Genomic DNA, 108,872 nt, shown 5'->3' on the forward strand with positions numbered 1-108,872 from the left:
CGTTTGACTTAATAACACGTAGTTGAACGGTAATGTGACTGGTACTACAACATGCCGGCTATAATATTGCTATAATGTTATGTTTATGCCTGCTATTATATCTCCCAGCACTTGCAACCATGATGATATGCAATATACCTTGTACTGTGCCTCTAAGACGCCAGCAAGCGAATGGTAAATGTATGTGCTCTATTGTGTTTGAGACGTCCTGTAAGTATTGAGAGCATGGTGGGAATGTATAGTGATGATGTCATCAGCACACCATGACAGCGTACTGATATACTGGGAGAGTCAGATACCTCGGGTAGGATGTGATGGACATTGCAAAGCCTGCACTGTATAAGGCTACATTTACACGAACGTAGGAATGAGTCCGCATCTGTTCCGCAATTTTGCGGATCGGGTGCGGACCTATTAATTTCTATGGTGCTGTCCGCATCCGTTGCTCCATTCTGCGGCCCCGCAAAGAAATTAGAACATGTCCTATTCTTGTCCACAATTGCGGACAGGAATAGGCATTTTCTATGATAGCCGTGGCATGTGTGGTCCGCAAATTGCGGAACGCACATGGGCTGGTATCCGTGCTTTGCGGATCCGTAAAAACACAACACTTGTGTGAATGTAGCCCAGTGTGAATGAAAGTGATGAAAAAACATTGAGGTTATACTACCATCTAATGAGCAAACTGTATTATGGCAGTTTGCAATACTTTACCGATCAGCTGACCTAATTAACATCTACGTACACATATTTTTTTTTATGATTGCATTTTACTAATTTTGGGCTAAAAATCTTTTTTTCAATTGGTCTTAAAAATATTGAGCCGTTCTGTCACAAAGTTTGTTAACTGTTTTTCTAGCTGTGTGAATCATACTTTCACTTTAGTTTTGTGCCTGTCGTCTAATAAACATTTTCTATAAATTACTAAGAGGCCATAAACCCTTATTTAAGCCATATTTTCTTTAGTAAGATAAGGATTGAGCTATAATGAGTGTTTATAAGATCAGATATAAGGAGCCATCAGCTGAGCTGCCTGACGGAACAGTGGGAAAATTCAGCGCCTGCTACTAGAGAGACTCAAGGCTGCATAAAAACAGTGGTTCAAAATTTTAAATAAAGACCATTTGAAAAAATGATTTTTAGCACAAGCTTAGATTTTAAAAAGCTCTTGGAAAGAACTCCCCTAGGAACAGTATGTAATGAAAGTTCATATCATGAGATTATAGAGTAGCTATGCATGCCTCATGTTTAGCGTGAGACAGGAAAGGCAAGAGCGAGCTGGTGGCTGTAGCTGGGGACAGATCCAGGGTATATTCCTGACGGTGGTTGCTACTGGGAAAAAGGGTACAGCACCTCAGGAATTAGCTAGGGAAATAGAAGCCGAATACTGCAATACGTTTGGAGCCAGAGCAAGAGAGAAGAGCAGAGGAGCCGCCTAGTGCATGCATCCTGGAAGCAGACGGGACCTGTAAAAAGACAGGCTGGCCTGGAAGCGATATTGTGTGAGAGACTGTGTGTTGTGAGGCAGCGATACCGCAGTGCAGTGACTGTGTAGTCAGATGTCACAACCTGGGAGCGTCTGTTAGAGAGATTGTGCAGACTGTGCGATACTGCGCCAGATGGAGACGTATCCACCGTGCTCTTCTAGTTTGCTGCTACGCTGAGGAGACCAGAGTCAGAGAGTAGATGCCAAGTAATAGAGCGCAATGCAAGCAGGGAGAGTGAGTAGTTTTTTCTTAAAGGGACAGTGTCCACGGCCATCACAGCGCAGATGCCCGCATGCTACAGTGCGGTTACGATGTAGAAACCGATAGTAACTGTGCCACCTACTTGTTTCAATCGCTCCTGAGGAAGCGTGGTAGTGTATCTCCACGCAGAAATGCATTGAGCGAGTGTTAAACATTAAAGCTTTAGAGTAGGTTAGGCAGGGCAGGGGGCAGTTTTATGTATGAACTGCGGTACACTGATTGAATGCGCCAGGCTACGGCTCCCTCCCACCCAGGTGGACTGAATAGGAACACTGGGAGGTGAAAAATATTAGGGAGATGTCTGATGCTGATAGGACCTGGCTATTTCATTACGCCTGTGTGTGGCATGCATTCACTGGTATGATAGTACACCACGGGTTTCTAATCAGGCGACTAATAGATGGCGTTTATTTTAGTTCCTCTATACATACAGTACATAGTATCCTGTTCGCCTGTATAAGACTGAATAGGGTGTAACTGCCCCCTTTTTATACAATTGTTCATAATAAAGATTCATTATTTTGTTTCCTTTAGGCTGGGTTCACACGGGCGTCATGGATTTGGGCCGGATAAGATGCGGGTGCATCGCGGGAAAATGCGCAATTTATTTATATTTTTTCGCGCAAGTGCAAAACATTTTAATGTGTTTTGCACGCACGTGAGAAAAATCGGCACGTTAGGTACCCATACACAAACTTCTTCACAGAAGTTCAGGTTTGGGTTAGGTGTTGTGTAGATTGTATTATTTTCCCTTATAACATGGTTATAAGGGAAAATAAAAGCATTCTGAATACAGAATGCATAGTACAATAGGGCTGGAGGGGTTAATTTTTTTTTTTTAACTCACCTTAATCCACTTGTTTGCACAGCCCGGCTTCTCTTCTGTCTTCTTATTCTTTGCTGTGTAGGAGGAAAAGAACCTGTGGGGATATCACTGCGCTCATCACATGGTCCGTCACATGATCCATCACCGTGATGGACCATGTGATGAGCGCAGCGACGTCACCACAGGTCCTTTTCCTCCTGCACAGCAAAGAAGAAGAAAGAAGAGAAGCCGGGCTGCGCGAACAAGTAGATTAAGGTGAGTAAATTATTTTTATTTTTATTTTTTAACCCCTCCAGCCCTATTTTACTAAGCATTCTGTATTAAGAATGCTATTATTTTCCTTTTATAACCATGTTATAAGGGAAAATAAAGATCGGGTCCCCATCCCGATCATCTCCTAGCAACCATGCGTGAAAATCGCACCGCATCCGCACTTGCTTGCGATTTTCACGCAGCCCCATTCACTTCTATGGGGCCTGCGTTGCGTGGAAAATGCACAAAGAGGAGCATGCTGCGATTTTCACGCAACGCACAAGTGATGCGTGAAAATCACCGCTCATGTGCACAGCCCTATAGAAATGAATGGGTCCGGATTCAGTGCGGGTGCAATGCGTTCACCTCACGCATCGCATCCGCGCGGAAATCTCGCCCGTGTGAAAGGGGCCTAATTGTGTTCAGTTACGTTTTTTCCGCGTTTTGATGCGTTTTTCACGCGCGTGATAAAAAACTGAAGGTTTACAAACAACATCTCTTAGCAACCGTCAGTGAAAAACGCATTGCATCCGCACTTGCTTCCGGATGCAATACGTTTTTCACTGAAGCCCCATTCACTTCTATGGGGCCAGGGCTGCATGAAAATCACAGAATATAGAACATGCTGCGTTTTTCATGTAACGCAGAACTGATGCGTAAAAAGAAACGCTCATGTACACAGACCCATTGAAATAAATGGGTCAGGATTCAGTGTGGGTGCTATGTATTCATGTCACGCATTGCACCCGCGCGGAAAACTCGCTTGTGTGAAAGGGGCCTTCGAAGGACCCTTTTACCTACCCGGCCTCTGTGCAGCTGCATAGTTTACATCTATGACACCCTATGTCTCATCTCCCTGCACCTGTGTCTACAGACAATCACCCTGTTTGTGTGCGATATATGATGAATACCCAAACTCTGATCTTCGCACTGGGCGCAGCACTCTCTCTTCCCTGATATTAGAGGATTACACACTGCTCACACCAGACAGATCTATGCACAGTCCAGGCCTCACCTTCCTCTCCCCAGTTTTGTTTTGTTATTATTAGTAATACTGACCCCTAGTGGCCACGAGTGAAATAACGTTACTATTCTGTGATATAAACCGGGGGCGGGGCTGTGACAACCTCTCAGGTTGTCAGCATAGACATCTGACCGCAATGTATAACATGGATGACAGCTGGAATATAACACGTTTCCTTATGATTCATAACCATAACATATCTTGACTCCAGGGGGGGCATTTGTATTTTTACCCCAGGGAGTTTTTACTATTTCTTCCTCACAATTGACAATGAAGTTACTGACAAACCTCCCAAATATCTAGATCAGCAGCAATGTCAAGAAAAACCAGAACCTCTGCCCCGCGCCCGTCAGGTAGGTATTCTTACTCCGAGATGGGCCTCTTCCTGCCAAATACATTGTATTAATATGAATATTAATATTAATCTGTGACTCTGCCTGCAGACCTCTGCCCCCGCCCGTCAGGTAGGTATTCTTACTCCGAGATGGGCCTCTTCCTGCCAGATACATTGTATTAATATGAATATTAATATTAATCTGTGACTCTGCCTGCAGACCTCTGCCCCCGCCCGTCAGGTAGGTATTCTTATTCCGAGATGGGCCTCTTCCTGCCAGATACATTGTATTAATCTGAATATTAATCTGTGACTCTGCCTGCAGACCTCTGCCCCGCGCCCCCGTCAGGTAGGTATTCTTACTCCGAGATGGGCCTCTTCCTGCCAGATACATTGTATTAATCTGAATATTAATATTAATCTGTGACTCTGCCTGCAGACCTCTGCCCCCGCCCGTCAGGTAGGTATTCTTACTCCGAGATGGGCCTCTTCCTGCCAGATACATTGTATTAATCTGAATATTAATCTGTGACTCTGCCTGCAGGCTCGTCAGATCTAAGAATGGCGTTGATAATGTGACCTTACTGCATTCTGCTCATGGTTTCCAAGCGTTCAACCTCAAAGATAATGAATTGATTTAAAGGGATTCTGTCATCCGGATTTTAGCTACAGAGATTTTCACATCATCACATCAGTCTCCATGATTTAGTTTAAAACATACTAGTCTTACCCCCATCGGTCTTGTCATTTCGGCTAAAAATCGCTTTTATTAATATGCAAATTACCTCCATAAGGAGCCCAAGGGGCTGTCCCTCTGGCCGTCGGAGCCCAGCCGCGCCCATTATCTCAGAGCCCAGCACCGCCCCGCTGTAAATTATTCACCCCTCTCCTTGCCGTTTCTTTTTTTTCTACTGCGCCGTAATCTCGCGTGCCTCCGCTCCTGCGCCTCCGTCCTCCGCCTGTCAGGTAACTCGCGCCACTCTGCTCTTCCTTTCCAGGTCGAGCGAAGTGCGCAGACAGCTGGCGCATGCGCGCTTGCTTCGGGGAGGCTGCTGCCAGGACACCTCGCGGGCCCGGACCAGTGTGACCAGGGCGCATGCGTGAGATTATGGCGCACTAGAAAAAAAAAACTGTGAGGAGAGGAGTGAATACTTAACAGATTTTTTATGTGATTGCTTAATTCTGAACACAGCTACATCCCCAGTTATAAGAGGGTGTGCACACTTATGCAACCACATTATTAATATTATTTTTTTCTTCCCTCCACCTAAAAGATTTCAGTTTGTTTTTCAATTGAGTTGTACAGTTTATAGGTCACATTAAAGGTGGAAAAAGTTCTGAAATGATTTATCTTTGTCTCATTTTTTTACATCACAGAAACCTGACATTTTAACAGAGGTGTGTAGACTTTTTATATCCACTGTATATTCAGAATAAGAGCAGATACTGAGGATTACACCCAGTATACAGGACAGATCTCTGCAGATCACGTCTTGCTGTTCAGCAATGACAGGATGTGCATTTCAGTGATCAGATCTGGTTGATATTATACACTCACCTAAAGAATTACTAGGAACACCATACTAATACGGTGTTGGACCCCCTTTTGCCTTCAGAACTGCCTTAATTCTACATGGCATTGATTCCACAAGGTGCTGATAGCATTCTTTAGAAATGTTGGCCCATATAGATAGGATAGGATCTTGCAGTTGATGGAGATTTGAGGGATGCACATCCAGGGCACGAAGCTCCCGTTCCACCACATCCCAAAGATGCTCTATTGGGTTGAGATCTGGTGACTGTGGGGCCATTTTAGTACAGTGAACTCAGTGTCATGTTCAAGAAACCAATTTGAAATGATTGGACCTTTGTGACATGGTGCATTATCCTGCTGGAAGTAGCCATCAGAGGATGGATACATGTTCTCATTCTGTTTACGCCAAATTCGGACTCTACCATTTGAATGTCTCAACAGAAATCGAGACTCAGACCAGGCAACATTTTTCCAGTCTTCAACAGTCCAATTTTGGTGAGCTCGTGCAAATTGTAGCCTCTTTTTCCTATTTGTAGTGGAGATGAGTGGTACCCGGTGGGGTCTTCTGCTGTTGTAGCCCATCCGCCTCAAGGTTGTGCGTGTTGTGGCTTCACAAATGCTTTGCTGCATACCTCGGTTGTAACGAGTGGTTATTTCAGTCAACGTTGCTCTTCTATCAGCTTGAATCAGTCGGCCCATTCTCCTCTGACCTCTAGCATCCACAAGGCATTTTTGCCCACAGGACTGCCGCATACTGGATGTTTTTCCCTTTTCACACCATTCTTTGTAAACCCTAGAAATGGTTGCGCGTAAAAATCCCAGTAACTGAGCAGATTGTGAAATACTCAGACCGGCCCGTCTGGCACCAACAACCATGCCATGCTCAAAATGGCTTAAATCACCTTTCTTTCCCATTCTGACATTCAGTTTGGAGTTCAGGAGATTGTCTTGACCAGGACCACCCCCCTAAATGCATTGAAGCAACTGCCATGTGATTGGTTGACTAGATAATTGCATTAGTGAGAAATAGAACAGGTGTTCCTTATAACTCTTTAGGTGAGTGTATATGAGCAGCAATTAGGGATGAGCGAATCGACTTTGGATGAAACATGCAAAGTCCATTTGCATAAAACTTTGTTTCAATACTGTACGAAGCAGGAGCTTCGTACAGTATTAGAATGTATTGGCTCCGATGAGCTGAAGTTATTGCTTTGCGAAGTCTCATGAGACTTTGCGTAATAACTTCATAAATAAATTTGTACTGTAAGAAACCATTTCCCGAACTCGGGTTTGGTTCCAAGGTACCACTTGGATGTTTCATCCTAAGTCGATTCGCTTATCCCTAGTGCAATGACCAGGATACGGGTACTCTGACACCACTTTAAAGCAGTGGCAGGGTCAGGTGGATAACAGTCTGTATTTGTTCATGACGCCAAGTGCAGCGTGCGCAGGGTACTATCCCAGGGCCCTTCCAAGGTGTTATAACGCACGTCTCAGATTAGGAATGCCAGAGGGATGTAATGGCCTATAATGTCTCTATAGGGTGGTGATAATTGTGTCAACGGTGTCTCCTACCTGGGTACAGCTGGACTCCTGGCTCACTTACAATAAATTTGAGATAAGTTGTCTGCTTGGTAGCTCTGTAATTGTGACAGGAATGAATCTTCTTCACTTTTCTATAACTTCTGCTGTATGGGGACAGACTAGCTGAGGAGGATATGGCTTCTCCTAGGTCTCTGGACTTAACTTACAGATGATTTCCTAGAGGATGCTTTCTTCCTGGAACCCTGGAGGTTGTAGTTTCTGCTTCTTTTCATCCAGCTGAGGCTGAAGGTGCTCGGTCTGGGAATGTGGTCAGGTCTCAGCCGAGACAAGATCCTTGCTGTCTTCCCTTTGCAGGGGATCTCCTACACACACCCTACCCCTAGCAGGGGGTGGGCTACACTAACTCTAACCTCCTTCTCCACCCATTCTGCAGAATGTGGGAACAGTCCACACCTCCATAGAGGGGGAGCTAAGCCGGAACAGTCCATTCCAGCTTAGATATACTAAACTACGACTAGTACCTCGACAATCGAGTTGCTGCCACCTGCTGGTGAACCTGGAAAATTACAGGAACAATTGTATTTAACATGGTTTTACATGCACATTTGTGAAGGACATAATAGAAATTACATCAGATGACAATATACAGGCTCTTAACATATAGTGGCGGGGTAGAGGCGTGTAGTAACACAACTCAGGGGTGTTACACTAGCAGCAATGTTTGGCACCACTGCGAGCTTATGCAGACATTCATCTATTGCTAGGATACCTGGTGGAAACTAATATAAGAAAGAGAGAGAGAAAGTATGATGGTCAGACGGATCTTTTGGAATGGGTTTCCACTAGATCTGAAAGACTTGAGGCGCCGCGGGTGGATAGGAGTGGGGTGGAAAGAAAGTTGGGTACTAGGTGCTAGAGGCTGCTCCGGGTTTAGTCAGGTCGACAAGGATGTCTGCCTGTATAGGAGGAGGTAGTGAGCCAAAACAGGGGGACTGGTGGGTAGGGATGCCCTCCAAATCCCGCCTCTTTTTTAGTAAACCCTTTTGGGCGCCAGTAGTGGTGGATTTAAAAATGGTGGATTTATGTTGGGCTGCTCAAGTGTGTAATAGGTTCGCGTTATGTTTGTAGAAGTGGGGATGGTATAGTAATGTGTATAGGGATATCAAATGTATAAGAAAAAAATGTATATATATACATACATGTACCCAAAAAAATCTGCATTTTATGCACCTCTGCCTGGCGTGTAATGCGCATTCTTCATGTCATTTATCATACATGGAGCAGTAACCTCAGGACCAGGGTTATCCTGTTGCGTTACATTTTATCATCATGTATATAATATCCGGATGGACCGTCTCTGCATGAATGTGTAAATAATGTATAGATTATATGTAGTGCAGCATTCTCTGCATTGTGGGTAATCATGGGCCCATTATCAGTACGCGCAGTGAAGATCCATTGATGCTTCATGGGTGACTCATGTCCTTGACCAGCAGTGATGCACCAGAAACACAGGCTATAATAATCACCAGTTAGAATAATAGCTGATGTCCATGGTCACAGATTTTTCTGACGTCAGAGCATTCTCTGCTGCGGTGCATACCGGGAGATGTAGTGTGGTAGATGTGTACATCAGAAAAAAACTGTACATCCCACTGTGCCATGCAACCTGATTCAGTATATGAGATCGTAGCAAAGCTGTCAGGGTGTGTGCAAATAGCATCAACCAGAATTGTAAATGCAGCTCTGGGTGTGAGGGGAGGATAAGACTCAGGATCAGTATAAGTAATGCACCTATAAAGGTGTCCAGCCTATTACAGAGCTTTTACCAGTAAACTGCTGAGTAGGTGCAATACTGAGGAATCTGAGGTTCAGGCAGGTCATTCGTGCCATGACTTGTGGCCTCCTCTCAGAAGTTATGGGCGGGATTATACGGAGATTTATGTGGATGCTGCGGGGTGATGTGGAGGCTGAAGGTGATGTGTAGTTTGCAGGGTGATGTGTAGGCTATGGGGTGATGTAGAGACTGCAAACACCCAGCTCTAGACACAGGTCTTCTTTTGCCAAAAGCCACTCATTACTGATGAAATGGATTGTTGGAGCCACTGTGGGACCTGGTACTAGAGACAATACACAGAAAAAGCATATAAAATCCATTGTAATATCCACCCAGAATCGGGTTACTCATCCTGTATTTATGATACTTGGCCCCTTGATTCATGTACAGTATTCGCAGAGGTGATGATGGTTGAATGAAATATTTGCTGTTATTTTCCATCATCATCAACTCCATGATCCTGAAGTCATCTCTGTCAGCCCCATAGACCAGGAATGTAGCACCTCCTCACCACGGCTGTGCAAAGAGGAGGAATGGGTCTAGTGGACAGCGAGGGTTCCAGCAATCACACATTTCTCATCTTTCCTCAATCCGGATTCCAGCACATACAGTACAGACCAAAAGTTTGGACACACCTTCTCATTCAAAGAGTTTTCTTTATTTTCATGACTATGAAAATTGTAGATTCACACTGAAGGCATCAAAACTATGAATTAACACATGTGGAATTATATACAAACAAGTGTGAAACAACTGAAAATATGTCATATTCTAGGTTCTTCAAAGTAGCCACCTTTTGCTTTGATTACTGCTTTGCACACTCTTGGCATTCTCTTGATGAGCTTCAGGAGGTAGTCCCCTGAAATGGTTTTCACTTCACAGGTGTGCCCTGTCAGGTTTAATAAGTGGGATTTCTTGCCTTATAAATGAGGTTGGGACCATCAGTTGCATTGAGGAGAAGTCAGGTGGATACACAGCTGATAGTCCTACTGAATAGACTGTTAGAATTTGTATTATGGCAAGAAAAAAGCAGCTAAGTAAAAAAAAACGAGTGGCCATCATTACTTTAAGAAATGAAGGTCAGTCAGTCAGCCGAAAAATTGGGAAAACTTTGAAAGTAAGGGCTATTTGACCATGAAGGAGAGTGATGGGGTGCTGCGCCAGATAACCTGGCCTCCACAGTCACCGGACCTGAACCCAATCGAGATGGTTTGGGGTGAGCTGGACCGCAGAGTGAAGGCAAAAGGGCCAACAAGTGCTAAGCATCTCTGGGAACTCCTTCAAGACTGTTGGAAGACCATTTCAGGGGACTACCTCTTGAAGCTCATCAAGAGAATGCCAAGAGCGTGCAAAGCAGTAATCAAAGCAAAAGGTGGCTACTTTGAAGAACCTAGAATATGACATATTTTCAGTTGTTTCACACTTGTTTGTTATGTAAATAATTCAACATGTGTTAATTCATAGTTTTGATGCCTTCATAGTCATGAAAATAAAGAAAACTCTTTGAATGAGAAGGTGTGTCCAAACTTTTGGTCTGTACTGTACATCATCTGCCTTCTTGGCAGACAAGCATCCATGTCCAACAGAGCCATGCAGAGGGTAATGCCAGAAGAGGTGCAAAGCGGAGGCACTGTGGGCAGCACCAGGTCTTACACCGGTTGCAGGCTCCATGAATGAGCTCAGACGAAGAGCCCGAATATTATCCATGACAAATCATTGTGCCTCTAGTTAACCCTATCGCTGAGGAGCATGTGCATTGTCCTAGATCTCCCTCAGATGACTTTTTATGAAACACTTAACAGTTATGCTTCACACTTGCTGAACTATATTAAAGGCACAGCACTCTTGGTGGTTGCTGATAAAACTTGAAGGTTTAATGACCGAAATAATTTCAGCGGGCAGAAGATTGTAAGATACTCCTCAAGCCCACCACAGCTGGGTTGTGCCCAATGGGACTGCCCATTTTGCCTGTCCTTCTGTTTGGTAGGCTACTCCTTTCCTCAGCCTGCCCCGCCTAGGACTTACTTGCAGGTTACACCAGTTGACAACGCTCACTATAGGTGTAAGGTGTAAGCTGGAACAAGTTCCTAATGCCAAAGTGTACTAAAGCAGACCAGTTTCTAGTCCATGCTCTTATAAGGGGCACAATCTCTTTAAGGACTGCTCTTTAAGGAATCCTTCATAGAAACAACTCTGTACTAGAATATACATGATACAACGATGTAGAATACGAACTTGATTCAATAGAGTAGTCCGACTGTGTCGGTGTCGACTATGTGGGAGCCCATCCTTGATGGTTACCACCCAAATCACCACATCAGGCCAACTGCCCTCTGAAGGGCTCGGTCTCCTGCTCACACCATGGCAGTGTGTCTTATGAAGCAAAAACAAACAAAAAAATTCATACTTACCTCATCCATTTGCTCGTGACGGGCCAGCTGCCGCCATCATCACCACGCACTCGATTTCGTGCGAGATCTTCAAGCAAGTTAATGGCAGCCGGCCTGTCGCGAGCAAATGATTTCTTTCTTTTTACACTATTTCAGGTTAAATCGATTCACTACCACAAAGCACAAAGAAACTTGGCGAATCAAATTTATCCTGAAATTTGGATCGAAGTCCACGATTCACTCAACACTAGTTATAATAATACATGGATTATGCCAGGGCTGGCTTTGCAGTTTGATATTTTCTTTGTCCCATGTAGCCATCTACGTGTGTCACTGGAGTCAACCAGTCTGGCCTTCAAATGCATTTCCTTTACACCAGTGATGCCCAACCTACGGCCCACGGGCCACATCTTGCGCACAGTTGCAAAAGAGACGCGCCTGCGCCGCCGTTCCTAATTAGGCTCTATTCACACGTCCGTAATTTGGGTCCGCATCTGTTCCGCAATTTGCGGAACGGGTGCGGACCCATTTACTTTCAATGGGGCTGGAACGGATGCGAATCCGCAATTCTGGGATCCACATCCGCATTTCCGGGATCGGCAATTCCGTTCCCGAAAAAAATAGAACATGTCCTATTCTTGTCCGCAATTGTGGACTAGAAAAGGCATTTTCTATTATAGTGTCGGCGATGTGCAGTCCACAAATTGCGGATCGCACATTGCCAGTGTCCGCGTTTTGCTGATCCACAAATTGCGGATCCGCAAAACACTTACGGACGTGTGAATGGACCCTTATACTGTGGGGCAGTACTATTATTATTGCATACGGAGTACATTCCGTTTTTTTTTTTGTGGAACCATTACGGAACGCAAAAAACTGTCAGTAAGCGGGAAAAGAGAAACGGTCGTGTGCAGGAGGCCTTAATATGTGATTACTGTCTGGTGCCCGTGTGGGCCGCCTGGGGAGCACCTCAGGACACGCTTAGCAATATTAATGAGGGAGAGAGGACTCATAATATTGCACCACAATGTATTTCTAGAGAGAGTCTCCTGCATTCCACTCCTTAGTCTTTCTATGCCCAGAGATGCGTCACCTTCACAGTTATGCCCAGGGATGTGCTCCCTTCACAGTTATGCCCAGATGTGCCCCCTTCACAGGGGTAATGCTCAGATGTGCCCCCTTCACAGTAGTAATGTTCAGATGTGCCCCCTTCACAATAGTAATGCTCACATGTGCCCCCTTCACAGTAGTAATGCTCACATGTGCCCCCTTCACAGTAGTAATGCTCACATGTGCCCCCTTCACAGTAGTAATGCTCACATGTGCCCCCTTCACAGTAGTAATGCTCACATGTGCCCCCTTCACAGTAGTAATGCTCACATGTGCCCCCTTCACAGTAGTAATGCTCACATGTGCCCCCTTCACAGTAGTAATGCTCAGATGTGCCCCCTTCACAGTAGTAATGCTCACATGTGCCCCCTTCACAGTATAATGCTCACATGTGCCCCTTCACAGTAGTAATGTTCACACGTGCCCCCTTCACAGTAGTAATGCCCAGATGTGCCCCCTTCACAGTAGTAATGCTCACATGTGCCCCCTTCACAGTAGTAATGCTCACATGTGCCCCCTTCACAGTAGTAATGCTCACATGTGCCCCCTTCACAGTAGTAATGCTCACATGTGCCCCTTCACAGTAGTAATGCTCAGATGTGCCCCCTTCACAGTAGTAATGCTCAGATGTGCCCCCTTCACGGTAGTAATGCTCAGATGTGCCCCCTTCACAGTAGTAATGCTCAGATGTGCCCCCTTCACAGTATAATGCTCACATGTGCCTCCTTCACAGTAGTAATGTTCACACGTGCCCCCTTCACAGTAGTAATGCCCAGATGTGCCCCCTTCATAGTAGTAATGCTCATATGTGCCCCCTTCACAGTAGTAATGCTCAGATGTGCCCCCTTTACAGTATAATGCTCACATGTGCCCCCTTCACAGTAGTAATGTTCACACGTGCCCCCTTCACAGTAGTAATGCCCAGATGTGCCGCCTTCATAGTAGTAATGCTCAGATGTGCCGCCTTCATAGTAGTAATGCTCATATGTGCCCCTTCACAGTAGTAATGCTCAGATGTGCCCCCTTCACAGTAGTAATGCCCAGATGTGCCCCCTTCACAGTAGTAATGCTCACATGTGCCCCCTTCACAGTAGTACTGCTCACATGTGCCCCCTTCAGAGTAGTAATGCTCACATGTGCCCCCTTCAGAGTAGTAATGCTCACATGTGCCCCCTTCATAGTAGTATAATGCTCAGATGTGCCCCCTTCACAGTAGTAATGCTCAGATGTGCCCCCTTCACAGTAGTAATGCCCAGATGTGCCCCCTTCACAGTAGTAATGCTCACATGTGCCCCCTTCACAGTAGTACTGCTCACATGTGCCCCCTTCAGAGTAGTAATGCTCACATGTGCCCCCTTCAGAGTAGTAATGCTCACATGTGCCCCCTTCATAGTAGTATAATGCTCAGATGTGCCCCCTTCACAGTAGTAATGCTCACATGTGCCCCCTTCACACTAGTAATGCTCACATATGCTCCCTTCACAGTAGTAATGCTCACATGTGCCCCCTTCACAGTAGTAATACTCACATGTGCACCCTTCAGAGTAGTAATGCTCACATGTGCCCCCGCGAAATTTATACCATGTCTAGTGCGGCCCTCAGACGAAAAATGGTTGGGCACCACTGCTTTATAACATTTAACAATTAAAGGGTTTTCAGAAGTATAATATTGCAGACCTATCCTCAGGATAGGTCATCATCAATATCTGATTGGTGGGGGTTTGACTCCTGGCACCCCTGCAGATCAGCTGTTTGAATCACAGGTTTCCAGTGAATGCTGTGACCTCTTCCTAGGCCAGTGACATCACATAGCCATGGTGCATCTCAGTCCCATTCAAGTGAATGGGCCTGGGTTGCAATACCAAGCACAGCCACTATACAATAAATGGCGCAGTGCTTGGTAAGCTGCGAGAAGGCCACAGTGCTCACTGGAGCACTGCGATCTCTTTAAACAGTTGATTGTGGGGGTTCCGGTGTTGAACCCTACCAATCGGTTGTTGATGACCTATCCTGAATAGGATGTCCTGAGGACAACTTAGTACACATCTATCTAGGATGCACATGATTAAAAGTAACTCCTAATGGTGGCAGTTGTCCTTTTGGCACCAGGTAGACCGAGGCAGCAGGTTAGGGCATTGTCCTTCTGATTGTGTCCAAGGCAGTGATGGCGGGAACTGCAGTCCATTGCACATGGGGTTTGTTATGTGCATGGTCATCTTTGGTGGACAAGGACATTGTGGTGTGGTGTTCTGGGTAGGGAAAAAACCTAAAAGGATGCATTGGTGCCAGAACCTCGGTTGGCCGTACTCTTGTCTTCTATGTGCAGTCCCTAGTGTGTGATGCAGTAGTCAAGACACTAGTCCACTGAGTGTGAATTTCTACAAGCACCATTGAACTTTTACTAATTGTGGAGAAACTGCACCATTGTGTGACGGTGATTGTGCCTCAAATTGAATGGCAACCAGCAGGAGTTTGTGCCTCCCTATGAGAAACTGAAGATCTTTATTTGCAACAACTCTTGTGTCTGCGACATTTCTGTCAGGGTTCCAACATCCCGCATCACACCTCCGCGTACCACGGGCAGCCAGTACCCTAAATTTCAGACAAAAAGGTGCACAGGCAGCGTGGGGTGACACAACACAGTACAATACTGTGCTACATATTCTACATTTTACACGTACAGCATAAATACCCAAAACGACACGAAAATAACACAAAGCGCAGTGACATGCGCATAGCCCTTTCACGCATGTAAAGGAGGGGTTAATGTTTCTCCCTGCATCCCTACAAAGCCAAGGAGGGCACCGGCAGCCTTGATGGTAAGTGGTCCCCTGGGGTAACTGCAGTGCTAACGCTCACGTCTCTGGTCATCCATAGTATATAGCGACTCCTGTACACCCCATTTCCAGTTTGGGTCATATCCAGGGGCGTAACTAAAGGGGAAGCAGGGGAAGCGGCTGCTTTGGGGCCCTGACACAGAAGGGGGCCCATCCAGGAGGAGGAGGACTAAAAGATTTTGTCAGGGCCCCCTCAACAGTATTACACAATGAAATGATATACAGTTACAGTATAGACCGTGTAGAAAACGGCTGCCGGCCCTGGTCTGAGAGAGCGATCTTTACTAGCTACAGGAATGGGGGCGGCATGAAAGGAAGGGGTCGCTAAAAAATGACTAGGGGATGGGGGCCCCATTCAAAAAATTTCTGTGGGGCCCAGTCATTTCTAGCTACGCCACTGGTCATATCAGGTCATCTGTGGCCATTTGATGTCATATGATAATATGAAATATAACCAATAATTATTTTCTGAAATTAATCCTCACAGTAGCTGGTAATAGAGAATCACAGCTGACATCTTGTCATTAAGCCAGGGATTTGTTGACAGTGGAATGTCACTGAGTTATGACACGAGTCACTGACGTAATTACTACTGACATTCCTGCACCGTGCCGCTCCCCGTGACTGCAGGCTCCACAATGCAACCGTGACTGCAGGGACCAGAAGACAACATGGCTGCAGCCACAGAAGATAAGTGCTCCAACCCAACCTGAGATGGAGCAGCTCAACAGATTGTATCACACATGAGGCTCAGCAGACAGAATCACACATGATAGGCTTAGATACAACATCCAGTATTCTAGTGACAGAGTTTGGGGAGGCTCCAACGCTATGCTGGGGCCCCAGCTATAGTCAAGGTGTTACCACATGGAGGGGATGGTAAATACTGTTGCACCCCAATAGGAAATGAGTCCAGAGAGCCAGTGTCTGCAATAAAACAGTGTTATTCTTTATTGATGGAACTCAAGTGCAAAACAATACAGTCAGTGCACTAAGCTGTCTTCTCCAGTCTCCTCCCAGGCAGACGAAGGTTCCATGCCGTCCCTCTCTCAGAAGGCCGGTACTGTGGCCAAAGGGCTAGTTAGCCCGGGTATGTGGCTCAGTCGTCCGACTGGCCCTCTGGTCAAAGGGTTGGTTACCCAGGGTCAGTGGCAGAGTATGACTCCCTAAACGTCTTCTTCTGGTTAGGGCCCTTTCACACCTGCGTTGTTCTGTTCCGGCATAGAGTTCCGTCGTCGGGGCTCTATGCCGGAAGAATCCTGATCAGGATTATCCCCATGCATTCTGAATGAAGAGAAATCCGTTCAGGATGCATCAGGATGTCTTCAGTTCCGGACCGCAACATTTTTTGGCCGGAAAAAATACCGTAGCATGCTGTGCTTTTTGCTCCGGCCAAAAATCCTAAACACTTGCCGCAAGGCCGGACCCGGAATTAATGCCCATTGAAAGGTATTTATCCGGATCCGGCCTTAAGCTAAACGTCGTTTCGGCACATTACCGGATCCGACGTTTAGCTTTTTCTGAATGGTTACCATGGCTGCCAGGATGCTAAAGTCCTGTTTGCCATGGTAAAGTGTAGTGGGGAGCGGGGGAGCAGCATACTTACCGTCCGCGCGGCTCCCGGGGCGCTTCAGAGTGACGTCAGGGCGCCCCACGCGCATGGATGACGTGGTCCTGGCTGCCATAGTAACACTGAATGCATTTTGAAGATGGATCAAATGCTTTCAGTTCACTTGCGGTGTTACGGATCCGGCGGGCACCTCCGGCAAATAGAGTACACGACGGATCCGGACAACGCAAGTGTGAAAGAGGCCTTACTCGTGCAGTCTGGAGGAGTCTCTTCTATGAAACACAGATCCCTATCTGCAGACAACTAGGATCTCTGACCGCTCTCCTTATATACAGTTTCTAACTAAACTAGAACCTTCTAGAGGGAGAAGTGGAGTGGAGAAGCACAGCCTAAACAGAAACATTGTTGCAATTTCAGTCTGTCATAGACTTGTATATAGCTTCAGTACAAATCTATGGGAATGACTAAGCAGTTTTTCCAGACATAAACAAGTCTTCAGGTGTAAACAACAGAGCTAAACCAGACAGTCAGAAGGTGAGAGTGTCTGTTTTTTCCCCTCCAACAATCCGCATATTCCCATATGGTAACTGTGCTACATAGAAAATCCCAAAGTTTCTCAGGATATATTACAATAAAATATATAAAATGCAGTTCAACAATATAAAACAGTATAAATGTAAGCAACGGCTTAAATCACAGTGCAAGTTAACCCGTCAATGTGCAAAAAAGTAGGGAGTTTATGGCTTTGTGTAGTAGCAATCAGGGCAAATGTCCATAGTCCAAAGTAACCTTGCTCCAGGGCACTAAAGTATCACACAGGATAGAATTAGATACAGAAGTTCAGCAGACAGTATCACACATGATAGGCTTAGGTACAGTAGGTCAGCAGACAGTATCACACATGATAAACATAGACAGCAAAAACTAACACGCAAGATTCGATATGGTGGCTTGTATCATGCATTAAGCCTAATTCCAGTGGCGTACTAAGGGGTGGGGGGGTCCGCCCAGGATGCCAGCTCTCAGGAGGGTTCCAGAAGCAATGAGCGCTTCCATCACTACAGATGGAAGCGCCCATAGCTGGAGCGCTGGGAGGTGCGGTCCTGTCACTCACCGCTCAGATCCCTGCTCCACCATTCAGCCTGCAGACACAGATCGCTCTGCCGGCCTGTGTGGGTGGAGCCTTCAGCCTGGAAATCTGCATAAGCTCCGCCCACACAGTGCTGCAGAGCGATCTGTGCCTGCAGGGAAGAGAGGACTGTGAGCTTCAGGAACGGGACAAGGGGAGTAGTTACTGTGTTTTTTTGTTTGTTTTTTATTAATACAGAGGGGGCACAGATGACTTTATTGCTATGGAGGGGGCACAGAGGGCATTACTACTATGGAAGGGGCACAGAGCCAGAGGGCATTATTACAATGAAGGGGGCACTGAGGGCATTATTACTGTGAAGGGGGCACAGTGGGCATTATTACTGTGAAGGGGGCACAATGGGGATTTCTACTATGGAGGGGTCACAGAGGGCATTACTAGCACAATGGGCATTACTACTATTAAGGGGGCACAATGGGAATTATTACTATAAAGGGGGCACAGTGGAGATTATTACTATGAAGGGAACACAGTGGGGATTATTACTATGAAGGGGCACAGTGGGGATTATTATTATGAAGGGGGCACAATGGGGATTATTACTGTGAACGGGGCACAGAGAGGGCCTAACTACTGTGACGGGGCACACATCTGTACAAAACTACTGTGAAGGTTGTACAATGAGGGCAATACTACTGTGAGGGGGTACAAATTTTTTTTAAGTATTGGGGAAGTGGGGTGCCAGAGAAAGGACCCGCCCCGGGTGCCAAACACCCTAGGCACGTCACTGCCTCATTCACACGTCCATGTCCGTGCTCAAATCCATGAAGAAGTGGTCAGTGATGCCTCTGTGAAAATGTCCATGAAGGATCTGTGTGTGGCCCGTGTGGCCTATTTTGTTCATGTTCATGGACCCATCACTCCCATTATAGTTTATGGGTCAATGAAAACCACGGATGCAAACGGGTTTCATCCGTGTTTCACGGACACTGTGCAGCATCTCTTCCTAATGATCAGTGAAACACGGATGAAATCCGTTTGCATCCGTGGTTTTCATTGACCCATAGACTATAATGGGAGTGATGGGTCCATGAACATGAACAGTATAGAGCATGCTTCCGTGATAACGCCACGGACCCATGGACCGTGGTAAAACACTGATGTGTGAATACACACATTAAAAGGAATGGGTACGTGTGCTGTCCGTGGAGAACACGTACAGATCACATAGTTGGAATACTGATGTGTGAATTAGGCTTTAGAGACTTTGATACACCATCTCAAAAAACGGTATCACACATGATAGGCCTAGATACGGTGGGTCAGCAGAGTGGAAACTTTATATTGCACTATTTTTGTGAGTCTCAGTGGCGTGCTAAAGGGGGGGGGGGTGGATGGCGGTCCGCCCGCGTGCCCGCTCTCACTGACCGCTCAGAGGAGCCTGCAGCCAGGGAATCTGTAGGGGAGAGCTGGATGTGAGCTTCAGGAACGGGACAAGGTGAGAAGGTACTGTGTGTTTTTTTTGTTTTTTTTTAACACAGAGGTTGCACAGAGGGCTTTACTACTGTTGAGATGGCACAGAGGGCATTACTACTATAAAGGGGCACAGAGGGCGATACTACTACAAAGGGGCACAGAAGGCTTTACTACTGTGAAGGGGCAAGATAGGAATTTCTACTATGGAGGGGGGCACAGAGGGCATTATTACTACAAAGGGGCACAGAGGACATTACTATTATGAAGGGGCACAGACAGCATTACTACTATTAAGGGGGCACAGAGGGCATTACTGCTATGAAGGGGGAACGATAGGCATCACTACTATTAAGGGGACACAATGGGCGTTACTACTATTAAGGGGCACAGAGGGCATTACTACTATGAAGGGGGCACAATGGGCATTACTACATTACTACTATGAAGGGGCACAATGGGCATTATTACTGTGGGGGGGGTCACAATGGGCATTACTACTGTGGAAGGGGCACAATGGGCATTGCTACTATGTAGGGGGCACAATGTGCATTACTACTGTGAAGGGGCACAATGCACATTTCTACTGTGAAGGGGGCACAGAGGGAATTACTACTATGAAGGGGGCACGATGGGCATTACTACTATTAAGGGGGCACAATGGGCATTACTGCTATAAAGGGGGCACAATGGGCATTACTACTACAAAGGGGGCACAATGGGCATTACTACTGTGAAGGGGCACAATGCACATTTCTACTGTGAAGGGGGCACAGAGGGCATTACTGCTATGAAGGGGGCACGATGGGCATCACTACTATTAAGGGGACACAATGGGCATTACTACTATTAAGGGGCACAGAGGGCATTACTACTATGAAGGGGGCACAATGGGCATTACTACTATGAAGGGGCACAATGGGCATTATTACTGGGGGGGGTCACAATGGGCATTACTACTGTGGAAGGGGCACAATGGGCATTACTACTGTGAAGGGGCACAATGCAGATTTCTACTGTGAAGGGGGCACAGAGGGAATTACTACTATGAAGGGGGCACGATGGGCATTACTACTATTAAGGGGGCACAATGGGCATTACTGCTATAAAGGGGGCACAATGGGCATTACTACTACAAAGGGGGCACAATGGGCATTACTACTGTGAAGGGGCACAATGCACATTTCTACTGTGAAGGGGGCACAGAGGGAATTACTTCTATGAAGGGGGCACGATGGGCATTACTACTATGAATGGGGGCACAATGGGCATTACTGCTATGAAGGGGGCACAATGGGCATTACTACTATGAAGGGGCACAATTAACATTACTGCTATGAAGGTGGCACAGAGGGCATTACTACTCTGAAGGGGCACAGAGAGGGCATTATAACTGTGAAGGGGGCACAGCCAGGGCATTACTACTGTGAAGGGGGCACAGGGATGACATTAAAACTGTGAAAGGGGCACAGAGAGGGCATACCTACTATGAGGGGGGCACAATGTGGGCATAACTACTGTGAAAGTACGTGAGGGCATAAATACTGTGAGGGGCACAGTGAGGGCATAACTACCATGAGGGGGCACATATCTGGACAAAACTACTGTGAAGGTTGTACAATGAGGGCAGTGGAGTAAAAAATTGTTTTAAGTATTAGGGAGGGGTGCCAGAGAAAGGAGCCCCCCCCCCCGGGTGCCAAACAACCTAGACATGCCACTGGTGAGGCTGATTTTTAACTTCTTTGTTTCTTTCTTTCATGGTATGGTTTATTTATATTTGAAGCTTTTCTATTACAGGTCTGTATCTATATCACAGGGCATTTTAGCACACGTTGCACTTTATCCATCTGTTTGTGATTCGGCCTCACATGTTGATTTTGTCTCATCAGCGGCTTGTGCTGTGGTGTTTGGAGCTGTTGCTTATCAATTGACGGTCCTTTAGAATTTTGTGTATTTTAAGTATTTTCAATTTGTTGTTTTTTGTCTTTGACGGCATTAATAAAATTATTATACTTTTAATTCCTGTTTGCCTTTTGTGCTCTGTTTTTGCATGTGCGCTGTGGTTTGTTTGTACACATTGCTTTTTGCACATGGGAGACTTTCGATACACTTGTGGCGCCCGCTATCTATTGCAATACGGTCAGCAGAGAGTATCACGTGATAAGATTAGATATAGCTGTCCGCATACGCATTTCCGGATCCGCGATTCCGTTCCTGAAAAAAAATAGAACATGTCCTATTGTTGTCTGCAATTGCTGGCAAGAAAAGGCATTTTCTATGAGAGTGCTGGCGATGTGCGGTCTGCGAATTGCGGAACGCACATTGCCGGTGTCCATGTTTTGCGGATCCGCAATTTGCAGATCTGCAAAACAATTACGGACGTAATTCAGTTTTTTATTTCAGTAGTGTTTCTATTTCTGTTCCATTCCGTTTTGCCATTCCGTTTGGTTTCTGTTTTTTGCGGATCGCAAACGGGAACGGAAGCATGGCATATACAGTATACAGCAATTACATAAAAAAATTGGTCTGGGCATAACATTTTTTGTAGATGGATTGAATTCCGTATCCGTAATTCCGGATGCATTCTGTATCCATAATTCCGGATGCATTCTGTATCCGTTCCGGTTTTTTTACAGCCCCATTGACTTGAATGGAGCCACGGAACGCGATTTGCGGGCAAAAATAGGACATGTATCTTTGAACGGAACGGAAATACGGAAACGGAATACATACGGAGTACATTCCGGTTTTTTTGCGGACCCATTGAAATGAATGGTTCCGTATACGGACCGTATACTGAATGCAAAAAAACGAATGTAAACGAAAAAAAAAAAGCCTAACACATGATAGGATTAGTCTCCATTCACACGTCCGTAGTGTATTGCGTATATATAGTGTATATACGCAACACCCCCGGCCGGCACCCCTATAGGAATGCCTATTCTTGTCCGCTATTGCGGATAACAATAGGACATGTTTTATTTTTTTCAGGAGCCGCGGATCGGAAATGCAGATGCGGACAGCACAATGTGTGCTGTCCGCATCCTTTCCGTCCCTATTGAGAATGAATGGGTCCGCACGAATTGCAGAACGGATGCGGACCCATTCTACGGACGTGTGCATGGACCCTAAGGCCTCTTTCACACGGGCATCCCGGATTTGCTCTGGATGCGCCGCGTGTGCATTGCGGGAAAACCGCGCATGTAGGCACGCAATTGCAGTTTTGACTGCAATTGCGTTCCAATGTTCAGTTTTTTCAGCGCGAGTGCAATGCGATTTGCACGCGTGTGAGAAAAAACCGAGCCGAACCCGGACTTCTTCACTGATGTTCGGGTTTGGGTTAGGTGTTCTGTATATTTTATTATTTTCCCTTATAACATGGTTCTTCATACAGAATGCTAAGTATAATGTGGCTTGAGGGGTTAAAAAAATTATAATAATTAACTCACCTCATCCACTTGATCGCGCAGCCGGCATCGTCTTCTTTCTTCTTCTTTGAGGACCTGCAAAAGGACCTTTTATTTGTAGTGGGTTTCCGTTCCGTGCTTCCGTTCCACACCATTCCGCATCTCCGGATTTTCGGACCCATTGAAGTAAATGGGTCCGCATCCGTTATGCGGAATACCCACGGAATGGCGCCTGTGTATTGCGGATCCGCAAATGTGGTCCGCAATACGGCAACGGGCAGCACACGTTCGTGTGCAGGAGGCCTAAAACGGAATGCCTCTTAAAGCTTTCTGTCTTATGGATTACGTTATTTTCCATTATAACCATGTTAAAACGGAAAAACAAAAACGGAATGCATAACGGTGATGTGAACAAGCCCTAAGTCTTTAGATACACCAACTCAGAGGACAGATAACACATAACAGGATTGGATACAGCGGCTCTGAAGACAGCATTATCACACATGATAGGATTATAAGATTAGATACAGCAGCTCAGGAGACAGTATCACACACAACAGGCTTATATACGCAGCATAAAGCCTCATGCATACCGCAAAAAACGGATTCGCAAAAAATACGGATGAGGTCCGTGCGCATTCCGTATTTTGCGGAACGGAACCGCCGGCCCCTAATAGAACAGTCCTATCCTTCTCTGTAATGCGGACAATAATAGGACATGTTCTATTTTTTGGCGGAACTGAACTACGGACATAGGGAAACGGAATGCACACAGAGTACCTTCCGTTTTTTTTTATACAGTCCGCAAAAAAAACGGAACGGACACAGCAGGGAAATACGTTCGTGTGCATGAGCCCTAACAGACAGTATCACACATGATAGGATTAGATACAGCAGCTCAGCAGACAGTATCACACATGATAGGATTAGATACAGCAGCTCAGCAGACAGTATCACACATGATAGGTTTAGATACAGCAGCTCAGCAGAGAGTATCACACATGATAGGATTAGATACAGCATCTCAGCAGAGAGTATCACACATGAGAGGATTAGATACAGCAGCTCAGCAGACAGTATCACACATGATAGGATTAGATACAGCAGCTCAGCAGAGAGTATCACACATGATAAGATTAGATACACAGCTCAGCAGAGAGTATCACACATGATAGGATTAGATACAGCAGCTCAGCAGACAGTATCACACATGATAGGATTAGATACAGCAGCTCAGCATACAGTATCACACATTATAGGATTAGATACAGCAGCTCAGCAGAGAGTATCACACATACTAGGATTAGATACAGCAGCTCAGCAGACAGTATCAAACATGATAGGATTAGATACAGCAGCTCAGCAGACAGTATCAAACATGATAGGATTAGATACAGCAGCTCAGCATACAGTATCACACATGATAGGATTAGATACAGCAGCTCAGCAGACAGTATCACACATGATAGGATTAGATACAGCAGCTCAGCAGACAGTATCACACATGATAGGATTAGATACAGCAGCTCAGCAGACAGTATCACACATGATAGGATTAGATACAGCAGCTCAGCAGACAGTATCACACATGGTAGGGTTAGATACAGCAGCTCAGCAGACAGTATCACACATGATAGGATTAGATACAGTAGCTCAGCAGGCAGTATCACACATAAGAGGATTAGATACAGCAGCTCAGCAGACAGTGACAGGAGAGGATCAGAAATAGCCCAACAGACAGTATCACACATGATAGGATTAGATACAGCAGCTCAGCAGACAGTATCACACATGATAGGATTATTTACAAAATCTAAGCAGACAATATAAAACACAATAGGATTAGATACACAGGCTCAGCAGATAGTATTACAAATGATAGGCTTAGATACCCCATCACTTATATGTCATTAGTGATGATCTCTGGGTTAAGGATGCAGTGATTAGCATAGAATTAATTAAGACTGGTTGTAAGTATAATTTGCTGTTCTGATGAGGATAATCGTGGCGCTTACACAATGATGATCACTATGGCGGTCAGATCCAGTTTTTTCTTTGACCGCTGCTGAATCACCGAGGGTGGAGGAATTGTAAGTGAAAAAGAAAAATTCAAGGAATTTGCAGAAATAATGACGCCGCAGCTCTGGGGACTTTCAAGCACTAAATGACTGTCAATCTTGTGACTATGTCGCAGCACGATTTTCTACTATTGGCAGCATTACAATATCAATAAACATGTTACACAGCGCACCTCCACCATACTTTATAAGGGCTCGTTCACACGACCGTGTGAAGCCCGTGCCCGTGCTGTGGACCGCAAATTAGGGGGTGGAGCAGGCGCATGGGGATCGCAGACCTATTCACTTGAATGGGTCCGCGATCCGTCCATTCCGCAAAAAGATAGAGCATGTTCTATCTTTTTGCGGTGCAGAGGCACGGAACGGAACCCCGGAAGGCACTCCGTAGTGTTCCGTGCTTCCGTTCCGCATTGAAATGAATGGGTCCGCATCCGTGATGCGGAATGACAACAGTCCGCAATACGGGAACAGGACACCAACGGTCGTGTGAACGAGCCCTAACTAGGCCACAAGGTTCCCGCTGCTAGAGCTACTTTGTATTGACTGAGATTTTGTCTATAGGTGGCGCTGTTGATCTCGTCCTCATCATAGTATCATCATCTTCTCCCATAGGTCATATAATTCATGAGATCAAACTCCAGTCTGGTCCTTCCTTCATCCAAAACTACTCTTCAAAAGTTGTCAAAAGTTGTCAATACTTTACCTATCCAGATTTTTCCATTCTGCATCCAGAAGGATCCATTCTTACAGCATGTGTGTATATATATATATATATATATCGAAAACTATTTTTTATTGCCCCTGTGCATCAGAAATAGAAAATAATTATTGTGTCTTGTTTATAAATCTCCTCTTGTTTTGCGTTTGCAGCTTCTATGCAGAACAATATGTCTCCATGGCTACAGACTACAAACAAACCCTGTGTAGTCAGATCCAGCAGTCACGTGTTACTCTTCTGCCTGCTTACACTACAGATGAGTGAAGGATCAGCACATTTCTCATTCCAGCAGAAAATGGTGTCTTAGGCCTCATGCACACGACCGTTCAGTTTTTTGCAGTCCGCAAACCGCGGATCCGCAAAAAAACTGAATTTTGCGGAACGAAACGGGTGGCCAATTGTAGAAATGCCTATTCTTGTTCGCAAAACGGACAAGAATAGGACATGTTATATTTTTTTTGCGGGGCTATGGAACGGAGCAAAGGATGCGGACAGCATCTTTTGCGGCCCCATTGAAGTGAATGGGTCCGCATCCGAGCCGCAAAAACTGCGGCTCGGATGCGGACCAGAACTATGGTCGTGTGCATGAGTCCTTAGGTGGAAGTCCGAATTATTTTCACAAGTGTGTATGATGGCCATGTAGGGTTTGGTACTGATGATGGGGTAGTAGTCTTGATGGCAGGGCAAGGTGTCATCGGCTCCCATACACTGCCACAACTTTAACGCTGACCTGAGGAGCACAATACAACTGAATTCTGGAGGGCGGCCTATCGCTCATCTCCCAGACCTGGTACATAAGTACCTAATGCGGAGGGCGCTAGTGGCATGGGTGGCCCCCTGGAAATAGGCCCACCTGGGAGTTTCCCTGTACGGTCTATGGCCAACAGCAGTGAACAGCTAAGGTCTTGAGGTCAGTCGGGTGCACTATAAGCCAGCTGGTAGCTACTTTCACACTTTTCCGGTATTGAGATCCAGCAGAAAATCCCAATACCAGAGAAAAACGCTTCCGTTTTGTCCCTATTCATTGTCAATGGGGACAAAACTGAACTGATTAGAACGGAAAGCTCCAAAATGCATTCCGTTCCGTCTGGTTGCGTTTCCATACTGGACAGAAAACTGCAGCAAGCAGTGAATGTGGAGCAATAGAAAACGCATCCGTCCCCCATTGACTTACAATGGTTTTAATGCAGGATCCGTCTTGGCTATTTTAGAGATAATACAACCGGATCTGTTCATAACAGATGCAGGTGGTTGTAGTATTAAAAACGGAAGCGTTTTTTTGCTGATCTCTGCTGGATCAGGCAAAAACGCAAGTGTGAAAGTAGCCTTATTACTACTGAGGGTGCAGGCAGATGATGCAGATTTTTAAAAAAAAATTCTACACAGAATTTCATTCGGAAAAACCCCAGTACGGTATTTTCTTTCTGTGTTCGTTCAGTTTTTTTTGCGGACTATATGCGGAACCATTCATTTCAATGGGTCCGCAAAAAAAAAAAAAAAACGGAAGTTAATCCGTGGGCATTCCATTTCCGTATGCTCGTTCTGCCCAAAAAAATAGAACATGTCCTATTATCGTCCGCATTACGGACAAGGATAGGAATGTTCTATTAGGGGCCAGCTACTCCGTTCCGCAAAATAAGGAATGCACACAGATGTCATCCGTATTTTTTGCAGATCCGTTTTTGCGGACCGCAACATATATACGGTGGTGTGCATGAGCCCTAATACAGTACCAGCAAAGTGTATGACATTAGACAAACCTCATGTGCGCTTAGCTTTTTCCTTAGGTGTGGATTTTTAAATCTGTAGTATTTCATTTGTTGTTGTGTTTTTCCTGTGTAGATTTCACCCTTTCAGATCTGCGAAAAATATGCATAAAAAAAAAAACCGGAAAAAAAAAAAAACCACACCAAAACCGTGATAAATACAAGTCACAATGAACCTGATGGTTGTCGGATAGGTTGTATTTATGGATCAAAAGATTGTAATTGGTCGGATGTGATCGGTCGGCGCCATGATCCTTGTTAGAGCTTGTTCACACGACTGCGCCGTGTTTTGCGGTCCGTAAGTTGCAGATCCGCAAAACATGGATGCCGACCGTGTGCCTTCCGCAATTTGCAGAACGGAAGGGACAGCCCATTATAGAAACGCCTATACAAAATGGACAAGAATAGGACATGACTTATAATTTTTGCGGGGGGCCACGGAACGGAGCAACGGATGCGGACAGCACACGGAGCGCTGCCCGCATCTTTTGCCGCCCCATTGAAGTCCGCACCCCAGCCGCAAAAAACTGCACCTCAGGTGTGGAACCAAACCACGGTCGTGTGAATGAGCCCTTACGGATGGATCCTTGCTCACCTTTGACCGCCCTGACTTGACGCGAGGTGACGGTTTCCAGGTGATCTTCTCGTACACGCCCCAGTCATTTTATAACATATATATTAGCTTTGGATAGAAGCCACATAACTCGCCGCCTCCTGTCAGGAAGATGAGATGAGGAGAGTTATATCTGGAGGCGCTGCTGCAAAGTGTACATTATAAGCCGCCCGCCCCACTGCTGACTGACTCCTGAAGAAGGCTTCACTAATGACCCCTGACCTGCTGGCTTTGAAGCTGTCAGCATAGCCGAATCCAGCTCAGGAACACGAAGGAAACCATGTCTGCGGCCAGGTCCATTCCCGTTACCTACAAGAGCCCTACCTACGATGTGTGTGTGGTCGGGATAGAAACAGCCATCGATATTCACAGGTGAATTCATTTATTTATTTATTTTTATTATACTTTGGTATCATTTTTTTTATTTTTTTTATTTTTTTATTTCCCTTTTGTATTAGTGTCCTGGCATTTAGAGAGTTAACACCCTTGTTGGATAAATCCCTATATTTAGTCCCCTGTAGTACTGCTTCAGGGATGTGATGTTACGGTTCGGTCTTAAAGGGGAAGCCCTGTGTTTCTTCCTTGCAAGTTTGAGAATATAAAAAAGCTGCAAATTGTTTCAAGAGAATTGGATTCATGCTTTTATGCGAGCGACGTAATCAGCCATTGAGGATTTTATCGACTGGATACAATTGTATTAACTACAGGATACAGCGGAAACAAGTGGATATCAATTGTATAAACAAGTATGTTCATGTTCACTGACAGCAAGGAGAGATCTTGATAAGGCCTCATGCACACGACAGTATGTGCGGCTTGGGTGCGGACACATTCACTTCAATGGAGCCGCAAAAGATGTGCTGTCCTCATCCGTTGCTCCGTTCCGTGGTCCGCAAAAAAAATATAACCTGTTCCTATTCTTGTCCGTTTTGCGGACAAGAATAGGCAGTTACATCAATGGCTGTCCACGCCGTTACGCAAATTGCGGAACACACACGGACGCCATCCGTGTTTTGCGGATCCGCAATTTGCGGACCGCAAAACACACAACGGTCGTGTGCATGAGGTCTAAAGCTCTCTGCCCTTTGCGGTGGTGTATGATATATCCTGCGCTCTTGGAGGATGCGCCTGATTTACGACGACGCGCAGGCAGTCTGTGCGCCTGGAGCGAATTGCTGCTGTCACCGATTAGAGAAGATTTGTAGCATCATTTACTCCTGTTTATATATATATAAAATATATAAAACAGCCTTAGGTACGTTGCCTTTCTTTTGGTGCGTCGCGAGCTCCAATAGTAAAGTGGGCAATGCGTCTGTAGATGTTAGTGACATGAGGACGGCGTAACAATTTTGTCGCAGAGGCATTTGAAAAGTTGCAACTTTTTTTTGTTATGCCAAACTGGCTTTAGTAAATGACCCCCAAAGTGTATTAGAATGTTGTAGAACTTCTAATTGTTCAGAGAAGAAACTGGGAAGCCTTCTGCTTAAATACTCTGTGCTGAACGCAGTATATTTGGTTGATGCGGGTTAACTACTCCAGGTATCTCCTGGCAGACGCGCACCTTGGACTCCATGAACCGTGTTTGTGTGATTCAGACAAGTGATGGGGTAAGAGATTAGCCAGAAATCTCATCGGCATTGTGTAAGACAATGGATTGATACGGTAAAAATAACATCATTCCTGCTGACGGTATCACATTTGGGCAGACGACAGGATTTACACCTCGCCCCTGAGTACGTGCTCACTGGGGGTGAATCAAAGGCGCAATGACATGGCTTAATGGAGTTCTCCACTTTAAAGGGGTTCTCCGGGCTTCGGTGAAAATCCACCTGTGTACCGACCCGTGGAGGGAAGATAATTACTGCCGGGACGGGGACTGGAGTGGAAGAGCCCACATCCAGTCCTGGTGGTCACAACAGAGCAGGGACAGCAGAATCTGCATGATGGAGAACCTGTAGCTCCACAGGTGGGGTCCATCCCTGCACCCCACTATGTATGTGGTTCAGCAGAGAACCCTTTACACCAGTGATGATGCCCAACCTACGGCCCACGGGCCACATCTGCGGCCTGTGCAGTGGCCGAAGGCAGAGCTTGCGCACAGTTGCAAAAGAGACGCGCCTGCACCGCCGTTCCTAATTAGGCTCTATTCACACGTCCGTAATTTGGGTCCGCATCTGTTCCGCAATTTGCGGAACGGGTGCGGACCCATTTACTTTCAATGGAGCTGGAACGGATGCAAATCTGCAATTCTGGGATACGCATCCGCATTTCCGGGATCCACAATTCCGTTCCCGAAAAAAATAGAACATGTCCTATTCTTGTCCGCAATTGTGGACCAGAAAAGACATTTTCTATTATAGTGTCGGCGATGTGCGGTCCGCAAATTGCGGATCGCACATTGCCAGTGTCCGTGTTTTGCTGATCCGCAAATTGCAAAACACTTACGGACGTGTGAATGGAGCCTTATACTGTGGGGCAGTACTATTATTATTGCATACGGAGTATATTCCTTTTTTCAAATGAATGGTTCCGTATGTGGAACACATACGGAACGCAAAAAACGGTCAGTAAGCGGGGAAAAAAAACGGTCGTGTGCAGGAGGCCATAATATGTGATTACTATGTCTGGTGCCCGTGTGGGCCGCCTGGGGAGCACCTCAGGACACGCTTAGCAATATTAATGAGGGAGAGAGGACTCATAATATTGCACCACAATGTATTTCTAGAGAGAGTTTCCTGCATTCCACTCCTTAGTCTTTCTATGCCCAGAGATGTGTCACCTTCACAGGGGTAATACCCAGATGTGCCCCCTTCACAGGGTAATGCCCAGATGTGCCCCCTTCACAGGGGTAATGCCCAGATGTGCCCCCTTCACAGTAGTAATGCTCAGATGTGCCCCCTTCACAGTAGTAATGCTCAGATGTGCCCCCTTCACAGTAGTAATGCTCAGATGTGCCCCCTTCACAGTAGTAATGCTCAGATGTGCCCCCTTCACAGTAGTAATGCTCAGATGTGCCCCCTTAACAGTAGTAATGCTCACATGTGCCCCCTTCACAGTAGTAATGCTCAGATGTGCCCCCTTCACAGTAGTAATGCTCACATGTGCCCCTTCACAGCAGTAATGCTCAGATGTGCCCCCTTCACAGTTAGTAATGCTCAGATGTGCCCCCTTCACAGTAGTAATGCTCACATGTGCTCCCTTCACAGTAGTAATGCTCACATGTGCCCTCTTCACAGTAGTAATGCTCAGATGTGCCCCCTTCACAGTAGTAATGCTCACATGTGCCCCCTTCACAGTAGTAATGTTCAGATGTGCCCCCTTCACAGTAGTAATGCTCACATGTGCCCCCTTCACAGTAGTAATGCTCACATGTGCCCCTTCACAGCAGTAATACTCATAATATTGCACCACAATGTATTTCTAGAGAGAGTTTCCTGCATTCCACTCCTTAGTCTTTCTATGCCCAGAGATGTGTCACCTTCACAGGGGTAATACCCAGATGTGCCCCCTTCACAGGGGTAATGCCCAGATGTGCCCCCTTCACAGGGGTAATGCCCAGATGTGCCCCCTTCACAGGGTAATGCCCAGATGTGCCCCCTTCACAGGGGTAATGCCCAGATGTGCCCCCTTCACAGTAGTAATGCTCAGATGTGCCCCCTTCACAGTAGTAATGCTCAGATGTGCTCCCTTCACAGTAGTAATGCTCAGATGTGCCCCCTTCACAGTAGTAATGCTCACATGTGCCCCCTTCACAGTAGTAATGCTCAGATGTGCCCCCTTCACAGTAGTAATGCTCAGATGTGCCCCCTTCACAGTAGTAATGCTCAGATGTGCCCCCTTCACAGTAGTAATGCTCACATGTGCCCCCTTCACAGTAGTAATGCTCAGATGTGCCCCCTTCACAGTAGTAATGCTCACATGTGCCCCCTTCACAGCAGTAATGCTCAGATGTGCCCCTTCACAGTTAGTAATGCTCAGATGTGCCCCCTTCACAGTAGTAATGCTCACATGTGCTCCCTTCACAGTAGTAATGCTCACATGTGCCCCCTTCACAGTAGTAATGCTCACATGTGCCCTCTTCACAGTAGTAATGCTCACATGTGCCCCCTTCACAGTAGTAATGCTCACATGTGCCCTCTTCACAGTAGTAATGCTCACATGTGCCCTCTTCACAGTAGTAATGCTCACATGTGCCCTCTTCACAGTAGTAATGCCCAGAGATGTGTCACCTTCACAGGGGTAATACCCAGATGTGCCCCCTTCACAGGGGTAATGCCCAGATGTGCCCCCTTCACAGGGTAATGCCCAGATGTGCCCCCTTCACAGGGGTAATGCCCAGATGTGCCCCATTCACAGTAGTAATGCTCAGATGTGCCCCCTTCACAGTAGTAATGCTCAGATGTGCTCCCTTCACAGTAGTAATGCTCAGATGTGCCCCCTTCACAGTAGTAATGCTCACATGTGCCCCCTTCACAGTAGTAATGCTCAGATGTGCCCCCTTCACAGTAGTAATGCTCACATGTGCCCCCTTCACAGCAGTAATGCTCAGATGTGCCCCCTTCACAGTTAGTAATGCTCAGATGTGCCCCCTTCACAGTAGTAATGCTCACATGTGCTCCCTTCACAGTAGTAATGCTCACATGTGCCCCCTTCACAGTAGTAATGCTCACATGTGCCCTCTTCACAGTAGTAATGCTCACATGTGCCCCCTTCACAGTAGTAATGCTCACATGTGCCCTCTTCACAGTAGTAATGCTCACATGTGCCCTCTTCACAGTAGTAATGCTCACATGTGCCCTCTTCACAGTAGTAATGCCCAGAGATGTGTCACCTTCACAGGGGTAATACCCAGATGTGCCCCCTTCACAGGGGTAATGCCCAGATGTGCCCCCTTCACAGGGTAATGCCCAGATGTGCCCCCTTCACAGGGGTAATGCCCAGATGTGCCCCATTCACAGTAGTAATGCTCAGATGTGCCCCCTTCACAGTAGTAATGCTCAGATGTGCTCCCTTCACAGTAGTAATGCTCAGATGTGCCCCCTTCACAGTAGTAATGCTCACATGTGCCCCCTTCACAGTAGTAATGCTCAGATGTGCCCCCTTCACAGTAGTAATGCTCAGATGTGCCCCCTTCACAGTAGTAATGCTCAGATGTGCCCCCTTCACAGTAGTAATGCTCACATGTGCCCCCTTCACAGTAGTAATGCTCAGATGTGCCCCCTTCACAGTAGTAATGCTCACATGTGCCCCCTTCACAGCAGTAATGCTCAGATGTGCCCCCTTCACAGTTAGTAATGCTCAGATGTGCCCCCTTCACAGTAGTAATGCTCACATGTGCTCCCTTCACAGTAGTAATGCTCACATGTGCCCCCTTCACAGTAGTAATGCTCAGATGTGCCCCCTTCACAGTAGTAATGCTCACATGTGCCCCCTTCACAGCAGTAATGCTCAGATGTGCCCCCTTCACAGTTAGTAATGCTCAGATGTGCCCCCTTCACAGTAGTAATGCTCACATGTGCTCCCTTCACAGTAGTAATGCTCACATGTGCCCTCTTCACAGTAGTAATGCTCAGATGTGCCCCCTTCACAGTAGTAATGCTCAGATGTGCCCCCTTCACAGTAGTAATGTTCAGATGTGCCCCCTTCACAGTAGTAATGCTCACATGTGCCCCCTTCACAGTAGTAATGCTCACATGTGCCCCCTTCACAGTAGTAATGCTCACATGTGCCCCCTTCACAGTAGTAATGCTCACATGTGCCCCTTCACAGCAGTAATACTCATAATATTGCACCACAATGTATTTCTAGAGAGAGTTTCCTGCATTCCACTCCTTAGTCTTTCTATGCCCAGAGATGTGTCACCTTCACAGGGGTAATACCCAGATGTGCCCCCTTCACAGGCGTAATGCTCAGATGTGCCCCCTTCACAGGGTAATGCCCAGATGTGCCCCCTTCACAGGGTAATGCCCAGATGTGCCCCCTTCACAGGGGTAATGCCCAGATGTGCCCCCTTCACAGTAGTAATGCCCAGATGTGCCCCCTTCACAGTAGTAATGCTCAGATGTGCCCCCTTCACAGTAGTAATGCTCAGATGTGCCCCCTTCACAGTAGTAATGCTCACATGTGCCCCCTTCACAGTAGTAATGCTCAGATGTGCCCCCTTCACAGTAGTAATGCTCACATGTGCCCCCTTCACAGTAGTAATGCTCAGATGTGCCCCCTTCACAGTAGTAATGTTCAGATGTGCCCCCTTCACAGTAGTAATGCTCACATGTGCTCCCTTCACAGTAGTAATGCTCACATGTGCCCCCTTCACAGTAGTAATGCTCACATGTGCCCTCTTCACAGTAGTAATGCTCAGATGTGCCCCTTCACAGTAGTAATGCTCAGATGTGCCCCCTTCACAGTAGTAATGTTCAGATGTGCCCCCTTCACAGTAGTAATGCTCACATGTGCCCCCTTCACAGTAGTAATGCCCAGATGTGCCCCCTTCACAGTAGTAATGCTCAGATGTGCCCCCTTCACAGTAGTAATGCTCAGATGTGCCCCCTTCACAGTAGTAATGCTCACATGTGCCCCCTTCACAGTAGTAATGCTCAGATGTGCCCCCTTCACAGTAGTAATGCTCAGATGTGCCCCCTTCACAGTAGTAATGCTCAGATGTGCCCCCTTCACAGTAGTAATGCTCAGATGTGCCCCCTTCACAGTAGTAATGTTCAGATGTGCCCCCTTCACAGTAGTAATGCTCACATGTGCCCCCTTCACAGTAGTAATGCTCACATGTGCCCCCTTCACAGTAGTGATGCTCAGATGTGCCCCCTTCACAGTAGTAATGTTCAGATGTGCCCCTTCACAGTAGTAATGCTCACATGTGCCCCCTTCACAGTAGTAATGCTCACATGTGCCCCCTTCACAGTAGTAATGCTCACATGTGCCCCTTCACAGCAGTAATGCTCAGATGTGCCCCCTTCACAGTAGTAATGCTCACATGTGCCCCCTTCACAGCAGTAATGCTCAGATGTGCCCCTTCACAGTTAGTAATGCTCGCATGTGCTCCCTTCACAGTAGTAATGCTCACATGTGCCCCCTTGACAGTAGTAATGCTCACATGTGCCCCCTTCACTGTAGTAATGCTCACATGTGCCCCCTTCACAGTAGTAATGCTCACATGTGCCCCCTTCACAGTAGTAATGCTCACATGTGCCCCCTTCACAGTATTAATGCTCACATGTGCCCCCTTCACAGTTAGTAATGCTCAGATGTGCCCCCTTCACAGTAGTAATGCTCACATGTGCCCCCTTCACAGTAGTAATGCTCACATGTGCCCCCTTCACAGTAGTAATGCTCACATGTGCCCCCTTCACAGTAGTAATGCTCAGATGTGCCCCTTCACAGTTAGTAATGCTCGCATGTGCTCCCTTCACAGTAGTAATGCTCACATGTGCCCCCTTCACGATAAAAATGCCCAGATGTGCCCCTTCACAGTAGTAATGCTCACACGTGCCCCCTCACAGTGTTTGCATTTCTTTTTGGCAAAGCTACCTGGTTCTGGCCCGCAAAATTTATACCAAGTCTAGTGCGGCCCTCAGACGAAAAATGGTTGGGCACCACTGCTTTAACACCATTCCGGTAGTCTCTTTCCACACCCTATGTTGGACACTATGAAAGGACACAAGACTCTGACCCAGAAGCGCCATTCTTGTATTTCGAGGTATGAACCCATCAGATTGATGTGACTGACATGGGCCGGTGACTCAAACTACGGGCTGGACCACATTACAGGGGATTTAATGCTGGGCGTGAGAGGAGATGACACTTTATGAAGTCCACATGAAATCCAGCCCAGAACAACATGTAGATACAACTGTCCCAGCAAACGACACTTTGCTGAAACCTCTGCAGCCTTCTGTATTTCAGTTATCTCACCCCCCTGAGGTATCTGGGTGGGATATACACTCCTCCCAGCACTTATACGGTACACATCTCCATAGCATTTTTTTTTTTTTTATACAGGAAAAACATTTTTGTATTTTAATAGTTCGGACATATTCAGAAACACAGCGATACGAAGTATGTTTATTTTTTAATTGTTTATTTGTATACGTAAACATTGGTAAAGTGGGGTAATTTGAATTTGTAATATTTTACTGTTTTATTTAGTATATATTTTTTTCACTGTCATTTTTAATGTCCTTAGTGGATCTGTACGTGCGATCTTCTAATACAATTCTATTGCAGTCTATCAGATTCTGCTATGTCAGGCCATGCTTTAAAGGCTCATGCACACGAACGTGCGTTTTGTCCGCGTCCGTACTGTTTTTTTTTTGCAGCTCGTATACAGAATCATTCATTTCAATGGGGCCACAAAAAAACTGAAATGACTCGTGCATTCCGCATGTCCGCAAGTCCGTTCCGCAAAAAAATTGTCTGTTTTGTGGACAAGGACAGGCATTGTTACAATGGATCCGCAAAGAAATGCACTTCACACGGATGTCATCCGTTTTTTTTTTGTGGATCCGTGTTCTGCAGACTGCAAAATACATACGGTCATGTGCATGAGCCCTATTACACAGCTCGATTCTGCAGGCGATTGTCGGGGAGGGAAGCGTTCCTTCCCAGCAATCACCTGCTCGCTAGCGGAGGAGACAGCTGCTATTACACGCAGCGATCTCCTCCACAGCATGGGGAGCAGCGATCGTTATACCATCGCTCATCCTCATACTGTCCAGTTATTTGCCAGCAGCAGATCGTGATTACATCTGAAAGATCACGATTGCCCGATGAACGAGCATTTGCTTCTTCGTCGAGTAATCGGTGGCAGTATTACACTGCCAGATGATCGTTGACAAGCGTTACTACGAAAGCTCGTTAGTGATCATCTGGCAGAAAATCTGCCATTGTAACGCAGGCTTTGTAACGCAGGCTTTAGGCTAGGTTTACACGGCGATATGTGTAGCGTGAAAAAGTGGGTACAACTACATTGCGACATGTGTCGCGTGAATTCGTGCCGCATCAATGTCGTGCGACATTTATTGCAATGCTAGTCTATGGTGTCGTACTGCGACATGCCGCGACATCGACTGTGTCGTGTCGCAGTCGCAGCATGTCTCATATGTCAGTGCGACACCATAGACTATCATCACAGTAAATGTCGTGTGACAAATAATCACGCAACACATTTCGCGGAGTTGCCCTAGCCTTTGGCTTAGCTTTGCAGGCAACTCAGTAGCTTCACAAGGCTCCAGGCTGTCATAGCAACTGATCTTAACCGCTGCAGCGAATTTGCGCGGCTCCTCCGCCTGTCTGACCACTTATATTCCACTATTGACACCAGCATCTGAAAGATTAAATGACCGTGATCAGAGTTATCTCTGATCGCAGTCACTACGGCTTGGTGCCGGTTGTATTCCAGTCCGCAGCGGGATGAGCCGATGCACCCGCTCCATACACCTCTCCCCCTGCTGAAGTACAGTACTACCGTGGAGCGGATGGAATGAAGGGGGGCAGCCTGTCCCTAAATCTCGGGGAGCGACCCTCTTGTTTTATAAAACCGTTGTCACTGTTGGAAGTCTGGGACCTTCACCAGTCACTAGAATGAAGGGGATCCTGAAGGTGCCCCTTTAACTTGTAGTTTTAGATGAGGAGCTCTCAGGGCTCTCATCTAAGGAGTTGTGCTAGGCATACCTCTGTCGTTACAATGTATCAGTGCAGATAAAATGTATCAATCGGGAGCCCTGGCTGTTTACACCTCAGAGAAGATTGTCTAGATTGGATACAATTGCAACAAACTCTCACCCATAAGTATTAGGTGCCTTTAGGTTTTTACCTTGTTTGTGTCAACAACAACATTTCCATTCACTGACAGCAAGCAAATATTTAAAATGATGAGAGATTTACACACAGTCTTTTAGAAAGATGCAGAACTCTACATTATATGACGATTAAAGGGGTCTTCCTATGACAAACCTATAGACTGGATGACAGGTAGGGGTCCAGCTTCTAGGATAAGTAACATTCACTGCAGGCAAGCACCTGGAGGCCTCTTTCACACAAGTGTTACGGATTCTCTCAGGATCTGTCCAGGAAAAAAACGGATGATTTTCAATCAGTCTTGTCTGCGATTGTGTTCAGCGTTTCAGGTTTTTTTTGCGCGGTTGCAATCAGTTTTTCACATGCGTGAAAATAAACTAAAGAATAACAATCTACATCTCCTAGCAACCATCAGTGAAAAACGCATTGCCTCAGGATACAATCCGTTTTTCACAGAAGCCCCGTTCCCTTTTAAACTAGAAGCTGTGTAAAAAATTCAAAATATAGAACGTGCTGCGACTTTTACTGAATGCAGAAATGATGCGTGAAATGAATGGGTCAGGATTCAGTCCGGATGCTATGCCTTTGCTTCACGCATTGCGCCCTGACGGAAAACTCGCTCGTGTGAAAGAGGCCTAAGGGCGGGTTCTCCTACTGTTTGCCCTTACCAGCGGTTTTGGAATCCTTTCTCGCCTTGTATCCGAACGGTCACAGGTCGTGAGTTTTTGAAGATTTGGTCAACACGGTGAGTCAGGGAGCGTGGTGATTATAGGATTAATGTTATGACCATGACGGCAGTCCTTACCGGTGTGGCAACCGCTGGAAATGTCACCGGAGCGGATACTCCCTGGGCGGAGAGAACAGCCGTCCATCGGCTTTCCCTTTCCTCTCACTCTTGTGCTACAGTGCAATATAGACAAGGATGGACTGAAGAGAATCTACTCCTGAAATACTCTGTGCCGCTGGGAGACTCTGCTCCTTTCTCACTTTAAACGACCCCAAAAATCCAACCCCAAAAATGCCCAGGCCCCCCCACACAGATTGTACTTACCTCGCTCCCCGTCACCCGCGTCGCTTCTGATGCCCACATGGCTGTGTGAGGGGCCTGGGCATTTTTGGGGTTGGATAACCCGTTCAAAGTGAGAAAGGAGCAGAGTCCCCCAAGAAAAGCACGCTCCTCTCCTGAAACACTCTGTGCTCCATATTTTTAGCATTTATTTCTATGACATTAGTGTGCACTGGTCAGTGGGAAATATTGCGTGACATAGCGAGATCAGAGAACTAGAAGATAATTATAATATTTAGTGAGACATTTTAACAAGATGCATAATTACCAGTTACTTCCCTTACTGAGCTAATCTGAGCTTTTTTAAAAGAATCATCTGACTGATTCAAGAATGACCCCAAATGTCAGATTCTTCTCCACTATCAGCCCTTACTACTAATGAGAAGGCAACTAAGGAAAGTACGTGAAAGTCATCAGTTTATAGAGGACCATTCTGTTCTGCTGCCCAAACATAATAACGTTCATGAGGCCTAAAACTCACCAACTCCTCTCATACTATATACAGTGAGGTCCATAAATATTGGGACATGGACACAATTCTAACATTTTTGGCTCTATACACCACCACAATGGATTTGAAACAAACAAGATGTGCTTTAACTGCAGACTGTCAGCTTTAATTTGAGGGTATTCACATCCAAATCAGGTGAACGGTGTAGGACTTACAACAGTTTGCATATGTGCCTCCCACTTGTTGAGGGACCAAAAGTAATGGGACAGAATAATAATCATAAATCAAACTTTCACTTTTTAATACTTGGTTGCAAATCCTTTGCAGTCAATTACAGCCTGAAGTCTGGAACGCATAGACATCACCAGACGCTGGGTTTCATCCCTGGTGATGCTCTGCCAGGCCTCTACTGCAACTGTCTTCAGTTCCTGCTTGTTCTTGGGGCATTTTCCCTTCAGTTTTATCTTCAGCAAGTGAAATGCATGCTCAATCGGATTCAGGTCCGGTGATTGACTTGGCCATTGCAGAACATTCCACTTCTTTCCCTTAAAAAACTCTTTGGTTACTTTTGCAGTATGCTTTGGGTCATTGTCCATCTGCACTGTGAAGCGCCGTCCAATGAGTTCTGAAGCATTTGGCTGAATATGAGCAGATAATATTGCCCGAAACACTTCAGAATTCATCCTGCTGCTTTTGTCAGCAGTCACATCATCAATAAATACAAGAGAACCAGTTCCATTGGCAGCCATACATGCCCACGCCATGACACTACCACCACCATGCTTCACTGATGAGGTGGTATGCTTAGGATCATGAGCAGTTCCTTTCCTTCTCCATACTCTTCTCTTCCCATCACTCTGGTACAAGTTGATCTTGGTCTCATCTGTCCATAGGATGTTGTTCCAGAACTGTGAAGGCTTTTTTAGATGTTGTTTGGAAAACTCTAATCTGGCCTTCCTGTTTTTGAGGCTCACCAATGGTTTACATCTTGTGGTGAACCCTCTGTATTCACTCTGGTGAAGTCTTCTCTTGATTGTTGACTTTGACACACATACACCTACCTCCTGGAGAGTGTTCTTGATCTGGCCAACTGTTGTGAAGGGCGTTTTCTTCACCAGGGAAAGAATTCTTCGGTCATCCACCACAGTTGTTTTCCGTGGTCTTCCGGGTCTTTTGGTGTTGCTGAGCTCACTGGTGCGTTCCGTCTCTTTAAGAATGTTCCAAACAGTTGTTTTGGCCACAGCTAATGTTTTTGCTATCTCTCTGATGGGTTTGTTGTGCTTTTTCAGCCTAATGATGGCTTCCTTCACTGATAGTGACAGCTCTTTGGATCTCATCTTGAGAGTTGACAGCAACAGAGTCCAAATGCAGATAGCAGACTGGAAATGAACTCTGGACCTTTTATCTGCTCATTGTAATTGGGATAATGAGGGAATAACACACACCTGGCCATGGACCAGCTGAGAAGCCAATTGTCCCATTACTTTTGGTCCCTTAACAAGTGGGAGGCACATATGCAAACTGTTGTAATTCCTGCACCGTTCACCTGATTTGGATGTAAATTCCCTCAAATTAAAGCTGACAGTCTGCAGGTAAAGCACATCTTGCTTGTTTCATTTCAAATCCATTGTGGTGGTGTATATAGCCAAAAATGTTAGAATATTTATGGACCTCACTGTATACGGACACTACACAGTACCACTTCTCCTGTCCTGTATACTGGGTGTAATCCTCAGTATCTGCTCTTATTCTGTATATATATGGACACTGCACAGTACCACTTCTCCTGTCCTGTATACTGGGTGTAATCCTCTGTATCTGCTCTTATTCTGTATATATGGACACTGCACAGTACCACTTCTCCTGTCCTGTATACTGGGTGTAATCCTCTGTATCTGCTCTTATTCTGTATATATGGACTCTGCACAGTACCACTTCTCCTGTCCTGTATACTGGGTGTAATCCTCAGTATCTGCTCTTATTCTGTATATATGGACACTGCACAGTACCACTTCTCCTGTCCTGTATACTGGGTGTAATCCTCTGTATCTGCTCTTATTCTGTATACATGGACACTGCACAGTACCACTTCTCACACTTTAGGCTACTTTCACACTCGTGTTTTGGGCGGATCCGTCATGGATCTGCAAAAAACGGATCCGTTACAATAATACAACCGCATGCATCCGTCATGAACGGATCCGTTTGTATTATATTTAACATAGTCAAGGTGGATCCATCATGATCTCCATTGAAAGTCAATGGGAGATGGATCCGTTTTCTATTGTGCCAGATTGTGTCAGAGAAAACGGATCCGTCCCCATTGACTTACATTGTGTGCCAGGACGGATCCGTTTGGCTCAGTTTCATCAAGCGGACAGCAGAGCGCTGCAGGCAGGGTTTTAGTGTCCGCCTACAGAGCGGAACAGAGACTGATCGGAGGCAAACTGATGCATTCTGAGCGGATCCTTTTCCATTCAGAATGCATTGGGGCAAAACTGATCCGTTTTTGGACCGCTTGTGAGAGACCTGAACGGAACTCAGAAACGGAAAGCCAAAATGCCAGTGTGAAAGTAGCCTTACATGTTAGATGTGCCTCTCGGTTTCTGGTATTAATGAGTGTACACAATCTTCATAAATCCTTGAGTTAATTAATGGTAATTTAATTGGGCAGTAATTATTTGGAGCTTGCATCAATTCAGAGTTTCTGACGGTTGTTTGACAGTGGAGGATTCGGGTGACGAATCTCTGCGGACACCCTCTTGGGGGCCGATCACTAATGTCGCAGTTTGCAACTTGTAAATGAAAGCATCTAAATGGATGAGAAGTGACAACCGCTGGAAAAGTAGTCCTGAGTGCTGCACTGAGAGGACGGAGTCCCTGAGGAGTGCCTGTGCATGTCTCAGCCTGCAGTGAGGACATGAGGGAGGCGCAGCCGAAATACAACCCCTGCCCCCAGCACCAAACTGCCGGTTACAGGAGCTGAGACGCTAATGGTTAATTTCATGTAATGTATGTCTATGACACGTGACATGCTGCTACCATTGCAAAAAATCCAGAAATGTCGGATTTCATGGCGCACATTGCAAGTCGCTCCATTTTTCTCCATTGACTTTAGTGGAAGTCATACATGACTTGCCTGTGTTTTCACAGCGGAATCACAGCTCTAAAATAGTCACGCAACATATGTCATCAGGTAGCCGAACCCTAACGCCTGTGGTCTTCAGGGATTGTGTGAGACGCTGTGTCTAAGCCTAAGGCCTCATGCACGCGGCCGTTGCTCTGGTCCGCATCTGAGCCGCAGTTTGTGCGGCTCGGATGCGGACCCATTCACTTCAATGGGGCCGCAAAAGATGCTGACCGCATCCGTTGCTCCGTTCCGTGGCCCCTCAAAAAAAATAAAAATAACCTGTCCTATTCTTGTCCCCGCTTTGCGGACAAGAATAGGTAGTTATATTAAAGGCTGTCCACGCCGTTCCGCAGATTGCGGAACGCACACTTACGCCATCCGTGTTTTGCGGATCGCAAAACACACAACGGTCGTGTGCATGAGGCCTAAAGCTCAGGAGATGAAAACAAAGGGGGTCATCGGTGAACCCAAGGCAGAGGGCAAGGAGCAATGACATGGCTTATTGGAGTTCTCCACTTTAAAGGGGTTCTCTGGGCTTTGGTGAAAATCCACCTGTGTACCGACCCGTGGAGGGAAGATAATTACTGCCGGGACGGGGACTGGAGTGGAAGAGCCCACATCCAGTCCTGGTGGTCACAACAGAGCAGGGACGGCAGAATCTGCATGATGGAGAACCTGTAGCTCCACAGGTGGGGTCCATCCCTGCACCCCACTATGTATGTGGTTCAGCAGAGAACCCTTTACACCAGTGATGCCCAACCTACGGCCCACGGGCCACATCTGCGGCCTGTGCAGTGGCCGAAGGCGGAGCTTGCGCACAGTTGCAAAAGAGACGTGCCTGCGCCGCCGTTCCTAATTAGGCTCTATTCACACGTCCGTAATTTGGGTCCGCATCTGTTCCGCAATTTGCGGAACGGGTGCGGACCCATTTACTTTCAATGGGGCTGGAACGGATGCGAATCCGCAATTCTGGGAACGCACACGGACGCCATCCGTGTTTTGTGGACCGCAAAACACACAACGGTCGTGTGCATGAGGCCTAATATGTGTGATACTGTCTCCTGATTCTCTGTATTTAAGCTTATCGTGTGGGATACTTCCTGCTGAGCTGCTGTATCTAAGTCTATCATGTGTGATACTGTCTGCTGTATCCAAGCATAGTATATATCATACTTTCTGCTGTATCTAAGCCTATTATGTGCGATGCTTTCTGCCGAGCTGCTGTATCTAAGTCTATCATGTGTGATACTGTCTGCTGTATCTAAGCATAGTATATATTATACTTTCTGCTGTATCTAAGCTTATTATGTGTAATACTGTCTGCTGAGCTGCTGTATCTAAACCTATCATGTGTGATACTGTCCGCTGAGCTGCTGTATCTAAGTCTATCATGTGTGATACTGTCCGCTGAGCTGCTGTATCTAAGTCTATCATGTGTGATACTGTCTGCTGAGATGCAGTATCTAACCTTGTAATGTGTGATACTGTTTGGAGCCACTGTATGTAATCCTTTCGTATGTGGTACCGTCTGCTGAGCTGCTGTATCTAGGCCATGTGCATAACTACACCCTGTGGCAGGGACGCTTCTATGCAGTGACCTATATTTCTCATTTGCTCCAGTTATAAAGACGTTACCCCTCATTATGCAGGTTATTAGATGATAACCATCTTGGAAGGTGCCTGCAGATCTTTCTTATTACTGCTTTTATTGTCACCTCTTTATCCAGTGAGGGAGGCGCCGCTTATCTCAGCAGCTCCTGGGGCAGTACGGTAAGATGTTGGTGCGTATTCACACTGGGAAGCTGAGATTTGCACAGAGGCATAAGATAAAGCTCCTGGGCCTCAATGCAAAATCCTTTATCTGACCTAGGGTGGCAACTTGCATAACACCCCAAAAAGGAGGATATCCTTGGCCACGCCTTCCCCTGCTAAGCCACGCCCCTTCTCACCGTAACAGTGCCGGGGTGACAATGCAGGTCTCTCTACAGCCAGTGCGACAGAAAGAGGAGCGGCATCTTTACTGTGTGTGCACCGCCTGCCATTATGTTCTATGTGTATCAGGGGAGCACCTAGCCTTTCTGCTGCCTGAGGCGAAAACTGAAACGGCGCCCCCCACCCCCGTGCCCATGGCCCTTCTGCTGCCCCCCTTATGCCCCTACCTGGTGCTGCCTGAGGCGATCGCCTCACCACACCTCATTGATGGTGCTCCCCGATGTGTATACATGTATATGCTTAATACAGCCGAGTTTATAGTGCAGACCTGTAGCTGCGACGTTCAGGGCTACGGCTACTTTCACACTGGGGTCTGTTCATACTGGTAGTCAGCACTTTGATTAAGGTTTTACTCCTTTCCCTAGTTTCCAGGCCTTAGGCTACTTTCACACTAGCGTTTTTACTGGATCCGGCAGGGTTCAGCAAAAACGCTTCCGTTACTGATAATACAACCATCTGCATCCGTTATGAACGGATCCGGTTGTATTATCTTTAACATTGCCAAGATGGATCCGCCATGAACTCCATTGAAAGTCCATTGCAGTCAGCACTCCGTTCTGTTCAGTTACGTTTTGTCCCCATTGACAATGAATGAGGACAAAATGGAAGCGTTTTATTTTCTTGTATTGAGTGCCTATGACGGATCTCGATACCGGAATATATTAACGCTAGTGTGAAAGTAGCCTAACATAGGAATCGCCCTTTATTAAGCTGGTACATAAGACACAAAAAATACATAATATGAGTATAAAAAACTTCATAGATGGAGATAATACATTGTTCACAGAGGAGTCTGAAAATAAGCATCAATGTAACATTTAGTACATCAATGGTATTAGAAAACCATAATTGTCATCCATCAAACAGAGAACATAATGGGTAACGAGCAGCATGACTATCTCCATACCACACGCTGTAAAAAAATATCCTGTAAAAACATAATTGTTCAAGAAGCAGAGGGTAGAACTGTAACCGAGCATGTCAGCACAAGTAAAAACATGATTATAGGGGTATAGAGGCATGATTGTGACGTGACTATAAGGCTATGGGGACACGGCTATGACATGACTATAAGGCTATGGAGACATGGTTGTGATGTAATTATAAGGCTATGGAGACACGGTTGCAACGTGATTATAAGGCTATGGAGACACGGTTGGGACATAACTATAAGGCTATGGAGACACGGTTGCGACATGATTATAAGGCTATGGGGACATGGTTGAAACGTGATTATAAGGCTATGGGGACACGGCTGTGACATGATTATAAGGCTATGGAGACATGGTTGTGACATGATTGTGAGGCTATGGAGACACGATTGTGATGTGATTATAAGGCTATGGAGACACGGTTGTGATGTGATTATAAGGCTATGGAGACACGGTTGCGACGTGATTATAAGGCTATGGGGACACGGTTGTGACATAACTATAAGGCTATGGAGACACGGTTGTGATGTGATTATAAGGCTATGGGGACACGGTTGTGACATAACTATAAGGCTATGGAGACACGGCTGTGACATGATTATAAGGCTATGGAAACACGGCTATGACATGACTATAAGGCTATGGAGACACGGCTGTGACATGATTATAAGGCTATGGAAACACGGCTATGACATGACTATAAGGCTATGGAGACACGGCTGTGAAGTGATTATAAGGCTATGGAGACACGGTTGGGACATGACTATAAGGCTATGGAGACACGGTTGTCACATGATTATAAGGCTATGGAGACACGGCTGTGACATGATTATAAGGCTATGGAGACACGGCTGTGACATGATTATAAGGCTATGGAGACACGGCTGTGACATGATTATAAGGCTATGGAGACACGGTTATGACATGACTATAAGGCTATGGAGACATGGCTGTGAAGTGATTATAAGGCTATGGAGACACGGTTGGGACATGACTATAAGGCTATAGAGACACGGTTGTCACATGATTATAAGGCTATGGAGACACGGCTGTGACATGATTATAAGGCTATGGAGACACGGCTGTGACATGATTATAAGGCTATGGAGACACGGTTGCAACGTGATTATAAGGCTATGGAGACACGGTTGCGACGTGATTATAAGGCTATGGAGACACGGCTGTGACAGGATTATAAGGCTATGGAGACACGGCTGTGACATGATTATAAGGCTATGGAGACACGGTTGTGACGTGATTATAAGGCTATGGGGACACGGCTGTGACATGATCAGGTTGTGCATGTAATTGACGGTAGTAAAAGTATGCATGTTTATATTGTAAGACTGTGAAGGCATAATTGTGACATGATTGTAATGCATATATGGACAGCGGTATAGAAATGGGTATAAAAAATCTGGCCAAATACAGTATAAGATGTGTGAAAAAGGCATGGTTCTCTGTGAGATGGATGGCTGCAATAGAATGGGGAAAAAGCTGTAGAAAAGACAGTATGGTGGGACCATGTGAGAAATATAGCCCTAGAAGTTTGTGGCTACCGTTGGGTTAGTCCATAGGCTCTGTGTGAAGCAAGTACCCCGTATTGCCCAGCTTTCCACTATTGCACTCCTAAGTGGTTTTCTACTTTGAAAATTAGCTACCAAAGTTATTCAACGACTTGATGAATAACTAACTTCGACTCATCGGAGCCCATACATTCTAATACTGTACGGAGACAGATCTCCGTACAGTATTAATCCGAAGTTTTGAATGAAGGGACTTCGGATGTAACATCCGAAGCTTGCTTCACTCATCTCTAGTTGATATGCCAAGATATGTGCCCCCTCATAGTAGATATGCCCAGATATGTGCCCCCTCATAGTAGATATGCCCAGATATGTGCCCCCGTATAGTAGATATGCCCAGATATGTGCCCCCTCATAGTAGATATGCCCAGATATGTGCCCCCTCATAGTAGATATGCCCAGATATGTGCCCCCTCATAGTAGATATGCCAAGATATGTGCCCCCTCATAGTACATATGCCCAGATATGTGCCCCCTCATAGTAGATATGCCAAGATATGTGCCCCTTAGACAGGAAGTAAATACTCACCTGGTCCCTCCGATGATCTGCGCTCCGCAGCAGGATACTGTAACACATCGCGCTGCTGTGTAGGAGAAGCAGAGGCTGCCCCGCTCCTTCTCCTACACAGACCAGCAGCAGGATGTGTGAGGAAATCGCACTGCTCCTATGGTGCCCTGGCGGCTGAATGGTGGAGCGGGTGGAGTTGTGGGCTGATTGTAATGGTATAATAGAAGCAGTGTGTTCAGGTATATAGTATATACAGCACTGTACCGATATGTGAGGTATGAGGTATAATAGATGCAGTGTGTACAGATATATAGTATGAGGTATAATAGGTGCAGTGTGTACAGGTATATACTATATATGTACACACACTGCATCTATTATACCTCGTACCTCACTTATCAGTACACTGCTGTATATACTATGTACAGTATCTGTCATGTTCGGATGTGGGAGGGAAACACCACACTGAACATAGGAGGGAAAGTGGTGAGGGAATAAGGCTACTTTCACACTAGCGTTAATATTTTCCGGTATTGAGATCCATCATAGGATCTCAATACCGGAAAAAAAACGCTTCCGTTTTGTCCCCATTCATTGTCAATGGGGACAAAACGTAACTGAACAGAACGGAGTGCTCCAAAATGCATTCCGCTCCGTTCTCATACCGGGGAGCAAACCACTGCGGAGCAAGACGTCATGACCCACAATGCAAGTCAATGGGGACGGATCCGTTTTCTCTGACACAATAGGATCCGTCCCCCATTGACTTTCAATGGAGTTCATGACGGATCCGTCTTGGCTAGGTTACAGATAACACACCTGGGGAAAGAAGTTGTGTCAAGCACCAGAAACAACACAGACGTCATTTGATCCAAACGGAAAACATGTCAGATCAAACCACGTGTTGCCAGTCTCACCGATCTCCTGCCACCTGTCGCGGCAACGTCCGTGACAATATCGGTACACACTGCATCTATTATACCTCGTACCTCACATATTAGTACACTGCTGTATATACTATATTATATCTGTACACACTGCATCTGTTATACCTCACATATCAGTACACTGCTGTATATACTATATTATATCTGTACACACTGCATCTATTATACCTCGTACCTCACATATCAGTACACTGCTGTATATACTATATTATATCTGTACACACTGCCTCTGTTATACCTCCCATATCAGTACACTGCTGTATATACTATATTATATCTGTACACACTGCCTCTGTTATACCTCCCATATCAGTACACTGCTGTATATACTATATTATATCTGTATACACTGCCTCTGTTATACCTCCCATATCAGTACACTGCTGTATATACTATATTATATCTGTACACACTGCCTCTGTTATACCTCCCATATCAGTACACTGCTGTATATACTATATTATATCTGTACACACTGCATCTGTTATACCTCACATATCAGTACACTGCTGTATATACTATATTATATCTGTACACACTGCATCTATTATACCTCGTACCTCACATATCAGTACACTGCTGTATATACTATATTATTTCTGTACACACTGCCTCTGTTATACCTCCCATATCAGTACACTGCTGTATATACTATATTATATCTGTATACACTGCCTCTGTTATACCTCCCATATCAGTACACTGCTGTATATACTATATTATATCTGTACACACTGCCTCTGTTATACCTCACATATCAGTACACTGCTGTATATACTATATTATATCTGTACACACTGCCTCTGTTATACCTCACATATCAGTACACTGCTGTATATGTAGTAAGGCTGAAGCTCAGCCTGCGTTTGTAGGAGGGGCGAAGGAGGCCTATTTAGCGCGGCCCCACGCTCCCATCACGGACGCTGCGCTCTCACCCCTCCCTCCCGTCCCCTTCTTCACCTCTCTCACCATCAGGCATGCCCCTCATTTAGCTCGCACCCAGCCATGGCTTCCCGCACACTCCAGCCATCTATAGTTGACAGTCATGTCATCCCTTTCCCCTCCGTTCTTCTTCACGGTCTCCCACCGTAGCCAGGACCACAAACTATATTATATCTGTACACACTGCATCTGTTATACCTCACATATCAGTACACTGCTGTATATACTATATTATATCTGTACACACTGCCTCTGTTCTACCTCACATATCAGTACACTGCTGTGTATACTATATTATATCTGTACACACTGCCTCTGTTATACCTCACATATCAGTACACTGCTGTATATACTATATTATATCGGTACACACTGCATCTGTTATACCTCACATATCAGTACACTGCTGTATATACTATATTATATCTGTACACACTGCCTCTGTTATACCTCACATATCAGTACACTGCTGTATATACTATATTATATCTGTACACACTGCCTCTGTTATACCTCACATATCAGTACACTGCTGTATATACTATATTATATCTGTACACACTGCCTCTGTTCTACCTCACATATCAGTACACTGCTGTATATACTATATTATATCTGTACACACTGCCTCTGTTATACCTCACATATCAGTACACTGCTGTATATACTATATTATATCTGTACACACTGCCTCTGTTCTACCTCACATATCAGTACACTGCTGTATATACTATATATCTGTACACACTGCCTCTGTTCTACCTCACATATCAGTACACTGCTGTATATACTATATATCTGTACACACTGCCTCTGTTCTACCTCACATATCAGTACACTGCTGTATATACTATATTATATCTGTACACACTGCCTCTGTTATACCTCACATATCAGTACACTGCTGTATATACTATATTATATCTGTACACACTGCATCTGTTATACCTCACATATCAGTACACTGCTGTATATACTATATTATATCTGTACACACTGCCTCTGTTCTACCTCACATATCAGTACACTGCTGTATATACTATATTATATCTGTACACACTGCATCTGTTATACCTCACATATCAGTACACTGCTGTGTATACTATATTATATCTGTACACACTGCATCTGTTATACCTCACATATCAGTACACTGCTGTATATACTATATTATATCTGTACACACTGCCTCTGTTATACCTCACATATCAGTACACTGCTGTATATACTATATTATATCTGTACACACTGCATCTGTTATACCTCACATATCAGTACACTGCTGTATATACTATATTATATCTGTACACACTGCATCTGTTATACCTCACATATCAGTACACTGCTGTATATACTATATTATATCTGTACACACTGCCTCTGTTATACCTCACATATCAGTACACTGCTGTATATACTATATTATATCTGTACACACTGCCTCTGTTATACCTCACATATCAGTACACTGCTGTATATACTATATTATATCGGTACACACTGCATCTGTTATACCTCACATATCAGTACACTGCTGTATATACTATATTATATCTGTACACAAAGCCTCTGTTATACCTCACATATCAGTACACTGCTGTATATACTATATTATATCTGTACACACTGCCTCTGTTATACCTCACATATCAGTACACTGCTGTATATACTATATTATATCTGTACACAAAGCCTCTGTTCTACCTCACATATCAGTACACTGCTGTATATACTATATTATATCTGTACACACTGCATCTGTTCTACCTTACATATCAGTACACTGCTGTATATACTATATTATATCTGTACACACTGCATCTGTTATACCTCACATATCAGTACACTGCTGTATATACTATAGACATACTGGATTTGGTGTCGTGGGTTTCAGGTTGCATGCAGCTTTTACTCCATTGACTTTAATGTAAGTTGCTACATGCTTGTGTTTTCACAGCCAAATCCCAGTTGCGCAACATCAAATTACAGACATGTCGCACATATTTTTTGCGTTGGCAGATCACAATATTTAATTTGTATATCGCGGGTGCTGTGGGTCCAGTGATCGTAGGGCGAATGATAATTTTCTTGCGTGTTTTTTATGGCGACACATAAATTCTGCTTTGATGTCAGCACAGCCCATTCCCTCGTGTAGAGACATCTGCCCGTCGCTCGTAATGTAAACTTTATGGCATGTGAATAGACATATTGATTTATGATTATCTTATTATATACAAATGGAAGTATAAATGTCAGTTTATCAGCACGTGTTGGCAGAAGGTGCTTCCACCTTGCATCACTAGGAATGTTCCCGGAGCCAGTGAAGAGTGACACATGACACGGATTTATAGGGCTGTAAATAAAGGCTAATGACAAGATAAATGTCTCCTTATATGACAGCAGGCCAACCACACATAGCTGCCCGGAGGGAGGATACAGTGTAAGCTCTGCTATATGTGAGCTGCAACCAAGTGATACTCAAGACAGTTGTAAGGATGTTGTAAATCTCCACCCTCACACTGATTGACCACCTCCAACACTGCTGTCCATGACTGATTACCTCTAACACAGCGCAACCGACCACCTCCAGCATTCCACCTCACAACCGACCACCTCCAACACTACACTCCATGACTGAACACCTTCAACATTTCCCACCAGGACAGACCACCTCCAACACTGCTTACTATGACTGACCACATCCAATATTTCACACCATGACATACCACCTCCAGCACTGCTCTCCATGACTGACCACCTCCAACACTGCCAAGCGTGACCGACCACCTTCAACACTGCTCACCATGACTGATCATCTCCAATATTTCCCACCATGACAGATAACCAGGACTGACCACCTCAACATATTACACAATGACAGACCACCTCCAACACTTCTCACCATGACTGAGCACCTACAACATTTCACACCACGGCAGACCACTTCCCACACTGCACACCATGACTGACCACCTCCAACATATTACTCCATGACAGACCACCTCCAACACTGTTCACCATGACTAACCACCTCCAACATTTCCCACCAGGAAAGACCACCTCCAACACTGCACACCATGACTGACCACCTCCAACATATTATACCATGACAGGCCAGCTCCAACATTGTTCACCATGACTAACCACCGCCAACATTTCCCACCAGGAAAGACCACCACAATACTGCTTACCATGAATGACCACCTCCAACAGTTCAAACTACAACAGACCACCTCTAACACTACAAATCAAAATCAACCACCTCCAACAATTCACACCACAACAGACCATCTCCAACACTGATCACTGCACACCATCCATGACCAACCACCTCCAACATTTGGTTATATAATAAATAATAGTAAAGATGGCTCACTTGGATTTTGTTCAATATATAAAATATGCTCCGAGAACTCACTAATCTGGTGCCAACAGAATGAAAAGAAATATTATAAATTGTAAATAGTGAGTTCCTCCAGGAGTATATAAAAAAATATATTTATTGATCAGGAACAAATATCAAATACTACATCGAATAAAACATACAGAATATATCCACAATAAATAAAATAAATGATGGTCCAGGTAGTTGATAGGGCCCAGCGGCTAGCTATACCTAAATATTAATGGATCCATTATATGGCAGGAGCTGACATTTATATGATAAAGAGTTGACACAATGTATTAGATTATACAGTATATAGCGATAATTAATATAAAAGGCGGCTCAACTGTTCGATTGAATGGTAGAGGTGCTTATCTGCTGGTTTGACTCACCCAGTCAAAGGAAATAGGATATTGTAAAGAAAGTAGCAGGCACACTCGTATTTGGGGTTTGGATAAAAATGGTTTTATTTTAAATATTGGTTAAAAATTGGTTAAAAATCTGATGTAAGGTCAAAAGTCCTTGGACAGAGGTGTGACAGTAGAGTGAAAATGAGTGGTGTTAGTGAAACTACCGGACACTGGATATGTGCACCGGATTTGGGAAAATGGTGTGAGATATACAGGGAGTGCAGAATTATTAGGCAAGTTGTATTTTTGAGGATTAATTTTATTATTGAACAACAACCATGTTCTCAATGAACCCAAAAAACTCATTAATATCAAAGCTGAATATTTTTGGAAGTAGTTTTTAGTTTGTTTTTAGTTTTAGCTATTTTAGGGGGATATCTGTGTGTGCAGGTGACTATTACTGTGCATAATTATTAGGCAACCTAACAAAAAACAAATATATACCCATTTCAATTATTTATTTTTACCAGTGAAACCAATATAACATCTCAACATTCACAAATATACATTTCTGACATTCAAAAACAAAACAAAAACAAATCAGTGACCAATATAGCCACCTTTCTTTGCAAGGACACTCAAAAGCCTGCCATCCATGGATTCTGTCAGTGTTTTGATCTGTTCACCATCAACATTGCGTGCAGCAGCAACCACAGCCTCCCAGACACTGTTCAGAGAGGTGTACTGTTTTCCCTCCTTGTAAATCTCACATTTGATGATGGACCACAGGTTCTCAATGGGGTTCAGATCAGGTGAACAAGGAGGCCATGTCATTAGATTTTCTTCTTTTATACCCTTTCTTGCCAGCCACGCTGTGGAGTACTTGGACGCGTGTGATGGAGCATTGTCCTGCATGAAAATCATGTTTTTCTTGAAGGATGCAGACTTCTTCCTGTACCACTGCTTGAAGAAGGTGTCTTCCAGAAACTGGCAGTAGGACTGGGAGTTGAGCTTGACTCCATCCTCAACCCGAAAAGGCCCCACAAGCTCATCTTTGATGATACCAGCCCAAACCAGTACTCCACCTCCACCTTGCTGGCGTCTGAGTCGGACTGGAGCTCTCTGCCCTTTACCAATCCAGCCACGGGCCCATCCATCTGGCCCATCAAGACTCACTCTCATTTCATCAGTCCATAAAACCTTAGAAAAATCAGTCTTGAGATATTTCTTGGCCCAGTCTTGACGTTTCAGCTTGTGTGTCTTGTTCAGTGGTGGTCGTCTTTCAGCCTTTCTTACCTTGGCCATGTCTGTGAGTATTGCACACCTTGTGCTTTTGGGCACTCCAGTGATGTTGCAGCTCTGAAATATGGCCAAACTGGTGGCAAGTGGCATCTTGGCAGCTGCACGCTTGACTTTTCTCAGTTCATGGGCAGTTATTTTGCGCCTTGGTTTTTCCACACGCTTCTTGCGACCCTGTTGACTATTTTGAATGAAACGCTTGATTGTTCGATGATCACGCTTCAGAAGCTTTGCAATTTTAAGAGTGCTGCATCCCTCTGCAAGATATCTCACTATTTTTGACTTTTCTGAGCCTGTCAAGTCCTTCTTTTGACCCATTTTGCCTAAGGAAAGGAAGTTGCCTAATAATTATGCACACCTAATATAGGGTGTTGATGTCATTAGACCACACCCCTTCTCATTACAGAGATGCACATCACCTAATATGCTTAATTGGTAGTAGGCTTTCGAGCCTATACAGCTTGGAGTAAGACAACATGCATAAAGAGGATGATGTGGTCAAAATACTCATTTGCCTAATAATTCTGCACGCAGTGTATGGCTGGTACCAAGCTTGGTGAATGCCTTAATGGGTCAAGTCCATAGAAGTCCGTGTAGATGATAAAAATTGGTTCGAATAAAATGAAAAATGAAAAATATGAGAAAAATGGTGGATGTGGCTGTGTTAACTGTAAAATGGATAGTACATCTGTGGGATGTCTGTTATATAGTCCTTTCCCAAAAGGTGCAGTAGAGTGGAAGCCTATAAGAGAGATTCTGTATTGCTTTTGTTATGGGCAGCATAGACTACTATTATGATGGAATGCCTCTCATAGGCTTCCATGGTGCATGCCGTCATAGAAATCCGTTCTATGATATCCGTTCGTGATAGCGGAATCCATCATGGGATTCTTAGATAACCTGAACCTTGTACGCCAAAGTTAAAAACACTAGTTCGCTCATCCCTAGTTATAGGCGTCCGCACAGAAGCCTAGAGATTAGCCTAGAATTGTGGACAGAGCCACAGGCATGTGCTGTAGTGATCCTTTTTTTGGCTGAGCTCTGTAGTTCTACGGGCACAAGTGCTGTTTGTTGCTGTAGATCGAGCTGAGATATACGCCTGGTGTGCTGAGCATTGTAGTTCCACAGACTACTAAGGCTACTTTCACACTGGCGTTTTGGCTTTCCGTTTCTGAGATCCATCTAAGGCTCTCACAAGCGTCCAAAACGGATGCCCTTAATGCATTCGGAATGGATAAGGATCCGATCAGAATGCATCAGTTTGCCTCCGATCAGTCTCCATTCCGCTCTGGAGGCGGACACCAAAACGTTGCCTGCAGCGCTCTGCTGTCCGCTTGACGAAACTGAGCCAAACGGATCCGTCTTGGCACACAATGTAAGTCAATGGGGACGGATCCGTTTTCTCTGATACAATCTGGCACAACAGAAAACGAATCCGTCTCCCATTGACTTTCAATGGAGTTCATGACGGATCCGTCTTGGCTATGTTACAGATAAGACAAACGGATCCGTTCATGACGGATGCAAGCGGTTGTATTATTGTAACGGATCAGTTTTTGCAGATCAATGACAGATCTGCCCAAAACGCGAGTGTTAAAGTAGCCGTACGCTTCATCTTCCCAGGAGTCTCGTCTTCCGCAGAGCGCAGCTAGCAAACAGCGGTCAGATGGTCAGCAGGGCTGTGCCGTAAATAATAGCAAAAATAAAAAAGACGGAGATGGGAATAAATGCCACATATTGGACGTGCTGTCTCCATCTTTGCTATTTTTGCTTTGTGGAGTATTCTATTTTTTATGAGGAAACCTACCACTTCTCCAAGAGACGTGCACCCGTCGCCCCCATATTCTAGGAGTGCTGTTCATCTGGCTTTATTTTAACTCCGTGAATAATAGCAACAGGATTTTCATCCAAAGGAAAGTTTAACGTCCTGTTATGATAAATAGCAGTCAGTCTCTTGCCTGGTATATCTGTATTTGGGCTAATATCATCAAATACATTGGTATATAAATAAATACATAGGTTAGCAACAATAAACAAGAATGAAAATGGAAAAATAAATAAATACTAATGATATTAAAGATGAGAGATAGATCACGCCAACATTTCATGCCATGACCAACCACCCATCCATGAGAAGCCAAAATACCCTCTGTTCTCTGTTGTCCTGTCAGTGATTAAATCATCATTTTGTGTTTGCTTTGGAGGACGGTCCCCAGTGGAGCCGATTCATTCGATGTCCGAGGAACAAGCTCTTTGGATGTCATCGTTGTTTACAACAGCAAAACTCTGAACAAACCCCAGAAGGGAGAAAAGTGGCCTTTAAATGAACTCGTCAAAGTCATGGTCTCCCCCAAAAAGGCCAGCACATCTCTCAATGACGGCAAGGTGACTCCAAAATATTACAGTGTAATAATCTGCAGAATATATCACTGTGTATTTATCAGGAGATAGAGAGGACAGGGCGATGTTCTGCAGATCTCTAGAGAGTTTAGTAGTGTAATAATCTGCAGAATATATCACTATGTATTTATCAGGAGATAGAGAGGACAGGGCGATGTTCTGCAGATCTCTAGAGAGTTTAGTAGTGTAATAATCTGCAGAATATATCACTATGTATCTGTCAGGAGGTAAAGGGGACAGAGCAATGTTCTGCAGATCTCTAGAGAGGTCAGTGGTGTAATAATCTGCAGAATATATCACTATGTATCTGTCAGGAGGTAAAGGGGACAGAGCAATGTTCTGCAGATCTCTAGAGAGGTCAGTGGTGTAATAATCTGCAGAATACAGTATATCACTATGTATCTGTCAGGAGGTAAAGCGGACAGAGCAATGTTCTGCAGATCTCTAGAGAGGTCAGTGGTGTAATAATCTGCAGAATATATCACTATGTATTTATCAGGAGATAGAGAAGACAGAGCAATATTCTGCAGATCTCTAGAGAGTTTAGTGGTGCAATAATCTGCATAATATATCACTATGTATCTGTCAGGAGGTAAAGGGGACAGAGCAATATTCTGCAGATCTCTAGAGAGTTTAGTGGTGCAATAATCTGGATAATATATCACTATGTATCTGTCAGGAGGTAAAGGGGACAGAGCAATGTTCTGCAGATCTCTAGAGAGGTCAGTGGTGTAATAATCTGCAGAATATATCACTATGTATATGCCAGGAGGTAGAGAGGACAGAGCAATGTTCTGCAGATCTCTAGAGAGGTCAGTGGTGTAATAATCTGCTGAACACAGAGTTCGTTATCAGTCATTTATGACCAGTATTCACCATCAATCACTTGTAGGTTAAGGTTGACTATTATGGATCCCAAGGCAAACAACTCCTGGACAGCTCCTTGTTGTACCTAACAAATGTTGGTGAGTATAGTCACAATGGATGATGTTAGTATGGGGTCTGGTCAGTATGGATGATGCTGTTGTGGGGTCTGGTCAGTATGGATGATGCTGTTGTGGGGTCTGGTCAGTATGGATGATGATGGTGTGGGGTCTGGTCACTATGGGATGATGCTGTTGTGGGGTCTGGTCAGTATGGATGATGCTGTTGTGGGGTCTGGTCAGTATGGATGATGATGGTGTAGGGTTTGGTCAGTATGGATGATGCTGTTGTGGGGTCTGGTCACTATGGATGATGATGGTGTGGGGTCTGGTCACTATGGGATGATGTTGGTGTGGGGTCTTGTCACTCTGGATGATGTCGGTGTGGGGTCTGGTCACTCTGGATGATGTCGGTGTGTGGTCTGGTCACTATGGATGATGGTGTGGGGTCTGGTCACTATGGATGATGGTGTGGGGTCTGGTCACTATGGATGATGCCGTTGTGAGGTTGAGGGGTCTGGTCACTATGGATGATGCTGTTGTGGGGTCTGGTCACTATGGATGATGCTGTTGTGGGGTCTGGTAACTATGGATGATGTTGGTGTGGGGTCTATACAGGGAGTGCAGAATTATTAGGCAAGTTGTATTTTTGAGGATTAATTTTATTATTGAACAACAACCATGTTCTCAATGAACCCAAAAAACTCATTAATATCAAAGCTGAATATTTTTGGAAGTAGTTTTTAGTTTGTTTTTAGTTTTAGCTATTTTAGGGGGATATCTGTGTGTGCAGGTGACTATTACTGTGCATAATTATTAGGCAACTTAACAAAAAACAAATATATACCCATTTCAATTATTTATTTTTACCAGTGAAACCAATATAACATCTCAACATTCACAAATATACATTTCTGACATTCAAAAACAAAACAAAAACAAATCAGTGACCAATATAGCCACCTTTCTTTGCAAGGACACTCAAAAGCCTGCCATCCATGGATTCTGTCAGTGTTTTGATCTGTTCACCATCAACATTGCGTGCAGCAGCAACCACAGCCTCCCAGACACTGTTCAGAGAGGTGTACTGTTTTCCCTCCTTGTAAATCTCACATTTGATGATGGACCACAGGTTCTCAATGGGGTTCAGATCAGGTGAACAAGGAGGCCATGTCATTAGATTTTCTTCTTTTATACCCTTTCTTGCCAGCCACGCTGTGGAGTACTTGGACGCGTGTGATGGAGCATTGTCCTGCATGAAAATCATGTTTTTCTTGAAGGATGCAGACTTCTTCCTGTACCACTGCTTGAAGAAGGTGTCTTCCAGAAACTGGCAGTAGGACTGGGAGTTGAGCTTGACTCCATCCTCAACCCGAAAAGGCCCCACAAGCTCATCTTTGATGATACCAGCCCAAACCAGTACTCCACCTCCACCTTGCTGGCGTCTGAGTCGGACTGGAGCTCTCTGCCCTTTACCAATCCAGCCACGGGCCCATCCATCTGGCCCATCAAGACTCACTCTCATTTCATCAGTCCATAAAACCTTAGAAAAATCAGTCTTGAGATATTTCTTGGCCCAGTCTTGACGTTTCAGCTTGTGTGTCTTGTTCAGTGGTGGTCGTCTTTCAGCCTTTCTTACCTTGGCCATGTCTGTGAGTATTGCACACCTTGTGCTTTTGGGCACTCCAGTGATGTTGCAGCTCTGAAATATGGCCAAACTGGTGGCAAGTGGCATCTTGGCAGCTGCACGCTTGACTTTTCTCAGTTCATGGGCAGTTATTTTGCGCCTTGGTTTTTCCACACGCTTCTTGCGACCCTGTTGACTATTTTGAATGAAATGCTTGATTGTTCGATGATCACGCTTCAGAAGCTTTGCAATTTTAAGAGTGCTGCATCCCTCTGCAAGATATCTCACTATTTTTGACTTTTCTGAGCCTGTCAAGTCCTTCTTTTGACCCATTTTGCCAAAGGAAAGGAAGTTGCCTAATAATTATGCACACCTAATATAGGGTGTTGATGTCATTATACCACACCCCTTCTCATTACAGAGATGCACATCACCTAATATGCTTAATTGATAGTAGGCTTTCGAGCCTATACAGCTTGGAGTAAGACAACATGCATAAAGAGGATGATGTGGTCAAAATACTCATTTGCCTAATAATTCTGCACGCAGTGTACACTATGGATGATGCTGTTGTGGGGTCTGGTTACTCTGGATGATGGTGTGGGGTCTGGTCACTATGGATGATGCTGTTGTGGGGTCTGGTCACTCTGGATGATGTTGGTGTGTGGTCTGGTCACTCTGGATGATGTTGGTGTGTGGTCTGGTCACTCTGGATGATGTTGGTGTGTGGTCTGGTCACTATGGATGATGCTGTTGTGGGGTCTGGTCCCTATGGATGATGGTGTGGGGTCTGGACACTCTGGATGATGTCGGTGTGTGGTCTGGTCACTCTGGATGATGTCGGTGTGTGGTCTGGTCACTATGGATGATGCTGTTGTGGGGTCTGGTCCCTATGGATGATGGTGTGGGGTCTGGTCACTATGGATGATGGTGTGGGGTCTGGTCCCTATGAATGATGGTGTGGGGTCTGGTCACTATGGATGATGGTGTGGGGTCTGGTCACTATGGATGATGGTGTGGGGTCTGGTCACTATGGATGATGCTGTTGTGGGGTCTGGTCACTATGGATGATGCTGTTGTGGAGTCTGGTCACTATGGATGATGTTGGCATGGCTTCTGGTCACTATAAATTATGTTGGTGTGGGGTCTGGTCAGTATGGATGATGTTGGTGTGGATCTGATCAATGTTGGTGATGCTTTGGTTGGGTTATTGATGATGACCGTGCTATGGTATGACTTGGTTCCTTCATATCATCCATGTTCTCAGCTATCTCCCTGGATGTTGATTTCTTCCGCTCTGGAACGGTGATGCGTGGAATCAGAGGGAAGGTAACGTGTGGCCTCCTCCTCATACTTACATGCAATATACTTTACAATGTCTCACCATCTTTTTTCATCATTGTGTAGGACACTTGGTCTTGGGGACGTGGTGGGAAGGGCGCTATTTTGCTGGTGAACTGTGACAGGGATCGCAACCTAAACAGTGTTCCTGACAATAAAGATGCTGGGCCAACCAACGCTACTGGTACTGACCACGCTTATCGTAGTCACTACTGTATTTTAATATGATGACACTAAATGTGGGGTCTAATACGTGTTTTTCTCACAGATATCAAGGACATGTCTCCCATGATCTTGACCGCTGAAGGACCTGATAAGATCTTTGATGATTACAAAGTGATCCTGGAGATCTCGTCATCTGATGCCAACAGACTGCGAGTCTATCAAAAGAGAAGTATGTATCTGTACAATGAGGGGAATAACTGTATGGAAATGCCTCCTGTGGCCCAAAGCTGGCCACACACATTGCATAAATGCTGGCCCATCCCACCAAGGAAGAAAATGATCGGGCTGTTGGATTTTAATATTTCCAATCCTGTTGTTTGTGTGAAGATAAGTCAGAGGAGTCTGGAAATGGCTTTCTCCCCTTATACCATTATGGACACATGGTGCTTGGCCAAGAGCTCTCTGATGTGTAAGGCCTATGTCTAGGAGCAGACATCTTACCACCCCTTCATACTGGTCCATTTTCTTGAGGGTATTTGGTCCCTCCAAGGGGCAGAGAGCTGGTGATATCTCAGGATCTTGCTTACAGGGTATCAGTATGCCAATGTCTTGGGGAAGAGCAAGCTGTCCTACGTAGTCAATAGAGACAACCTGAATGAGATCCCTTTCTACGTGGAGGGTCTTGAGTTCCCTGATGGTGACTTCCCCGGTCTGGTTTATATAGACCTTGTATTTCAGAAGAACAGTGATAAGGTAAGTGATTGGATTAAAGGAAGATTAGAAGTAACCATGACTAAGGTCGGGTGATCAAAGACCTGGATGTCCATATTGGATATTTGGTGAAGAGCCATGGCCAGAGGAGGGCTCATAGTGAGAATCAGAGTATAGGCCAAGTCCTAGTGCTCCTCCTTAATCGCAGGGCTGTATACTGTTGGTAGCTCCTGTATTCAGTATGTAGCTCCTGTATACAGTATGTAGCTCCTCTAAACTGTCTGTAGCTTCTGTATACTGTCTATAACTCCTGTATAACTCCTGTATACTGTCTGTAGCTCCGGTATACTGTCTGTAGCTCTTGTATACTGTCTGTAGCTCCGGTATACTGTCTGTAGCTCCGGTATATTGTCTATAGCTTCTGAATATATTTTCAATAGCTCCTGTATACTGTCTATAGCTCCTGTATACTATCTGTAGCTCCTGTATACTGTCTATAGCTCCTGTATACTGTCTGTAACTCCTGTATACTGTCTATAGCTCTGTATACTTTCTGTAGCTCCTGTATACTGTCTGTAGCTCTGTATACTTTCTGTAGATCCTGTATACTGTCTGTAGCTCCGGTATACTGTCTGTAGCTCCGGTATACTGTCTGTAGCTCCTGTATACTGTCCGTAGCTCCGGTATACTGTCTGTAGCTACTGTATACTGTCTGTAACTCTGTATATTGTCTATAGCTTCTGTATATTTTCAAAAGCTCCTGTATACTGTCTATAGCTCCTGTATACTGTCTGTAGCTCCTGTATACTGTCTATAGCTCTGTATACTTTCTGTAGATCCTGTATACTGTCTTTAGCTCCTGTATACTGTCTATAGCTCCTGTATATTTTCAAAAGCTCCTGTATACTGTCTATAGCTCCTGTATACTGTCTGTAGCTCCTGTATACTGTCTATAGCTCTGTATACTTTCTATAGCTCCTGTATACTGTCTTTAGCTCCTGTATACTTTCTGTAGCTCCTGTATACTGTCTGTAGCTCCTGTATACTGTCTGTAACTCTTTTATACTGTCTGTAACTCTGTATATTTTCAATAGCACCTGTACACTGTCTATAGCTCATATTTACTGTCTGTAGCTCCTGTATATTTTCTACAGCTCCTGTATACTGTTTGTAGCTCCTGTATACTGTCTGTACCTCCTCTATACTGGTGCTTATGGGCATCTCTGTGATATACACTCACCTACAGAATTATTAGGAACACCTGTTCTATTTCTCATTAATGCAATTATCTAGTCAACCAATCACATGGCAGTTGCTTCAATGCATTTAGGGGGGTGGTCCTTGTCAAGACAATCTCCTGAACTCCAAACTGAATGTCAGAATGGGAAAGAAAGGTGATTTAAGCCATTTTGAGCGTGGCATGGTTGTTGGTGCCAGACGGGCCGGTCTGAGTATTTCACAATCTGCTCAGTTACTGGGATTTTCACGCACAACCATTTCTAGGGTTTACAAAGAATGGTGTGAAAAGGGAAAAACATCCAGTATGCGGCAGTCCTGTGGGCAAAAATGCCTTGTGGATGCTAGAGGTCAGAGGAGAATGGGCCGACTGATTCAAGCTGATAGAAGAGCAACGTTGACTGAAATAACCACTCGTTACAACCGAGGTCTGCAGCAAAGCATTTGTGAAGCCACAACACGCACAACCTTGAGGCGGATGGGCTACAACAGCAGAAGACCCCCCCGGGTACCACTCATCTCCACTACAAATAGGAAAAAGAGGCTACAATTTGCACGAGCTCACCAAAATTGGACTGTTGAAGACTGGAAAAATGTTGCCTGGTCTGATGAGTCTCGATTTCTGTTGAGACATTCAAATGGTAGAGTCCGAATTTGGCGTAAACAGAATGAGAACATGTATCCATCCTCTGATGGCTACTTCCAGCAGGATAATGCACCATGTCACAAAGCTCCAATCATTTCAAATTGGTTTCTTGAACATGACAATGAGTTCACTGTACTAAAATGGCCCCCACAGTCACCAGATCTCAACCCAATAGAGCATCTTTGGGATGTGGTGGAACGGGAGCTTCGTGCCCTGGATGTGCATCCCTCAAATCTCCATCAACTGCAGGATACTATCCTATCAATATGGGCCAACATTTCTAAAGAATGCTATCAGCACCTTGTGGAATCAATGCCACGTAGCATTAAGGCAGTTCTGAAGGCAAAAGGGGGTCCAACACCGTATTAGTATGGTGTTCCTAATAATTCTTTAGGTGAGTGTATATGATTGAATGCGTGAAGGTTTAGTGTTCGGCAGCTGTCCCCCTGCCTGCGCCCACCACAGATGTCAGGACTGTAGAAGCAGAGACTTCTGATTCTTTTCCAGTTCATTGCTCTATAATATATCATTTGCATACTGATAAGTCCGTGCCCCCCTCCCTCATTAGAGCAAGATCTTCACAGAGAAGGTGGTCTTCAGAGTGGCTCCATGGATCATGACCCCAAACACCCAGAAGCCCCTGGAGGTCTTTGTCTGCAAGTAAGTGCACTGACCCCCTGTCCGTGTGATAAACCCACACACCCTTCACCATATAATACGGGTAGAGGTACCGAAACCCCCAGGGAATGAAGCACACATCTCTCTCCGGTCCTGATAACTTGTTACAATGTATCAGTGCAGGTAAAATGTATCAATCTAATTGTTTACATCACAGAGGATAATCTGGACTAGATACAGTTGTAACAAACCTTCCAAGGAGTATGGGGTGTGCACGGGTTTTTGGCCTGTGGATGTAATGCTCGGTGTTTCCATTCACTGACAACAAGCAGAAAACATGAAAACAGTGATGAATTGAGACACAAAATGTATAACAAAGTTGCAGAACTGTTTGTTATACAGTACAGTGATTGAGCATTGCAGTAAGTGGACTGGCATGCTGCTCCAGGTGGCACCTGCACTCAGGGGTGCACCTCCAATGAGGCCGGGTAAGGCGAATGCCTCAGGCAGCGAAACCTAGGAAAAATACGTACCTGGGATTTTACTTTCCTTGAGTCCGGAGGCAGCACACCATGGGTTAACCCGACCTCATTAGCTCCTTGGACCGCCCACCTAGTTAAACAATTAGAGATTAGTTAGTCGGTACCTATATAGCAGGCCATCTAGGTGCACCTCCTTGTGTTTTTAAAAAATAGATTCAGACAAAAAATTCATGCTAGGAAAATATCTTTATTTGGGAGGGTATATATGTGCTGCCTCCGGACTCAAGGAAAGTAAAATCCCAGGTACGTATTTTTCCTTTCCCTCTTCGTCCTCCGGCAGCACACCATGGGATTTTTATAGATCACAAAGGGGGGGATCAATCTGCAAGGCTGCATTTAACACTCCAGTGCCGAAGGCTGAGCTTTTAGCGTTGATGTCCAGCCGATAGTGCTTGACAAAGGTGAGAGATTTGGACCAGGACGCAGCGTTACAGATGTCTTGGATAGAGACTTGCGCTTGTTCCGCCCAGGAGACCGCGGTAGCTCTTGTTGAATGTGCTCTTAGAGGGAATGGAGAAGAGAGACCTTCTAATTCGTATGATTCTATAATCGTAGACTTTATCCATCTAGCCAGGGTGTCTTTAGATGGTTGAAGACCCTTCCTTAATCCTGAAAATGACACAAATAGGCTTTCTGCATTTCTGAAATCTGCCGTTCTTTCCAAATAGATTTCAATTGCTCTTTTAACGTCTAGAGTATGCAAGAGCTCTTCCTGTTCGTTAGCAGGGTCAGGAATAAACGCAGGTAGGAAAGCTTCTCTATTTATATTGTCTGAGGAAGCAATTTTCGGTATAAAGGAGGGCATAGTACGCAACAATACACCATCAGGCAGGAATCTTAGATAAGGATGTCTTGAGGATAAGGCTTGTAGCTCTCCTAGGCGCTTTGCTGAGGTGATAGCCACCAGAAACAGAACCTTGTATGACAACCATTTAAGATCAGTATCTTGAAGGGGTTCAAAAGGCGGAGTCAACAACTTCCTAAGGACCAGGGAGAGATCCCAGACGGGAACAGGTTCTCTTAAGGTTGGCTTCAGTTTCTTTATGGCTTTGAAGAACCTGGATATGAGAGGGTGATTAAGAAATTTATTCTCTGTCATCACATTGATCGCCGTCATGTGAGCCTTCAAAGTGTTGGGCTTGAATCCCTTCTGGAAACCTTCTTGGAGGAATTGTAAAACGGACTTGACTGTAACCTCTGGATAGTTAGACTCTGTTGACCAGGTCACAAATTTTTTCCAGATCCTTGCATATTTCTTATTAGTGGAATCCTTGCGTGAGCACAGTAGGATAGAAATGACTGATTCTGTAAGACCTTCCTGTTCTAGTCTGGTTCTCTCAGTCTCCAGGCCGTAAGGTGTAGCCTGTCCAGATGTTGATGGTACAGGCCGTTCTGAAGCAGTAAGTTGGGAACCATCGGTAGCTTCCAGTATTCTCTCTTCGACATCTGAAGGAGGAGAGGGAACCAGGACCTTCTGGGCCAGAATGGGGCTATTAGGATGGCTTGGGGTCTCTCCAGCATGATCTTCCTTAGAACCCTCAGGATGAGAGGAACAGGTGGGAAGAGATAGACAAATAGGTGCTTCCAACTGATGGAGAACGCATCTACTACTGTGGGCCGATCCATCCTGTTTAGGGAGCAGTAGTTGGTCAGTTTCCTGTTTTCCTTGGATGCCATGAGATCCCAATCCGGACAACCCCATTTGTTTACAACTTGCTGGAAAATAACAGGATTCAATTCCCATTCTGACTGACTGATCTTCTTCCGACTCAGGAGATCCGCTCGAGTATTCAAGCAACCTTTTATATGCGTCGCTCTTAATTCTGAGAGATGCCCTTCTGCCCAAAAGAATATCTCCTTGCATAGATTCAGGAGTGCAGTATTCCTTGTACCTCCTTGCTTGTTCAGGTAAAACACTGCTGGAAGATTGTCTGAACGGATCATCACATATTTTCCTTTGATAAATGCCTGGAAGTGGAGCAGGGCTAAAAATATTGCTTTCAGCTCTCTGTAATTTGAAGAGCGCTTCTTCTGATGCGTCGACCATTCCCCTTGGATCCATTTGTCCTGAAGGTGTGCTCCCCAACCACTGCTGGAGGCATCCGTAGTGATTTCCACTGGAGCTCTGAATTGAAATATCTTCCCCCGGGAGAGGTTTCTGGACGAAAGCCACCACTTTAGGCTCTGTAAAGTTGAGGTTCTCATGTTCACTCTCGCCTCCAGATTGTGCCGAGTGTGATGCCAGGTTCTCAACATATCCTGCTGAAGATCTCTGGCGTGTATCAAGGCCCATGGCACCGCATCTGATGTTGCTGTCATATGGCCTAAGGTTTTCATAACCCTGCGGACAGTGGGAGAACGTAGGGTCATTAGGGTCTTTATTTCTTTATTCAAGACCTCTATTCTTGTTGGCGTTAGGTATAGCATCATGGATTCTGTATTTATTAGGAGACCCAGGAACTTCTTGGAAGTAGAGGGAATGATGTCCGACTTCTTCCAGTTTATTAAGAAGCCCAGGGATTGAAGAAGTTCTATTGCTGTCTTGAGATGGACTTGCAGGATGCCTCTGGAATCTGCTGCAATAAGCCAATCGTCCAGGTAGGGAAAGACATGGATTCCCTGGAGGCGCAGTTTTGCTGCTATGACGACCGCCATCTTCGTAAACACTCTCGGTGCAGAACACAGACCAAAAGAAAGTGCCTTGAACTGATAGTGAAGGGTTCTTCCCTTGACCTGGATTGCCACCCTCAGGACTCTCCTTGCTGAACTCTTTATAGGTATATGGAGGTATGCGTCCTTGAGATCCAGGGACCCCAGGAACTGATTCTGTTTGAGTACTGCTGTGATGGACCTTATTGTTTCCATCTTGAAGTGGATCTTTTTCATGTGGTGGTTCAGGTATCTTAGGTCTATAATCAACCTGTTTCCTCCGTCTGATTTGGGGACAGCGAAAATTCTGGAGTATACACCTTTCCCTTTTTGAGAGTAAGGTACTGGTTCCAGAGCACCCTTTTCCAGGAACTCTTGCAGAAGATGGAAGAGAAGCTGATTCCTTTCGTTTAAGACGAATCGATCTCGAGGAGACCGGTAGAATTCTAAATCGTATCCCTCCTTTACTATCTGGAGAGACCAGATGTCTGACGTTATTCGTCTCCATTCTGAATAGAAATGGGACAATCGGCTTCCTACTTGACTTTTGGCGTCAGAATTCGGTTTTGGACTGTTTGGAGTCTTCAGATTTTTTCTTATGACCCTCTGTGTTAGGCCTATTGCTTGATCTTCCCCTGTGGGGACGTCCTCTGAAGCTGGATCTTCTATAATCCTGGCCCTTGTAGGGACGAAAAAACTTCGTTTTTTTCTCTCCTTTTAACTTGAGGAAAGTTGAGGACCTTCTCTTCAGTATTGGACTCCAATAGTTTGTCTAAATGGGAGCCAAATAGCTTGCCGGGCTCGAAGGGCAAGGAACACAAGTTGCTCTTAGATGCCGGATCACCCGACCACAACTTCAGCCATGTGGCTCTTCTTACAGAGTTGGCCAGGGCCATATTCTTTGCCGTCAATCTCAAGGAGTCAACAGGGAAGTCACATAAGAATTCCGCCGCCAACTTTAGAGTCGGTAATTGTTGGAGCAATTCGTCTCTAGAAACTCCATCCTCTATGTCCCGTCCTAGATGACTCAGCCAAACACGCAGCGCACGTGCCACAGGGACAGTGGCCATAGCTGCTTTGTTCAGGGAGGCCATATATGTATGAAGCCTCTTCAGGAGGCCATCCGCCTTCTTATCCATGGGGTCTTTTAGTAAAGACGAGTCATCGCTGGGAAAGAAGGACTTCTTCGCAAGCCTTGTAACGGAAGGATCTACTCTAGCGGGGGCGTCCCAGCTTGTGGATTCAGCCGGATCAGTCTTATATGCAGCCCTGAATCTGGATCCCAGATTGATCTTTCCGATAGGCTGTTCCCATTCCTTGTGCATGATAGAGTTCAGCACAGGGTGGCTGGGAAAAACCGTAGCCTTCTTTTTAGGGAAGTAGAACAGGTTCTCCTCATTCTGCTCAGAGGGTTTCTCTTTCCTAGACTCCATAATGTTTTTGACCTCTTTAATTAGGAGGTTAGCGTCATTTTTATTAAATAAGAAGTTGTCTTCCAAAACCGGCAACTCTGTATCCGATTCTGAAGATACTTCTCCCTCAGACCGGGAAGATTGATCAGATGAAGCAGGAGAGACATAACGCTTTGTCTTCTGGGTTTTCTTACTGGACTTTTCTAAAAAGGCCTTCAGTAAGGACATCAGCTTTTTGGTATCCGAATCCGATACTTCATCAGAATGAGAACAGTTCTTGCAAATGTTAGACACCGCATCCTCAGGGAGCGGCTGAACACAAGAAATGCATAAAACCTGCTTCTTAGGTTTTTTAGCGGACCTTAAAGGGGAGCTCTCCACGCAGTCAACACACACATCCTCCAAGCTTTTATCAGGAAGGGGTTGTTCACAAGCACGGCAGAGCCTGTGTCTGGTCTTCCTGGACCTCTTACTGCTGGAGCTGGACATCTGCAAAAAAAGAAATAAAATAGTCTTTAAATTTGCAGGGGGAGAAGGCTGCCTGACACAGGACAGGCAATTTTACCTTAAAACGCAAAAAGCTCGGCTGCCAGGCACAAGGGCAGTGAGCTAGAGGTTTACCTGGTTTAAATATTTCAAATTTGGCGCCCAAACCGGAACTTCCTGTGACGTCAGACGCCCAGCGTCTGCGTTCCACATGGTGCGTTCCACCGCACCGGAAGTTAGGGACAAGACTTCCGGTCCCACGTTACTGCAGGGGCGCCGCTGTAATGGAGAAAAAGCGCCAGGGAACATACATGGCGCACAGAAAAAACTTCCACCGGGTGGGCAAAGTCCAACTGGCCGTCAGAATGCCGGCCGATTTGCTGAGGACAAAGAAAAAACACAAGGAGGTGCACCTAGATGGCCTGCTATATAGGTACCGACTAACTAATCTCTAATTGTTTAACTAGGTGGGCGGTCCAAGGAGCTAATGAGGTCGGGTTAACCCATGGTGTGCTGCCGGAGGACGAAGAGGGAAAGAGACAAGTGGCGGCGATGGCAGGGCCATGGGAAATGAGCGCTTCCATTGTGGAAGTGCTCATCTCTCTATAGTCAACTGTATCCCTTTATGCCTTTAACAGTAGAGCTGGAGGGGGGATCCATTTCAATTTTTGCCTCAGGTAGCAGAAAGGCTAGGTGCACCCCTGCCTGCACCGGTGATTTATAGCGGGTGCTGACGTCACGCCCTTCAAGGACTTCTCCACAAACCTGATCTCATGAATAAATAATTCATGAGAGGACGAGAGGGAGCAAGAAAAGAGGCGCAGCGGCCAACAGGCTGCATTATATGTGCCCTATATAGGGCAATCCCACCCATATATGCATCTGAGATATATACGATGGGGGAGTAATTCATAAACTGGGACCGCTGCCAAGTACTAAAGAACCCACACACCTTTAAAGACTGAGAGAGAACCCGCACCCATCTGTTGGGACATGCCAAATCCTTCACCCCAGCCATTGTGTGAATGGGGCCTGGTACATGACTGCCCATCCCACAAATCAGGACAGGAGAGATTTGCACTGCCATTGTGTTCTGCTCACACCTACACTGATGCATTGCAGCAGACCCTCAGCTGTGTGAGCAGGACTAGGTCAGGAGAGGTTTTCAGCCCTCGCGTAAACAAGAATGTTTCTATTCACTGACAGCAAGCAGAGGCCATGAAATGATAAAGTTGCACATCCCATTACTCAATGAGGAAGCTGTATTTACATAGGACTGGTCCTTTCTAACTGTATACGGGGGTATTGCTGGCTTTTCACCCCTGCCCATTGTTTCCTTATTTTCCAGTATAAATTCCAATGCCGAGTTTGTAAAACAGATATCAGACTTTGTGGAGAGGGTGCGGTGCCCCCTCAAAATGGTGACGTATAGTGAGAACCAGGGAGACCAGTGGATGCAGGTGAGTAATACAGCATAGCAATGTAGGGGGGAATGCACTGGGCTGAGGAGCTTACAATCAACACCGGCACAGAGACAATCATGATTGGAGGGGTGTAGGGCTGCACGGTTATCTGAGATATTATCACACATGATAGGTTTAGATACAGCAGCTCTGCAATCAGTATCACAAATGATAGGCTTAGATACAGCAGCTCAGAAGCACTGTATCGCACTATAAGCTTAGATACAGCAGCTCAAAAGCACAATGTAACACATAATACAGCGGCTCAGCAGACAGTATCACACATGATAATCTAAGATACAGGCGTAAAGCAGCACAGTATCAAACATGATAGGGTTATATACAGCAGCTGAGAAGCAGAGTATTACACACGATAAACTTAGATACAGCAGATCAGCATCATACATGGTAGGCTTAGATACAGCATCTCAGCAGTACAGTATCACACATATGACAGAACAGAATTAGATACAGCAGCTCAAAAGACAGTCCAGTGCATTACAGGCTTAGATACAATAGCTTAACAGACACATTATAGGCTTAGATACAGCATCTCAGCAGACAGTATCACACAATAGGATTAGATACAGCATCTCAGCAGACAGTATCACACATGGTAGGGTTAGATACAGCATCTCAGCAGACAGTATCACACATGATAGGATTAGATAAGGCATCTCAGCAGACAGTATCACACAGGAGAGGATTAGATACAGCATCTCAGCAGACAGTATCACACATGGTAGGATTAGATAGACATCTCAGCAGACAGAATCACACATCATTGGATTAGATACAGCATCTCAGTAGACAGTATCACATTATAGGATTAGATACAGCATCTTAGCAGACAGTATGACACGTGATAGGATTAGATACAGCATCTCAGCAGACAGAATCCCACATCATTGGATTAGATACAGCATCTCAGCAGACAGTATCACACAATAGGATTAGATACAGCATCTCAGCAGACAGTATCACACATGATAGGATTAGATAAGGCATCTCAGCAGACAGTATCACACATGATAGGATTAGATACAGCATCTCAGCAGACAGTATCACACATGATAGGATTAGATAAGGCATCTCAGCAGACAGTATCGCACATGATAGGATTAGATACAGCATCTCAGCAGACAGTATCACACATGATAGGATTAGATAAGGCATCTCAGCAGACAGTATCGCACATGATAGGATTAGATACAGCATACACCTCTCAGAACTACAGTCTCCAGTACTATATAATGATTTGTTCGCTGTGTTGCAGGATGAGATGGAGTTCGGATACACTGAAGCTCCTCACAAACAGTTTCCAGTCGTCTTGGATTCGCCAAGAAACCGTGGCCTGAAGGATTTTCCAATCTCAGCAGTTCTGGTTGGTTGTTGATATGTTCATCTTCATGGTATAAGATGAAAGGTTTGATCTGTAAAACGTGTCCCCTGTCACCAGGTCACTGCCCCCCACAAGATCAGCGCATTCCTCTCTCCTGAAACACTCTGTGCTGCTGCGGACTCTGCTCCTGTTTGATCTGTCATTTTGTTGGTTAATTCTGGTTTTAATTCGAATTTTTCCTCAGGGGCCGGACTTTGGTTACGTGACACGGGAGCCGGATGACATCAGCACAGTGAACACACTGGATTCTTTTGGAAACCTGGAAGTCAGTCCTCCTGTTGTCGTACAGGGGAAGAATTACCCGCTGGGGAGGATTCTCATTGGAGATGGTTTGTCCAGGTGAGCTTACACTCTACATGACGGCAGCTGAGAACTGTCCTAATCCTGTCATGTGTGATATAATCTGCTGAGCCACTGTATCTACTTCTATTATGCATGATACTGTCTGCTGAGCTGATGTATCTAATCCTATCATGTGTGATACTGTCTGCTGAGCCACTGTATCTAATCCTATTGTGTGTGATACTGTCTGCTGAGCTAATTTTTCGAATTCTATAATGTCTGATACTGCTTCCTGAGCCACTGTATCTAATCCTATCATGTGTGATACTGTCTGCTGAGCCACTATATCTAATACTATCATGTGTGATACTGTCTGCTGAGCCACTATATCTAATCCTATCATGTGTGATACTGTCTGCTGAGCTGCTGTATCTAATCCTATCAAGTATGATACTGTCTGCTGAGCTGCTTTATCTAATCCTATCATGTGTGATACAGTCTGCTGAGCTGCTGTATCTAATCCTATCAAGTATGATACTGTCTGCTGAGCCACTATATCTAATCCTATCATGTGTGATACTGTCTGCTGAGCTGCTGTATCTAATCCTATCAAGTATGATACTGTCTGCTGAGCTGCTGTATCTAATCCTATCATGTGTGATACTGTCTGCTGAGCTGCTTTATCTAATCCTATCATGTGTGATACAGTCTGCTGAGCTGCTGTATCTAATCCTATCAAGTGTGATACTGTCTGCTGAGCTGCTGTATCTAATCCGATCATGTGTGGTACTGAACCTCTTTATCTAATTTTATACTCCTGTCATGTGTGATGCTGTTTGCTGAGCTGGTGCATCTAAGGGCTCATTCACACGACCGTATGAATGAGTCCGCATCGTTCCACATTTCGTTCCCCCTTCACACAAAAAAAATATAGAGCAGGTCCTATTCTTGTCATGTGAATGCGCCCTAAACCAGTCATGTGTAACATGTATCATGTGTAATACTGTCTAATCAGCTGTGTATCTAAGTCAGGTGATACTGCCTGCTGAACTATTGCATCTAAAACTACCATGTGTGATATTAGCTGCTGAGTTGTATCTAATACTCTCGTGTGTGATACTGTCTGCTGAGACACTGTATCTAAGCTTATCATGTGTGATACTGCCTGCTGAGTTGCTGTATCTAAGCCTATCATGTGTGATACTGTCTCAATGGCTGTGTATCTAAGCCAAGTGATACTGTCTGCAGAGCTGCTGTATGTAAAAACTGCACTACACCCCCTATCATATCATTGTCAGTCAGTGTGGTACATGCCAATGTGACAAACGCTGTCTATATTATTACATGACCATAGACTATGATTATAGGTCTATAAATCCCGTTGATGGGCAGGTTTATGTTTTCTTTTATTGTTTTACCAGTCTATAAAGCTCTATATGATCATTATTTCATGAATCATGCAGCAGTGATCAGCGGCGCCTCCTCCCAGCTGTCACACCATGTAAAACTAGTGACAGGAGAATGAAGGCAGCAGTAATACAAATTCTATATCAGTCACTTTCTCCCATTATGAGAGATTTATCAAAACTGGTGTACAGAAAAACTAGTGTAGTTGCCTATAGCAACCAGAGTCCATCTTTTATTTTCCAAAAGAGCTCTGAAAAATAAAAGGTGGTAGCTGTTGGGTTGCTATGGTTAACTAAGCCAGGTGCCCATAGCAACCAATCACATTCCACCTTTCATTTTCCAGAGGAACTCTGAAAAATGAAAGGTGGGATCTGATTGGCTGCTATGCTATAGGCGACTAAGCCAGGTGCACATAGCAACCAATCACATTCCACCTTTTATTTTCCAAAAGAGCTCTGAAAAATGAAAGGTGGAATCTGATTGATTGCTATGGGCAACTAAGCCAGTTTTCCTTTACACCAGCATGTTTTGGGCCCCTGCAGGCACCAGGGCCCAGGTGTAACTATTCCCTATGCACTGTTATCTGCAGGAACAACATGCGGATGAATAAAGCGCTCAGAGACTTCTTCCACGCTCAGCAGGTCCAGGCCCCAGTCTACCTGTACTCCACCTGGCTCTACGTCGCCCACATCGACGAGTTCATGAGTTTTGTCCCGGCGCTGAATAAAAAGGTAAGACCACTGATAGCGGTACAGAACGTGACAGGGGAATTATACAAATATGTCATCCATCTCTCCGGACTCATCACAAAGATGTCAATAGGCCATGTACGTTCTTAAAGGGGAACTCCACCTCCATGGGAAATAGTTTATATGCCTCACTCCTGCCACATACAGTACAGACCAAAAGTTTGGACACACCTTCTCATTCAAAGAGTTTTCTTTATTTTCATGACTATGAAAATTGTAGATTCACACTGAAGGCATCAAACTATGAATTAACACATGTGGAATTATATACATAACAAACAAGTGTGAAACAACTGAAAATATGTCATATTCTAGGTTCTTCAAAGTAGCCACCTTTTGCTTTGATTACTGCTTTGCACACTCTTGGCTTTCTCTTGATGAGCTTCAAGAGGTAGTCCCCTGAAATGGTTTTCACTTCACAGGTGTGCCCTGTCAGGTTTAATAAGTGGGATTTCTTGCCTTATAAATGGGGTTGGGACCATCAGTGGCATTGAGGAGAAGTCAGGTGGATACAAAGCTGATAGTCCTACTGAATAGACTGTTAGAATTTGTATTATGGCAAGAAAAAAGCAGCCAAGTAAAGAAAAACAAGTGGCCATCATTACTTTAAGAAATGAAGGTCAGTCAGCCGAAAAATTGGGAAAACTTTGAAAGTAAGGGCTATTTGACCATGAAGGAGAGTGATGGGGTGCTGCGCCAGATGACCTGGCCTCCACAGTCACCGGACCTGAACCCAATCGAGATGGTTTGGGGTGAGCTGGACCGCAGAGTGAAGGCAAAAGGGCCAACAAGTGCTAAGCATCTCTGGGAACTCCTTCAAGACTGTTGGAAGACCATTTCAGGGGACTACCTCCTTGAAGCTCATCAAGAGAATGCCAAGAGTGTGCAAAGCAGTAATCAAAGCAAAAGGTGGCTACTTTGAAGAACCTAGAATATGACATATTTTCAGTTGTTTCACATTTGTTTGTTATGTATATAATTCCACATGTGTTAATTCATAGTTTTGATGCCTTCATAGTCATGAAAATAAATACAACTCTTTGAATGAGAAGGTGTGTCCAAACTTTTGGTCTGTACTGTACATGATGTAAGACCACCCCCCATACATAAGACACGTTGCTTCTCACCCTCCGCAGGGATTTCGGCTGCTGCTGGCGAGTCCTCAGGCCTGCCTAGAGCTCTTTAAACAGAAGCAGAGAGAAGGACACGGGAAAACCATTATGTTTGAAGGTGGGTACAGCACAGTTACGTAAATTAAGGTTTAAGTGGGAATAGATTACAGTTCTGTAAAGGAGGCAGAGCTGTGACAACTAAATTTTTTTTTATTTACTGCATAAGACAGGCATGAGGTGTTCTGATTGCACGATATTTGCATCTTTTAGGTCTGAAATGCAAAAAATATACCATCGATGAGATCTTGTCAGACAAAGACCTGAAGCAGTCGTCAGAGAGTTGTCAGGTAACGGAGGAACATCCAGTCAATGTCAGGGACCTCCCTGACAACTGACGTTCACATACGGTTGTCGAATTCTCCACCTACCATCTTATTTCCTACAGGAGAACATTAACATAAACAGGAAGATCATGAAGAAGGAGCTGGGTCTTTCTGAAGAAGACATCATAGACATCCCCATCCTCTACAAGGCTGACTCTAACAAGGAGTCTGCGGAGTCCTTCTTCCCCAACATGGTGAGACACAAGGGATCTACAGGTGCATCTCAATAAATTAGAATATCATTAAAAAGTTTATTATTTCAGTAATTACATTCAAAAAGTGAACCTCATATATTCTATACCAGTGGTCAGCAACCTCCGGCACTCTAGCGGTTGTGAAACTACAACTCCCAGCATGTAGGAGTGCCGGAGGTTGCCTACCCCTGTTCTATACATTCATTACACACAGAGGGATCTTTTTCAAGTGTTTATTTATTTTAATGTTGATAATTATGACTTACAGCTAATGAGACCCCAAAAGTCAGGATCTCAGAAAATTAGAATTTTGTGAAAAAGAATAATCTTTAGACTCGTGTCACATTCTAATCAACAAAAAACATCTGCAAAGGCTACGCAATCATGGGGAAGACTGCTGAGTTGACAGTTGTCCTGAAGACAGTCATTGACATCCTCCACAAGGAGGGTAAGCCACCAAAGGTCATTGCTAAAGAAGCTGGCTGTTTATAGAGTGCTGTATCCAAGCGTATTAATGGAAAGTTGAGTGGAAGGTAAAAGTATGGTCGAAAAAGGTGCACAATCCACAGGGATAACCTCAGCCTTGAAAAGATTGTCAAGAAAAAGCCATTCAAGAATTCGGGGGAGATTCACAAGGCGTGGACTGCGGCTGGAGTCAGCCACACACAGAGGTATCCAGGACATGAGCTACAAATGTCTCATTACTTGTGTCCACTCCTGACCCAGAGACGTCAGAAGCATCTTAGGGTACTTTCACACTAGCGTTAAAGTTTTCCGGTATTGAGTGCCATCTTAGGGGGCTCAATACCGGAAAAAAAACCTGTCCTAATGCATTCTGAATGGAGAGCAATCCGTTCAGTATGCATCAGGATGTCTTCAGTTCAGTCACTTTAACGGTATTTTCTCCGGCCAAAATTCCAGAGCACTTGCCGGATCCGGCATTATTTTTCATTGAAATGCATTCATGCCGGATCCGGTACCAAGTGTTCCGGAAAAACTGATCCGGTCTTCAGGTTTGGCAATTCGCAGACCTTTAAAAATGTGAAAAAAAATGAATACCGGATCCGTTTTTCCAGATGACACCTGAGAGACGGATCCGGTATTTCAATGCATTTGTCAGACCCGGAAACAAATGGTATCAGTTTGCACACTGATTTCCGGGGCTGGCAGGCAGTTGCGGAAAGTACCCTTAACCTGGGCTAAGGAAAAAAAAAAAAAATGACTGGACTGTTGCTCAGATGAAAGTAAATTTCACATTTCATTTGGAAATCAAGGTCCCAGAGTCTGGAGGAAGAGTGATGAGGCCACAATCCAAGGTGCTTGAGGTCCAGTGTGAAGTCTCCACAGTCAGTGATGGTTGGGAAGCCATGTCCTCTGCTGGTGCTGGTCCACTGTGTTATATCAAGTCCACAGTCAGTGCAGCCGTCTACAGGGAGATTTCAGAGCGCTTCATGCTTCCCTCTGCTGATGAGATTAATGGAGATGCTGATGTCATTTTCCAGCAGGACTTGGCCCCTGCCCACACCTGGTGTAATAACCACAGTATCACTGGGCTTGACTGACCTAAACCCCATAGAGAATCTATGAGAGACCCCACAAAGCAGATGAGCTGAAGGCTATCCATGCAAGCTGGGCTTCCAGAACCCTCCGCAGTGCCCCAGGCTGATCACCTCCATGTCACATTGCCCCACTGATGCAGTAGAAGCCCCGACCAGTACTGATCGCCTCCATGTCACATTGCCGCACTGATGAAGTAGGAGCCCCGACCAGTACTGATCGCCTCCATGTCACATTGCCCCACTGATGAAGTAGAAGCCCCGACCAGTACTGATCGCCTCCATGTCACATTGCCGCACTGATGCAGTAGGAGCCCTGACCAGTACTGATCCCCTCCATGTCACATTGCCGCACTGATGCAGTAGAAGCCATGACCAGTACTGATCGCCTCCATGTCACATTGCCACACTGATGAAGTAGAAGCCCTGACCAGTACTGATCGCCTCCATGTCACATTGCCGCACTGATAAAGTAGAAGCCCCGACCAGTACTGATCGCCTCCATGTCACATTGCCACACTGATGAAGTAGAAGCCCTGACCAGTACTGATCGCCTCCATGTCACATTGCCACACTGATACAGTAGAAGCCCCGACCAGTACTGATCGCCTCCATGTCACATTGCCACACTGATGAAGTAGAAGCCCTGACCAGTACTGATCGCCTCCATGTCACATTGCCACACTGATGAAGTAGAAGCCCTGACCAGTACTGATCGCCTCCATGTCACATTGCTGCACTGATGAAGTAGAAGCCCTGACCAGTACTGATCGCCTCCATGTCACATTGCCACACTGATGAAGTAGAAGCCCTGACCAGTACTGATCGCCTCCATGTCACATTGCCACACTGATGAAGTAGAAGCCCTGACCAGTACTGATCGCCTCCATGTCACATTGCCGCACTGATGAAGTAGAAGCCCTGACCAGTACTGATCGCCTCCATGTCACATTGCCGCACTGATGCAGTAGAAGCCCTGACCAGTACTGATCGCCTCCATGTCACATTGCCGCACTGATGCAGTAGAAGCCCCGACCAGTACTGATCGCCTCCATGTCACATTGCCGCACTGATGCAGTAGAAGCCCCGACCAGTACTGATCGCCTCCATGTCACATTGCCGCACTGATGCAGTAGAAGCCATGACCAGTACTGATCGCCTCCATGTCACATTGCCGCACTGATACAGTAGGAGCCCCGACCAGTACTGATCGCCTCCATGTCACATTGCCGCACTGATGCAGTAGAAGCCCTGACCAGTACTGATCGCCTCCATGTCACATTGCCGCACTGATGCAGTAGAAGCCCCGACCAGTACTGATCGCCTCCATGTCACATTGCCGCACTGATGCAGTAGAAGCCCCGACCAGTACTGATCGCCTCCATGTCACATTGCCGCACTGATACAGTAGAAGCCCCGACCAGTACTGATCGCCTCCATGTCACATTGCCGCACTGATACAGTAGAAGCCCCGACCAGTACTGATCGCCTCCATGTCACATTGCCGCACTGATACAGTAGAAGCCCCGACCAGTACTGATCGCCTCCATGTCACATTGCCGCACTGATACAGTAGAAGCCCCGACCAGTACTGATCGCCTCCATGTCACATTGCCGCACTGATACAGTAGAAGCCCCGACCAGTACTGATCGCCTCCATGTCACATTGCCGCACTGATACAGTAGAAGCCCCGACCAGTACTGATCGCCTCCATGTCACATTGCCGCACTGATGCAGTAGAAGCCCCGACCAGTACTGAGCGCATATACTGGACAGACTTCTCAGGAGGCCAACATTTCTGTATTAAAACACATTTTTATTTGGTCTTATATAATAATCTAATTTCCTGCGATCCTGACTATTGAGGTCTCAGTAGCTGTAAGCCGTAATCATCAATATCAGAAGAAATAAACGCTTGGAATAGATCCCTCTATACATAATAAATGTATACAATGAGGTTCACTTATTGAATTACTGAAATAAATTCACTTTTCAATGATACTGTAATTTGTGATGCACCTGTACATGGGTGATGAGCTCCTCTATTCAGGCTCCTGCTCCCTCGCTGATCCTAAAGATTGCAGCATCCATCCCCAGGACTGAACCCCCCCCCCACCCTCCCCATAAATCAGGGTATGGAGGTGATCACCCACAAAACTGATGCTCTGTGGGAGGGGGCGATATCTACAGGTGCTGCATATAGCAACTACTCACAAATGATCCTTCTCTTTAGGTCAACATGCTCGTCCTGGGAAACTACCTAGGGATCCCAAAGCCATTTGGCCCCGTAATCTCTGGTACCTGCTGCCTGGAGGAGAAGGTGCGGTCTTTGCTGGAGCCCTTGGCACTGCGTTGCACCTTCATCGATGATTTTGCAACCTACCACCAATATTTGGGAGAAGTGCACTGCGGCACCAACGTCATCAGGAAGCCATTGTCCTACAAATGGTGGGAGAGCACCATTTAACGCTGGATTCTACATTGTTTGGTTCTCCGCACACAGGGCTCAGGCTCTGCAGAGCGTCACACCCTCTGCCAAGCTGGGTTCACATTATAAGTACTATTAAAGGACATCTGTCAGCAGCTTTGTACCTCTGACACTGGCTGACCTGGTACATGTGCGCTTGGCAGCTGAAGCCATCTGTGTTGGTCCCATGTTCCTATGTGTCAGCATTGCTGAGAAAGATGATGTTTTGTTATATGCAAATTAGCCTCTAGGAGCAACGGGGGCGTTACCATTACACCTAGAGGCTCTGCTCTCTCCACTTTGACAGGCCAGGCATGGTTTTTACTGTCAAAGTGCATAGGGTGTGGCCAATGTACAGCCTCTAAGTGCAATGGCAACACCCCTGTTGCTCCTAGAAGCTCATTTGCATATATTAAAACCTCATTGTTCTCAGCAATCTAGGCACATATGAACATGGGACCAACACAGATGCCTTCAGTCAATAGTAAACCCCAGCTTTACACTTCAGTATTACTCACTTGTACCCCCTACTGGTCATCACATACATTACAGGTATACAGACTATTGGAGAGCCTTACCAAAAAGGACAGAAGTCACAGCTATATACACACTGTATAATGTACGATTAATTTAACTGAAGAAATATAGAAACATTGTAACCACAACCTGATGCTCCGCCTGACAGGTGAAATACTACATACCATTAAATATTTATCAATACTCCTCATTACTCATGGATGCTTTTCCCCTACATCTGTAATCCACAGTACAATGCAAGGATTCGGCTACACGCCAATCTTGGGTGTAACACCTGTCGCAGGGCCAAATATCGCGGTGTAGTCATTACTACGGCTGCCCTGCGATACTTGGGCGCACAACACCTAAAGGCAGCGTAGCTGAAACCTAGATCTTGGAATGCGTTGAGCTCCTCGCTGGTAACAGAGAAAAACCACTGTAGGACAGGCTCCAATTTAACTCTTTGCTTCAGTACTAGGTTACTATATAGCAGGGTTGCACAACGTTTCCTGGTTGGGGGCCACACTGCCAGACTGAACCAATGACGAGGGCCGAAATTAAAATTTAAAGGTGTATTAACAACTGAAATATTGTACTATTGAACACACATTTTATACCAATAATGTCTGGTTACACTTCCAGGACTCCCATCTAATGGGAGATATACATGAAAAACACATGTGAGCAGCCACAAGACATACATGTCTGTTACCAGATGGTTGGGGGCCGCACAGAATGGTATCAAGGGCCGCAGGTTGTGCACCCCTGCTATATAGGTTCTCTCTCTGGAAAATAAGGGTAACTGCACAGGGCGCAGATTACGCACTTTTTTTTCACGTGGATTCTACTGCGGATAAACCACAGCACAATGCAGTATCAGCAAAGGGATTGAGACGAGACAAATCTCATCTTCACTTTGCTTTTTAATTCCGTGCTGAAATTGACCTGCTGTGTGGATTTTGAAATCCACTGCATGTCAATTCTTTGTGTGGATTTCACTTTTCAATGGAAGGCTGAGATCTGCATCACCCACACCTTTGTGCAGGAAGCCTAAGGGAAACAAGAATCACTGGCGCCATCTTGGGGACAAATTGCATATTACACCGCTCTGCAAATTTTCAGCGTTTCAATTCTGCATGATCAGGATCTCTGCTGGAGGTCAATGAATAGAAATGGTGTTCACATCCAGAGGCCGAAAACCTAGTTCTGCTCACACAGCTGAAGGACTTGTTACAATGTATCACAGCAGATAATCCTCTGTGAGCTAAAAGAGCAACAAATTCCTCTCCTGCCATCCTGACAGTTTGCTGCAATTAATCAGCCCTCGATACACTGTAACAAACCCATCAGCGGTGAGAATTATTAGGTCTGTGCAAGTGTTTAGTCTCTGGATGTTAACAAGAATGCTCCAACTCACTGACAGCAAGTAGAGATGACTGCAGAAAGATACTAAACCTGCAATTGGCAAGATATCACACAGAGATTCTCATTTTAAAGCGCTAAGCCCCCCCCCGCCCACCTGCTGTTCGCTAGCTCCGCCTCTTGCGACATCGGACTCAGACTCCACAACATACACAAAGACGTATTTTATTTAAACAATGACCTTCAGAAATATAAAACTCAAAACAGAAAGATACAACATGGACCCCTGAACCTTGTGACCTCGCGCGAAATGATTTCAGAGCAATGTGGGGAGACACAATGGCGAAATAAGCTGCCGCTGACCCCACACGCGGCGCAGCCACAGGCGGGATCAACTCAAAGACAAACCTGTACAGTTAACGTTCAGACAGCGCCGGACGCAAATCATAACCTAAGAGCAGAACTTCCTGCTGCCCGCTAACAATGGAATGGTCGCAAGTAAATGCAGGACGTCGGGGACAAAAAAAAACGGAAAGGTCGCATTATTGCCATTTGCAAGAACCCTTAAACTTTCTGCACGGACAAAATGGTGGCTGAGCACTGGCTTCAAGTGAAGTGACAGCTCATCTTACTGATGATGCTAAAAAGGGGGAGAGAAGACATTAAGTTTTTTTCCTTTTTTTTTTAAACTTTATTTCTAACAAGAAAACTAAAATAAGGAGCTTTATAATGGGTTTTATATGTAACAAGGCTGGTAACGCACGGGTGGAGTGTGGACCGGGCCGTGCGCCGACCACAACCACGTGTAAGTGAAAGGCACCAATAGTGCAGCACTGCTGGAACAGAGCCCGCTCACGCTGCCAGTAACACTCGTATCGCAAGGCACCGATAATGGAAACTCACAAAGGGTTTGGATTGCAGTTCAGCGCCGGGCGCACTCTGCATTGCATCAGGCGGCACCGTACGGTGAAGCAGATGGGGTGGGGATTGGGGTGGAACTGAAGCAGCAGCATACGGCAGAGTAAAGGGAGTAAAGTCAGGTCCCGGAGTGGTCCCTCATGTTTCCATAGAAACATGACCACCATGGAAACACCAGATTTTAAAAGTTTATTTTTTTTTTTCCTGGAAAATTGGAGGTGGGAGAAAACTTGAGGAATGTGTTTGAGGATTTCCAGTCCCCTTGGTTTAGGTTCAGCTGCCTCACCCCTGTCAGTGCTGGAGCCACCTGCCACAGTGGAGGGCACTGCAGGGGTCACTAGGGGTGGATGAGAGGAGTGGTTGTTATGTCGAGTCTCCTCCCAAACCAGGAAAAAGCGTATCACAGGGTGCGAGGGTTGTACTCCGGGAGCTTCTTCAGCTTCTCCTTGTCCTGTTCGGTTTCATCACGGCCCACAATCAGGGTATGTGAATAGCCCATGGCCACCTGGAGAGAGGAACGTCAGGGAGTCAAAGATGAGGAAACAAAGCAGATTGTCAGAGGAGAGGAAACAGCACAGACTGTCGGGAGTACAGTGATCTACATGGAAACTCACCTGTTCTGAGTAGATGCTGTCTAATGTCTTCACCTCCTGAGCTGTGGTGGAGGACTTGGCCTTGTTGTCCCCATAACCCTGTAGAGGTACAATATAATATATTAAAGGGGTTTTCTGGTATTTAGATATTGATGGCCTATCCTCCAGATAATTCATCAATATCAGATCAGCAGGGGGTCCGATTACAGGAACTTCACCCGATCACGGGAACGAAGAGACCGTGGCACTCCGTGAGCGATTAGGCCTCTTCCTAGGCCATGTGATGTCATTGTTATCTGTCACATGGCCTAGGTGAAGCTCAGCCCCATTCAAGACAATGGGGCTGAGCTGCGATAAGCACAGCCACTATCATATGAACGGGGATATGCTTGGTCAGCTGTGAGGATGCCGCGTCACTCACCGGCTTCCACAAACAGCTGATCGGCAGGGGTGCTGGGAGTTAGACCCCTGGCCAATCTCATATGGATGACCTATTCTGAGGATAGGTCATTAATATGTAACTCACGGAGAACCCCCTTTAATAAACATTAGGAGATATTAGGATCCATGCTAAGATGATGTGAACATCCTACACCCAGGACTCAGGAGCTGTGCAAGGAAAAAATAATCTCCAAACTACTGTGCTAAGGGAGCACTGGGGTCACCGGAGGACAATGAATAGGCAGCAGAGACGACCCCAGTGTTCACTTAGCGAGGGTCATTTTAGGACCACAATGTTGAGCAGATTTACAGATAAAGTCAACATTCAGAGTTGTAGTTACAAACTAGCTAGTTTCCTATTAACTGTATTTCACTGCTGCCACGTACTGGTTTAGAGTCGACACATTGTAAACTCTGCTATGGAGTGTTGTTAGAATAAACCTTCCCTTCATACAATCACTACCATACGGTGCCTGGCACAAACTGTACGGTTCCCACAATGCAGCTCAGCAGAGTGCACATTACTAACAGGACCACAGCTAAGGTGCCTGGGCTGCACCCGGTTGACTAATCCCATATGGTCGGCAGCAGATCTAGATGTGGCTGGAGTGTAAGACATAATGTAAAAGCAGAATAGTCAATGCAGCTCCGGAGGCGACTACAGTGTAAGACATGAAAATACCAGATACACACTTCGTAGATTAATTCATGCCATGTCTTGCCGACTGACTCACCAGCTCTCCAAAGGTTGGCGAGGGTCCCCAGCTGATTGTGCTCTCGTCAGCTGCCACGATAATACTGCTTTTTCTGTAGAAGACAAGGCCAAGATTATAAGCAACCTTATAATAAAGATGCTAAAATTAAATGACAATTAATAAAGCTCCTATTACAGGCCAGATAATTGTATGGTATTGAGCCTGTACATACAGCAGAGCATGGAGGAATAATGGAGTTCAGAGAGGGTCGGCCATCACTGACAGCACTAAATCAGCCAAAACAACCTGAACACTGGGGGTTCCACTGCTTTAAGGGGCATTCCAACAAAATAAAAGCCTTGCAGCAGGATCCTATTGTTGTAAATAAACCAGGTTACACCCCCCTCCCCAAAACCAAGCTGCTGTCTTTCCAGTGGTAGCAGGGACCCAGCTGCATTCCACTACCTGCTGCCGTCCCGACATGGCAGGGAATGCCGATCAGCGTGAAGGGGATCATCACTGCAGCCAGCGATTGGCTGGGCACCAATCCCATATACCATCTGCCAAGTCAGGACAGAAGGAAGAGGAGTGAACCCTGGGCACTGTCGGAACTGCATTACCAAGAACTGGACGTCCCTCCAAAATTGATGAAAAGACGAGAAGAAAACTGGTCTGGGAGGCGACCAAGAGGCCTACAGCTACATGAAAGGAGCTGCAGGAATATCTGGCAAGTCCTGGCTGTGTGGTACATGTGACAACAATCTCCCGTATTCTTCATATGTCTGGGCTATGGGGTAGACTGGCAAGACGAAAGCCTTTTCTTACGAAGAAAAACTTCCAAGCCGGGCTACATTTTGCAAAAACACATCTGAAGTCTCCCAGAAGCATGTGGGAAAAGGTGTTATGTCTGATGAAACCAAGGGTCAACTTTTTGGCCATAATTCCAAAAGATATGTTTGGCACAAAAACAACACTGCACATCACCAAAAGAACCCCATCCCCACAGTGAAGCATGGTGGTGGCAGCATCATGCCAAGGGGCTGGTTTTCTTCAGCTGGAACTGGGGCCTTAAGAGTCATGCACACGTCCGTAGATCATGTACTGTGGCAGCAACCAATGACGCCGTGCGCTCCTGCACTCAGAAGAAATCCAGGCCGGTATCACACGGTCCGTGTTCCACAGACGTGTGCATGAGGCTTTAGTTAAGCTAGAGGGGATTATGAACAGTTCCAAATACCAGTCAATATTGGCACAAAACCTTCAGGCTTCTGCTAGAAAGCTGAACATGAAGAGGAACTTCATCTTTCAGCATGACAGCGACCCAAAGCATACATCCAAATCAACCAAGGAATGGCTTCACCAGAAGAAGATGAAAGTTTTGGAATGGCCCAGCCACAGCCCAGACCTGAATCCGACTGAAAATCTGTGGGGTGATCTGAAGAGGGCTGTGCCCAGGAGATGCAGATTTGGAGTGTTTTTGCCAAGAAGAGTGGGCAAATCTTGCCAAGTCAAAGCGTGCCATGCTGATAGACTCATACCCAAAAAGACTGAGTAATAAAATCAAAAGGTGCTTCAACAAAGTATTAGTTTAAGGGTGTGCACACTTATGCAACCATATTATTTTGTGTTTATATTTACTTCCCTCCACCTAAAAGATTTCAGTTTGTTTTCAATTGAGTTGTACAGTTTATAGGTCACATTAAAGGTGGAAAAAGTTCTGAAGTGATTTATCTTGGTCTCATTTTTTACATCACAGAAACCTGACATTTTAATAGGGGTGTGTAGACATTTTATATCCACTGTGTATGTCTCTTAGGCTACTTTCACACTAGTGTTTCTATTTTCCGGTATTGAGTTCCGTCATAGGGTCTCAATACCGGAAGAAAACGCTTCCGTTTTGTCCCCATTTATTGTCAATGGGGACAAAACTTAACTGAACGGAGCGCTCCAAAATGCATTCCGTTCCGTCCCCCAACCGGAGAGCAAACAGCAGCATGCTGCAGTTTTCTTTCCGTCCTGGGATGCCGAGCAAGACCGATCCGTCATAACCCACAATAGAAAATGGATCAGTCCTCTATGGACTTTCAGTGGAGATCATGACGGATCAGTCTTGGCTATGTTACAGATAATACAACCGGATCCGCTCATAACGGATGCAGACGGTTGTATTATCAGTAACGGAAGCGTTTTTGCTGAACCCTGTCGGATCCAGTAAAAATGCTAGTGTGAAAGTAGCCTTAACAGATAGCTGGGGGCTGCACAGAATGGATCAAGGGCCGCAGGTTGTGCACCACTGAATTAGGGATAGAGGAGGTCAAATACATCATATTATTGCAAAAAAACCTCCCATAGGGCTCAGCAGCCACATTTGGAACTCACCCACAGGCCAGACTGCGAACTTTCCATCCACATAAATCCTGCACACTTTTGGGGTACATGGTGGAATCACGTGATGTGTTTGTTGCTCCCCAGAAGAACAGTCCACCTACAAACCACAAAATTTGTTAATGGCCAGAGACCCTTATAGAAACATTCCTAGTACCCTTCTCACACCATCCAAGGGCACTCACCCATCTCGCTGACAGCAAAACAGCAGGTGGCTCCTGCATAGATCTGAGAGGCGCCGCGTCCGGGGAAATCAAATAGTTTCACAAGTCGTGGGACCATCTCGTCTTTTTGCTCGGTGTGTCCCAGCCGGCCGTACCCACCAAATCCCCAGGAAAAGACGCGTTTCTGAGAGTCCAGAACCAGCTGTGCACATAGAAACCATAGCAAGTTTGAGACAAAAGGAGCATATGAGGAGTTCGGAAAAACTTTCAATACAATTCTTGTGGCGCAGTTCACTTTGTTCCTGCTAGGTGGCAGCACATGCCACAGATCACCAGGACAAGACACAAAAGCGTAAGTGTTGAAGTCTCACCGTATGGTTGGCCCCGCAGGCTATGTCCCTCACAACCACATTGGTCACTGGAAGAATCTGTCCGTCCTTTGTCTTTTCAATAAAAATGGCGATTCGGCGCGGTATAAGCTCGCAGTCGTACTCAATCCGCTGAGCCCGTGCTATGTACTTGCCGTCAGAGTTGTGACCTGTGCGGAGGCAAATGAATTTTTTTTAATCAATATTAGATACAATCTAACCTCATGAGGAGTGCATGTTGAGGAGAGTAGTACAACAAGTGATAATACTTACCCAACTGTCCATACTCAGGGCATCCGAAGGAATACAGGTTCCCTTTGCAGTCCATGATCATACTGAACTCTGCTCCACATGCCACCTTAGTGATCGGCTGCCCGTTATACAAAATCTGGGAAGAAAATGCATGGATTCAGTACATCAGGTCACGAGGACTAAGTAGGGGGTCAGTGCGTGCTGCTGGATACTCACCTGAGCTGGACTGGACACGGCGTCCGTCTTATTGCCCAGGCCGAGCTGACCCATCTTATTCTCTCCAAATGCATAGACTGATCCGTTCTCTGCAGAGAGCACGATGGCTGATTATATATACGCATCCTGCATGTATATACGGGACACAGTCCACACAAGAGCGGTGGTTCGTACCTGTCAGTGCCAGTGTGTGGTTCCTCCCGCAGGACGCGTACACGAACACTTCATCCTTAAGACTCTCGATGGGCTTTGGGGCATCCAGCCTCTTGATATCGCCGTGTCCGAGTTGGCCCTTTTCATTTCGGCCTGAAATGTGATCATTATTATTAATATGGATGTTTACAAGACACCAACGCTTCAGGTTTCCATTGGGCGAGATGTAAAGGACAAAATTGGTAGCATTAAAGAGGTATTCTCATATCAGACAATGGGAGCATATCCTATTATCTGATCGGTGTAGGTGTGGACCCACACCTAAGGTGGTGGCCAGAGGACCCCGGTTTTCTGGGGTCCAGCCATCGCCAAGTGCTCTCCCCATAGGATTGAATGAAAGCACACCGTGCTTGCACGGCCACCGCTCCCATTCATTTCTATGGGGCCCGACGGAAATAGCCGAGCCACGGATGCTCAGTGCGCCCTCCACAATCTTCAGGGGTCCGCTCTCGATGTAGAGCCGCACCTATCAGACAACGGAAATACCCCTTTAATGCAACCCCGGCAATTTAACCTAGCCGCGCGCCCCCCCCCCCCCCCATATCATGCTGTTCCCAGGAGCTTACAGAGATTTCACAAGACCCCATAGCAAAACTTAGTATGCTACCACTCATGTTGAGATTTCTGAAAAATGTATGATTTTTGTTCTGAAAATGTTTTATTAAAAAAATAAAAATTTCCCTCCACTGTGAAATATTGGAGCCGATTCAAAGGGCGCTCCTTCTGAATATCATAATTGTCAGACAAAACTGATACAACCCTAAACCTCTGCTTCTCCTCATAAACTACGCACAATTGTCTGCCTGCAGCCACCATTAGAGGGAGCTCAGTGCATAGGCATTAAAGGGGTTATGCAATTTCTCAAACCCCCACCACGTGCCAGGGCCCTCCCTTACACCACTCCGCCGCTGCGTCTACCTGCACGCGGATGAAAACACCTGGTATCGGGTGGGAGCAGCCAATGGCAGGCGGGGATGGGGACAAGCCTCCCTAGCGTCACCTGCGGTGCTAGGGAGGCTCTTCCCCGTCTGCCATTGGCTATTCCCCAACATTTTCATCTATGTGCAGAGAGAATCAGCAGCAGCGGTGCGGGGACCAGGAGCGGGGTAAGTATATTACCAGTGAGGGGCCCGGCAAATGTGTGTGTGGGGAAGGGGGTTTAAGAAATCGGATAACCCCTTTAATAGTTATCATTTAATGCAAATTCAACTGTAAATCCCTTTGCACTGAGCTCCTCCTAGTGGCGGCTGAAAGGAAACGCGAAGGACATATGTCGGGTAGAGATGGTAGTTCAGCTTTAAAGCAGTTGTGTGGTCTGCCTCTGCTGGTCCCCGATTCCATTCACAGTCAGTCAAAGTTGGGGCTGATGAACATGACTTTAAAAAATGCTGATTGGATGCGGAGCTATTGATTTCAATGGAGCTGCAAAAGATGCGGACAGCATACCATGTGCTGTCCGCAACCACGCGTCCATTCTGCGGCCCCGCAAAAAAGATACAACATGTCCTATTCTTGTCTGTTTTGCAGACAAGGATAGAACATTGAACACACTTTGTAGTGAAAAAGAAAATGGCAGCGTGTACGCGGCCGGGATTTGCGATTTGCGTACTGCAAAACAGATACGGTTGTGTCCACACAAACTGGCAGCAATAGATTTAATTCACCTGTACAGTCAATGGAGGGGCTGTGCAGCTGCAGTACTCACCCCAACTCCACATCTTCCCCTCTGTGGTGATAAGTATACTGTGAGCAGCACAGGGCCCGGAGGCCACAGTTCGGACCTGTACCCCTGTCAGACAGCCGTATCGGTGAGGTCCCCACAGGTTCTGGCCCAAGTTACGATAAGCAGCTGGAGAAAGAAAATGAAATCTGATTATATATACATAAATATGAATATAAGATGACTAGATCTGCTCCCTCCTGGCTGCACATTCACCATATAGGAGCCCTAAACATTCTGGAGCAAAACCACAACTGCCATCATGCCCTGACAGGGGGCGGCTGTGTCCAGGGGGCTCACCTTGCTGTTTAGGCACTTCTTTCCGTCCAATCAAATCCCAGTTGGTTGCTCCAAAAATCAACAACTGACCCTTTGCTTTAGAGCCTTCAAGTTTCTGGAAAGGAGGGAAAAAGTAAAAAAAATAAATCAGACATAACACCCACCTGTTGCGCTGGACATGTCACCGCAGTAACACTGTGCAAGCGGGATGTGATCTATTAGTGACAGGATGAGCACTCAACTGGGGGCTGCCAGCTGTCTGGACCCCTGCATGTCCCGCTTCTCACTGCATCGCTAACAAAAAAGTGAAACAGGGAGCCGACGGAGAGAGCAGATGGGGTACGTAATGATTTTGGAGGCAATGTGTGACATCTCTCCATGGGGGACCCTCAAGAGAGCATTACTGTGTGGGGGTCACAACCTCCTCGAGTGTGGCTCGGGGTCACATTACACTGCAAGCAGCGGTAACCCCGAGCCACACTCGGGACCACCACGAGTTAATTTGAACGGCTCAGGGATGGATGTGGACAGCACACAGTGTGCTGTCCGCATACGCATTTCCAGAGTGCGGCGCGAACTTCCGGCCGCAGCTCCGGAAGTTCGTACCGCTCCGGGTAGAAAATTAATGAAGATATCGAACCGACAGGGAGGTTAAGAAAATATATTATGTCGGGGCACTTAGAGGGCATAAGTTATAGACGGGGGATTTAAGGGATCATCCTGCTTTGAGGGGGCACCACAACACTCTGCGGTGGGCACTAAAGGGGCATCATTACTGTGAGGTCCCAATATTCAAACGGTCAGAGACCGAAAATCCCTGTAGAGGTACTACCTAACGTAAATTAAAAGATGTATACTTTATTAGATCATTATTAAAATATTGGTTTCTAGCAAACCATAAACCCCACAACAAGAAACTCTCAGGTGAAGCGCTGGTTAACTGCTTGTTTATTCAAATCCCTTCAACCTTGTAGCAAGGGGAGCGCGAGTAGCTACTCGTTGTAACAACGTTAATTAGTACCCATTACAGGGATTTTCGGTCTCTGGTCGGTTGAATATTGAGGTTTACCTCCCGCGGGTCTCTACTAGGGCCCATATAGTATTGTTTATTACTGTGAGGTGACACTAAGGTAGGGGTGGGCGATATAAACGATATACGATATTATCAACATAAATTCGGGCAACGATATAGATGTTAGCTATATCGCGATAGATGACCACGGGGCGGTAGGGAATTGAAGAAGCCTCCCGACTGCACCGCGCTGCACTTGACCAGGGGCGTGCGTTCACACATCGTCAGCGCGATGGATGGCGCTGGCTGGGGTACATGATGGTGGCCATGTAATTTATATACATACGGAAGAAAATAATATATTGCGATATATCGTTATATCGCACATGCGTCAAATTATATTGCGATATAGATTTTAGGCCATATCACCCAGCTCTACACTTAGGGGACATTCGGACTGTGTTGGGGCACTAAAGAGATTGGGTGGGAATAGAGACGCAGTTTACCGTTATAAACGAGTCGCAGAGCGCTACTGCTACAGCTGTCTCTCCTTTAATTTTTTTTTTATGGAGGCTTGGACCTTCACCTGACGACAGACACATGTATGTGGACTTTTACAAGAAGTACTTCAGTATCCCCGACTTAGAAAGTCAACACATCATGGGAGAGGACAAGCTCTAACACGGATCTCACAAGCCGCTCAACTGGTTTTAATCCATTACCTCATAATTATATAACTACAAAGATTTCAGAAGACGAGAAATAATAAAATTACAGTGGGTTCAGAAAGTCTTCAGATCCTTTCACAATTTGTTATATTGCTCTTTGTGCTTTGCCCCCCCCCCCCCCCCCCCATCATTCTGCACTTGGGTCCATCATAATGAAAAAGCGAGAACAGAATCTTTTGTAACTTTTTGAAAAGTAAACTAAAATCTTGCATTGACGCAAATCTTCAGCCCCTTTACCAGTGATTCCAGTCTTCTAGGGGATGATGCCACAAGATTTGTACACCTGGATTTGGAGATTTTCTGCCATTCTTCTCTGTAGAACCTCTCAAGCTCTGTCAGGTTGGATGAGGACCGTCGGCGGACAGACATTTTCAGGTGTCTCCAGTCATGTTCCATTGGGTTCAGGGCTCTGGCTGGACCACTCAAGAAGATTCACAGAGTTGTCCCTAAGCCGCTCCTATGTTATCCTGGCTGTGTACTTAGGGTCACTGTCTTGTTGGAGGGTGAACCTTTGGCCCAGTCTGAGGTCCAGACTAGTTTTGTACCTTGGTACCAAAGCCAAGTTCGGTTTCAAGTTTTAAAGTGTTTTTCCAAAGTTACTCAACAAAAGTCACGCACAACTTCGCGAATAACTAACTTTGGTTCATCGGAGCCCATACATTCTAATACTGTACGGAGACGGATCTCCGTACAGTATTATTCCAAAGTTTTGAACTAAGCGACTCTGGAAGAAACATCTGAAGATAGCTTCGCTCAACACTACCGTAGTCCAGAGCTCTGGATCAGGTTTTCATGAAGAATATCTCTGTACTTTGCTCCATTCTGTTTTCCCTCCACCCTGACCAGTTCCCCCAGCATGATGCTGCCCCACCATGCTTGTACTGGGCTGGTGATGAGCAGTGTCTGGTTTCCTACAGATATGACATTTAGAATTGAGGCCATACTCCAGGCGGCTTTCATGTGTCTACTACTGAGGAGAGGTTTCTTTCTGGTCACTCTGCCATAAAGCCCAGATTGGTGGAGGCTGCAGTGATTGACCTTCTGGAAGTTTCCCCATCTACACACAGGATCTTCAGAGTGACCAATGGGATCTTGGTCTCCCTCCATTACTTAGTTTGGTGGGGTGGCCAGCTCTAGCAAGAGTCCTGCTTTTTCCAATATTCTTCCATGTAGGAATTATGGAGGCCACTGTGCTCTTGGGAACTTTCAGTGCAGCAGAAATGTCACTGACAGTTGCTAAGAGGTGTTGTTTGTAAACCTTCAGTTTTTTTATTACGCGCGTCAAAAAACGCATTGCACCCGTGCAGAAAAAACTGAACAACTAAAATCAATTACAACATCCGATAATATACCCTAACTGTGGGATGATTACTTGTTCAAGTAATGACTAAGCCTGTGGCAATCATCATACTAATATATAACCTACATAGAAAATGCCAGACCGCTTATACTAATTAAATCCTTTATTAAAAAAAAAAAAAAAAAAAAAAAAAAAATCACAATTAAATACATACATGATTAAAAGAAATTGGTGCAGGAGATAAAAAACGACATCACTGGAGGAAACATACAGTGGACGCAGGTCTTTGTTCATCCAACATGATTATTCACTAAAGTGCATATGTAAGAATTCAAATGAAAACTGGAACATAGGACAATTACCCATACTGTGTCTCCTCCAGGATGGCGCCAACCCCAACGCGCGTTTCGGCGTACCTTCGTCTGGGGGTACGCCGAAATGCGCGTTGGGGTTGGCGCCATCCTGGAGGAGACACAGTATGGGTAATTGTCCTATGTTCCTGTTTTCATTTGAATTCTTACATATGCACTTTAGTGAATAATCATGTTGGATGAACAAGGACTTGCGTCCACTGTATGTTTCCTCCAGTGATGTCGTTTTTTATCTCCTGCACCAATTTCTTTTAATCATGAATGTATTTAATTGTGATTTGTAATAAAGGATTTAATTAGTATAAGCGGTCTGGCATTTTCTATGTAGGTTATATAAAATCAATTACAGACAAAACTGAGTGAACTTGCTTGCAAAATGGTGCGAGCATCCGGACCTAATCCGTATCGTTCGTGTGAAAGAGGCCTTAAAGGGCATCTGTCAGCAGTTTTGTACCTATGACACTGGCTGACCTGTTACATGTGCGCTTGGCAGCTGAAGGCATTTGTGTTGGTCCCATGTTCCTATGTGCCCGCATTGCTGAGAAAACTTATGGTTTAATATATGCAAATGAGCCTCTAGGAGCAACAAGGGCGTTACCATTACACCTAGAGGCTCTGCTCTCGCTGCACTTTGATTGACAGGCCAGGTGAGAATGTGTTCACTGCCTGGTCCTGTCAAAGTGCAGAGGGTGCGTCAGTTTGCAGAGAGAACTGAGCCTCTAGGTGTAATGGCAACACCCCCGTTGCTCCTAGAGGCTCATTTGCATATAATAAAACATAATTTTTCTCTCCGTAATGCGGGCACATAGGAACATGGGACCAACACAGATTCCTTCAGCTGCCAAGCGCACATGTAACAGGTCAGCCAGTGTCATAGGTACAAAACTACTGACAGATAACCTTTTAAAACTACTAACCTCACACAGCAATACAGACCTGCTTACATATCGCTGCTCCAGAACATAGGAAAGCTGGGGCACTACTTGTAAGGCAGCAGTAATTGCAGTTTTCCCACAACCAGAACTGTCCTGAATGCATTTTCTAGCTCCTGGACAGTAAAGGACTATTCCAGGGTCACCCCATAACCCCAATAATACTTAGTCCTCACAATCTTCTCCTTGGTGTGCTCGGGCTCGGTGACTATGACTGCGGCTGGTGCCGGGGATTTGCCGCCGCCCTTGCCTCCAGCTCCACGTTTGCTATTGGGCCCCTGGAATCCGTCAGAGCCGGGGCTCCCATCCAGATCATCGTCATCGCTGCTGAACTCATCTCGGTCTCTCTTCTTGCCCGCGGGTTTCTTCCTGCCTCCAGGACGGGCAGCGCCATTTCCAGGTCCAGCTCCATCTGTCACCTTCTTCCTTGGTGGCATGATGAATGAGTCGGATGTGGGTCACTGTGGAAAGCAGGAGACTTAGGGTGAGACATCTGAGGAGCTTCAAACACTCGACAAGAACCCATCAGTTCCCAGACATCAACCATCATGATTCGACGTCCCCCAACTTCTACACATGCATGAACCCTAATGCTATACCGCAGAACAGAAGCCACATTATAAACCAGATGGCAAGACATTTACATACAGACCCCCCCATGTTACTCACAGACCCCGCCCTGACCCCAGGAGACCATGTACCCCAAAATCTATAACTGTATGAACCCCAATACTGTAGAGTAGTCATTATAACCAAGAATAACAGGACTCATACACTGACCCCAGGAGACATTGTACCCTAAATTCAATACATGTATGAACCCCAGTACTGTACATTACAACACAGATGACCAAACACTAAGATACAGATCTCACCCCATTTAACTTACAGAACCAGTACTGACCCCAGGAGACCTTGCGCCCCATATTCCATACATGTATGAACCCCAATGACGAGACATTTACATACAGATCTCCCACCAGTAACTCAGACACAGTCCTGTACCCCCAAATTCTATACAGGTATGAACCCTAGTACTGTGCTGCAGTCTCAATATAAGGCCTCATGCACACAACTATCCTTTCTGCGGTCTGAAAATCACGGATCTACAAAATACGGATGCGGACCGTGTCGCAGACGCCTTCTTTCTGCACCCATTGCCTTCAGGGGGTCCGCGGCCAAGTAATACGGATGGCGACAGCACAGCTGTGCGTTTTCCTCATCCATATGTCTGTTCCGCCAAATGACAGAATGTGTCCGCAAAACGCAGACATCAGAACAATTGGAAAACATTAGGTCCGCAAATAAAACGCGGATGGCACATGGACCGCATCCGTGATTTGTGGACTGCAAAAAGGACACGGTCGTGTGTACGGGGTCTCCCCCGGATGATCAGTCATTTACATACAGATCTCTCAGACTGGTCCTGACCCCAGAGACCTTGTACCCCAAATTCTATACATTTACAAACCCCAATACTGTGCAGCAGTCATTATAACCCGGATTACCAGACACTTACATACAGACCCCCTCCTGTAACGCGCACTCATTGCTGACCCCCAGCCATCTAGTACCCCACATTATATACCTGTATGAACCCCAATACTGTGCAGCAGAGTCATTATAACCCGGATTACTAGACATTTACATACAGACTCATCACTGACCTCAGGAGACCTTGTACCCCAATACTGTGCAGCAGTCAGTATAACCCCCCCAGTAACTCTCAGGCTGGTCCTGGCCCCAGGAGACCTCGCACCACAGATTCCCACTTCACCCCCCACAAAACAGAAGTCACAGCACCTCAGCCGCCGCTCTCCTTACTCCCCCCACAACTCCTAGTCGCCCCCTCGGCTCTGACCCCCGACAGCCCCCCGTCCTGCGCCCCTTACATGCAGTCGGGGTCCCCTCAGCCCGGTCGGGTCACCTGCGGCGGCCGGCGGGTGCGTGCTGTCGATGGGCAGAGCGCGCCCTTTGTCCGGAGGCGCCGGGTGAGTGATGCGAACAATGGGCTGTGTGTCTCTGGGCTCCGGCACCACGTGGTTCCGCCCCCACCTCCCCTCCCCCCCAACATAGTGCCCGGAGAAGACAGCCCGGCACAGGAGGCCGCTAACCTGGCTCAATCCCGGCTACTTGTCCCGATACTCGTCTATCCGTCCCGACAAACAGCAACTCCGGTCACGACACAGCCGCCCGGCACAACACCAAACACATGCACATGGGGGAGCAGCGAGACGAGATGAGCCAGAAAGACTTCAAGTCCACAGCGACCTCTGCCGGTGGGAGGAACGGACTGCACCTCCATCAATAGGAGCACGGGGTGCAGTAACCTCACAGCGACCCCTGGCGGCAGGAGGAGGACAGTCACCTCACACAGGTTCATTGACAATGAGAAGTGTGGCCGTCTGTCCCATCTTCCCGCCTTCCTGAGGATATATATATATATACACGGATAATGTGTCCTGATATATATATATATACACAAATATATGCAGTGTCCTGTATACACAGATGGATGCAGTGTCCTGGCATATATATATATATATATATATACAGATATATGCAGTGTCCTGTATACACAGATGGACGCAGTGTCCTGTATATACAGATGGACGCAGTGTCCTGTATACACAGATGGACGCAGTGTCCTGTATACACAGATGGACGCAGTGTCCTGTATACACAGATATATTCAGTGTCCTGTATACACAGATGGATGCAGTGTCCTGATATATATATATATATACAGATATATGCAGTGTCCTGTATACACAGATGGACGCAGTGTCCTGTATACACAGATGGACGCAGTGTCCTGTATACACAGATGGACGCAGTGTCCTGTATACACAGATGGACGCAGTGTCCTGTATACACAGATGGACGCAGTGTCCTGTATACACAGATGGACGCAGTGTCCTGTATACACAGATGGACGCAGTGTCCTGTATACACAGATGGACGCAGTGTCCTGTATACACAGATGGACGCAGTGTCCTGTATACACAGATGGACGCAGTGTCCTGTATACACAGATGGACGCAGTGTCCTGTATACACAGATGGACGCAGTGTCCTGTATACACAGATGGACGCAGTGTCCTGTATACACAGATGGACGCAGTGTCCTGTATACACAGATGGACGCAGTGTCCTGTATACACAGATGGACGCAGTGTCCTGTATACACAGATGGACGCAGTGTCCTGTATACACAGATGGATGCAGTGTCCTGTATACACAGATGGATGCAGTGTCCTGTATACACAGATGGACGCAGTGTCCTGTATATAAAGATGGACGCAGTGTCCTGTATATACAGATAGACGCAGTGTCCTGTATACACAGATGGACGCAGTGTCCTGTATACACAGATGGACGCAGTGTCCTGTATACACAGATGGACGCAGTGTCCTGTATATACAGATGGACGCAGTGTCCTGTATACACAGATGGACGCAGTGTCCTGTATACACAGATGGACGCAGTGTCCTGTATACACAGATGGACGCAGTGTCCTGTATATATACAGATGGACGCAGTGTCCTGTATATACAGATGGACGCAGTGTCCTGTATACACAGATGGACGCAGTGTCCTGTATACACAGATGGACGCAGTGTCCTGTATACACAGATGGACGCAGTGTCCTGTATACACAGATGGACGCAGTGTCCTGTATACACAGATGGACGCAGTGTCCTGTATACACAGATGGACGCAGTGTCCTGTATACACAGATGGACGCAGTGTCCTGTATATACAGATGGACGCAGTGTCCTGTATACACAGATGGACGCAGTGTCCTGTACACACAGATGGACGCAGTGTCCTGTATATAAAGATGGACGCAGTGTCCTGTATATACAGATGGACGCAGTGTCCTGTATATACAGATGGACGCAGTGTCCTGTACACACAGATGGACGCAGTGTCCTGTATACACAGATGGACGCAGTGTCCTGTATACACAGATGGACGCAGTGTCCTGTATACACAGATGGACGCAGTGTCCTGTATACACAGATGGACGCAGTGTCCTGTATACACAGATGGACGCAGTGTCCTGTATACACAGATGGACGCAGTGTCCTGTATACACAGATGGACGCAGTGTCCTGTATACACAGCTGGACGCAGTGTCCTGTATACACAGATGGACGCAGTGTCCTGTATACACAGATGGACGCAGTGTCCTGTATACACAGATGGACGCAGTGTCCTGTATACACAGATGGACGCAGTGTCCTGTATACACAGATGGACGCAGTGTCCTGTATACACAGATGGATGCAGTGTCCTGTATATATACAGATGGACGCAGTGTCCTGTATACACAGATGGATGCAGTGTCCTGTATATACAGATGGACGCAGTGTCCTGTATACACAGATGGACGCAGTGTCCTGTATACACAGATGGATGCAGTGTCCTGTATATATACAGATGGACGCAGTGTCCTGTATACACAGATGGATGCAGTGTCCTGTATATACAGATGGACGCAGTGTCCTGTATACACAGATGGACGCAGTGTCCTGTATACACAGATGGACGCAGTGTCCTGTATACACAGATGGACGCAGTGTCCTGTATACACAGATGGACGCAGTGTCCTGTATATACAGATGGACGCAGTGTCCTGTATACACAGATGGACGCAGTGTCCTGTATACACAGATGGACGCAGTGTCCTGTATACACAGATGGACGCAGTGTCCTGTATACACAGATGGACGCAGTGTCCTGTACACACAGATGGACGCAGTGTCCTGTATACACAGATGGACGCAGTGTCCTGTATACACAGATGGACGCAGTGTCCTGTATACACAGATGGACGCAGTGTCCTGTACACACAGATGGACGCAGTGTCCTGTATACACAGATGGACGCAGTGTCCTGTATACATAGATGGACGCAGTGTCCTGTATACACAGATGGACGCAGTGTCCTGTATACACAGATGGACGCAGTGTCCTGTATACACAGATGGACGCAGTGTCCTGTATACACAGATGGACGCAGTGTCCTGTATACACAGATGGACGCAGTGTCCTGTATACACAGATGGATGCAGTGTCCTGTATATATACAGATGGACGCAGTGTCCTGTATACACAGATGGATGCAGTGTCCTGTATATACAGATGGACGCAGTGTCCTGTATACACAGATGGACGCAGTGTCCTGTATACACAGATGGACGCAGTGTCCTGTATACACAGATGGACGCAGTGTCCTGTATACACAGATGGACGCAGTGTCCTGTATACACAGATGGACGCAGTGTCCTGTATACACAGATGGACGCAGTGTCCTGTATACACAGATGGACGCAGTGTCCTGTATACACAGATGGACGCAGTGTCCTGTATACACAGATGGACGCAGTGTCCTGTATACACAGATGGACGCAGTGTCCTGTATATATACAGATGGACGCAGTGTCCTGTATACACAGATGGACGCAGTGTCCTGTATATACAGATGGACGCAGTGTCCTGTACACACAGATGGACGCAGTGTCCTGTATACATAGATGGACGCAGTGTCCTGTATACACAGATGGACGCAGTGTCCTGTATACACAGATGGACGCAGTGTCCTGTACACACAGATGGACGCAGTGTCCTGTATACACAGATGGACGCAGTGTCCTGTACACACAGATGGACGCAGTGTCCTGTATACACAGATGGACGCAGTGTCCTGTATATACAGATGGACGCAGTGTCCTGTATACACAGATGGACGCAGTGTCCTGTATACACAGATGGACGCAGTGTCCTGTATACACAGATGGACGCAGTGTCCTGTATACACAGATGGACGCAGTGTCCTGTACACACAGATGGACGCAGTGTCCTGTATACACAGATGGACGCAGTGTCCTGTACACACAGATGGACCTTCTCTTGACCTCCACTCTTCCTGTTAACTGACATTTCTTAATGAAATTTCAAAGTGAGGAAATGGCAACCTGAAAACGCGGTCCTGTCTTCTTATAGTCTTCTCCTGCTTTGTGGCAATCAGTTTCATGTTCAGAGTGTTAGGCAGCTGCTTAGAAGAAGTTATGGCTTCTTTTTTTTAGGACAAGGTTATAGGATTCTGGGTATTTAGGAAGTTTTGAAATTTTCATTGCTAATAGGCTACTTTTACAATTGCGGCAGAGTGATCCGGCAAAGCGTATGCCAACTGATGGCTTTTGTAAGGCCCTTTGCAGACGAGCGTGTCCGGATTAGGTCCGGATGCATCCTGGTGCATTGCGGCAAACCCGCGCGAGTAGGTACCCAATTGCAGTCAGTTTTGACTGTGATTGCGTTCCGTTGTTCAGTTTTTATCGTGCGGGTGCAATGCGTTTTGCACGCGCGTGATAAAAAACTGAATGTGGTACCCAGACCCGAACTTCTTCACTGAAGTTCAGGTTTGGGTTCAAGGTTGTGTATATTGTATTATTTCCCCTTATAACATGGTTATAAGGGAAAATATTAGCATTCTGAATACAGAATGCATAGTACAATAGCGCTGGAGGGGTTAAAAAAATAAATTATTTAACTCACCTTAATCCACTTGTTCGCGGAGCCGGCATCTCTTCTGTCTTCTTCTTTTGTGAGGAATAGGACCTTTGATGACGTCACTGCGCTCATCACATGGTCCATCACATGATCTTTTACCATGGTGATGGATCATGTGACGGACCATGTAATGAACGTAGTGACGTCATCAAAGGTCCTATTCCTCACAAAAGAAGAAGACAGAAGAGATGTCGGCTCCGCGAACAAGTGGATTAAGGTGAGTTAAATTATTTTTTTTTTTAACCCATCCAGCCCTATTGTACTATGCATTCTGTATTCAGAATGCTAATATTTTCCCTTATAACCATAAGAGAAAATAATAATGATCGGGTCTCCATCCCGATCGTCTCCTAGCAACCGTGTGTGAAAATCGCACCGCATCCGTACTTGCTTGCGGATGCTTGAGATTTTCACGCAACCCCATTCATTTTTATGGGGCCCGCGTTACCTGAAAAACGCACAAAGAGGAGCATGCTGCGATTTTCACGCAACGCGCAAGTGATGCGTGACAATCACCGCTCATGTGCACAGCCCCATAGAAATGAATCGGTCCGGATTCAGTGCGGGTGCAATGCGTTCACCTCACGCATTGCACCCGCGCGGTATACTCGCCCGTGTGAAAGGGGCCTAAAACTAATCAGGATCCTGATCAGTCTTAAAAATGCATTAAAATGCCGGATCCGTCTTTCCGGTGTCATCCATCAAAACGGATCCGGCATTTATTTTTTTCACCTTTTTTTCTTTGAATGCCGGATACGGCACTAATACATTCCTATGGAAAAAAATGGCAAGTCTTCCGTTTTTTTCGCCGGAGATAAAACCGTGGCATGCTACGGTTTTCTCTTTTGCCTGATCAAAATGACTGAACTGAAGACATCCTGATGCATCCTGAACGGATTACTCTCCATTCAGAATGCATGGGGATATGCCTGATCAGTTCTTTTCCGGCATTGAGCCCTTTTGACGGAACTCAGTGACGGAAAAGAAAAACGCAAGTCTGAAAGTACCCTTAGCCTTTTCTAACGATGATTGTGAAAGAGCCTTAACCCTAACAGGTTATTTAGGTGTCACTGCTGGTTTCCCACATCTGCAGTGCCAGTGAATGTCCAGCAGATGTCCACAGTGAACATGAATTCTCTTGCTGGACCCTACAAAGAGCTGCTTTCAGTCTCGGGATCCTCATTAAAATGCTGCTACGGATGAAGTCAAATAGAATTCTACAACTATCCCATCCCCAGGGCTGCCATCAGAAATTTTGGGGCCCCTTACACAGCTCAAGGCCTGGGCCCCCCAACCCCCTCAGGCGAAAGCAAATTTTGCTGCCCCCCTTGACTCAGCCCATTGGCCACACCCTTTGACCTGCCCCTTTTTGTCAGCCACCTTTTTAATGATTGTTTCATACAACATTTTACTTGAACAGCTAATTTTTGATATTCTAGATATTCTTGGTGGTCATCTGTGCCATTTTGGCTTCAAAACATTACATGGCCCCCTACACTACATTACATTATTGACAATTGTAAGTTTTTACCTTGACTGGTGGTGGCCTAGGTGTGTTTATCAGCAAGTCTGCTCCAGTCACTGTTATGGGGGATCTGTGGATGACACACTGTTATGGGGGGATCTGTGGATGACACACTGTTATGGGGGATCTGTGGATGACACACTTATGGGGGATCTGTGGATGACACTTATGGGGGATCTGTGGATGACACACTTATGGGGGATCTGTGGATGACACACTTATGGGGGATCTGTGGATGACACACTTATGGGGGATCTGTGGATGACACACTTATGGGGGATCTGTGGATGACACTGTTATGGGGGATCTGTGGATGGCACTGTTATGGAGGGGGATCTGTGGATGGCACTGTTATAGAGGGGGATCTGTGGATGGCACTGTTATAGAGGGGGATCTGTGGATGGCACTGTTATAGAGGGGGATCTGTGGATGGCACTGTTATAGAGGGGGATCTGTGGATGGCACTGTTATGAAGGGGGATCTGTGGATGGCACTGTTATGGAGGGGGATCTGTGGATGGCACTGTTATGGAGGGGGATCTGTGGATGGCACTGTTATGGAGGGGGATCTGTGGATGGCACTGTTATGGAGGGGGATCTGTGGATGACACTGTTATGGGGGATCTGTGGATGACACTGTTATGGGGGATCTGTGGATGACACTGTTATGGGGGATCTGTGGATGACACTGTTATGGGGGATCTGTGGATGACACTTATGGGGGGATCTGTGGATGACACATACTGCATATAGTCATCTGTGGATGACACATACCGCATGGATGACACATATATGCTATATGTGTCATCCATGACAATCCCCCTCCATAACAGTGTTCTGTGGATGACACTATTATGGGGGATCTGTTATGGAGGGGGATCTGTGGATGACACTGTTATGGGGGATCTGTGGATGACACTGTTATGGGAGATCATTGGATGACACTGTTATGGGGGATCTGTGGATGACACTTATGGGGGAAATCTGTGGATGACACATACCGCATGGATGACACATACATGCTATATGTGACATACATGCTATATGTGTCATCCATGACAATCCCCCTCCATAACAGTGTTCTGTGGATGACACTATTATGGGGGATCTGTGGATGGCACTGTTATGGGGGGGGATCTCTGGATGACACTTATGGGGGGATCTGTGGATGACACATACCGTATATAGCATCTTATGCTATGTGTCATCCACAGATCCCCCTCCATAACAGTGTTCTGTGGATGACACTATTATGGGGGATCTGTGGATGACACTGTTATGGGGGATCTGTGGATGGCACTGTTATGGGGGATCTGTGGATGGCACTGTTATGGGGGATCTGTAGATGGCACTGTTATGGGGAGATCCGTGGATGGCACTTATGGGGGGGATCTGTGGATGACACTGTTATGGAGTGGGATCTGTGGATGACACTGTTATGGAGGGGGTTCTGTGAATGACACATACCGCATATACCATCTTATGCTATATGTGTCATCCACAGATCCACCCCATGACAATGTCATCCACAGATCCCTCTCCATAACAGTGTTCTGTGGATGACACTATTATTGTCACGAGTTGGAGGTCCCCGGAGGAGACCACCGCGTCGTCATGCAATAAACGGACGGAAATCAGGTACAGACACATAAGAGTTTATTGCACAAACAAAACAGGGAAGGCAGCACAGACAAAACTTGAGCTCTATGTACCGTCAGCACAGTGGGAGAAAACCCCCACTGCGCCACTGTCTAGTAATACTCCAGAGGGGCGTAACTAAGCAACTCCTGGTTTTCACTAGAGCCCTAGATGGTAGGGTTAGACTTAGCCGCAGAAAGTTGCCAGGGTCCACTCTGGAGCATGACCTAGACAGTGACAGCAGGAGCGAATGGACAACAGGTACCAGAAGGTACCGACGGCACATAGGCAAACATAACAGACAGGTAAATACAAAACACGGCAAATAATAACACAAGCAGGAGTTCATGCAAGGGAGCAGGAGTGGCAATGAGCAGAGAAGGACTTGCTCCACCAGTAGAAATCTGCATGGCCTTGTCATGCCACTCTGCTGCAAAGGCTTGCGGAACACAGACATCAGAATAAACACAAAGTAACTAAAACATAACTGGCAGAACAGAAAGACAGGAAAAAGGACGCAAATGAACAAGTAGGGAAACCCACAGAGCACAGACAAACAGACACGGATCCCATGGGTCAGCAGCATGGGAGACAGAGTACAAACCAGGAGCAGAGCAGGACAAGACAACACACACCAGGAGAGCTGACCCAGAACTGAGGAAACCTCAGCCTTAGGCCTCCTGCACACGACCGTTGTGTGCACCCGTGGCCGTTGTGCCGTTTTCCGTTTTTTTTCGCGGACCCATTGACTTTCAATGGGTCCGTGGAAAAAACGGAAAATGCACCGTTTTGCAGCCGCATCCGTGATCCGTGTTTCCTGGCCGTGAAAAAAATATGACCTGTCCTATTTTTTTCACGGCTAACGGTTCACGGACCCATTCAAGTCAATGGGTCCGTGAAAGAACACGGATGCACACAAGATTGGCATCCGTGTCCGTGATCCGTGGCCGTAGGTTAGTTTTTATACAGACGGATCCGAAGATCCGTCTGCATAAAGCTTTTTCAAAGCTGAGTTTTCACTTCGACAGTATATTCTAACACAGAAGCGTTCCCATGGTGATGGGGACGCTTCTAGTTAGAATACACTACAAACTGTGTACAAGACTGCCCCCTGCTGCCTGGCAGCACCCGATCTCTTACAGGGGGCCGTGATCAGCACAATTAACCCCTTCAGGTGCGGCACCTGAAAGGGTTAATTGTACTATCATATCCCCCTGTAAGAGAACAGGGCTGCCAGGCAGCAGGGGGCAGCCCCCCCCCCCCTCCCCAGTTTGAATATCATTGATGGCCAGTGCGGCCCCCCCCCCCTCTATTGTAATTATTCGTTGGTGGCACAGTGTGCGCCCCCCCTCCCTCCCTCTATTGTAATAATTCGTTGGTGGCACAGTGTGCGCCCCCCATCGGCCCCCCCTCCCTCTATAGCATTAACAACATTGTTGGCCAGTGTGCGGCCTCCCATCTCCCCCCCCCCCCCCCCATCATTGGTGGCAGCGGAGTTCCGATCGGGGGGCCCCAGTTTAATCGCTGGGGCTCCGATCGGTAACCATGGCAACCAGGACGCTACTACAGTCCCGGTTGCCATGGTTACTTAGCAATAGTACAATAGTAGAAGATTCATACTTACCTGCTGGTGGCTGCTGCGATGTTCGTGTCCGGCCGGGAGCTCCACCTACTGGTAAGTGACAGGGTCTGTGCGGCGCATTGCTAAATGAACTGTCACTTACCAGTAGGAGGAGCTCCCGGCCGGACACGAACATCGCAGCTCCCAGGTAAGTATGAATCTTTTACTATTGTACTATTGCTAGTAACCCGCTGCCACCAATGATCGGGGGGGGAGATGGGAGGCCGCACACTGGCCACCAATGTTGTTAATGCTATAGAGGGAGGGGGGGCCGATGGGGGGCGCACACTGTGCCACCAACGATTTATTACAATAGAGGGAGGAAGGGGGGGAGGCGCACACTGTGCCACCAACGATTTATTACAATAGAGGGAGGAAGGGGGGGGGGGCGCACTGGCCACCAATGATATTCAAACTGGGGAGGGGGGGGGGTCTGCCCCCTGCTGCCTGGCAGCCCTGATCTCTTACAGGGGGATATGATAGTACAATTAACCCCTTCAGGTGCGGCACCTGAGGGGTTAATTGTGCTGATCACGGCCCCCTGTAAGAGATCGGATACTGCTAGGCAGCAGGGGGCAGTCATGTACACAGTTTGTAGTATATTCTAACTAGAAGCGTCCCCATCACCATGGGAACGCCTCTGTGTTAGAATATACTGTCGGAAATGAGGTTTCACGATCTAACTCATATCCGACAGTATATTCTAACATAGAGGCGTTCCCATGGTGATGGGGACGCTTCAAGTTAAAATATACCATCGGATTGGAGAAAACTCCGATCCGATGGTATAAAAGGGACTCCAGACTTTACATTGAAAGTCAATGGGGACGGATCCGTTTGAAATGGCACCATATTGTGTCAACGTCAAACGGAATCCGTCCCCATTGACTTGCATTGTAATTCAGGACGGATCCGTTTGGCTCCGCACGGCCAGGCGGACACCAAAACGACTTTTTTTTCATGTCCGAGGATCCTCCAAAAATCAAGGAAGACCCACGGACGAAAAAACGGTCACGGATCACGGGAAAACGGGACCCCGTTTTGCGGACCGTGAAAATATACTGTCGTGTGCAATAAGCCTTATATACAGGTTCCATGGGTGCAGCAGAGAGACCACACCCATGGAGCAGACAGAGGATTAACTCCTAATAGGAATACAGGGGAGTTAACCCATACAGAACCACAAATAATACAGAGGAACGGAGCTGCAGCGAGAGCATAGACAGAAGGTCACAGCCAGCAGTAATGACTGTGACAATTATGGGGGATCTGTGGATGGCACTGTTATGGGGGGGGGATCTGTGGATGACACATACCGTATATAGCATCTTATGCTGTGTCATCCACAGATCCACCCCATGACAGTGTCATCCACAGATCCCCCTCCATAACAGTGTCATCCACAGATCCCCCCATAACAGTGTCATCCACAGACCCCCCCCCATAACAGTGTCATCGACAGATCCCCCATAACAGTGTCATCCATGGATCCCCCTCCCTATAACAGTACCGCCATCCATAGATCCCCCTCCCGCCTCTCACAGGAGTATACATTTATAAACTGTAATCTGTATCCTGCAGACAGTAACTTTAACTTTAAATCAGCGCTCATCTCTTTACTACCTTACATTCAGTTCCCTCCAGTAACAGGCAGTGCGGGCGGCAGCGCTCACTCACTGACGTCATGCGCCTGCGCCGCCTAGTGGGAGGAGCAGGCACGTAACATCAGTGAGTGAGCGCCCCCTGCACTGCCTGTTACTGGAGCTGAGTCAGTATAAGATAGTAAAGAGATGAGCGCTTATTTAAAGTTACTGCAGCAGGATACGGATTACCTGTAGCCTATCACTCACTGTCTGACACAAAAAAAAAAGGCTCGGGACTGGCCGGGCCCCCCCCCGGGGTCCGGGCCCCTTACTGGGGTATCGGCTTTACCCCCCTGATGGCGGCCCTGCCCATCCCACTCTGCCCAACCCAAAACCAAAGTTTTCTCCTGGGGCAGATTTCCATAGCTGAGCACCTCAGGACCTTACATATGCAAAAAATGCAGCCTCTGTTACAACCCTTGTATAGCATGAAATGCAGATGTCATTAGGTTTTATCCAGATGGAAAGTACCGGTATTTTATTTTTTAAACTAATTCCCCCAATCCCCCCCAATAACTACTATAATACTGCCTCCTATGTACAAGAATACAACTACAATAATACTGCCTCCTATGTACAAGAATATAACTACTATAATACTGCTCCTATGTACAAGAATATAACTACTATAATACTGCTCCTATGTACAACAATATAACTACTATAATACTGCTCCTATGTACAATAATATAACTACTATAATACTGCTCCTATGTACAAGAATATAACTACTATAATACTGCTCATATGTACAAGAATATAACTACTATAATACTGCTCCTATGTACAGGAATATAACTACTATAATACTGCCTCCTATGTACAGGAATATAACTACTATAATACTGCTCCTATGTACAAGAATATAACTACTATAATACTGCTCCTATGTACAAGAATATAACTACTATAATACTGCTCCTATGTACAACAATATAACTACTATAATACTGCTTCCTATGTACAAGAATATAACTACTATAATACTGCTCCTATGTACAAGAATATAACTACTATAATACTGCTCCTATGTACAAGAATATAACTACTATAATACTGCCTCCTATATGCAAGAATATAAC

General features: G+C 45.9%; 2 protein-coding genes across 4 annotated transcripts; one reads left to right on the forward strand and one right to left on the reverse strand.

Annotated features, from left to right (window-relative positions):
* Nucleotides 1–28,355: 28,355 nt before the first annotated feature.
* On the forward strand, nt 28,356–80,322 carry LOC120986720 (protein-arginine deiminase type-1-like). Its single transcript, XM_040415460.1, has 16 exons — nt 28,356–28,524; nt 56,755–56,935; nt 57,843–57,915; nt 60,768–60,829; nt 60,908–61,025; nt 61,110–61,235; nt 61,596–61,759; nt 64,168–64,259; nt 70,655–70,766; nt 72,046–72,153; nt 72,356–72,510; nt 74,450–74,591; nt 75,746–75,839; nt 75,992–76,068; nt 76,167–76,298; nt 80,089–80,322. Exons 1-16 carry the CDS (start codon nt 28,433–28,435, stop codon nt 80,320–80,322), a joined length of 1,962 nt encoding a protein of 653 aa, XP_040271394.1. The 5' UTR covers nt 28,356–28,432.
* A 2,087-nt stretch (nt 80,323–82,409) lies between these two features.
* On the reverse strand, nt 82,410–97,026 carry RCC2 (regulator of chromosome condensation 2). Of its 3 annotated transcripts, none has more exons than XM_040422999.1 (13): nt 96,902–97,026; nt 94,964–95,248; nt 90,466–90,559; nt 90,151–90,294; nt 88,407–88,538; nt 88,233–88,321; nt 88,038–88,152; nt 87,768–87,934; nt 87,418–87,598; nt 87,227–87,332; nt 84,887–84,959; nt 83,733–83,810; nt 82,410–83,623 (listed from the first exon to the last, which is right to left on the reverse strand). In XM_040422999.1, the coding sequence occupies exons 2-13, from the start codon at nt 95,222–95,224 to the stop codon at nt 83,519–83,521; spliced, it is 1,545 nt and encodes a 514-aa protein (XP_040278933.1). In that variant the 5' UTR covers nt 95,225–95,248; nt 96,902–97,026; the 3' UTR covers nt 82,410–83,518. The 3 variants fall into 3 exon arrangements, with proteins under 3 accessions (XP_040278933.1, XP_040278947.1, XP_040278939.1); XM_040423013.1 differs by lacking the exon at nt 96,902–97,026 and adding an exon at nt 96,715–96,828; XM_040423005.1 differs by lacking the exon at nt 96,902–97,026 and adding an exon at nt 96,680–96,819.
* Between the last annotated feature and the right edge of the window lie 11,846 nt (nt 97,027–108,872).

The sequence above is a fragment of the Bufo bufo genome, chromosome 1, assembly GCF_905171765.1.
Source record: "Bufo bufo chromosome 1, aBufBuf1.1, whole genome shotgun sequence".
Lineage (NCBI taxonomy): Eukaryota > Metazoa > Chordata > Amphibia > Anura > Bufonidae > Bufo > Bufo bufo.

What these genes read in the sequence shown, in the direction of transcription:
- LOC120986720 (XM_040415460.1), top strand. Translation starts at nt 28,433, where the DNA reads ATGTCTGCGGCCAGGTCCATTCCCGTTACCTACAAGAGCCCTACCTAC. An exon ending in GAAAACCATTATGTTTGAAG is followed by an intron (nt 75,840 to 75,991) that starts GTGGGTACAGCA and finishes TGCATCTTTTAG; the next exon opens with GTCTGAAATGCAAAAAATAT. An exon ending in AGTCGTCAGAGAGTTGTCAG is followed by an intron (nt 76,069 to 76,166) that starts GTAACGGAGGAA and finishes TATTTCCTACAG; the next exon opens with GAGAACATTAACATAAACAG.
- RCC2 (XM_040422999.1), bottom strand. Translation starts at nt 95,224, where the DNA reads ATGCCACCAAGGAAGAAGGTGACAGATGGAGCTGGACCTGGAAATGGC. An exon ending in CCACACACTGGCACTGACAG is followed by an intron (nt 88,322 to 88,406) that starts GTACGAACCACC and finishes TGCTCTCTGCAG; the next exon opens with AGAACGGATCAGTCTATGCA. An exon ending in CGCCAACCTTTGGAGAGCTG is followed by an intron (nt 83,811 to 84,886) that starts GTGAGTCAGTCG and finishes GTACCTCTACAG; the next exon opens with GGTTATGGGGACAACAAGGC.